Source organism: Sphaeramia orbicularis, chromosome 5 (assembly GCF_902148855.1).
Source record: "Sphaeramia orbicularis chromosome 5, fSphaOr1.1, whole genome shotgun sequence".
Classification (NCBI taxonomy): Eukaryota; Metazoa; Chordata; class Actinopteri; order Kurtiformes; family Apogonidae; genus Sphaeramia; species Sphaeramia orbicularis.
In genome coordinates, this window is record NC_043961.1 from 11664823 (window position 1) to 11769909 (window position 105087).

Sequence of the window (105087 nt, forward strand, 5' to 3'; positions counted from 1 at the left end):
ATGAGGAGTTTAAGGTGGATTTATGTTAGAAATCTATAGATACACTTTATCACAGGTGTCAAACATGTGGCCCGGGGGCTAAATCCGGTCCGCCAAAGGGTCCAATCCGGCCCTTGGGATGAATTTGTGAAATGCAAAAATTACACTGAAGATATTAACAATCAAGGATGTTAAAATCATTTTAGGTCATTTCAGTCTAAAGTGGGTCAGACCAGTAAAATACTATCATAATAACCTATAAATAATGAAAACTGCAAATGTGTCTCTTTGTTTTAGTGTAAAAAAAACAGTAAAATTACACAAAAATGTTTACATTTACAGACTAGCCTTTTACCAAAAATGTGAATATCTGACTATGTCTCTCGGCTGGCCTGGGAACGCCTCGGGATCCCCCCGGAAGAGCTGGAGGAGGTGTCTGGGGAAAGGGAAGTCTGGGCATCCCTGCTTAGACTGTTACCCCCGCGACCCGGCCCCGGATAAGCAGAAGAGAATGGATGGATGGATGGTGAATATCTGAAATGTCTTAAGAGAAGTATGTGGAATTTTAATAATATTCTGCCTGTTATTTAATGTTTTGTGTATTTGTAGATCCACTGTGGTCTGTAAGTTGTGATTCACATGTATAAATGATAAACTAAGTTGTAATATTGTTAACACTGCACTTATTTTACTACAGAATTTTCAGGTTGTTCATATTTGTTCATGTTATGTTCAAGTACAATTCATAGATGTAAACATTTTCATTAGGGAATTTTACTTTTTCACCCAAAATGATAAACTGAAGAATAATATTGTTAAAATTACACTTATCTATTCGGTTTGTTCATGTTATTCACATTGTTTTAAAGGATAGTTTGTAGATGTAAACATTTTCGTAATGTAATTTTTCTTTTTTCGTTCTAAAACATGGAGGGAAGTTTGGAGTTGACATTATTTATATATTATTATGTTATTATTGTACTGGTCCAGCCCACTTTTTATCATATTAGGCTGTATGTGGCCCCTGAACTAAAATGAGTTTGACACCCCTGCACTATATGGACAAAAGTATTGGGACACGTTGAATTCAGGTGTTTCTTTTCTAACAAGGGTCTGGGATTCAAAAAAAAATAATGACAAATGACATAATATAGTTATCTTTGCTCTCAAAATACCTCAGAGATGGTTTTTACTTCATTTCTCTCAACATTGATTTAATTTTTTTTTTTTTTTTAAACCCATGACTATGATTTTAAGTGTCCTACCTCTAAATTTCTATAATACTTTTCGTGCTCTGACTGTAAATAATAATTTTTGACCACAACGAACCATCTATGTTCTTCACATCTCATTTAGGAAGAAAAATCTCCCATTAAACATTAAGGAAATATTAATATTTTTTTATCTCAAATCAGCCTGAACAGCACATCTTACCACTGTAAACATGACGTGTCCCAATATTTTTGTCCATATAGTTTATAAACATCAATATTTCCTCAAACTTTAATAGAAGATTTTTCTGCCTAAGTGAGATGTGAAGAAAGTAGATGGTTAGTTGTGGTAGAAAATTATTATTTACAGTCAGAGCATGAAAAAACATTTTAGAAATTTAGAAAAAAACAAAAAAAAAATGTTGAGAAATTAAGTTAAAAAAAAACATCTCAGAGGCATTTTGGAAGCAAAGATAACAATTTAAACCAAACTAACCAATACAATGATATCTATCCCAATATAAAACTATATTATGTCATTCGTCATTATTATTTTGTATCCCAGACCTCTGTTAGAAAAGAAACACCTGAATTCAATGTGTCCACATACTTTTGTCCACATAATGGATGTGCAGTGTTTCAGGCTCTGAATCACATTTTTTACACTTATTTTTTATTAGTTATTTATCATCTTGTCATACAGAACGTAACAAACAACAATCGGCAACAGATAATAGTCACAATCTAATAGTAATGATAATTTAGGTTACAGTTATGAAATAGTAATCAAGTTACCTAATAAATTTAATTTCTAGAGTGGCAGTTTATAAAGTATTTCACAGGACTATGTGACAAACCATACATCGTTTTAAATTATGTATATTTTATACGTGTGATGCAATGTTATGGAAGAGTCCAACCAGGGACTGGAGTTGAGAATTAGCACTAACTATAAACTCTATCTGCATCACATCAGCTGCAAACTTGTAACTATGTTTGACTGCATTGTCCCTGTCAAATAAATAAATTAATTAACCCTTTCATGCACAGTGGTTACTCCAGTGGACAGTTCTTCTCCAGCTGTTCTCTTGTTACCTCCACCAAGGAGGTTATGTTTTTGCCAGGGTTTGTTTGTTTGTTTGTTTGTTTGTTTGTTTGTCTGTCCGTTAGTGTGCAACATAACTCAAAAAGTTATGGACAGATTTGGATGAAATTTTCAGGGTTTGTTGGAAATGGGATAAGGAAGAAATGATAAAATTTTGGTGGTGATCGGGGGTGGGGGGGCCCACGGGGGGTGGGGGCACTGATCATTAGTGTGCAACATAACTCAAAAAGTTATGGACAGATTTGGATGAAATTTTCAGGGTTTGTTGGAAATGGGATTAGGAAGAAATGATTAAATTTTGGTGGTATTCGGGGGCGGGGGGGCCCACGGGGGGGCCCACTGATCAGCCTTGGCGGAGGTCTGCGCTCTCCGAGTGCTTCTAGTTTATTCATGGGTTTAGTTGTTTTAGTTCCATATCAGCCAACACAGTGGACACTCATGTACCATCCCATACACTGCAATTCATACAATTATTGTAACTTTGCTGCTCATGCTAAACCTGATCTGCACTAACATGTTTTAGTGTAAATCAGTTGCTAGTTGTTATTAGACTGTAATTGACAGTTTTCTGAAACAAAAAAAAATTATTTATTTATTTTTTTGGCATATCCTCCTGAGACCCAGCAATGCATTTTGTCCTCTGTAGGGGACAAAAGTTTGACAGTTTCACTTCAAAACTGCTGTGCATTACAAAGGACATTCCATTAAAAAAAAATCAATCAATAAATAAAAATTATTTTAAAAATGTATCTGAAGAAACTATTGCATTATGCAGTTTCCAATCAAGACAATTTCTTAATGTAAAAAAGCTAAAACTGTCAATTTCCTGGGTCTCAGAAGGATTTTATCTCCATAAAATGAGTAATAACTAATATTAGAGTGTGATCAAATGTGAGAAAACATTAGCGATTTAGCAATTAGCGGCATTAAAAATGTTTTTATTTCATAGTTTTCACACAGTTTATCACTTTCTGAGGATGAGGTTTAAATACATGTTTCTTTGCTTCAAAAATTAAATGCATAGTGTCCAGCTGAGTGGACATTTTTGTAACTCTACGAAAAATAGGTTCGTAAAAAAAAAAAAAAAAAAAAAATTCATTTGCATTGTTTTTTTCATGCCTCAAGAGGAATAAAAACACTCAAGAAAAAAATATTGACTAAGGTTCTCATAATTCATGCATGAAAGGGTTAATGAATTAATTGTATTTAAAGAAACTAATCCATTTGCCCCATTTTATGTAAAGTTCAGCCTGCAGCCTCAGCATAAATGTTAATATCTCCATTTTGTGAATTTCATCAACAATTCTGACTCAAATTTTTATGCTGCATGATTAAATCTCAGTTTATTTGTTGCACTTTTAAACATAAAATAAAGCTAAAATAACTGCCTAGTATTAGAAAAATTGTACATGCAGTAGAAATAATGCTTAGTCATGGTGTGACTATTCAACATTAATACAAACCCTGTGATGATACAAAGGTAACAGCACCAACAGCTCAGTGTGTACATAATAAACACTGCTGTTTCACTGTATTATTACAATCATACGCTGACATGTAGCGTACAGTAAGTGTCAAGTGTATGACACAACCTAACGAGCATGTACGAGGCTTCAACGGGATTATCTGAAGGAAGATTAGGTCATTATGCAAGACTGTGACTGCCGTGGGAGATCACAGTGATTAAATAAAGGCGAGCACAGGGAACGTTTCAGCCTATGATATTATGTGAAAGTCATCATCATTAAAGGGGCAATGTGTAATATTTGGTCGCGCTTTAGTGCTTAGGTTAAGTTTTCACACAGTGGCTAATCGACCCTGTGAGGCAGATACTGGATAATAACCAGTCTGAATATGTGACTGACAGCTGGAATTACCAATCACTGATCAGACTGGTCCAAAATAATGCAAAACTGCAGCCGTCCTAGTCAGATTCAACAACAAAGAGCCATCACAAACAAACTATTTTATAAAAGTTGATATACAGTTGCGGAAAAAATTATTAGAATATCAAAAGTCATCAAAAACAATGGTTATACAATTAAGTACTAACTCCTGTGTGCATCATGTGACTAAAACAGACAGAAAAGAAAACATGGAATGCCTAAAAGCACTGTTTTTGTCAGTACAATGCCATAAAGAACTGAAATGACTTTGGTTACTACCAAGAAAACATGGAAAATGGATAGATATCAGCTCTGAAATTAAACTCTTATGAGCTATTTTTGTTGTTCTCATTATATTTGTCCAAACAAATGTACCTTTAGTTGTACCAGGCATTAAAATAAACGAGAAATTGAAGAAAACAAGGGGTGGTCTAATAATTTTTTCAGCGACTGTATGTAACCCCTGAACTCAAACGACTTTGACATCCTTGATTGCACTGGTCTACATTTTTTTTTAGAAATGATTTGCTTCAGACATTACATGTGCTAAATGTTATGTATTTTAATAAGATTAATTGGAAAATAAATGACAAAAGTGCCGGTTTGCTGATGTTTTCAAGTTACGTGATTAAGTGTTATTACACATATATATATTAGTTTATGTACATTTATATAATAGTTTGATAAATCTTCCACTAAATAGAACCTGTAAAGTGAATGTATTCTAATGTGCAGACAGTGTTTTGAAGTAGATCTTGTAGCTCTGAGACAAATATTCCTTTTGAGTCAAACCCATTCTCTAGTTAATTCTTGAATTTCACATTTTGACCCAAGGCTGTATCTTGGAAAGTTCAGCCGACCAGCATTTTTGACTTGATTTTTCTTTATCAGTGACTCTCATGTGGTAAAATTTCATTACTTTTATTCTGGAAGCATTTTCCTTGTAGACCAGTGTTGTCTGTGTGTGTCTGAATAGATATATACAGGGTGGGGAAGCAAAATTTACAATATTTTGAGGCAGAGATCGAAAGACAGTGTATGACCAATTAGTTTATTAAAAGTCATGAGAATTTATTTGCCACAAGAAAATTTACATCATAGAAAATGTTTTTATTCTATGTGTCCTCCTTCTTTCTCAATAACTGCCTTCACACGCTTCCTGAAACTTGCTCAAGTGTTCCTCAAATATTGGGGTGACAACTTCTCCCATTCTTCTTTAATAGTATCTTCCAGACTTTCTCCTAATAGTTTTGCTCATAGTCATTCTCTTCTTTCCATTATAAACAGTCTTTATGGACACTCCAACTATTTTTGAAACTTCCTTTGGTGTGACGAGTGTATTCAGCAAATCACACTCTTTGACGTTTGCTTTCCTGATTACTCATATGGGCAAAAGTTTCTGAAAAGGTATGGATAATAGTGTTAGGTATGATTATGACATCAGTATATGTTTGGTTTCAAAACAATTGACGTAGTGCCTGCTGAGAAAAAACAACTAAATGCTCATTGTAAATTTTGCTTCCCCACCCTGTATATATGATAAAATAACGTAAAAGGAAGAGGGACATATGTAATAAAAATATTTTAGTGAGAGGGGGTAGGATTAAATAAATTGCACTTCTTCCCACCCCTTGTTAGACATGTAAATGGAACTATTGTGCTGTTCTTCTGTCTAAGATTGTTATGATTATTGATATTTGTATTATTATGCACGTTTTGCTCCTTCGCATATATGCTAAATTTCATTGCATGTTCGGAATAAATCACTAAAATCGCAAATCTTAAATTCTGCATTTCACAAATTCATCCCACAAACCAGATTTGGACCCTTTGGAGGACCAGTTTTCAGTTTTGGCCTGTGAGCCGTCCGTATGTTTGACACCCCTGCTGTAGACTGTAGGTGTCGGGGGGGATTCCTTCCTGTTCAGCCCACCACAGGTGAACTGAGGCAGTGGGAGGAGCTAAAATCCAAACCACTTCCTGCATGGATGTGGGTCAAACCGACAGCACATGCACCACTGACGGAGGAAACATTCACGTTTTACTTGAGTAAAAATGTAAAAACATGAAATTCTTGTAGTGAATCTGATTTTATAAAGAAGCTGTGATCGGTAACTGAATCGGTTTGAGTAAATATTATGTCATAAACCAACGTTTTAGGACTAGCTAGAGCTGAAGTGAATTCAGATTGGACTTGGAGGTGCCTTTGCCATCTGCATAGCTGCTCTTTAAATCTTTTTTTTTTTTTTTTTTCTTTTTTTATGACTTGGCTGCAGGATTCAAAGCAAGGACATCTGCTCCCTCATCAGAGAGGTGCTCCAGTTTTATACAAATGGCACTGCCACTCGTAATTTCTCCATCGGTCACTCAGCCTCAAATAGCGTCTGGCTCTTTTATCAGTGTGATGCATGACTCTCATTGAGCTGCACCTGGGAAGACATTTGGGTCTAATGATCCTAAATCCAAGTGGGGGGTACGACACAGACACCCTAACACATTGAAAACAAACAAGAATTCCTCCAAAATAAGATAAGATACTTTATTATTATACAAAATGCACAACGAAATTTAAGTGCACTATCAGGATGCGGACTAGTAAATAGTAAGAGTAATAAATAGTGATAATCACAATAAAAATATAAGACAAGACAAGACAAGACAAGACAAGACAAGATAAGATAAGATAAGATAAGATAAGATAAGATAAGATAAGATAAGATAAGATAAGATAAGATAAGATAAGATAAGATAAGATAAGATAAGATAAGATAAGATAAGATAAGATAAGATAAGACAAGACAAGATAAGATAAGATAAAATAAGATAAGATAAAATAAGGTAAGATAAGATAAGACAAGACAAGACAAGATAAGATAAAATAAGATAAGATAAGTAAGATAAGATAAAATAAGACAAGATAAGATAAGATAAAATAAGATAAAATAAGACAAGACAAAATAAGATAAGATAAAATAAGATAAGACAAGATAAGACAAGATAAGATAAAATAAGATAAAATAAGACAAGACAAGATAAGATAAAATAAGATAAGACAAGATAAGACAAGATAAGATAAAATAAGATAAGACAAGATAAGATAAGTAAGATCAGATAAAATAAGATAAGACAAGATAAGATAGGATAAGACAAGACAAGACAAGATAAGATAAGATAAAATAAGATAAGATAAGACAAGACAAGATAAGTAAGATAAGATAAAATAAGATAAGACAAGATAAGATAAAATAAGACAAGATAAGATAAGATAAGATATGCCTTTATTCATCCCACAAGAGGAAATTCCAGGTTTACAGCAGCAAAGTTACAAGAACACACAAGAGCAAAAGAAGTGCAATATCAGATCGACACAAAACAAGAACGCTATATACGAGGGGGGGGGGGCTGAAAAGTTCATAGCCTGACCAAGAAGGAGTTATTCCACAGAAATGAAACTTAGCATACATTAAATTCAACCTCTCTTGATACTAATTGCATGGTTTCCTTCCAGATAAACCCACACTGAATAAATAATTTAGGACTTTGAAAAATAGTACCAGAGACATTTGGTGAACCATCCGTGGCACCGTGGTCTGATCAAATGTCTGCAGAAAAAGAGGTTCGCCCCCAAGGATGTTCATGCTGACATGGTTGCTATAGGCCAGGGACGTCGAACTCATGTTAGTTCAGGGGCCACATTCAGCCTAATCTGATCTAAAGTGGGCCGGACCAGCAAAATAATATAAATAATAGGATAAGAACTGATGAATAATGTCAACTCCAAAGTTTTCTCTGTGTTTTTGAGTGAAAAAACAGTAAGATTCTGTAACGACAACGTTTACAATGTTACGCCCCGGCCTAAGGGTTTACCAGGGTGAACATAATATTGCTCACTATCTCCCCACCCAGCTCTCAAGCACACACGTCAGTTAAAAAAAACTAAAGTTCACAGTATTTATTTTTTAATCAACTAAAGGAGGGTTAGGGGAGGGTGCGGCTAAAACACAGGTGTCAAACATGCGGCCCGGGGGCCAAATCTGGCCCGCCAAAGGGTCTAATCCGGCCCCTGGGATGAATTTGTGAAATGGAAAATTTACGCTGAAGATATTAACGATCAATGGTGTTGAAATCATTTTAATTCAGGTTCCACTTACACACACATACAGTCCAACTAGATTTCAAGTGGGTCAGACCAGTAAAATGTTATCATAATAACCTATAAATAATGACAACCCCAAATTCTCTCTTTGTGTTTTTTGGTGTAAAAAAGTAAAAATACATGAAAATGTTTACATTACTAAACTATACTTTTACAAAAAACCTGAACAAATATGACCAAACGGAAATGTCTTAAGAAAAGTAAATGCAATTTTACCAATATTTTGCCTGGTACTAAATCTTTTGTTCGATAGTAATGCACATGTGTAAATGATAAACTGATAAACCGAGGCAGAATATTGTTAAAATTGCACTTGTTTTTCTTAAGACAATTCAAGTTGTTCATGTTATTCAGATTTTTAAGGAAATGTTGTAGATGTAAACCTGATCATAATAGAATTTAACTTTTTTCAATGTTATTGTTTTACTGGTCCGGCCCACTGGAGATCAAATTGGGCTGAATGTGGCCCCTGAACTAAACTGAGTTTGACACCCCTGGGCTAAAACAACAAACAAAACTTCTTTACTGTTCAAACTAACTTACATAATCGAAAATAAATGCACGAAATAAAATAGAGAAAACTAACCTAACTCCCTAACCAATAACAGGAGAAAACGGGAAAAACAAAAGAGCCGACCTCCCCTTTGAGAAAATGGATCGAATTTACAAAAATACTCTTTACAGCTATATACAATCTCGAATTAACACAAACACACGAAGACTGACAGTCACACACGCAGGAACACAGGGTTGGAAACTGGCAGGAGGCAAAAGAGAGGACAAACTGAAGATCTAGGGTCATTTTTAAAAGGGCCGGGCAATCATGCTCCACCAATCAGCTGCCTGTAACACAAACAGACACAAAAAGGGCACAGCACACCTACAGAACGGGGGAAGAACACACACACTAAACAAAAAACATATATACATATACACAACAATAGGCAAATTGTGACCCAGGGTCATAACAACATCTACAATTGTACTGGAACAAAACATGAACAAATATGAACAACCTGAAAATTCTGAAGGAAAATAAGTACAATTTTTACAATATTCTGTCTCAGTTGATCATTTATACACATGCATTACACCTTACAGGTCACAGTGGATCTACAAATACAGCAAACATTAAGTAAGAGGCAGAATATTATTAAAACTCCACATACTTCTATTAAGACATTTCAGGTTGTTCATATTTGTTCAGGTTATTCACTTTTTTTGTAAAAGGTTAGTCTGTAAATGTAAACATTTTTGTATAATTTAACTGTTTGGTTGTTTTTTTGTTGTTTTTCTTTTTTTTTTTTTTTTTTTTTACAGTAAAACAAAGAGAAATATTTGCAGTTTTCATTATTTATAGGTTATTATGATAGTATTTTACTGGTTCTGATCCACTTTAGATTGAATTGACCTAAAATGACTGTAACATCCATGATTGTTAATATCTTCAGTGTAATTTTTGCCTTTCACAAATTCATCCCAGGGGCTGGATTGGACCCTTCGTCGGGCCAGTTTTGGCCTCCGGGTCGCATGTTTGACACCTGTGCTATAGGGGATGATGCTCCAGCTTCATCAGCTGTGCAAAACTCAGAAGAGGAATTCAAGAGGGGTAGGGAGAACGAGGGAGGGATGAAAAGCAAGTATTTTCATGAATTGTCTGTAGTACAGCTTTTCAGAGTCCTAAATTATTCATCCAATGTGGGTTTATCTGGAAGGAAACCATGCAGTTAGTATCAGAGAGGTTGAATTTATGTTTATGTTTACGCATTTGGCAGACGCTTTTTTCCAAAGCGACTTACAGGGGAAAACCAATTAAATCACTCAATCAATCAAATTTTATTTATATAGCGCCAGATCACAAAAAAGTTATCTCTTGACATTTTATATATAGAGTTGGTCAAAACCAGACTCTAAGTCAATTTACAGAAACCCAACAGAATCCTCCTGGAGCAAACACGTGTGACTGGTGACAGTAGCGAGGAAAAACTTCCCTTTAACAGGCAGAAACCTCGAGCAGACCCAGACTCCTGGAGGATGGACGTCTGCCTTGACCAGTTGGGGTTAAAGAGAGAGAGTAGAGAAGGGGAAAAAGAGAGAGCGATAGAGAAAGAGACTGGGGGAGAGGGGGAGAAGGGGGGAGTAGGGGGAGACACATGGAGGCGGTTGAGGATAAGTGAGTGGTGATGATGAGGGCAGGGAAGAGGCCGGACCACCGCAGCAGGTCCAGAGATAATCGTGAAAGAATCTGTGATAATCCTGGGAAAAACCTTATTAGAATATTTAAAAAGGAATGTTTGAAAGTGCTAGGACAGGAGGTGCTCTCGGAAGAGCTGGGTCTTCAGGAGCTTCTTGAAGATAGGCAGGGATGACTCTGTTCTTGTAGCACTTGGTAGAGCATTCCACCAACGTGGAACGACCCATGAAAAGAGCCTGGATTGTCTTGTACAAGGTCTGGGGACCACCAGACTACGTTCCCCAGATGAGCGGAGTGGTCGTGGGGCGACATAAGCTTTTATTAGTGCACCTAAGTAGACAGGAGCAGACCCACTGAGAATTTTGTAGGCTAGGATTAAAGATTTGAATTTGATGCGGGCAGCTATGGGTAGCCAGTGAATTTAATGAATGCCAGTGAATTTAATGAATGCCAGTGAATTTAATGAATGCCAAGTTCATTTCCGTGCAATAACTCCTTCTTTGTCAGGTTGTGAACTTTTCAGCCCCCCCCTCTACACCAGTGGTTCCCAGCCTTTTTTGTCTCGTGACCCCATTTTAACATCACAAATTTCTGGCGACCCCAGACATTCAGAACAGATAACTTTTTTTTTGGCTAAAATTAATTTGTTTTTGATCATGTAATAGTTTGCTATGCTATGTTTCAAATAAACGTTAATTTTAGAGGACATTTAGTCTATATAATGTATATTATTATGGACGGAGGCTTTGCGTCCGGGGATCGGGTCGTCGGGCCTCCTGCCGTCGACTGCCACCCAATCCACATAGCACCAAGCCCCTACGATTCCCTCGGTGGGTGTTTTGGATGCCTCCTGAACGCCTCCCTGGGGAGGTGTTCCGGGCATGTCTCACCGGGAGGAGACCTCGGGGAAGACCCAGGACACGGAGAGACTATGTCTCAGCTGGCCTGGGAACGCCTCGGGGTCCCCCCGGAAGAGCTGGAGGAGGTGTCTGGGGAGAGAGAAGTCTGGGCATCCCTGCTTTGACTGTTACCCCTGCGACCCGGCCCCAGAAGAAGTGGAAGATAATGGATGGATGGATGGATGGATGGACAGAGGCAGTAAAGCCAGGTGTAGATTACTGCACAAAGTGAGAATTTGATTTTCCTTGGTCAGGATATGTACAGTCAGTCCAGCTTGGATTTACAAGGCTGACAATTAACACTGAACAAACACTAACTCAAACTATGAATTATGAAAGAGCTGCAGCATCTGAAACTGACCACAATGAACATTTGACAGATAAACAGAACCACAGTGCTTCAGTTTCAGACTCACAGTTTGTCATGTCTTTTATGTATCGTGATCGTCTCACATAACACAAAACTCACCATATATTTTTTATTAGTAATTTTTTTTTTTTTTATCAATTACTAGAAATTTCAGGTGACCCCATTTGAATTCCAGGCGACCCCACGTGGGTCCCGACCCCAAGGTTGAAAAACACTGCTCTACACTATTTGCAACTGAGCACATGCTGATCATGTCACAGGTTTATTGCATGGTTTACTGTATTTGTTTATTGTACGGTTACTGCACAGAGTTATTTGGCGCAATAAAATAAAAACAAAACATGCATCCCTCACATATCAACATCTATTCATTCATTTCCTCACACATCAACCTCCTTCTTATCACACAGCAATAGGTCACACACACATCACACCAGTGCCAATGTACGCAGTGCAATGTTCAAAATAGCGCAATTACAAATGTCTGTATTTTAGTGGTTGAGTTCATTGTTCGGTGTAGTTATGGCTGGGGGGGTAAAAACTGTTCAGGAATCCTGTAGTATGTGTTTTTGTAAATGTAGGTGACGTTTCGACTCGTAGTGTGACCTTACATTCTTAAATATTTGCAAACATACTGTAACTCCTCAGGCTTTGACGTCCTTCACATGTTGCCTAAAAGGGAGTGGGGTCACCTTCAGTGATTAACCACCGGTTGCTAGGTGACCATCCTGGAAAGAAGCCATCAACAGTCAGGATTCGAGAACAGCCTCGCCGCCGTCCACTCGCCTCCCATACACACCTGGTCGCCATGGTGACAGCTTCATCCAGGGACATCTGACTCATATATTTGAAAAGACATTTCATTTTTTTTTTTTTTTTTTTTCTCGTATTTATACAAAAGATAAAAAAGGATTCAGGAGGTGCTGCCTGTCTCTGAATGAAACGCAGAGGTAGAATATGAGAGGCAGTGCAGGTATGATTTAATTGATGGCACTTTGAGGGTATTTTTCTCGCCGTAGTACACAGTGTGTCCCAGATTTCCCAAGGCCATAGCCATAGCAATCATTCAGCTCATTCAACCATTCTGCTCCTCGTGGATGTACATCTGTGCAGCCGGTTTTCTAATATCCGTTATGGAAATTGCACAGTTTTGAATTTTACGTACAGGATTCAGGTCAGATTGGAGGATTTTGTGTCATATTTGTTCACCCCAGTTTGGGCCAGATTAGAATACAGAATAGTCTTTATTGTTATTGTGTGTGCAATGAAGGTAGGAGTGGTACTTCAGTCAGTGCAACAATATGAATAGAAAACCAATGCATACGAAAATAAGAACAGAGCGAATACAAAATGGAAAAAAGAAAATAGAATATAACATTTAAAAAAAAGTAAAACAAGAATAGAACTAAAAATAGACATAAACTAGAAAAGCACTTGGAGAGCGCAGACCTCCGCCAAGGCAGATCAGCCCCCCCTGCCCCATCACCACCAAAATGTAACCATTTGTTCCTTGTGCCAGAATCAATATTTCTTGAAAATTTCATCAAAATCTGCCCCCCCCCCCCCTCAATCATTACCAAAATTGTATTATTTGTTCCTTGTGCTAGGATCAACATTTCCTGAAAATTTCATCCAAATCCAACCATAACTTTTTGAGTTATCTTGCTAACAGACAGACGAACAAACCCCCCCACCCCCACCCCGATCACCTCCAAAATTTGATCATTTGTTCCTTGTGCCAGTATCAATATTTCCTGAAAATTTCCTGAAAATTCATCCGTAACTTTTTGAGTTAACTTGCTAACAGACAGACAAAAAAACAAAAAATCCCTCCCCCATCACCACCAATATTTAATCATTTGTTCCTTGTGCCAGAATCAATATTTCCTGAAAATTTCATGAAAATTTGTCCATAACTTTTTGAGTTATCTTGCTAACAGACAGACAAAAAAACAAAAAATCCCCCCCTCATCACCACTAATATTTAATCATTTGTTCCTTGTGCCAGAATCAATATTTCCTGAGAATTTCATGAAAATTCGTCCATAACTTTTTGAGTTATCTTGCTAACAGACAGACGAACAAACAAAAAATCCCCCCCCCCATCACCGCCAATATTTAATCATTTGTTCCTTGTGCCATAATCAATATTTCTTGAAAATTTCATCAAAATCTGCCTCTCCTCGATCATCACCAAAATTTTATTATTTGTTCCTTGTGCCAGGATCAACATTTCCTGAAAATTTCATCCAAATCCAACCATAACTTTTTGAGTTATCTTGCTAACAGACAGACAAACAACCAAACCCCCCCCCCCCCCATCACCACCAATATTTGATCATTTGTTCCTTGTGCCAGAATCAATATTTCCTGAAAATTTCATGAAAATTCGTCCGTAACTTTTTGAGTTATCTTGCTAACAGACAGACGAACAAACAAAAAATCTCCCCCCCATCACCGCCAATATTTAATCATTTGTTCCTTGTGCCAGAATCAATATTTCTTGAAAATTTCATCAAAATCTGCCTCTCCTCGATCATCACCAAAATTTTATTATTTGTTCCTTGTGCCAGGATCAACATTTCCTGAAAATTTCATCCAAATCCAACCATAACTTTTGGAGTTATCTTGCTAACAGACAGACGAACAAACAAACCCCCCCCCCCCCCCCCCCCCCCCCCCCATCACCACCAATATTTAATCATTTGTTCCTTGTGCCATAATCAATATTTCTTGAAAATTTCATCAAAATCTGCCCCCCCCCCCCCCCGATCACCACTAAAATTGTATTATTTGTTCCTTGTCCCAGTATCAACATTTCCTGAAAATTTCATGTAAATTCGTCTATAACTTTTTGAGTTATCTTGCTAACAGACAGACAAACAGCCAAACCCTGATGAAAACATAACCTCACTTGGCAGAGGTAAATATGCATAGACACAATATTAACAGTAGGGGTGTGGATTGACAAGAATCTGGCGATATAATACAAAACACAATACTAGGATCTATCGCGATATATCATGATACTGTTAAAAAGGCCATTTTTTTGTTTGTTTCTTTTTAAAATGATTAGTTCCTGCTAGAATTGAATTACACCAGAAATCTGCACAAATACTAAACACATTTTTATTTGGTCAGAACAGGATCGAATGTTATATCATGAAATGTTCCTGTGTTAAAACTTAAATTACATTTTACAGACATTACAGTTTCAGATCCTGCTCAAATGTTCATATTCTATTAGTTCAGAACTAACATCATCGCATTATTTTTGCGCAATCCCAACAAAAGAACTAACATCTGACTCTCAGACAGTAAAAAGTGCTTTTAGGATGCTTCAAATAACCACTATTTAATAAAACAGTGTTAAATAATAATAAATAAAATACAAACAATAAAGAAAACCAAAAACAAAAATGAACTTCTGCCATATCTGCATTTGAATAAATACCTAAAAATACAGATACAGTACTTTTTAATATCGATACAGTATTGTGAAATGAAATATCGCGATATATTGCAGAACCGATATTTTCCTAACACCCCTAATTAACAGTATGCACATCAATGAACAAGCCAATATAAATACTGCATTTATGTTTGAATTACAATAATATCGATTTATCTCAGTGGCTCTGGGGATGAGGAGGGGGGTTGGGGGGGGGGGGTGAGATGTCAAGATGTGTTTTTTGTTTTTCTGCCCCCTTCTTTCTCTCTTTTTTTTTTTTTCGCTTTATCACTGTTGCTTTCTTTTCATTTCTGATTGTGTGTTTATTATGGTTATATCAAAAATGAAGCACAACGTACCGATCAGGGGACCTCAAGTCTGTACTATGATAAGCCTTCGCAATAAAAAAAAAATATCTGAAACCATTGTTATTGCAATAATAGGCAATTTTGCACCAACTTATTGCACGTAATCAACATTATTCACATTATACAGGGTTAGATCACACTCATTTACATGCTTATTCTTGCAGCAAATATGAGCAAAGAGCTTGTTTTGTTCATTTAAGCAGCAGCAGATCTAAGTTAACCTGCAGCAAAACCAAGAAATGGCTTGAATTTATACATTTTCAGTCCAAAAAAAAAAAAAACAGAACCCAACCACTCCCAGGTAACCCTCACACAGGAGTAAATGTAGGTCAGCACAACAACATCTTGCGCATTCTCGCCTTTTCCACCGTGACACAAAAAACCAATCAACTTGACAGCGGTCTCCGTTCAGCGGGAGGCTTCCATCTCCCATCCCACCCACCCCACCCCCACCCCCACCCCCACCCCTCCCCTCGGCCCCTGAGTGGCTGGAGCACCGGTCCCATTTCTGGATGAAACACGGTCTCCATCCTAATTAACCCAGATGTGGATATTAATAAGATGAAAGCAGGTCTAGACTGGAAACGGGGCAGATTGAGAGGAGAAGGTCCTGATTTCAGAATGGTCACACTAAAGTGGGACGCCTCGGTGCCTCCTTTGACAGGGGAATAAAGCCTGTTTCTATATAAAAAAAACACCCCCTGGCCCTTTTTAATTGGTCCCACCTCTCCGGAGGTTTCAGCGCGATGAGAATCTGAAAATATCTGTGTGGGGGAAACAGCAGCGCGTGGAAAGAAGCGTCAAGATGATGGAGATGTATGACAGATATTACACTTTGCAGGTGAATTCTGAAGTTTGTTTTTGCAGGGTTTCTGCAGGTATCAGCAAATCTAATTTAATGCCCTTTTTAATGCCACTTTAAACAAATTTAATGCCCATGTCCAACTACAGATACACTTTTATATATAGTTTTATGATTGTTTACTGCCAACAGACTTTAACCAGGTTCTGAATAGTTCCTCCTCTAACACTGGGTTACAAAAAAAATGTTTTTTGCAAGTTGTCTAGGTTTTTTCAACTGAATTAGGACCATTTTGCACCACTAAATCCAAAAATGACATCTGTTTTTCTCAATCAGGTCAGGTTTTTTTGCTAATTTGATTTTGAAAAATTTGATCTTCTCACAAAATATGATAATTAATACTAAAATAAGATTGGTAAGCACACTTTATGAAACTTGTGACTTGATTCCTGTTAGGTACGATGGTGTATTCACCGCAGATGTAGCAGAATACATCAGGCTTATTTTTGCAAGATCTTCTAGTCGAAGCCATTTCATTCACCTGTAATATTAAAAAAAAACATTAATCATAAATTGGCAAAAGTAAAATCTTCAGAACTCGTTTATTGCAAGAAATATGAAAGAATTTTGTATCATATGATGTGAAAATGCCCATAAATGTAAGCAAAAATGTTAAAAAGCCAATATGTAGCATAGTTCAGAAAGTTGACCTGATTGAGCAAAATTAATGTGATTTTTGGATTCAGCACACCAAAATTATCCTGAATCAGCTCAAAAAACTTAAACAATAAATTTGTTGTTGACCAGTGTAATCACTTCTGCTGAAACTTGCATTTTTTTCTATCTGGATGTATCTCAGTGTTGCCCAAAACACTATTTCTGTTTTTGTAAATTTATAAATAAGAAAACTGTGCACACATGTTGGGGTGTCTGTCATCACATTCAGATGGGCAGTATAATTACATGGACTTGTATGAATGCAAAGAAACTCGATTAATACCTGTTTGAGTGTAAAGCAGTTGGACCACTAAAATTATTTGGACTTGTGTACATTTGAAACTTTTGAATATTGACTATTTATGATTGATTACACTGTTTTTTGAGCTGATTTAGGATAATTTTGGTGTGCTGAATCCAAAAATCACATTAATTTTGCTCAATCAGGTCAACTTTCTGAACTATGCTACATATTGGCTTTTTAACATTTTTGCTTACATTTATGGGCATTTTCACATCATATGATACAAAATTCTTTATTTCCTGCAATAAACGAGTTCTGAAGATTTTACTTTTGCCAATTTATGATTAATGTTTTTTTTTTAATATTACAGGTGAATGAAATGGCTTCGACTAGAAGATCTTGCAAAAATAAGCCTGACGTATTCTGCTACATCTGCGGTGAATACACCATTGTACCTAACAGGAATCAAGTCACAAGTTTCATAAAGTGTGCTTACCAATCTTATTTTGGTATTAATTATTATATTTTGTGAGAAGATCAAATTTTTCAAAATCAAATTAGCAAAAAAAACCTGACCTGATTGAGAAAAACAGATGTCATTTTGGATTTAGTGGTGCAAAATGGTCCTAATTCAGTTGAAAAAACCTAGACAACTTGCAAAAAAACATTTTTTTGTAACCCAGTGTTATGTTTGAAAAGTTTAAAAGATTTTTTCTGCTTTTCTAAGATGATGTACATTGCAGGTCACGTGTTATTGTGTTTAGACACTGCATATAAAACATCTGTGTAATTCTATCTGTCCTCAGTCTGATGAAGGGCCTCGGCCCGAAACGTCACATGGTTTAATAAATGTTTTGGGAGCTCACAGGTTGTAACTTATTTTTAGACAATAGATAATTTTCACTTGTTCCATTGGCAGAATTTTTTGCCTAATGCAAGATTTTTTTTGCTTAATTAAAGATTTTTTTTTTTTTTTTTGCTTAATTCAAAATCTACTAATGGAACAAGTGAAAATTATCTTGGTAAGATTTCTTACACTAAGATTTTCCAGATCTATTGTCTAAAAATCAGTTCTTATATCTCACTGAAAAGTTACTCTTTAGGTGATTACGTCTTATTTTAAGTGTGATGAAATATTTGGACTAGCAATGAGAAAAATACACTTGGTAAGATTTAGATTTTTTCAGTGTATATTTCCAATCAAAATTATTAAATGTTTATATAATCAAAATAAATCATGAATAATAATGCTTTTTTTCTCCATTGAGTGTATTGAATTTTTTAATGCTTCTTTACATTGAATTTAATGCAATTTAAGGACTTCATTTTCACAAAATTTGTTTAATGACATTTAATGACCCACAGAACCCCTGTTTTTAGATATGAGTTAAATTTTTTCTGATATTTGCTAAAATTCCCTCCGCAATTTTGTCACAGCATGTTGTATTCCAAACATCTGGTGTTGTGACTTCATGCACCGGCCATAAACAACAGCCAGTTTAAGGGTTCTGCCTATCAATAATCACACTACACTGGAAAAAAATCTAAATCTTACCAAGTGTATTTTTCTCATTTCTAGTCCAAATATCTCATCACACTTAAAATAAGACGTAATCACCTAAAGAGGAACTTTTCAGTCAGATATAAGAACTGATTTTTAGACAATAGATAATTTTCACTTGTTCCGTTGGCAGAATTTTTTGCCTAATTCAAGATTTTTTTTGCTTAATTAAAGATTTTTTTTTTTTTTTTTTTTTTGCTTAATTCAAGCAAAAAAATCTGCCAATGGAACAAGTGAAAATGATCTTGTTAAGATTTCTTAAATTAAGATTTTCAAGATCTATTGTCTAAAAATAAGTTTTTATATCTCACTTGAAAAGTTCCTCTTTAGGTGATTGTCTTATTTTAAGTGTGATGAAATATTTGGACTAGAAATGAGGGAAAATACACTTGGTAAGATTTAGATTTTTTTAGTGTATTCTTCCAATCAAAATTATTAAATGTTTATAGAATCAAAATAAATTGTGGATAATAATGCTTTTTTTCCATTGAGTGTATTAAATTTTTTAATGCCTCTGGACATTGAATTTAATGCTTTTTAATGCAATTTAAGGCCTTAATTTTCACAAAATCTATTTAATGACTTTAAATGCTTTTTAATGACAGGCAGAAACCCTGTTCTTAGAAACAAGTTCAAATAAAAAAAAAAATAAAAAAAATACACCACCTATTAAACACCTCTTCTGGTTCATGTCAGTGCAAGTGATGCTCTGTTCAGATTCATGTTACGTGTGAGAAATGGGATTTAGAACAGGATGACACTGAAAACCCCAGCGCGATAGCAAATCCTGTGCAGAACGAGCAACTTCTGATGAAACAAAGAAGGTGTAAAACTGAGAGAATGGAGTGCAAAGAGGCTTCGTTTTCATTGTGTCAACTCGTAACGGTACTATAAGACAGCGGTGGATCAGGAAACACCAAAGGGAGCAAACAGGAAACAAAGTCAGACTCAGACGTGACTCATCCTGCTGATTGAGTTTGTGGAGCCACAACATGTTGCACTGATACAGAACGTGGTTGAATTAACTTGGAAACAGATGTGATGGCGGAACTATGGAGCTGAACACACATTAAATGGGGGTTTCTCCTTCAAAGCAATAAGAAAAGACATCACTCTAGATCAGGAGGCCTTCAGGTTTTAACCCATAAAGACCCGGTCACACTTCTGTGGCAGTTCCCAAATGAATTTCTCTCTAGATTTCACCGTTCTTAAATGATTTATGACCATTTATTGTAATATTATCCTCTGTATTTAGTATTTTTTGAGTGACAATCATGTATTTTCATGTATTAATAACCCCTTTAGCCCTATCGGCCCGCAGGCGGGTCAATAGAGCTAAAAAATTATAGGGTGGGGAAGCAAAATTTACAATGAGCATTTAGTTGTTTTTTCTCAGCAGGCACTACGTCAATTGTTTTGAAACCAAACATATATTGATGTCATAATCATACCTAACACTATTATCCATACCTTTTCAGAAACTTTTGCCCATATGAGTAATCAGGAAAGCAAACGTCAAAGAGTGTGTGATTTGCTGAATGCACTCGTCACACCAAAGGAGATTTCAAAAATAGTTGGAGTGTCCATAAAGACTGTTTAGAATGGAAAGAAGAGAATGACTATGAGCAAAACTATTAGGAGAAAGTCTGGAAGATACTATTAAAGAAGAATGGGAGAAGTTGTCACCCGAATATTTGAGGAACACTTGCGCAAGTTTCAGGAAGCGTGTGAAGGCAGTTATTGAGAAAGAAGGAGGACACATAGAATAAAAACATTTTCTATTATGTACATTTTCTTGTGGCAAATAAATTCTCATGACTTTCAATAAACTAACTGGTCATACACTGTCTTTCAATCCCTGCCTCAAAATATTGTAAATTTTGCTTCCCCACCCTGTATACAGGGTGACACAAAAAAAACGGAAACATTTTAACCATCCAATAAAACCAAGAGTGATGGGAGAAAAATATTTTATTCATAGTAACTGAAACCTTAAACCATGCCATTTAAGAAAGAATGATGGAATTTTCCTTTTTTAAAAATGACTTCCTGTAGATGGCGTCCTCCTGTACGAATGCATTCTTGAAATCTGCTGTTGAGATTCCTCATTGACCGCTGCAACATCTCAGCTGGAATACTGTGAATTTCATCCTGAATTCTCTGTTTTAACTCATCCAGAGTTCTTGGTCGAGTCGTGTACACTTTACTCTTGAGATAGCCCCACAAGAAAAAATCACAAACGCACAAATCTGGTGATCTAGGGGGCCAGGGAACGTTACCGAATCTTGAGATCACATGGTTACCGAACAATTCTCGCACAGCCGCCAATGGTTACTATGACCCAAAAAAACGGGAATTTTTGAAGTGTGTATTGGCAGACACGAGCAAGTGGCAGCACTGTGAGACAGTGACCTTGAGCAAGTAAACACACCCCCATTTTAGTAACCATTTACGGCTGTGCGAGAATTGTTCATTTCAAATTCATCCTACATGCCAGACTGGAACCTTTGGTGGTCCACATTTGGCCCCCGGGCCTCATGTTTGACACCCCTAATGTAGATGTTTATGAAAGTTCAGATTTAAGTTGAGGGTAATTATATTAAAAAACAGAGAAAACTGAAGAAAAAGTGACTTTTTAAGCAAAGATATCAGCATATTCATAACTGAGCATAAAACCACGTATCTCCATCCACTGTCATTTATCAAACTCCATAGTGAATCAATGTTGTAGAAGATGACTGTGTTTCCACGGTAACTACGGAGCCTCTGAACGTCCAAATGGGTCATATCTGATGACCATAAAAAGATGACAAACTGTATTTTACTCCAATTATTTACATGTTTTGAAAGCTTTAGTGGTTCAGAAGTTATTAAACATTTTAGATCAGTAGATGATTTTAGTCACCAGTTACTGTTTTATGGGTTAAGGCAGAAATCGGATAAAATCCTCCTTTTTCTGATCTTTACAGGTGAAAATAAAGGTAGAGGTAGATACAGGTCATATGTAGTAGTAGGACTATTAGCGCCAGTGACATTGATCTACATTTTGTAAACAGGGAAGCGAAGAAATAGGGCAGAATGTGGACTTGAGTCTGGGTCACGCTGACAAAAACAAAGATGCATTAATGAGATTTGAGCAGATATTTGTTATAATTAAGACCTCACAAACTCAATTTCTTGGAAGATTTAATGACTTCTAGTTCCTAATGATTATTAAATTGAATATAAAACTTTTTATGGGTTTGAGGATGATGCAGTAAAGCAGGGGTGTCAAACTCATTTTAGTTCGGGGTCCCTTTCAGCCCAATTTCATCTCAAGTGGGCCGGACCAGTAAAAAAAAAAACAGTGAAAAAAGTAAAATTATATTATGATCAGGTTTACATCTACAAAATTTCCTTAAAAATCTGAATAACATGAACAACTTGAATTGTTTTAAGAAAAACAAGTGCAATTTTAACAATATTACACCTCGGTTTATCAGTTTATCATTTACACAAGTGCGTTACAATTGCACAAAACATTTAGTAACAGGCAGAATATTGATAAAATTGCGTTTACTTTTCTTAAGACATTTCTGTTTGTTCATATTTGTTCAGGTTATTCACATTTTTTGTAAAAGTATAGTTTGGTAATGTGAGCATTTTCATGTAATTTTACTTTTTTACACCAAAAAAACAAAAAGAAAATTTGGGGTTGTCATTATTTATAGGTTATTATGATAATATTTTACTGGTTCTGACCCTCTTGAAATCTAATTAGACTGTTTGTGTCTGTATGTGGAACCTGAATTAAAACGATTTTAACACCACTGATTAATATCTTCAGGGTAATAACAATGTGTAATAACAATATTATGCTTCAGTTTATCATTTTGAGTGAAAACTTTCGAGTGGAAAAAGTAACATTCCCTAATGAAAATGTTTACATCTATGAATTGTACTTGAACATAACATGAACAAATATGAACAACCTGAAAATTCTTTAGTAAAATAAGTGCAATGTTAACAATATCACACTTTAGTTTATCATTTATACATGTGAATCACAACTTACAGACCACAGTGGATCTACAAATACACAAAACATTAAATAACAGGCAGAATATTATTAAAATTCCACATACTTCTCTTAAGACATTTCAGATATTCACATTTTTGGTAAAAGGCTAGTCTGTAAATATAAACTTTCTTTTGTAATTTTACTTTTTTTTACACTAAAACAAATAGACACATTTGCAGTTTTCATTATTTATAGGTTATTATGATAGTATTTTACTGGTCTGACCCACTTTAGACTGAAATGACCTAAAATGATTTTAACATCCTTGATTGTTAATATCTTCAGTGTAATTTTTGCATTTCACAACTTCATCTTGCGGGCCGGACTGGACCCTTTGGTGGGCCGGATTTGGCCCCCGGGCCGCATGTTTGACACCTGTGCTGTAAAGTGTGTTGGGATGATCAGAGCTGCTGTATTCATAATTATAGACTGGTAATGCATTACAGTTGTAACCACACTACCTGATGAAACAGTTAACGCTTTATCGGGTAAGTGACTATATTTGGTCATTTCTGCACACATTACAAGACGGTGACAGTAAGAGTTCTCAGGTCTAATGTGGCCTACAGGGTCTGCATGAACAGTGAGTGTACCTGCTTTGTTAGGTACCATGAAGTAATGGTACTAATGTAAGGAATGATGTTCAAAGGGAGAATGTGGATGTGGACAGGGGTCTGGATCAGCACTTATGTGGGTCTAATGTTCTAAAAGTGATGTTCTAATGTTCTAAAATACATGTTCCTTTCACCTTACATGTGTTTTTCTTGTATTTATTTATTTTTTTGCCACTTATGGGTGAGGAACCAAATATGGTAACTTCATTAGCCTTGATTTTCTACATAACAATAAAAAATTTTGAAGAATTTCACAAAAGTAATAAAGTCTTATTATGTTCTCCAATAACACACTAAGGTTGAAATTTTGAACTTCAGAGTATTCCTGTGAGTGAAAGCGTTAATGCTGGTGAAGGGGGGGGGGGGGCAGGTTTTGTAGAAATTGTTTGTATTGGCAGAAGTTGGTGCTGATGGAGGTAGAAGCTCAAAAGTGGCTAAAAAAATATCAGTACGTCTTGTATTATTTACATCAAGTCCTTTCACACATTCAGATCTGGCCATTTAAGTATTTATTACTTGGACCCAAATGTTCAAAACAACAATCTGGGTTCTATAAAGTCAAAAATAGTTGATTCAAGACAAACATTGTGCATTTTCAGTGTCAATATTTTTGGGGAAAGACGGTAAGGATGATATCAGCACATTAATTGATTCTAAAACTCTATCCTCCTCTAAATTGTTATTGTATGAGTGTTAAAAACTCCCCCAGTTGACATCTAGATCAAATGAAATAGGTTATATTTAATATAATAAAACTGCAGATTTCTCTGAATGTAAACACTGTTGGAACCATAAAACAAGTGCACAAGTCAGTAAGACATATAACATCAGGTATTTTATTGCAGAGATGTTATAAATGATCACTTTTGCCCTTTAACCCCTTTTCTTCAGGAATCTTTCTTTCAAGACCTGGCAGTGGTTTTGTTTTACTGTGTGTTTTATGGTCAAAACAGGGTAGAATAACAGAAAAAGAAAGAGAACAATTGAAGTTTTGCAGGTTTTCACAAATAAGGCACTCAGAATGTACATTAATAAGAGATTTAGGATGTTGTACATGAACTGTGAACTGGAAAACACTGAACAACAGCAAGGATTTGAATTTGGGCCCAGTAGTTTTTGTTGTGGGCTCTTTTAGTCTTAATTAGTCCAGCTGCTTCGTGTACGAAAGAGGATTAGGGCCACTGGAAAAAAAAAATAGTCCAATATATTTTCCTATTTATTATTCTGAGAAAAAAGTCATTTTTCTCAGAATTCTGACTGTTTTAAAAAAATTTTTATTATAGTTCTGAGATTAAAGTCAGAATTCTGAGAAAAATAGTGTGAATTCTGACTTTTTTCTCAAAATAATAATAATAAAAAATATATTGGACCTTAATTAGATTTTTTTTTTTCCAGTGGCCGTAATCCTCTTCCATATTTTTGACATCTAGTTGAACTCCCTAAAGCAGTTAGACAGACAACACACAGTAAAACACAGTAAAAAAAAAAAAAAAAAAAAAAAGGAAAATCACAACAACACTGTGAACAACAGTAAAAAAACATAACAACAAGGCAAATGGTGTAAAGAAAACCAAAAAAACCCAAATCGACTATTTTTATAGTAAGTCGGTGCCAGCTCTCTGCTCTGTTTTACCCTCATTACATCGGCAGCAGGGGGTGCACTGAGCATGCTCAGACATCTATAGAAAGAACAAGCTCTATTCTATCAGCGTGTTTTGGAATTTTTCCTTTTGGCAAATTTTAACTTTTAAGATTATTTAAAATAAATTATACAGTCAGAATGTTTGTCACAAACACGTCAGGGGTTAAAGGGTTAACAAAGAGCTAAAATGTCAAGTAACAGAACAGTTTGTTCCAGAAGTCATTTGAGGACAGATAAATCCAGTGGTAGGAATCGTGTACACGTCTCTGCACCGCAACAGCACTTTTTCCTCTGGAGTCCATCTGTCCGTCCGTCCTGTGTGGACGCAGTCTCTACATCAGACTGACCGTGACCTCCTGAATAGTCAAAGGTCAGCTCCGCCCCAGCGTCGACATCCTGGTCTGCAAACAGAGCCAGTCTAGGAACCACAGAGTGCACACGGACCGGCACCATGTGCAGGTTGGGTTTGCAGGAGTGGTTGAGGAAGCGCCCCACGTTTCCAACCACAGCCGGGTCCACAAATGTCTCAGTGACGCCGACGCCACCTTCGCCTGCATGCTCCCGTACTGCGATGATGTAATTATTATCCTCAGGCTTTTGTTGAAGCTGTCTACGTCTGGCCTCCTCGAACCCGATCACCTCCCCGGCGTACTCGCATACAAACGCCCCCCGTGGGATGGGCTCGAGTGTCCCAACACCCCAGCCCCTGCTCTGGGTTCTGAACACCTCCAGCCTGTGAATTAACCCTCTCTGAACCACGCGGTTGGAGCAGAAGTCGCTGCATGTGCAGAGGGCGCTGCACTCGAACACAGGAGAGCAGTACCCGGAGTCGGGTCTGTTCAGGTTTAGGAGTTTACCTGTGTCATCGTACGCCCGCCCGGTCGTCTGCAAACAGGAGCAGGTCTCTGGGTGGCAGGAGTGGGAACAGCAGGAGCACCCGGGGAGGGTGACTTCACTGGGGTCGACGGAGGAGCCCGGACCCTGGACGTTCTCTGGAGAATACTGACACATTAGATTACATTAGATGAGATTAGATCAGGTTTAGATCAAAGAAACAATGACCTTATACTGTATATAAAATCCTCTTCACAAAAGCCTTTTTCAAATCTTATCTGGAAGTGATTCAGTTCTTACGTCATACATTGATTCTGTATTTCTGCCAGATCAAATCCTGTGTCTTTACAAATAACAGGGTTTTGTCTTCTTTAGGTCCTACAGTGTTAAGTATTCACATATGCCTTTTCTGGAATCCAGCTTTTTTTTTTTTTTTTTTATTTTAGGTTTTTTTTTAACATCATCTTAGAGTGTCTTGAAAAGAGCAGATACATATCTAGATCATAAACCAATCCTCAAAATGTCAGCATTCGTATCATAGTGAACATAAACTGCAACTGAATTGAACATGGAAATGAATGTTTTTAGATGCAAACTTATGAACTCGTTTCAGTTAATTTTAGCTCCTACAGAGGAAATAAACTGTATTCAAATTAATGGCATTCTTACAAGCAAGTAATGCAAAAATAAATTATATCTATATGTTGAAAGGAACTCTAGTGTGAACTAATATTTCAAGAACAGGTTATATAGAGGTCATGTCAATATTGAATTTCTATAGAAAATCCCAGGTGGTGTAATGATTGTTTCCAGATTATTTCAGTTTAATGATCAGCAGCAGACTCCAATTCTGAGGATATTTTTAGAAGAAACCTAAATCATATGGTTTTAGCTTCGGTTTTAATTAAAATGTTTCATTATTTGCAATCTTAGTTTCACTATAATCACTGTTTTTTCATTTCTCATCTGTTTATATTATTGAATCTTACCCAAATCTTTCTGATTTAAACGATTCTATCATTTATTATTTGACTTTGACATCTATATTACTTATGGGGTTTCTTTTAGTCTTAAAATCTAACAGATTATTTCTGATCTGTGCTGCACTGATCTCATATCGTGAAGCACTTTGGGCTAAGACTGCAATATAAATAAATAAAGCTGAGTTTTGTGCAGTCATGTATATAGGAGACTTTGTTCTATGGACTCATGAGTAAGAACTAAAGTAGGACATCTCTGGTTCAGGAGGTTATTTTTGATTCCTTCACTGCAGTCAGCTGATGCGGTTTTAGCTGGTGGTGATTTGGTGCCACCTGGCGGTAAAATAACCTGAGGGATTGTTGAAGTTTTAGTACTGACATTTTTTTGCTTTTCCTGTCCCTTTTTAAAATCGTTTCTCCTCTGATTGTTAAGTTCTGTTTTCTGATAGCATTAGCATTAGCTTCGTGTGCTAATGCTAATTCTGCATTAGTTGCTATTAAGAATGCCATTGAAGAAGCTAATACGTTTACATTTACGGCGCAACTTTAAATAAAACTATTATTCACAGTACTTTAGAATACAACTAATCAGCTAAACTAAGACATATTGAGTAGCTAAGTCACACTAACACTACTTTAGCAAAATGACCGCAGCTTCGAAAACTAGCTAGATATGCTAAGATGCTAACATTAGCTTCCGTGAATTTACCTGAAAATGAGGAAGCGTCAGTGAAGCCGAGTCCATGTGGATAAAAACCGGAATATCCTCCAGACCTTTGCTTAAATCCACCCTGCTGTCAGGAGGATCCATGGCTCAGATGTTGAGTGAAACATCCCGCGTCTCCAAACCAGCTGATGTCAACAAACTGACACGACAAACAGCCACTTCCGGTACTCACGCAGAACTACCGCCATCTAGTGGTGAGGCTGAACCATTACATGTCTGTGATGAACAGATTGGGGACCTCAGCTGCCAAAAGATATGTTCTGCTATCCTATCTGTTTTACCCACTTTGGATTTATTTTAAAAACAGGTGTGTCTGACTTAATTATGTCTAGAAAAAAATGTTGGACCATGATGATGATGATGAAATTCTTTATTCAGTCACACAATAACTAGTGTCAACCACAGCACCTCACACATTACAAACATTACCAACAGGTTATGACTGAAAAGGCAGAAGCAAAATGCTTATATTAATGCCTGTCCTACATAACATATTCAACTACCCAGCATCCAATATAGGAAAAAGAAAAAGACAAAAAACAAACAAACAAAAAAAAAAAACCTGTGTATCCAAGCCAACAAACAAGCGAAACCTAAAAAGGTGAAAATAAACCAGAGAAATAGAAAACTTAACCACCAAATTAATGGTAATTTAATGTAAACTCAAAAATAAATAATTTACCTATTGCTTGTTAGAGCTTAACAATTGTATCCTTCAAAAATTGCCTTACGTACCATTTTTTTAAATATCAAAAATGGGCTACACATTCTTAAATCTGTACTGGCCTCATTCCATAATTTAACTCCAACAACAGATATACATCTTCTTTTTGTCTCTTTTTTAGCTTTTTGTTCAACAAATTTACAAACATCTCGTAAAATCATATTTAGACTCATGTGTTGAGAAGAACCTTTGTACACAGACAGGGAGTAACTTTAATTTGGCTTTATACATTGTTTGCATTATTTTATAGTAAACCAAATCATTAAATTTCATAAGATGGGATTTCATAAACAGTTCATTAGTATGTTCATAGTAACCGGCCTTATTAACAATACGTATTGCTCGTTTTTGATGGAGGACTATAGTATTTACAGTTGTTTTATATGTCGAGTCCCACACTCCCACACAATATGACATATATGTAAGTATAAGTGAACAATAAATTATATGTAGTTCCTTGTGGTTGAGTATATTTCTGGACTTATACAAGATTGCCATTGATTTTGCAATCTTTCCTTTTATATATCTAATATGTGGTTTCCATGTTAATTTGTGATCAATAACAACCCCTAAAAATTTTATATCACTGCACCACTGTTCAGTGATGCATGACTCAGCTGCTGAAGCAGAACAGCAATATCAAACATCTCCAAAATAGATCCTTTTAGCCTGATAAAGTCTGGAATAGTAAGTCTAGAACTATTTTGTATTAATAGCGACATGATTTACACAACTGGAAAGGAGTAGTGATGGGACTTTTGGCTCATTCCCTGGGAGTTTGCAGATTCGAACCCCTGCAGAGAATACAGAGCAGTACCATTAGGAACCATGGAGACAAGACTTGAAGAGAATTATTTCCAGAATTGGCAGAACTTTTTATGAACTGTTAGGGTCCAAATACACAAATAAATGAACCAAAGACTAATGAAAGTGGGTTTAGCAAAATATGACCCCTTTAAATCTAACTGCAGTATGTAGCCTCTCATTTCTTTAATGTCTAAAACACAGGTGTCAAACATGCGGCCCGGGGGCCAAATCCGGCCCGCCAAAGGGTCCAGTCCGGCCCTTGAGATAAATTAGTGAAATAAAAAAAATTACACTAAGATATTAACAATCCTTATAGTTCAGGTTCCACATTCAGACCAATTCAATCTCAAGTGGGCAGGACCAGTCAAATACTATCATAATATAATATAAATAATGACAACTCCAAATGTTTCTGTGTGTAAATGTAAATATTTTCATGTATTTGCACTAAAACAAAGTATAATTTCGCAAAAAAAAAGTGAATAATCTGAACAAATATGAATAACCTGAAATGTCTTAAGAGAAGCAAGTGCAATTTTAACATTATTCGGCCTGTTACTATATGTTTTGTGTATTTGTAGATCCACTGTGATCTGTAAGTTATAATGTACGTGTGTAAATGATAAACTGAGGCAGAATATTGTTAAAATTGCACTTATTTTTTCAGTTTGTTCATGTGATTCACATCTTTTGAAAGGATAGTTTGCAGATGTAAACCTTTTCATAATGTAAATTTACTTTTTTCGCTCGAAAACATAAAGAAAAGTTTGGAGTTGACATTATTTATATATTATTATGTTATGATTTTACTGGTTCGGCCCACTTCAGATCACATTTAGCTGAATGTGGCCCCTGAACTAAAATGAGTTTGACACCCCTGGTCTAAAAGATTGGACAATGCCAGGATTGATCAGGGTCATCAGGGTTGTGACAGAATGGTTCAAGGAGAATGAGACATCATTTCCACACATGGATTAACCTTCATAAAGTCCAGACTCCAATTTAGGATGTGATGAAGACTTGACGCAGAGGTCCGATTCTCCATCTTCAATAATCCAAAATTAATGCAACTATGGATGACAAAATATTATCAACCTTATTGTGACACTACATAAGTAGTAGTAGTAGTTAGTAGTAGTAGTTTATTCAGTCATGACAACACCAAATATTGTACACAGTATTGACATTTCACGCAAAAGAAAGAAAAAGAATCACAGAATCACAAAATCAAGAATCATGTGTTGAATAATGTGTTGAATAATGACTGAAAAGGTATAGGCAGAAGCAAACTGCTTATCAAAGCCTATCCTATGTTACAAATTTTTAGGCTACCAACCTCCAAAGAAATAACAACAAAAGATAATTAATCGCATTTATAAACTTCAAAAATAGCTTTACAAACCATTTTCTTAAAAACCAAAAACGAATTACATGTTTTTAAATTTATGTTGGCATCATTCCAAAATTTAACTCCAATAATGGACACACATCTCCTTTTCATACCTTTTTTTTAGCTTTTTGTACAGTAAATTTGCAACCACCTCTGAGATTATATGGAATGTCCTGAATTGGAAAGAACCTCTGTATTGGGTCAAGGAGCATTTTTGATTTTGCTCTGAACATAATTTGCATTATTTTATAATAAGAGAGATCATAAAATTTCATCACATAAGAATTTAGAAAAAGTGGCTCCGTGTGAGTATAATAATCAGCCTTACTGATAATACGTATAGCTCGTTTTTGCAGTTTTATTATTGAATTTATGGTGGTTTTGAAGGTGGATCCCCACAATTCCACACAGTAAGTTATATAGGGAACAATCAATGAATAATAGATTAAATGCAAGGCCTTGGAATTCAATACATTTCTAGATTTATACAGGATTGCAAGTGATTTTGAGATTTTCCCTTTAATGTATTCAATGTGTTGTTTCCATGTTAGCTTTTGATCAACGACAACTCCATGGAATTTAGCCTCAGAAACTCTTTCAATATCAACATTAAGCATAAGCATTATGTAACAAAAAAGATGTCACAGTGAATGTCTACTGTAATCAAACAAAAGGTGGTGCAGTCAAATATTGCATGTGCAATTATTATAGACAGGGGTAGTTGTTTGTTTACCTGCTTTACTAGTTTCAGCTACTTCCTGTAGTTTTCGTCAGAAGCGTCACAATGATGTTGTTGTGTCTGTGTGTGTGATGTGTTGTTTGTGTTGATAAATGAATCATCTACAATAATTGTATGTGGAACACCGTATGTAATTCTACCAGACTTGCATGTGCAACGTTTTGTTTTCTTCAAACCTCTGTATTCTCCGTTTGGGTATTTCTGTCCATTCCCTGGGAGTTTGCAGATTTGAACCCCAACAGAGAATACACAGCAGTACCACCAGGAACCATGGAGACAAGACTTGAGGAGAATTATTTCCAGAACTGGCAGAACTTTTCAAAGAGTGAGTGTGTCAGTGTGAAAAACTACTGATATATTTATAACTACCCTTCTCCATATCAACATTAGTATCCACTAGTGATGGGACTTTCGGCTCTTTGAAGGGAACCGTTCAATCTGGAGCCGTTCACTGAAAAGAGCCGTTCAAAAGACGGGCTCTTTTATGTTTTTTGCATTATTTTGAAACACCAATGTTTTAATGACTAAATAGGCTACATGTGATGATTGACATTATATTTTAAATATGTTTAATTGGCACGGCAGTAAATATTATCTAACCATAAAAAAGAATAGTTAGTTCAAATGTGTGGACTAAATACATGACATGAGAGGTGACATTAGGCAAATGCTGGAATTTTCATTTTTATTTTATTTATTTTACCTTTATTTAACCAGGGAAACCTCACTGAGATTAAGAATCTCTTTTTCAAGAGTGTCCTGGCCAAGACGGACAGCAGTACATTAAATAGTTACAGACAGACTTCCATACATAAAACAAATACACAAAAAGCACATAGACAAGTCACACCTTCCAAAGTCAACTCTGCAAAAAGTGCTCATGAAATGTAGACAAAAGTGCATCAGACAAAAAATCTGCAGCCAGATATCTCCCTCTCTACGTCATACAACATCCTCTTAAAAGTGTCCAACGAAACCAGATCCTTCAGTTTCAGGTCTTTTTGTAGTTCATTCCAGGTGAATGAACTACAAAACTACCATTTGACCAAAAACATCACAGTACATTTATGTGGACTAGTCTGTAGCCTAAAAATGAAGAAGAAAATAAAACATTTTCTTATGAAATAACAGTTTATTCTCCTCAAAATAGGAACAATAAAAGTGTGTAAACATAGGAAAAAACTGCACAAAACACAACAGTGAATAATCACTGCAAGTACTTAAATAGATCCTTTTTCTTTGGCTCATTACTCACAGGTGCTCACTCACTCACTCACTCACTCAAACTTTTCTCCAGTTTCGACCAGTCTTCCAGCTCCGCCTCCTCCAGTATGCTCACCTCACGCTTCAAAGTGTTGTTTTTTTGCTAACTTCTTGCCATGAGACATGCGCAGTGCACAAGCACTCTTTTTTTTCTGTTCGAACATTCTCCTCCTGCCCAGTGCCTTCCCAGTGACGCTAAACTGACAGGCAATCAGACATTCCCTCCTTAAAAAAAATAAAAAAATAAAAATGAACGACTCTTTACAAAGACTTGGTTCCCATTGTTCATTTCAAAGAGTCGTTCAAAAGATTCGATTTGTTCGTGAACGTCACATCACTAGAAAGGAGATCCATTAAAGCAACAAATACTTATGATCATAATAACAACAGACATTTGTAAATCAGACATGTTTAATGGTGATCAGTTGGGATGTTCCATTCACTTCTGCATGGAATGTATAATTTGTAAACCTTCTTGCCCTCCTCATAGATTCTAAAGCTTGATATATTTTACATATACAGGGTGGGGAAGCAAAATTTACAATGAACATTTAGTTGTTTTTTCTCAGCAGGCACTATGTCAATTGTTTTGAAACCAAACATATATTGATGTCATAATCATACCTAACACTATTATCCATACCTTTTCAGAAACTTTTGCCCATATGAGTAATCAGGAAAGCAAACGTTAAAGAGTGTGTGATTTGCTGAATGCACTCGTCACACCAAAGGAAATGTCAAAAATAGTTGGAGTGTCCATAAAGACTGTTTATAATGTAAAGAAGAGAATGACTATGAGCAAAACTATTACGAGAAAGTCTGGAAGATACTATTAAAGAAGAATGGGAGAAGTTGTCACCCGAATATTTGAGGAACACTTGCACAAGTTTCAGGAAGCGTGTGAAGGCAGTTATTGAGAAAGAAGGAGGACACATAGAATAAAAGCATTTTCTATTATGTCAATTTTCTTGTGGCAAATAAATTCTCATGACTTTCAATAAACTAATTGGTCATACACTGTCTTTCAATCCCTGCCTCAAAATATTGTAAATTTTGCTTCCCCACCCTGTATATATAGTGTGATTATCATATTTTAAGCAATAGAATCTACAATTAAACTACTATGAGCTATTTTTGTTGTTCTCATTATATTTGTCCAAACAAATGTACCTTTAGTTATACCAGGCATTAAAATGAACCAGAAATTGACAAAAACAAGGGGTGGTCTAATAATTTTTTCCGCGACTGTGGATATCCATATCCATAAAGATCTACATGAATCTACGAACAAACAGAAAAATAAAAACAGACTGACTTATCATCTTCTTTGTCATCTTACACTAACTGATTTGAGAAACAAAAGAAATCCAGGAGAATCTGATTCTTTGAGGGTTCATTTATCTCCCAACATGGCACCAGTAGGAGATGGCTGTAGTAGCATAAAAATGCCAGCAGGTGGCAGGTCAACATAAGCATAGTTTCAATCTTCATGTGGAGTTCACTGTCAAACTGGATCTAAAGTTCAGATTTTTTGTCATAGTCAAATCTGATCCATCGGAGAAATAAGCTTTGACTCTGGAGGAAATTTCCTGAATCTGAAAAACATCTCATCAGGTTAAAAGTGAAAAATAAAAATGCAGTGTCATGGCTTGGAAGATGCTGGAGATAAATGATGACGATCCAATGATTTTTCATAAAAACAGAAAAAAATCAATATGTTTGGAGCCTGAAAGTCATGATTTCGGACGTCTAACTAATGTGTTTTAGAAGAGAAGACATAAAGTGGTGTCTAATGTGTTTGACTAATAGAGATAAAAGGAATCTGGTTGTTCTGGTTGCAGACCCATCAGGTTTTGGTCGTGTTTCTAGGCCTACCCTTTGCGTGGTGTTATTGTCATGTGTAGCGGACACTCAGAGGTTTATTCTCTGGTGGATATCACCGGCAGATGGGGGGGGGGGTCACGCTGTCATCTGGCATTTACCCACCACAGAAGAACCACCGTGGGGTTTCCTCAGAGAATCGGCCTTCATCTCTGTCCTTGGGTGAAACTAACGCTGACAGTGTTGCATCTCAATTTCAGAGACGCCGTGCTGACTAAAACGTCGCGTGTGAATCTGAGGAAGTATTTGACAATAGACTGAGTGACGGTTTGACTGATGGGAGAACAATAGAGGTTAATGTTGAGAACAATGTGGGCTTCGTAAATCAACTGTCGACACCAAAAAGCTTTTCCAAGAACGCGATGGCAGGTCTTAAAACTCTGCTTGGTTTATTGTTGTAACATTTCCATCAAGACAGATCAATTAGTCCACTTTCATCATGTAAGTATTTGTTAAATTAGACGTAAGCCACCTAAGTTCATGGACCTTTACACTTCAGGTAAAAGTCTCATGTGTCTGTTCCTCAAGGTGAAACTTTCTTATGCAGGACTTATGTGAATGGAATTCTGGGTAAATTAAGACTTTTTGGAAGCTAATATACAGGGTGACACAAAAAAACGGGAACTTTTTAACAATCCAATAAAACCAAGAGTGATGGAAGAAAAATATTTTATCCATAGTAATTGAAACCTTAAAACAGTGGTTCTTAACCTTGTTGGAGGTACTGAACCCCACCAGTTTCATATGCGCATTCACCAAACCCTTCTTTATTAAGAAATAAAATATGATTTTTTTCCAAATTCAAGACACAGGTACAGGGATTGGACAAAATAATGGAAACACCTTAAAAAAATCAACAAAATATAATTTAATATGGTGTAGGTCCGCCTTTTGCGGCAATTACAGCCTCAATTCTCCGAGGTATTGATTCATACAACTTGTGAATTGTTTCCAAAGGAATTTTAAGCCATTCTTCAGTTAGAATACCCTCCAACTCTTTTAGAGACGATGGCGGTGGAAATCGACGTCTTACTTGAATCTCTAAAACTGACCATAAATGCTCAATAATGTTGAGGTCTGGGGACTGTGCCGGCCATACGAGATGCTCAACTTCATTAGAATGTTCCTCATGCCATTCTTTAACAATTCTAGCTGTATGGATTGGGGCATTATCATCTTGAGGTGAAGGTGTTTCCATTATTTTGTCCAACCCCTGTATATGTTTTACTGGTGCACAAAATGAACCGTGCATTAACATCACTGTGTTCAAAGAACAAAACCAATACAGTGCATGAACTCACAACAAATTACATACCTTTTCACAAAGACATGACCTTTTTTAATACTACCACACTGAAATGGTTTTAATTTTTGTATTCCAATAATGAACTTATTGTATTTATGCTATTTATCATTTTTAACATTTTAACACACACCCATCACCTAATTTCCATCAGGCTACAATAATAATGAATATTTACTGCAAATCAGTGTGACTTCTGCTGTTGCCTTTGAGAGACCAGTTCAGAAATGCGTGGCTTCACCTTGGCAAGTGCCACTCTCATGTCATTTTCACAGCAAAGTCTGTTCCTTTTCTTTGTTTTTATGTCCAGCATCCTTATTACGACACTAGCTCGGCTTTGGCGTAATACGATTTCTCCATCTGCGACGGTGCGTCGGTCGTCACATGATTGTAACTGACCAATGCGGTGACCGAAAATGTAAACAAACTCTACACATGGCTGCCTCCGTGGTTAACAGGAAGTAGCAAAAGTCATAACAACGATGTGGAAAATACTCAAATAATTCATTGTCAGACGAGTGGAAGAGATTATAAACACTTCCGGATGTGTTGTAGTGCTATAAGCAACAATAATACACCGCGTATATTGGATGTCAATCAGAGAAAGAGTCTCCGAAGCCGTTTGTTTACATACACGGACCGAGCCCGACACACACACCCGACTAATGAGTCGAGTGTGTGTCTTCACCTCTGCCGAACCCCTGAGACTGACTCACCGAACCCCTAGGGTTCGATCGAACCCAGGTTAAGAACCACTGCCTTAAAACATGCCATTTAAGAAACAATGACGGAATTTTCATTTTTTAAAAATTACCTCCTGTAGATGGCGTCCTCCTGTACGAATGCATTCTTGAAATCTGCTGTTGAGATTCCTTATTGACCGCTTCAACATCTCAGCTGGTTTCTTCTTTAGGGCAGATCCAGTCTCTTCAAAGTTATTAATCCAACATTTTATCGCGTGTTTTGATGGAACAGCACCATGACGTCCTAAGTTGTAAAAACGTCGGAACTCCCTCTGCGCAGCTGTCAAACTATCGCCGTTTTTATAAAACATTTTTATGGCTAACGCACACTGTTGCCCGTTCCACTGATCCACGGTTACTAAAATGGGGGTGTGTTTACTTGCTCAAGGTCACTGTCTCGCAGTGCTGCCACTTGCTCATGTCTGCCAATACGCACTTCAAAAATTCCCGTTTTTTTGGTCACCCTGTATAATGTTCCTTGATCTTGATGGAAAACATGTGGTTGAAGAAAAACGGTGACTTGCATTGACTCCCCTTTGGACCTCATATCCTCTAGAGACCCAGCAATGCATTTTTGTCCTCTGTAGGGGGCAAGGGTTTCACAGTTTTACAAAAAAATAAATAAATAAAAATAACACTGCAAAAGACATCTGTGTAGGTTGTCATTTGCCCAGGTCATCATTCTTCTTGGTAGTTCTTCTCGATTCAAGGTTCAAGGTTACTTTTTTTGTACCCATGGGTAGATTTGTTTTGCAGACGAGGTGATTGCTTTTGGCATTACAGCAAGACATACACTGAACATGTAAGACAGGTACTTGATCGAGCATCCAGACAGGACAAAAAGACAGGACAAAAAGTGCTCAGTGTTCCACCATTCAACAGTATAGCAGCATGGATAAGGAAAAGAATAAAATAAATAAGATCAAATAAATAAAAATAAGATGCAATAAAACACAATAAAAACCCAGAAAAGATAAAAACAGTCGGATAAAAACCAGGATAAGAACATAAAATTTAAAAAATTATAAATTTTGAAGTCACAATAATAATAAATAGAGTAAAGAAATAGAATAAATAACTAAAATGAGTAAATAAAGTGCAATATCACTATTTCATATTGAGCTCAGTGACGGCGACAGGAACAAAGCTGTTTTTATAACGCTGTGTCCTGCACCTTGGGACTAAGAACCTCCATCCAGAGAAAAGGAGCTGCAATTCACCTCATGAAGGATAGGAGTCATTATTAAGAATTGACGAAGCCATCCTCTGTACCTGTTTAGTGTACAGGGAGGCGGGACAAGACTGGGACTCACCAATCAGGCGACTGGACCATCTGACTATTTGATTCAGTGAGTTTCTATCTGCGACTGAAGCTAAACCAGTCCAGTTCTACCTAATCTATATGGTTTAACCCTTTCATGCACAGTGGTCACTTCAGTGGACAGTTCTTCTCCAGCTGTTCTCTTGTATATTCATGGGTTTTGTTGTTTTAGTTCCATATCAGCCAACACAGTGGACGCTTATGCATCATCCCAAACACTGACATTCAAACCATTACTGTAACTTTGCTGTTCTTGATAAACCTGATCTGCAGTGATATGTTTGAGTGTAAATCAATTGCTAATTGTTATTAGACTGTAATTAACTTTTTTTTTTTTTTTTTTGGCATATCCTCCTGAGACCCAGCAATGCATTGTGTCCTCTGTAGGGGACAAAAGTTTGACAGTTTTAACTTAAATGCTGTCCATTGCAAAGGACATTCCATTAAAAAAAAAAATCAATAAATAAATTAAAATGATTTATCTGAAATGTATCTGAAAAAACTTGCATTATGCAGACTCCAAACAAGACAATTTTTTAGTGTAAAAAATCTAAAATTATCAATTTACTGGGTCTCAAGAGGATTTTATCTTCATGAGATGAGTAATAACTAGTATTTGAGCAGGATAAAATGTAAGAAAACAACATATAAGCTGCATTAAAAATGTTTTTGTTTCATAGTTTTCACACAGTATATCACTTTCTGATGAAGAGTTTTAAATAAATGTTTCTTTGCTTCAAAAATTAAACGTATGATGTCCAGTTGAGTGGACATTTTTGTAACTCCATGAAAAATAGATTCATAAAAAAAAAAAAAAATTCAATTGCATTGTTTTTTTTCATGCTTAAAGAGGAATAAAAACACTCAAGAAAAAAAAAAATTGACTAAGGTTCTCATAATTTATGCATGAAAGGGTTAAAGAGGCTTTTTGAGGGTCTATATGCAGTATTTTAATTTTCAAATATCCAGACATGACTTAAAATGATCATTAGTATTTAAAGAGCTCTTGGTTTGGTCAAAGATGTCAATATATTGGATTGTAGAGATAAGAAAAAAATTGAATTCACTTCCTCGTGTCAGGGGATTTATGTGACCACTAGAGGGAGTAGTGAGTCATCCAGCCTTGATGAGGAAAACTAACACTGTGGGGCCTTTAATCAAAGCATCAGAAAGTGACCAGATTGCATGAGAACCATTAAGAAACAACTTTCATAGTCAAAGAAAAGAAGTGATAAAAATAGAGGCTGTTTTCTCCACAGGACTCAGCTGTAAATGAAAAGAATGGAGTTTGACAGTGAAATGTCAGCGTTTCTTCTACTCATGTGAGTTTGATTCTGAGACTCATAAGGGTATAAAGTTATTATGGGATGTTCTTACATTTGCTAAGTTACTGTTTGTTGATCCATGGTTCAGACTAAACTGTGACAGTTCACACCTTGTTTGCTGGATTCCAAACAGATCTTTAGTTCAGCTATTGACAACACAAACCGAACAGAAAACAGAGGTGATTAATGGTTTTTAGGCCTGTAACGGTACACAACATTTTCGGTTTGGTACGTTTTCAGTTTTGAAAGCCACGGTTCGCTTTTTTTTTGTTGTTTTTTTTCGGTTCGGTACGGGAATAAAGAAAACCCCTCAAAATGTCTTTCATGCATTTATGAATTTTTGAACATTTTTCCCCCAATTTTTGGAGACAATAGAATATAGAAGAACAGGAATAATATAATTCTGCTTCTATAAATCAAATAGAAAATAAAATAAATAAAATATTGCTAAATGTATTTTAAACATTAGTACTGCAATTTTCCAAAAAAAGGTAGTTTTAAACAAACAACAAAAATCAAATCACAGTTCTATCAGTTCACATTCTGCAGAAAAATAACAACAAAATTCCACATGAAGTGCAACATTAACAAGAGAGCAAACTTTTATTCTCTTTTACAAACTTAAAAGCAACATTAACAACAAAATTTACCAAATGATTTATTTTAGGACAGCTAACAAACTATTGAGGACACTTTGTGTATTTGTGTGTGTGTGTGTGTGTGTGTGTGTGTGTGTGTGTGTGTGTGTGTGTGTGTGTGTGTGTGTGCAGGGTGCGATTTGTCAAAAACTCAGAGTTTTTTTTTTTTTTTTTGTGGTTTTCAGTCCAAATACACTTTTATCAGTTTTTAAAACCTCCACCTTTGGGAATGGGTCTTCTTCCACCATGCTGTGTTGCCATGTTGCTACAGGAGCCCACAAGGGTCAAACCAAACAGTCTTTTTTTTTTTTGTAGTAGCCATCTTAGCTTCCCCTTCTCACTTTTAGAAGAAAGTGGAATTCAGTTGGATGTAATCTGGAAACTTGCGACACTTAAATGCCACAGAAGTTATTCAAGGTGAGGTTTTGTTTATCTGGAGTTGCTGCTCTTCTGTCGATTCTTATCAAACTTCGATTCTTTTCTCAAACTCTGAGCAAAAGGGCTAAATATGTTGCTTGCCTGGGGAGCCCTGTGAACCCCGCTGACTCCTCGCTTAATTGCTTTGCAAACTCTTGTCATGTGAGTGAATCAGTCTGTCACTGTAGTTGCCTGGCAGCAGAAGAAGACACTCACTAGTCTCATGGGACGACTGCTCCAGCGATGCACGAATACAGTCTTAAATCATCCTACTGAGTCTTGTTTACCGCCCAAGAGACGGCAGCTTGAATGCAGTAAATTTAGCCTGTTTGTCGGTGCGCTTACAAGCCTTTATTTTCGGTTTGAGCTCTAAACTTTCCCGGTCTTCTCCATGGATTATCTGAGCACGTTGTTTTAAACTATATGGACAAAAGTATTGGGACACGTTGAATTCAGGTGTTTCTTTTCTAACGAATGTCATAACATAGTTTTATATTGGGATCAGTATCATTGAATTGGTTAGTTTGGTTTAAATTGTTAACTTGGCTTCCAAAATACCTCAGAGATGGTTTTTACTTCATTTGTCAACATTTATTTAGTTTTTTCTCTAAATTTCTAAAATATTTTTCATGCTCTGACTGTGAATAATAATTTTCTACCACAACGAGCCATCTACTTTTTTCACATCTCACTTAAGAAGAAAAATCTTCTATTAAAGTTTGAGGAAATATTGTGTTTATAAACTATATGGACAAAAATATCGGGACACATCATGTCTACAGCTGTAAGATGTGCTGTTCATGATGATTTCAGATAAAAACATCAATATTTCCTTGAAGTTTTCTATCAACATTGATTTTTTTTTTTTTATCCATGACTATGATTTTAAATGCTCTACCTCTAATTCTCTAAAATATTGTTCATGCTCTGACTTCAGCATTACTTAAGAAGAAAAATCTCCCGTTACACTTCAAGAAAATGTTGATGTTTTTATCTCAAATCATCACTGAACAGGACATCTTACAGCTGTAGACATGATGTGTCCCAATATTTGTGTCCATACAGTTTATAAACACTAATATTTCCTTAAAGTTTAATAGGAGAATATTCTTCCTCAGTGAGATGTGAAGAAAGTAGATGGTTAGTTGTGGTAGAAAATTATTATTTACAGTCAGAGCATGACAAATATTTTAGAAATTTAGAGGAAGAACATTTAAAATCATACAAAAAAAAATATCACTGTCGGGAAAAATTAAGTAAAAACCATCTCTGAGGCGTTTTGGAAGTAAATTTAACAATTTAAACCAAACTAACCAATTCAATGATATTTATATTTATATTATATATATTATATTTATATTAGTGTTTATAAACTATATGGACAGAAATATTGGGACACATTGAATTCAGGTGTTTCTTTTCTAACAAATGTCATAATATAGCTTTATAATGTGATAAATATCATTGCATTGGTTAGTTTGGTTTGAATTGTTAACTTTGCTTCCAAAACGCCTCAGAGATGGTTTTTACTTAATTTTTCTCAACATTGATTTTTTTTATTGTATGATATTAAATGTTCTACCACTAAATTTCTAAAATATTTTTTGTGCTCTGACTGCAAATAATAATTTTCTACCACAACTAACCATCTATTCACATCTCACTTCGGAAGAAAAATCTCCCATTAAACTTTAAGGAAATATTGACATTTATAAACTATATGGACAAAAATATTGGGACACATTGAATTCAGGTGTTTCTTTTCTAACAAATATCATAATATAGTTGTATATTGTGATAAATATCATTGCATTGGTTAGTTTGGTTTGAATTGTTAACTTTGCTTCCAAAACGCCTCAGAAATGGTTTTTACTTAATTTCTCTCAACATTGATTTTTTTTAATTGTATGATTTTAAATGTTCTACCTCTAAATTTCTAAAATATTTTTCATGCTCTGACTGCAAATAATAATTTTCTACCACAACTAACCATCTATTCACATCTCACTTAAAAAGAAAAATCTCCCATTAAACTTTAAGGAAATATTGACGTTTATAAACTATATGGACAAAAATACTTGGAGACGATGAATTCAGGTGTTTCTTTTCTAACAAATGCCATAATATAGTTGTATATTGTGATAAATATCATTGCATTGGTTAGTTTGGTTTGAATTGTTAAATTTGCTTCCAGAATGCCTCAGAGATGGTTTTTACTTAATTTTACTCGACAGTGATATTTTTGTTGTATGATTTTAAATGTTCTTCCTCTAAATTTCTAATATATTTTTCGTGCTCTGACTGTAAATAATAATTTTCTACCACAACTAACCATCTACTTTCTTCACATCTCACTGAGGAGGAATATTCTCCCATTAAACTTTAAGGAAATATTAGTGTTTATAAACTATATGGACACAAATATTGGGACACATCATGTCTACAGCTGTAAGATGTCCTGTTCACTGATGATTTGAGATAAAAACATCAATATTTCCTTGAAGTATAATGGGAGATTTTTCTTCTTAAGTAATGCCGAGGTCAGAGCATGAACAATATTTTAGAGATTTAGAGGTAGAGCATTTAAAATCATAGTCATGGATAAAAAAAAAAAAACATCAATGTTGATAGAAAACTTCAAGGAAATATTGATGTTTTTATCTGAAATCATCATGAACAGGACATCTTACAGCTGTAGACATGATGTGTCCCGATATTTTTGTCCATATAGTTTATAAACATCCATATTTCCTCAAACTTTAACGGAAGATTTTTCTTCTTAAGTGAGATGTGAAAAAAGTAGATGGCTTGTTGTGGTAGAAAATTATTATTCACAGTCAGAGCATGAAAGATATTGTAGAAATTTAGAGAAAAAACAAAATAAATGTTGACAAATTAACCCTTTCATGCATGAATTATGAGAACCTTAATCAAGATTTTTTTTCCTGAGTGTTTTTATTCCTCTTTAGGCATGAAAAAAACAATGTGATTGATTTTTTTTTTTTTTTATGAACCTTTTTTTCATGGAGTTACAAAAAATGTCCGTTCAGCTGGACACCATGCATTTAATTGTTGAAGCAAAGAAACATGCATTTACTGTCATACTGTGTGAAAACTATGAAATAAGTGTTTTTTTTTATGTTGCTAATTTGATGTTTTCTCACATTTTAACATACTATAATAGTAGTTATTACTCACTCAAATAATATGCAAAAAACAACAAAACACAACAACTTTAAAAAAAAACAAACAAAAAAACCTGTTAATTACAGTCTAATAACAATTAGCAATTGATTTACACTCAAATATGTTGCTGCAGATCAGGTTTATCAAGAACAGAAATGTTACAGTTACAGTATGAATTGCAGTGTATTATGGGATGGTGCATAAGTATCCACTGTGTTGGTTGATATGCAAGTTAAACAACAAAATCCATGAATATACAAGAGAACAGCTGTAGAATAACTGTCCACTGTAGTGACCACTGTGCATGAAAGGGTTAAGTAAAAACCATCTCTGAGGCATTTTGGAAGCCAAAGTTAACAATTTAAACCAAACTAACCAATTCCATGATATTGATCCCAATATAAAACTATACATTTGTCATTATTGTTTTGTATCCCAGACCCCTGTTAGAAAAGAAACACCTGAATTCAACGTGTCCACATACTTTTGTCATTACAGTGTACCTCTGATGGCCTTTGATAAACCCAACAGAGAAGTGAGATGAAGCCCCCCTAAACCTCAGGGGTCAACTCATCATAATCATCCCGACTCGGGCTGACAAAGGCAGATGAGAGGAACCTTTGAATCCTCCTTTGTTCTCCATTGTCAGACCAGACACCAGAGCATCTAACGCCAGGCGGGAGAAGCATTGCAGCCAATTTGAGGCCAAGTCAATCAGCGCTGCAGCAGAGGGAACGTGGACTGTTGTTGATAATCTCCCCGGAGAACGTGCTCTATCAGGCCTTTGTTTCATTAACTCTCCGACCAATTGTAGTCCAGCCTCAAAGTTCAGCTGCTTTGTGCTGGTGTGTGTGTTCTCATTAAAGCTGAGAGATCTCTGACAACTGCACCCATTTAAGACCCCGACAAACCTGCAACCGAAGCCGCTTCACCCTATTGTCAGCAAGCACAAAGAGAAGCACAATGTCAGGTTGGATTATGTGGAAAAAAAAAACGGCCTTTAACCCATAAAGGCCCGAAGATCCATTGACGACCAAAATAATTTACGAAAGTTAACCCTATAATGCCAAATGTATCGTATTTGATCCATGAGCCGCTTCACCCTATTGTCAGCAAGCACAAAGAGAAGCACAATGTCAGGTTGGATTATGTGGAAAAAAAAAACGGCCTTTAACCCATAAAGGCCCGAAGATCCATTGACGACCAAAATAATTTACGAAAGTTAACCCTATAATGCCAAATGTATCGTATTTGATACATGAGTTTTGAAGCCCTCCACATGATCAGTGTGAAATTTTTTTCTTGAAAACCCTGATGTATACAATTAGATACATGCAATACACAGATAATCCACCAGAGGGGAGGAATTCATTCACCAGAGGCCTTTCCAGTGACACTACAAGACTGACATTAATGAGGAAGGAGGAAGAATTTTACCAGTTTTGAAAAGGAATTACCAATTTGTTAGACATGTTTGTGTTATACAGGGTGGGGAAGCAAAATTTACAATATTTTGAGGCAGGGATTGAAAGACAGTGTATGACCAATTAGTTTATTGAAAGTCATGAGAATTTAAATCTTCAAATCATATTTTACTGCATTTCTAACGGTCTTGTTGTCTACCTCAAGTTCAATTGCCATTTTTCTCATGGATTTGGTTGGATCCTTTAGGATTTTGGATTTGAGAGCTTTAATAAAAGCTTTGGTACGTTTTTTGTTGCTTCCTCCACTTCCAGACTTTCTCGTAATAGTTTTGCTCATAGTCATTCTCTTCTTTCTATTATGAACAGTCTTTATGGACACTCCAACTATTTTTGAAATTTCCTTTGGTGTGACGAGTGCATTCAGCAAATCACACACTCTTTGACGTTTGCTTTCCTGATTACTCATATGGGCAAAAGGTTTCTGAAAAGGTATGGATAATAGTGTTAGGTATGATTATGACATCAATATATGTTTGGTTTCAAAACAATTGACGTAGTGCCTGCTGAGAAAAAACAACTAAATGTTCATTGTAAACTTTGCTTCCCCACCCTGTATTCTGTTTTTGGTTGTTAAAAAATAATATTTCAGCATTGAGAGCCGAGGTAACAAATATGTATATGATGCAAAATTGAAACTCGTACATAGAGATTGATATTTGAAAAAAAAAAAAAAAAAATTGGGTTGTTCAGAAGGATCAATAAAGGCTCCAGTTTCAAAGAATTGGAATTTTCTGTCAATGATTTAATGGTTCAGGCTTTACAGGTTTAAATAACTGTTGATCCACTAATCCTTTCAAAACATGTAAATTGGTATAAAAAGCAGTTTGTCATCTTTTTACGGTCATTGGATATATTTAAAAAATAAATAGGAATAAAATATAAGGGTGAACAAAAGGTAAAGAGAAATTTAAATGGAACCCTACAGAATATTGAAAGCAATACCCAATTAAGTTATATTTACAAAGAACATGAAAATCTAGGGTGTAGCATATGTGAAAGTTGTACTTATTGAATCTGTAAACTTTTTTTTATCGCTACTACATTGTCACTGTATTTATTGCGAATGATGTATCAATTTTTGATGTGTTTTTTAACTGGGACCCCAGAAAAACTAGCAACCACTATGGTGGAAGCTAATGGGGATCTCCAATAATCAATAAACAATAAGTTGACAAAAAAACAAAGTCACAGTGCACACAGTGTACAGTTATTTCATTATGGTTCTTTAACAACTCTAACTCCAGTTCTTTTTGTCCGAAATGGAGGGAGAACCCAAGCGTATATTGTCCTAACCCTAATTTATACGACTAGTCCATAAAAAAGAACAGATCAGTTATTAAATTACTGAAAAAGGGAAGAAATTCCAACGTATCATCAATAACTATTACTGTGGTACTCCTGTTCATTGTTGCTATGTCTCTGAAAAATAAGTTTTTTATACATATTCTTAAATTTTAAGATGTTTTCACAGTTTGATATTTTATTCCATTCTATTCCACAAAACTACTCCACAACATGAAAAAGCACATCCTTTAATGCTTTGTTCTAGCAAAATGTTGCTTCTCTCTGTGAATAATTTCTTGTCACTTGGAAGTGATTTAATTCTTATTTCTTTCTTTGTATAATATTTGTGTTGTTTTAAATTCCACCAGATCCCTTAAATATTATAAAATAGTATATCCTGAAGAGGCAGATTTCTGTCATCCCTGAGTCAGATTTTTTCCCATTTAGAGCAATTTTTCCTTCCTTTGTAACTTCTTGCTCTTCCAGGTGAAATCACTTTAGATCTGACATCGTTATTGCATCCCCTGATTCTGTGTCATCATCAGAATAAAACTACCCGACGATATTTCTCAGAGTTAAAAGGAGTAACAGAAGCGCATAGCCGTAGCATTCACAGATCAAACCAGCCAGGCGTTGAATGACTCCAGAGGCTCCGTTCTTCCAATCCAATCGATAGCCTTTGTCTGTTTCCACTTAACCACCGATGGGTCCGTGTCTTTGTTGTAAATGGGCTGTAATAAGCGCTGGACACTTCCTCAGTCCAAGTCCTGCTGCTGTGGAGACACAAAGGAGTCTCTAAGACGTTCACAGAGCCTCTTCTCAAACTCTAAATCAGGGTTAACCCTCAAAGACCAAAAGCATCTACTGATTTAACCCATAAAGACCCGATGTGACTTTTCTGACAGTTTGCAAATGATTTTTTCTTTATATTTGCCCTTTCTTGAGTGATTTATCACAGTTTATTGTAATATTATCCTCTTTATTTAGCATTTTTTTAGTAAAAATTAGGTATATTTCTATATTTAATTTACCCATCATGTAGATGGTTATAAAATCTCAGAGTAAATTCAAAGATTATTATATCAGAAACAGAGAAAATGGAGGATTAAGTGACTTTTTCAGCAAAATATATCATTAACTGAACACAAACGAAGTGTCTCCATCCACTGTCATTTATTAAACTCCATGGGTTTTACTGGTGAATCAATGTTGTAGAAGATGACGGTGTTTCCACAGTAACTACGGAGCCTCTGAACGTCCAAATGGGTCGTATATGATGACCATGAAAAGGTGAATAACTGTATTTTAAACCAATTATTTACATGTACTGATAGGATTAGTGGATCAAAAGATATTGAACATTTTAGATCAGTACATAGTTCTGGACAATCATGGATGTCTGGGTCTTTATGGGTTAAAATGTTTAACAACTGTTGATCCATTACTGGTCTGAGGTAAATTCACCTGTAAAATGAAAAATTCACAACAATAAATTGTACTGGATCCACCGGACAAAACCACTTCGGGTGTGTTTGTGTGTTATAAGCAAATGTTCATGCTAATGCTCACTGTGTTGTCACATGGTTTGTGTGTTGGCATGTTGTCTGCTAGTGGTACTGCTAACGCCCTGTGCAGGAACCAGTGGTCTGAGGCTCCATCTGCAGCCACTAGCACCACACCGCTAACGTTAGCCTGAGAACCTATCCAGCTGACAAATGTTTTGATCTTAATCGGGTGGAAAACTGAGCAGTGGAGGGTAATTGTGGCGCCATAGCGAGTCCTAGTGTCCTAGTGAGTTTGCCATAGTGAGTCGTAAAAGATGGCCGACACATACAATTGCTTCTACATATGTGCGACTCACATCGTCCGGAGACTCAAATAGTCCCTTGACACTCACCATGGTGTTGTCTGGTTTGTGTGTTGGTGTGTCGTTAGGTGTTCGGCTAATGCTAATGCTAATGCTCATCGTATCGTCACCTGGTTTGTTTGTTGGCATGCTGTCAAGTGTACGGCCAATGCTAATGCTAACTATGTCGTTGTCTGGCTTGTGTGTTAGTGTGTCGTCACGTGATGTATAAATAATGATATATAATTGGGTTAAAATGCAGTTTGTCTTTTCACGGTCATCAGATATGACCCATTTGGACGTTCAGAGGCTCAGTAGTGAACGTGGAAACACAGTCATCTTTTACAACATTGATTCACCAGTAAAACCCAAATAAACAGACTTTATATTCACTGTTTCCTTAAGTGGTGTCTATATTTGTAACAACCTCTGACTGATGAATGGTTGTATTTTACATAAATCCTAGTTTTGATCCACTCCTGTTTGTGACAGTGAAGGTATTGCATTAATGCTTTTAATGCAAATTCAACAGTTTAACTCTTCAAACATAAGTTTCCTGCAGCGTTTCAGTGGATAGAAAATGCTATTTAACAGGAATTTAACACAGGCTGCCTGTTAGAGCCATTTTTTTGGTGTTTCAGTTAAAAACTCAAATTTAGGTTTGATTAATCATTAATAATTTATGAATATTATATGAATGTTAAGTAATAATAGTATAAGTCTTGATATAATTGTGTGATGCAATCCTATTGGCCACTAAGATTATAAATATGTAAAGAAAAAGGAATGGAACCTGAAGTCTGGAGCATCACAGTCTTTTGACTGTCACGTAATTTAATTTAGAAATTCATCTTTTGTTTGTATTAATCTAAGTTTTAAGTAAAGACCGCAAACAGAAAAGTTGGATTCCAGACCCTTTTGTGTACTGATACGTGTCGCGTAAGAAGAACTCTGAGGTTCATGGCTAGTGAGTTATACGCTGCACTCACACTGCCAGTGCAGGTCTTGAAAGTCTTAAAAAGTACGACATTTTGAAGCGCTGTTTTCTGGACCTTGGCAAGTCTGGAATTTTGTGTGAAAGTCTTAATAAAGTAGGAAATCTTGTAAGATAAGGAATACATGAGGAAAGCATAGAAAACACTTGATATGATTTCGCTAACCAGTCAGTACTGGAATGACATCCATATATATATATTTAATCTGAAACAACTAACCTGTGTAATGTAGGCTACATGAAGACCACAGTTGTGACATTATTGAGTGATTTACCGAGCCCTGGAGTTAGTAACCAAACAATTCATTCAAGAGCTGCAATGGAGTCAGCGGTGTCTTTCAGCTGATGTGTCTATTCAGTGATATTGCAAAAAAAATTCACATGTAGGGAATCAAAGGCAGTGTACCTAACCTCGTTTTGGATCGCTCCACATTTCAGGTCCTGTTTAAAGGCAAAGATTAGAGCTTCAGATAAATACGTTCTCTTACTTGATGAGAGTCTAAATGACACTCTTCAAAAAAAGCAAGTGGATATCTTCTTCCATTTTGGGGATGGTGACAAAGTCAGGTCAAGGTAGTTTGACTCACAGTTTTTGGGACAAGCTGCTGCAACACATGCCTGCAAGACTCCTGAGAGGCAGCAGGAACATATGGAATCCTTCTGCTATCACTGGGTGGTCCAGCTGTCAACTGGAAGGTGTTTGACATGCTAACACAAAACAATGAGCAGGAAACAGGTGGCAAATTGGTAAATGTTGGTAGCTGTGGACTCCATGTAATGTACAATGCACAAAAGGCTGGAAGTGCAAAAAACACTCTGTTCTCTTCCTTGGCTTTCTGAAGACTCACCAGCCAGGTGTGAAGATTACACAAAAGTTACTGGCTGCGACCTTTTCCCAAGACAGTACTGCCAACATTGCGGGCTTGAGAATTTGTAATAGAAAGAGTGATAGAGATCTGGCCACATACTCAGAAATATGGGACTAGTGTGAGGGCTAAGCAGCTCTCGGAGCCCAAAAGTAAATCCTTCTCTGTTGTTGCAGAAAGCTTTAATGATCCATTCTTTGTCACCAAGGCCAGTGTATTCCCGCCAATTGCTAAGGAGTTCCAGCTGCTTTTGAAGAAATACCAGACTGACAGGCCAGTGCTACCACTTCTTGGAGAGGACCTTCTCAGGCTCTTCACAGATCTTATGGACAGATCCATTAAAAATGATGTGATGAAGAAGGTGACCTCTGTTGATAAGCTCTTCGGTGTTGATGTGAATGACAGTGGGAACCACAAAGAAGCAGCAAAGGTGGACTTGGGGTTTGAGGCTGATTGCATGCTCTAGGACTTAAGAACCAAGAAAAAGGTGTCAGAAAAGCTGGTGTTTAGCCTTTGCTCAAATACAAAGTCATTCATCCAGGCTGCAGTCGCAAAATTACTTGAGAAATGTCCACTCAGATATTCTCTCATTCAGAATTTGGGGTGGCTGGACCCAGGGGCACTGCTACCAATTGTGGGCCCCATGAAAGGTAAATATTGTGGACCCTTTCATAAAATTCAGTCTCTTGTCGATGTGTCGGAGTGGTCCACACATAACGTCACTTACCCTGGCGGGAAAACGAAAGTGAAACTTAACATTCTTTCAACATCCAACTCCCGGCTTCTATGCATCTCTTATTGAGGTTTTGCACATATGTCACATGATCACGTGGTTTTCTGTTCACGACGCCATATTGGTAGGCAAGCTTTCCTTTGGATCGTACAACCTGTTAAACGATGGACCTGCTAAACTCCTGTGTGCCGTTTATTACTTAGCTTTCACCAATTATAAGTTAGGCAGAAAGACCGCTCGGTTCCATTGGTGGCAGTGGTGGTTCTGTTCTGCCGACCGCTGTTTATAGTTATTACCGTGGTTAGCGTAGCTTCTCAGTATAGTTAGCTGCGTGCCTGTCGCGTTTAGCGGCGTGGAAAAAAGAATTGTCATCATGTGGTATGGTGATGAAGACCCCTTCAAACCTACCAGGAGGGCTTCCCCTGGCCTATCACCCTATAGCAGTGAAAAAATCTCCAAGCCCCCCTCAACCCCAACAACATTGTACCTGTGGTGCAATTATTACTTTTATTGAAAGAAACATCAGTATCGTAAGAATACTTTTTGCTTTTCCTTGAATAATTTGTTGTGCAAATTAATAATAACGTACATTTTTGATTGAACAATACAAATGAACTCAACAAGACTGCTCCCTGAGACATTATTTTTCAAAATAAAAATAGGAAATGTGTAATTATCTTCCAACTATGAAAATAAGGTACATTTTTTTTAGAACAACAAACACATTTTGGTAACAACGATGAACATTTTAACAACATCAGTAGCTGCAATGAGCCCGTTTACGTTGCACATCTGAGAACATCAAAATGCAAACTGTACAAACTGTGCAAACTATGCAAAAACAGAACCATTGCACATTTTTCTTTTCCAGTCCAATCCTTGTCCACTCTCCAAACCTAAACTCTGTGTCTAGTCTAGTGACAGATCACCATGGCAGTAGATTTGTTTGTTGTACGTCCCTAAAATGAGTCCAGGGTGCTCCAACGCTAAAACATTAGTTCCACCTGCTACATGTTTGAACCTGAAGAAAAAATAAACACCTAGGAATGATCCCATGCCCCCCTGGCAAGCCTTCGTGCCCCCCCAGGGGGGCCCGCCCCACTTTTTGAGAAACACTGCCCTGTAGAGACAGAGTGATTGTGGATCTACCTGCTCCCTTTGCGGGCGATGGCAGCCTGAGTTTCCTCAGCTGAGTGAAGCAGCTGGAAGTGGCAGTCGGAGCTACGGCGGGCGACACCGGTGAGTTCAGCTGGAGTTGGTGACAATACTGCCCACCCGTCTGTGCAAGTCTGCTTTTCTACTATGGGACAGCCTTCCCCATGCGGTCAAGTCAAATTATGTGGCCGTGAAAGAGAAGATGGGATCGGCTTTTGGACAGAGACAGTTAATGGACCGTTTTAGAGCTAACATATCGGCCCGTTCACCAGTTCCGGGGCAGAGCCTGGAGGTGTACGCGGCTGAGGTGAGCCGGCTGGTAGCTGGTACTGTGTTTTTACGTCCGAGCTGCCCACGCATCACTGTTGTTAGTAAACACTGAAACTCATCTATGGTGCCTTTATCACAAGCAGACATACTTGCAAATAACAAAACACGCAAATACAAGTCCAAAGAAAAACACGATATAAAGCAACAGTTCTGACTTTCTGGATCCAGATAGCGTGCCCACCAATATGGCGGTGTAAACAACAATCACATGACCAGTGACGTCAGCTGCAAGTCCTCAATACAGCGGACCTTACACCAAATTTTCACACTTTCTACCCGGTATCCACTAGACCCCCTCCACTGCTCTATGGGCCCCCCACAAACGCTGGCCCCCATGAATTTGTCATGTTTACCTCCCCTTATCGGTGCCCCAGGCTGGACCCTAGAAAAATTGTTCAGAATCCAGACAGCTAAACAAATATTAAAGCTCTATCTTGAGCATCTTGTAAGTGCCAAACAAATGCAAGAGGGAAACTGTGATGATATTCTTAAGCAGTTCAGTGAATTCTCTACATACTGTAGAGCAGATAAGGAGTTCATGACTTATGGTTCTCCGTCCAGACCGGATTGCTTGATATATAAACATATGGGAAATAAACCTGAGTGAAAAAAGTTGTGGGACTTGGTGAGAATGGTCCTCTTGTTGTCTCGTGGACAAGCCTCAGTTGAGTGTGGCGGTCTTTGTGAACAGAGAAATACAGCAAATCAGTGATCATATTTGTTATGTTTGAGATTTGACAAATGTCTCAGTTACAAAAGAACTTCTCATTTCAGCGATATGATATGAATTGCGTACAGATAACAAGCCACTTTTAATTGGCATGTTATCTGTACGCATTATAAGCATTCCACGTGTATGTTCATGCTGCGTCAAATACCATACGATTAGGGTTAGGATTAGCGGTTACAGATATGAAAACCGGAGATCTTGGCGTACACTGATACGTGATCAAATGGCGTTGAATAACACATGAAAGGATGAAAATGCGTATGTATAGCACGCCAAATGCCATAAGAACTGGCATGACATACAACGTGATTTCATGAGATCAGTCTGCATTTCAGAGTCATGCACTAGACCAGGGGTGTCAAACATGCGGCCCGGGGGCCAAATGCGGCCCGCCAAAGGTTCCAATCTGGCCCGCGGGATGTATTTGCAAAGCGCAAAAATTACACTTAAGATATTAACAGTCAAAGATGTCGAAGTTGTTTTTGCTCAGGTTCCACATACAGACCAACGTGATTTATACTAAACTAATAGCATAATAACCTATAAATAATGACTCCAAATTTTCTTAGTTTAATGCAAAAAACATATTGTATTACATCTATAAATAAGTAATGACAACTCCAAATTTTTCTCTTTGTTTTAGTGTAAAAACTTACATGAAATGATGAAAATATTAACATTTACAAACTATCCTTTAACAATAAAATGCGAAAAACCTGAAATTTTGAAAGTGAAATTTTAACATTATTCTTCCTGTTATTAAATATTTTGTGTCTTTTGTAGATCCAATCCGTTAATATGCATGTATAAATGGTAAGTTGAGGTGTAATATTGTTAAAACTGCACTTATTTTTCTCAAGAAATTTCAGTTTTTTTCAGGTTATTCACATCATTTTTGTTTGGATAGTTTGCAAATGTACATATTTTTATATTTTTATTACTGGTCGGGCCCACTTAAGATCAATTTGGGTTGAATGTGGCCCCTGGACTAAAATGAGTTTGACACCCCTGCACTAGACAGAAATAAAGGTCTTTCTTGGAAGATGAAAGAAAGAAAAGAGAAGACTTGCAGCATGGGGGAAAGAGAACGGTCCGCTTAGAAGAGGTTGGTGAGCTACAGAAAACGAAAAAAAAAAAGATTGAGTTGAATGCCAGTGGCCTCTTGTCCTCTGTAAATGACTTGGCTGCCAAAGCGGAGCAGCTCGGTCAAGTACCTTTGATAACCCAGTCAAATGCCATGAGGAAGGCTGCCAAAGAAAAGGAAGCAGAACATCCAGAAAAAAATGGATTTGACATTAAATGGAATTAAAAATTAGATGAGCATTTGCCATTTGCAGTTTATTTTTTGTTTTAACCAAATGTGGTTGGTGAAATCTATGCAGTTTTGTGACTGCCACTGTGATAAAACTTGTTCAAGAGTTGAAATGAAATGAGATAAAGGTAAGTTTAACCCTTTCATACACAGTGGTCACTCCAGTGGACAGTTATTCTACAGCTGTTCTCTTGTATATTCATGGATTTTGTTGTTTTACTTGCATATCAACCAACACAGTGGACACTTATGCATCATCCCATAATACACTGCAATTCATACCGTGACTGTAACATTCCTGTTCTTGATAAACCTGATATGCAGCAACATATTTGAGTGTAAATCAATTGCTAATTGTTATTAGACTGTAATTAACAGTTTTGGGTTTTTTTTTAAGTTGTTGTGTTTTGTTGTTTTTTGCATATTGTGCATAGAGTGTGAATGTGAGAGCGAATGAATAATTGGTTAATAATGTAAAGCGCTTTGGGTGTCTAGAAAGGCGCTATATAAATTCAATCCATTATTATCATTATTATTATTATTATTATTATTATTTGAGTGAGTAATAACTACTATTATAGTATGTTAAAATGTGAGAAAACATCAGATTAGCAACATTAAAAAAAACCATTTATTTCATCGTTTTCACACAGTATGACAGTAAATGCATGTTTTTTTTGCCTCAAAAATTAAACACATGGTGTCCAGCTGAGAGGACATTTTTGTAACTCCATGAAAAATAGATTGATAAAAAACAAAAATTTCAATCACATTACTTTTTTCATGCCTAAAGAGGAATAAAAACACTCAGGAAAAAAAATCTTGATTAAGGTTCTCATAATTCATGCATGAAAGGGTTAATAATGTTAAGGAAGTAAATGAAGATGTGTGTGAAAAGACTGAATTCCATATAGATTCATGCTTTTATAGTTCTGGCTGTGGTCTAGTGAAACTTGTTTGTGTGATATTCATGCACTTTTGTGATTTTCACGTTATAATCCATGTGTGTGAGTATCGATACCACAGAATGGATACGCCCACCACTACTGTACAACTGTTACAATTTTATTTATGATCTACAAACAAAGTACAAGCAGATGTACTCGTATATGATGCCATGAAATAAAGACCTGCTACTTTTAGATCTATTTATGACATAAATACAGTTTCTGGTCAGCAGCAAAAAAAATCACTGTTGACCAGTGTGATTCAACTTCCTTTATCTTCATCTTCTTTCATATAAAAGTGAAAAGTACAGACTCTGGAATGTCCTCAAAGTGTCAAATAGAACCTTTGGAGTTGAAACATGTCTTATGTTTCTTTTTCACTTGTTTCATCTTTTAAGACATTTTTGTCTTTTTTTGTCTGTCTTTTAAGTTGTGTTGTCGACTTGGCTGCCCCCATTCATTCAGTTTGATTTAAGAGTAAAGAAGAAACAATAAATCAGAGACAACGGAGATCTTCACTTCAGAAGGATGGATAAATAAAAATCAATCAATAAATAACTGTTTATGAATAAGCCAAATTTTGACTTAGATAAAAGTAACACTTAAATTCATTCATACTTACTTTACGTACGTCCATTTCAAACAGTGTCAAGCACCACTGCCTTCATACTTCCACGTCTATTGAGTAATGAGCATTTACCAATCAATCCAAACACCACAAAGAAGAGTAAAGTATTTTGAGAAGAAGAAGAAAAAGAAAATCAATAACAACAAACATGGTGATGACAGAGGAGGTATGACTCATATGGATACTAGTGGTGTGATGTTCATGAACGAATCAAATCTTTTGAACGGCTCTTTGAAACGAACAATGGGAACAGAGTTTTTGTAAAGAGCCGTTCATTTTTTTAATTTATTTTTTGTTAAGGAGGGAGTGTCCGATTGCCTGTCAATTTAGCGTCACTGGGGAGGCATTGGCTTTATATACAGAGTAGAAGTGAGAGAACTCCTGATGTGGTCATTTTGATATTTACATTAGAGATATCAGGTATTTTGCAATGTTACTTAAAGTATTTTATTTGCACTACAGGTTTTTAGGTATTTAAGTACTGTAATTGCAGTGATTAATCACTGTTGTGTTTTGTGCAATTTTTTCCGTATGTTTACACACATTTATTACCTCCGCCAAGGAGGTTATGTTTTTGCTAGGGTTTGTTTGTTTGTTTGTTTGTCTGTTTGTCTGTCCGTTAGTGTGCAACATAACTCAAAAAGTTATGGACAGATTTGGATGAAATTTTCAGGGTTTGTTGGAAATGGGATAAGGAAGAAATGATTAAATTTTGGTGGTGATCGGGGGTGGGGGGGCCCACGGGGGGGGCGCAGACCACAAAATTTCATCAAAATCTGTCCATAACTTTTTGAGTTATGTTGCACACTAACGGACAGACAAACAGACAGACAGACAAACAAACAATCCCTGGCAAAAACATAACCTCCTTGGCGTGGGGGAGCCCACGGGGGGGGCCACTGATCAGCCTTGGTGGAGGTCTGCGCTCTCCGAGTGCTTCTAGTTGTTCTTGTTTTGAGGAGAATAAACTGTTATTTCATGAGAAAATGTTTTATTTTCTTCTTCATTTTTAGGCTACAGACTAGTCCACATAATGTACCGTGATGTTTTTTGTCAAACGGTAGTTCTGTACTTCATTCACCTGGACCTGAAACTGAAGGATCTGGTTTCATTGGACACTTTTAAGAGGATGTTGTATGACGTAGAGAGGGAGATATCTGGCTGCAGATGTTTTGTCTGATGCACTTTTGTCTACATTTCATGAGCACTTTTTGCAGAGTTGAGTTTGGAAGGTGTGGCTTTTCTATATGCTTTTTGTGTATTCGTTTTATGTATGGAAGTCTGTCTGTAACTACGAGGGCTGTTCAATAAGTTCATGGCCTCACCCAGAAATACTGAGTACAAATCAAATGCATTGGTCCGTGTTAATGGTGATGGGATAGTGATGCTTGAACATCAATGGACCAAGTGCATTGCTGTAAATGGAGATTATGTTGAAAATTAAAATATAAATTATCAGTCTGTGTTGTTCTGTTCTGGGTGAGGCCATGAACTTATTGAACAGCCCTCGTATTTAATGTACTGCTGTCCGTCTTGGCCAGGACACTCTTGAAAAAGGGATTCTTAATCTCATTGAGGTTTCCCTGGTTAAATAAAGGTAAAATAAATAAAATAAAAATAAAAATTCCAGCATTTGCCTAATGTCACCTCTCATGTCGTGTGTTTAGTCCACACATTTGAACTAACTATTCTTTTTTACGGTAAGATAATATTTACTGCTGCGCCAATTAAACACCTTTAAAATGTAATGTCAATCATCACATGTAGCCTGTTTAGTCATTAAAACATTGGTGTTTCAAAATAATGCAAAAAACATAAAAGAGCCCGTCTTTTGAACGGCTCTTTTCAGTGAACGGCTCCTGATTGAACGGTTCCCTTCAAAGAGTCAAAAGTCCCATCACTAGTGGATACTAATGTTGATATGGAGAAGGGTGGTTATAAATATATCAGTAGTTTTTCACACTGACACACTCACTCTTTGAAAAGTTCTGCCAGTTCTGGAAATAATTCTCCTCAAGTCTTGTCTCCATGGTTCCTGGTGGTACTGCTGTGTATTCTCTGTTGGGGTTCAAATCTGCAAACTCCCAGGGAATGGACAGAAATACCCAAACGGAGAATACAGAGGTTTGAAGAAAACAAAACGTTGCACATGCAAGTCTGGTAGAATTACATATGGTGTTCCACATACAATTACTGTTGATGATTCATTCATCAACACGAACAACACATCACACACACAGACACAACAACATCATTGTGACGTTTCTGACGAAAACTACAGGAAGTAGCTGAAACTAGTAAAGCAGGTAAACAAACAACTACCCCTGTCTTGATACATGAATTATCTGGAATAGTTGCACATGCAATATTTGACTGCACCACCTTTTGTTTTGATGACATTCACTGTGACATCTTTTTTGTCACATAATGCTTATGTAGTGTCACAATAAGGTTCATAATATTTTTTCATCCATAGTTGCATTTATTATACCATGTGTTTGTATACCATGTGTGGCGCCCAAACTTGATCTTGGTCACCAAGTTTAATACCAAAATAAGATTGGTAAGCACACTTTATGAAACTTGTGACTTGATTCCTGTTAGGTACAATGGTGTATTCACCGCAGATGTAGCAGAATACGTCAGGCTTATTTTTGCAAGATCTTCTAGTCGAAGCCATTTCATTCACCTGTAATATTACAAAAAACATTAATCATAAATTGGCAAAAGTAAAATCTTCAGAACTCGTTTATTGCAAGAAATATGAAATAATTTTGTATCATATGATGTGAAAATGCCCATAAATGTAAGCAAAAATGTTAAAAAGCCAATATGTAGCATAGTTCAGAAAGTTGACCTGACTGAGCAAAATTAATGTGATTTTTGGATTCAGCACACCAAAATTATCCTGAATCAGCTCAAAAACTTGACCAGTGTAATGTAAGGCGCTTTGGGTGTCTAGAAAAGTGCTACATAAAATCCAATCCATTATTATTATTATTATTATTATTATTATTATTATTATCATCATCATCATCATCATCATCATCATCATCATCATCATCATCATCATCATCATCATCATCATCATCATTATTATTATTATTATTATTATTATTATTATTAACCTTCATAAAGTCCAGACTCCAATTTAGGATGTGATGAAGACTTGATGCAGCGGTCCGATTCTCCATCATCAATAATCAAAAATTAATGCAACTCTGGATGAAAAAATATTAAGAAAATTATTGTTACACTACATAAGCATTTTGTGGAAAAAAAAATGTCACAGTGAATGTCTCCTGTGATCAAAACAAAAGGAGGTGCAGTCAAATATTGCATGAACGACTTTTTTCTTTTGGTTTGGTACGGCAGTGTATACAGTTGAGGAAAAAAATTATTAGACCACCCCTTGTTTTCTTCAATTTCTTGTTCATTTTAATGCCTGGTCCAAGTAAAGGCACATTTGTTTGGACAAATATAATGGTAAGAACAAAAATCGCTCATAAGAGTTTAATTCCAGAGCTGATATCTATCCATTTTCCATGTTTTCTTGATAATAAGCAAAATCACTTCAGTTCTTACATCAATATCTATGGCATTGTACTGACAAAAACAGTGCTTTTAGGCATTCCATGTTTTCTTTTCTGTCTGTTTTAGTCACATGACACACACAGGAGGTAGTACTTGATTGCATCACCATTGTTTTGTTTTGTTTGTTTTTTTTTTTAATTCTTAGTTTATTTGGAAAAGCACGATTTACAAAACTTCTGTTACACGCACAGTTAAATTTCTACACATCATAAAAAAAAAAAAGCTCATCCAAGATTTTTTGTCATATAAAGAACTTTTAAAGCAAATAAAGAAAAGTGGGCTGGAAGAGAGGGCTTACTCCATTACTTCAATGAAAAGACAAGACTCTATAAGGTGTGAATGTTTACATCACTCTAAACCAGGGGTGTCCAAACTTTTTTTTAAAGAGGGCCAGATCTGATAATGTGGACATTGCCAGGGGCCAGTGGTCCCTTCGGACGTTTTTTAAACAGTAAAAATTACATATAAATGTGCTGTTCTACAATAATTTTATTTTCATTGTCACAATATAATTTTTTTAAATGGCAATGTAACCAAATCTAAGCCACTCAGGTGTGAACAAATTAAAAAAAAAAAACCCAAAACAATTCTGCCTTCCTTTCACATCTGGAGTCAGATAACATAGAACAAACTGTATGGAGTATCTTAAACTTCCAAAAAGTTGATGAAAATCTTAACCCCACATTCATTTTAAACGTGACTTATATGAGTAATTATTACTCATATTTTACTCAGTAATGTAAAGTCTGTTAACGTTTAAGATGAAAACATGACTCTTACTCTTGTCTTTCACAAAATCATTCAGAAAGTAATATTTGTGTCACATCTACAACTACATAACACCAGCAATTATAGGCAACTAACCTGGCAACTTGGTAGCTTGCCTTGGTGGTGAATTCATTGAACTCATTGGCTCACATGAAGAGTCACTGTTGTGAGTTTAAAGCAGCTTGACTTTGCTTCACTTTTTCGGAGCGCTCACTCCCTGCTAGCTTGTCGTATGCGTTAGCATGTTTTGTCTGCTAGTGCGTCTTTACATTGAATTCCTTAAACAAGGCAACAGTCTCTTGACAAATTAGGCAAACACAATCGCCTCGATTTTCAGTGAAAAAAATTGTAATTCCCATCTCTCCTGGAAGCGGCGGCCCTCACTGTCAACTTTCCTTTTTTTTATTTACAGGCGCCATGGTTAGAAATTAGCGAAAAGGGTTCACGGCAAAGTCACAGAGCCAGATAGAGTTAGAGTAGTGCTGCCACCATGAGGTGAAAGGAGAAACTGCATTTTTAACCTTTTATGATTCATGTACTCGGATCAACAGTCCAAGCAGGCCATAAATAATACATTATAAAACCGAAGCTGTGGGCCGTATAAAATCTGACCGCGGGCCGTGATTGGCCCCCGGGCCGGACTTTGGACATGCCTGCTCTAAACAGAAATGTTTCACATGTAGAAGTAGTCACATCACCGATATATTCATTTCACATTCATTACACATTTAACGTAGTTTGTCCATTTTGACCAAATAGTGAAAAAAGATTCGTTTTGGCCCTTAAAACAAAATGTCAACTTCTCCAGAATGTAAATGTCCTGTACGATGTCGATCCATTCTTCTGTTGTGGTTACTTCAGGCTTTAACCATTTTCTCGTGATAGTCTTTTTACTCGCTGCCAAAAACATTAACAACAGTTTTTTATCTTTCAGAGTCCAGTTCTCATGTGAAATATCTCCTAAGTATAGGGCTTCACACTTACAAGGAATTTTTTCGCATAACCATTGTTTTTGATGACTTTTGATGGTCTATTATTATTTTCCGCAACTGTCAAGCCCGGATTAACCATATGGGCAACTGGGCAATTGCCCAGGGGCCCGCGACCTCTGAAGGGCCCTGGGTAGCTCGGGCATAACGAAAATATGTGGTTATCTTTTGCTTATAAATGAAACTGTCCGCTGCCTGGAGCCATTGCACTGCACAGAAACCCTGCTCCTGCTGTCTGTGACCGTGAGCTGAGACCCTCTCCTCATTGGTCAGTCCAAAAAGCGAATCAGCGGTGACGCAAATCAACGTGCGTGCACTGAGCGGGATGTGAGACGTCAAGAACTACGCAACATACGTACGCGAATCAAAACATTGCAAACATGGAGAAGCAGCTAAGTGGGAGCGCCAAACGAAAATTAAAAAAGGAGAGGGACATTAAAAAAGCTGAAAATTTAAAGAACATACCTAAAATAGGTAATAAAATCAGGAATGTGAAATTTAAACACGCACTTCCCCATCATTTAGAATACAAATTTTGTATTGGTCAGATAAGTACAGGGGTTGGACAAAATAATGGAAACACCTTCACCTCAAGATGATAATGCCCCAATCCATACAGCTAGAATTGTTAAAGAATGGCACGAGGAACATTCTAATGAAGTTGAGCATCTCGTATGGCCGGCACAGTCCCCAGACCTCAACATTATTGAGCATTTATGGTCAGTTTTAGAGATTCAAGGAAGACGTCGATTTCCACCGCCATCGTCTCTAAAAGAGTTGGAGGGTATTCTAACTGAAGAATGGCTTAAAATTCCTTTGGAAACAATTCACAAGTTGTATGAATCAACACCTCGGAGAACTGAGGCTGTAATTGCCGCAAAAGGCGGACCTACACCATATTAAATTATATTTTGTTGATTTTTTTTAAGGTGTTTCCATTATTTTGTCCAACCCCTGTATTTCTTTGAGAGAAATTGACGGTTTTCCAGATGTTTATAGTTTTTAGTATATGTAGTATTTAGTATTAAAATGTTTAACCCTTGCCTTGACATGCCTTAAATTGTGATGTGTTTTCTGTTTAAAAGTTAAACAGGGACCAAAATGTTTATTTTAGCAGATTATATTGCATTATATTTATTTTTTCCTTGTGGTGGCTCCATGAAAATGTTGAGATATGTTTATTGTTGAGAGAAAGCAGATTTCAAGATGTTTACATTGCACTTACTTTAATTCTCTTGTTGAATTCTGAGGTGACAAGGGGATTTCTGTTTAAAATTCATATCTGATTCTATCCGATTATGTTTGTGTTTTGTCTGTGGGCTTTTTCTGACGATTCAATACATTTGTGTAGGCAAAAAATGTTCTTAAATAAATACTGGATACTTTGGAAATGGTTTCTTATTTATTTTTTGTGAAAATGGAGGACACTTCCCTCTCTTTCTAATGTAGTGGATCAATTTTAGATTATACTGATGCTAATGTGTTTTGTTTTCATATCATCATATGCAAGTGAGTGGCCTTGACAAGAGGCTATAGTGGTGCACTTGTAGTTCTACGAGCATTTACACATTTGTACATCAAAATGCATTTGATGATAGTTAGATATTGAAGTATGGGGTATATTTACATATATTCCTGGAACTTATTCTGTATTTTACCAGATTATAGGGATCCTGGGGTTGTGATGATGGGGCCCTTTAATATTGTTGCCCAGGGTACAATGAAGTGTTAATCTGGCCCTGGCAACTGTATATAGTTTTTGTCCTTCATTGAGAATCTTCATGACAGATTCACACATGATCAAATATTTTTCCTCCGGTAGCAGATCTATAGTTTTACATTTCTTGTCCAATGTAATAACTTTAACCAGAGTTTTTTTTTTTTTTATTCTATCTGTTCTTGTACTTGACTGTTTGTTGCAGGTAATTTTCTAACAATACGACAATGACCTGATATAATCACAGATCAATAAAGGTACCTATTTCTCATCATGTACATGTATATTTCCTGTTTCCCCATCGTCTGCCTTGTAAACTCTGTGTCAGTTGTGTGAACAGGAAGCAGAGTGTGTACTCGCTGCTCATTTCCATCCCTTCATCAGTAATGATCACACGACCACACAGCCTCCATGTTTGTCTGCTGCCTCCACATTGTGCCTTCAGCGAACGCACAGGCATGAAATGAGCCGCCTATCAGGAGTCAATTTGTGCCAATCACTGTGGAGAACGATGGCAACACACAGCAATGAACCCCATCAGCGTGGAAAATGAACAAACATGTCTGCCTTTCATAACAGGAAACCTTGCAATGAACTTTAGGTTGTTTTTTTTTGTTGGATGAGCAATAGGAGAATAATAAAAAAAAAAGCAAAACAAAACAAAAAAAAAACAACCACAGAATCTAATTTCTTTGCTCTCAATACTCAAAACACACTGCACTGAATAATAATGTGATAGCTTTTCACAAACAGAATGACCTCATTGTTAAAACAGCATCTCCTCTGGGACGCTCGATTATGTAAATGGAGATAATTTTTAAGGAGAAAAAGTTGGATAACAGCTGTTTCTGCTCTACTTAAAGTCTGAGCTACAATATCAGGTTTACACTTGTACAATTTGCATATTCAATCAGGACTGTGATGGCACAAAACCTGCATGTAAAGGAGCACATTCACTAAAGTAATGTTCCAAACTCTGACCAGCAGGGGTCAGTCTGGGACCAGAACACACTTAGAACTAGGAAAACCACCAAGGAATCAACACTATATATATATATATATATGAATCTTCAATTATTTTGTACTAAATGTCAGTGCTAACATTGTCTGTATTGCATTTTATGATATCTGTATTTGTCCCTGTATGTATTTTGTGTGTTTTTGTGGAACATAAACCTGCCAGGAGGTCCACAGATCGAAATTAGCCTTAGGTTATAATCTGGCATATTTCCTTTTTTCTTTTTTTTTAAATGTTCAATAAAATGTAGTGTTTGTTCTTTTCTTACATAAATAAAAAAAAATGTAAAAAAGTATAAGTACATAAGTATAAATATTGAAGAAGAATTATAGAATAACAAGAAAAGCACTTGGACAGAACAGACCTCTGCCAAGACAGATCTGCCCCCCCGCCCCCAATCACCACCAAAATGTAATCATTTCTTCCTTGTGCCAGTATCAACATTTCCTGAAAATTTCATGAAAATCTGTCCATAACTTTTTGAGTTATCTTGCTAACAAACAAACAAACAAACAAACAAACAAAGCAAAGTGATCACAATACCTCCTGGTGGAGGTAATAATTACAGTATTGCTCTGAACTAGAGCTGCAACTGATTAATCGAATCAAAGTGATCCAAAAAAAATCATTCAACCACAATTCTCCTGAATCAAAGCTTTGTTAAATTCATTTCTCTGCTGTTAAACATTGGTTCCACTGTTGTGTTTCACACGGACGCTTATTGTGACGCACAAAGACGCTTCAATTCAGGAAAACTGCAATAGAATGTTTCCTTTCATTCAATTCGAGTCGATTAATCGAATCGTGAATTTTTGCATTCACTTCAACCACCTAATCGATTAATCGGTTGCAGCTCTACTCTGGACTGCTCTAAAATGTCATTGTAACCTCAGGTATTTTTCTACTGATGAAGCTTGTGTCCCAGTAAACTCATGGGCACCAGTACTGATCAGATTCAGGGTCAGTTCTGTTCACTGAAGCAGATGTGTCTACGGAAGCTAGGAGCTCACATTCCAACAGATACGTGTCTAAAACAACAGTCATGACACTTTGCGTAGCACATCCCAGCAACAAGACGTGGACTGACAGTTGGCAAGTCATGTCAATATGTGAGGCCCAATCAGACGACAGAGTCAGATGACGTTGCAAAGTCCAACCCATTGTTCAGGGTGAAGTCACCTAAGAAGATAACTGTCAACCACACGTGGAATTTGGGGCTTTTTGTAACTTTAGTTCCTGCATGAGCCCTCGTCCAGAAAGACCAGTACTGGCTTTTATTACCTCTGCCAGGAGGTATTGTGATCACTTTGCTTTGTGTGTTTGTGTGTGTGCATGCGTGCGTGTTTGTTTGTTTGTTACCAAGATAAATCAAAAAGTTATGGACGGATTTTCATGAAATTTTCAGGAAATGTTACTGGCACAAGGAAGAAATTATCAAATTTTGGTGGTGATCAGGGTGGGGCAGATCTGTCTCGGCGGAGGTCTGCGCTCTTCGAGTGCTTTTCTAGTATTTCACATGTGATCACAATAAGTTCTTAAACTGAGACCAAGTGCATCCTGAACTCTAGTCGCAAAAAACTCAGAATTCCGGGTGTGGTTGACAGTTATCTTCTTGGGTGACTCCACCCTGAACAATGGGTTGGACTTCGCAACATCATCTGACTGGCCTCAGCTATTGATGTGACTTGCCAACCGTCAGTCCACGTCTTGTTGCTGCAATGTGCTACGCAAAGTGTCATGACTGTTGTTTCAGACGTGTATCTGTTGGACTGCGAGGTCCTAGCTTCTGTAGCCTCAACGTTTTCTTCAGTGAGGCTTTTTGCGACTTGAGTTCCTGCATGAGCCCTTGTCCAGAAAGACCAGCACTGGCTTTTATTACCTCTGCCAAGTGAAACGGCAGAGGTTATGTTTTCATCGGGGTTTGTCTGTTTGTCTGTTAGCAAGACAACTCAAAAAGTTATGGATGAATTTGGATGAAATTTTCAGGAAATGTTGATACTGGCACAAGGAACAAATAATTAAATTTTGGTGGTGATCGGGGTGGGGGTGGGGGGGCTGATCTTCCTTGGAAGAGGTCTGCGGTCTCCGAGTCCTTTTCTAGTATTTCACATGTGAACACAATAAATTCTTAAACTGAGACCAAGTGCATCTTGAACTCGTCTTTGGAGCTTCCATTCAGCAAAATATCCTACAGTTTGTAAAAGTATAAAGCTCATTGTTTCCACACATCTGTATTATGTATCCACATTATGTAAGCAGCATTATGGCCGCTGCAGCAACAAACATGGAAACGGCTTCATTGCTTGTTGCTACTACAGCTGCATGGAACTCCGCTTCTCACAATGCACGTCGCGACAAATTTCCGAAAATGCCCGAGTGACCTACTGGCTCTGTTTGTAAACAAATGGATTGTTTATGGTGGAGTACACTTTGAAATTGTCCACCGCAAAGGAAGAGATTCAGGTGCGTAACCACGGAAAGACTTACAGATTTGTGATACTTAGGCTATGACTCAGGTTTTACAGATTTGATGAAAAATTGGTGACAAAAGTCATACGCAGCTTCAAAGGGATAAGTTGAAATTAACCCTTTCAACACCGGCTTTATTGTGTTTCATAATAAAAACTCTTCCTGCGCTTCACGAAAAATATTAAAATGTAAAGGATTGATTTGATGAAGCATTTGGATTTTCTGACACAGCAGATGTTTGACCTTTTCTGACCTGTTTCCTAATGTCAGCGCTGAGCCTGAGGACGAGCCGGAGGCAGCTGGAGGTCAGGTCAGAAAACGGCGAAAACATTAACATGCAAAGCGGAACTCGACTTTAACATTAATCTACAAAAACAGTACATATGCATATGTGTGTCGTCATCTCAGCTGCGGTGTGTGTGCGTTTATTACCGCCGCGTGTTCTGTTTATTTGGTCTGGTTTTATGATCTGTTTCTGATTTTAGACTTTTGTTCCCATGGATTTTGACTTTCATTACTGCGAGGTACTTTATATTCCTGTTTAAATAAAGACACAACTGTAACACCAGCAGCAACATCTTAGAGGATGGAAATGAGCTTCAAGCCTCGGTGTCAGCACTGAGGCTTAACACACATGCACTGCGTTCTGCTGGAAAAAAAAAAAACAAAAAAAAACTGAAGCTCTTTAATTGGGCCCTGGGAGAAAACACCAGCCCAATCCATCCAATAATTCATTATGCATTTAACATACGATTAACATTACAGAAATGCATTATGTTTTTACACTCCACTTGTGATATTATTGCTCATTATACACACTGTATGGAGACAGCTCTCACAGTTTGTGTGTTACAAATAAAATCTCTCCTGATAATTGGGTTTAATTCCAGAAAAACATTAATTCAATTCTAAAACGGCGTCATTTGTCTCGTCCGGGTCTCAGATAGAACTGGGTTTGCATGACTTAAAGGAGCACTAGTAGAAGATTTAGCGGAATTTAAAAGCAGGGAATTGAAGAAATTGGATATAATATTGATAATTACATTTATTAGTAAATAATCAGTGGATATAAGAAGCAAGTGGCTGTGTTTTTGTTGCTGTATCAACTCAAGACGCATCAGTAAAACTATTTTTTTTAAAAATATTGTGATATTTCATCTTTGCCGAGGTTGCAGGTGAGTTAAAACAATATTAAAAGTGATGTAAAGTCATGTGATTCCTAATCATCAGGAGACACACCACCAGCTGTATTTATACAACATATACAACATGGAAAACAGAAAAAATCTACAAGATAACAACCTCTGTATACAACACGTTTCACAGTTTTTGCTTTTCCATGTTTTCCACCATACGGTCCCCCCCCCCACAGTTGGACGGTAGAAGTGGAAGCTTCAACACCTCCTGCATTCTGAGAAAAACACTTCAGCGAGAGTTAAATTTGTCTGTGAACATACGACGGAATGATACAAGAACGGGCTCACAGGTGTTTACTCTGTAGGAGGTGTGAAGTCACACCCACGCGGCCTCGAAACGACAAAATTAACCACGACTGCGTGTGATCGCGACTGTTCCCAATGATTGAAGATCCACGAAAAAGAACCTTTTGTTCTGGGATCTGAACCTCCCTCCTGCTCAACCTGGTTATGGTCATGTTTCTGTGTCGAAAACATGGGACACGCTGCATGTGGAGGTTCCTGTTTAATTCTGTACCTAATTTCTCGTCATTTTGTGAATTACTAAATGCTTTCTTTATTATCATATAAAATACATATCTTTATTAGTATCTGTATTGTGTTATTACATTCATTTTTGTCAACTTCAAAATAAATCTTTTTACTTTTTGTTCATTCGAATTTTTTTTTTATTATTTTGTTCATTTTTCTTCATTTTGTGGAATATTTCATGCTTTTTTTGTTCGTTTATTGTATTATTGTATTCATTTTGGTCCTTTTATGATTTTTTTCCCTTTTTATTAATTGTTTTGTTACTTTTTTATTCTATCTATTCATCCTTTAGCTGAACACGTGACAATATGCTAACAAACGGTGAATGTTAGCATTAGCTGAACACGTGACAACATGCTAACACACAAACCAGGTGATGACATGGCAAATGTTAGCATTAGCAGAACATGTGACAACATGCTAACACACAAACCAGGTGATGACATGGTAATGTTAGCATTAGCCGAACATGTGACAACATGCTAACACACAAACCAGGTGATGACATGGTAATGTTAGCATTAGCCGAACATGTGACAACATGCTAACACACAAACCAGGTGATGACATGGTGAATGTTAGCATTAGCATGTTAGCATTAGCCGAACACGTGACAACATGCTAACACACAAACCAGGTGATGACATGGTAATGTTAGCATTAGCCGAACATGTGACAACATGCTAACACACAAACTAGGTGATGACATGGTAATGTTAGCATTAGCTGAACACGTGACAACATGCTAACACACAAATCAGGTGATAACACTGTGAGTGTAGCATTAGCCAAACATGTGGCAACATGCTAACACACAAACCAGGTGATGACATGGTGAATGTTAGCATTAGCCGTACACATGAGAACATGGTAACACACAAACCATGTGATGACACGGTGAATGTTAGCATTAGCCGTACACATGACAACATGCTAACACACAAACCATGTGATGACACGGTGAGCGTTAGCATTACCATCAGTGTTTGCTGAACATCTGACAACACACCGACACACCTGAGGCGGTTGAGATCGATGGATCCAGTCCATTTGATTATAGTGGAAAAAATAAATAAATAAATAAATAAATAAATAAATAAAAATAAAAAACAATACAAAATAATAAATAAAATAACTAAAATATTTATAAAAATAATTTAAAAAAACCTGATTGATGGATCCAGTCCAATTTATTATACTGAAAAAATAAATAAAATAAATAAATGAAAACAAATAAAAACAATTTTTAAAAAATAACAAACAAGTAACCAAACAAACAAACAAACAAACAAACAAATATAAAGAATAATAATAATAATAATAATAATAATAATAATAATAATAATAATAATAATGATAAAAGATGAATAGATCCAGTCTAATTTATTATAGTGAATTTTTCATTTTTCATTTTACATTCATCCAACGGTTGAATGGATCAACAGTAATTCAACATTTCACACCAGTGGTTCCTTTTTGTTTGTACACCACTGTGACCCCCACTGCAGACAACCCAGTGACAATTTAGCCCTAACAAGGAGGACAAACCACAAGGACAGTGTTATTTGTGTTATGAAATGACATCAGGCTGCAGCCAAAGCAGGTGAAGACGAGCCGCGGTGTCACATTATTACCTCCTCCCACCTCAGGGTGAGCAAAGGCCGCCGCAGGAAAAAGAGCCGGTGTCAATTAGGAAGAAGAAAATGTCACCGGGTTTACGCCACAGACGACCTCGTGTTGTGTGGGTTGTGGCTGATGAGGCGTGATATTAGTGTAACGAGTAAGGGATGTTGTGAAGTTTCAGTTTTCACATCCTGTCTGTGGTTGAGCTGGTATTAGTGAAATGATTACAGATGTGAGGATTTAGTTATAAGTCATCACTGCTGGTATTAATTTTATACATTTATCAGAATCTTTAATAGATACGGGCTGTTCCCTCTTATTTTATAGAACTCAGATCACACATTAACGCTCAAAGATACTGAAAAATAACTGCTGCGACTATAATATCAATATAAAGTCTGCCCTTTGTCTCATTTATTTATTTTTATTACTATTATTATGAATATTGGTCTGGTTTAGTTTAATTTTATTTTATTATTGTTCTGTTCAACTTAGGCTCATTTGGTTTATTTTTTCCTTTTGCGTTGATTTCTCGTCAATTTGTGACTGATTTAATTCTTTTGTTATTCATGTATTGTACTATTGCATTCATTTTTGTTAATTTTTTTCATTATCTTTTCCTTTTTGTTTGTTTTATCAATTGTTTTCTCTTTTTTATTCAATTTTGTTGATTTTCCCCCCTGTTCTGCTCATTGTAATTAATTTTTGTAATTATTTTGTTTATTTTTCTTCATTTTGTAGGATATTTCATGATTTTTTTATCTATCTATCTATCTATCTATCTATCTATCTATCTATCTATCTATCTATCTATCTATCTATCTATCTATCTATCTATCTATGCTATGTAAAGTGAAGTTTATCTGGATTTTGTCTCAATTACATATATATTTATTCATAATTCTTATTAATATTAGCTTGACTTACACAAATTTGGATTTATTAAGATGGTTAATTAGGGTTACAATTTATTATTATTATTATTATTATTATTATTATTATTATTATTATTATTATTATTATTATTATTATTATTATTAAATCATGATGATAATCAACCCTTTTCATGCATGACGTCCACATTTATGGACACAGTTTATCCCACAAAAACCCAGTGTTACTTTAGTGTCAGTTCCCAAATGGATTTTTCTCCACATTTAATGTTTCGTAAGTGATTTATCACCATTTACTGTAATATTATCTTCTTTATTTAGCATTTTTTCAGTGACAATCAGGTATTTTCCTGTATTTAATTCGCTGATCATGTAGATGTTCAGAAAAGCTCAGAGTAAAGTTGAGGGTTATTATATCAGAAACAGAGAAAACTGAAGAAAAAGTGACTTTGTAAGTAAAATCTATCATTAACTGAACATAAACCCAGTGTGTCCATCCACTGTCATTGATCCAACTCCATGGGTTTGACTGGCGAATTAATGTTGTAGAAGATGACGGTGTTTCCATGGTAACTACAGAGCCTCTGAATGTCCAAATGAGTCATATCTGATGACCATGAATAAATAAACAAATATTAAAAAAAAAAAAAAAAATGCATTTCAACTTTAGGCTAATTTTGAGTAATAAAATCTATCCAAAAAAATCTAGATACTTTTTTCATAATTCATGCACAAAAGGGTTAAGGTACATGAAGATTTATATTTGTATACTAAAAAAGTATGTACATTATGACAAATCAGTGCCTCCATCACGTCCAACCTTCTGATAAAGACTCCAGTAGAAGTACAAACAATTAAATAAAAAGACTCCGGTTAAAGTAAAAACACTGGACAACAAAAATACAACTATACATCTGCCACTGGAGGAAAAATATTTGATATTGTGAAAAATCTGGCATGATGATTCCAGGGAAAAGACAAAAAAAACCAAAAAACAAACAAACAAAAAAACATATAGAACATAAAATGTGATGAAAGCAACACAAACTGTTTCACTTTGACACTTTAAGGACATTTCAGATCCACTGACTTAAAATAAAAAAACAAACTTCCTGGAATTCACAGTAAAAACACCTTATTTTATTTATTTGTTTCAGAAATTTCACCCCAAAATTTTTTAAAAACACAAAGAAAATGTCAAATGTAGACTTTAAAAGAATAAATCCATGTAGCTGGGCTGAGACCTTGCTTGTATTTATGTGTAAAAGATAATTTCTTAACCTGAAACTCTTATTCCGAACACATTTTCCGTTGTGTTCCAATCCCACACATTCATACATACATGGTGCATTTATTACCACCTTGTATTTATGGAAACCAATGTGAGAACTGAAGGTGAAAACAAGTAAACGTCACATTTCAGGCACTGAGGATACGATGACTCACATTTTCCTGCACATTTTAGAAGAACAAACTACAGATCATCTACTGGGAACAAACACATTGTTACTGGAAAACATCCTAAACTCCTGCTGATTCTCATTTTATTTCCAACATTCTGTGAAATCCTGATCACAATGACATTTCACACAGCCAAAAAATAGTGTAATATGAGTTTTTATGCTTTTATCTGCGGTTAAACGCCATAATTAAAGATCTGATCCATGAGGAATTACAGTATTTCCTCCTTCTGCCCCATGTTTTTGAATATTTGATGACTTCTTTCAGTCAGTTGTCGTGTTCTGCTGTTAGTTTATGACCCGTTGATGCCATTTTTCACCAGAGACGAGTCATTTAACTCATTAAAAGTCGACAACATGGACACGGTAATGATGTTAAACAGTGAAAACCTTTGAAGGATGTGTTTGTGGTGGAAGTTTGTGAACTTATAAAGGATCAGGGTTCAGGTTTTGTTTCATTCTATGTTTATTTTGTGGATTTTCTTTAGAAACGTTGGCTGTTTTACAACCTTAAGGCTTCATTTAACCATCAAAGCCCAAAAATTAGTGTTTCAGACCTCTGCTTTTCATGGATTAAATCTATTTTTCTATAATTTTGCATCAGTTGGCATCAGATATGAACTCTTCTGGTTTTTTAAAGTCCACATTTTACTTTTTTTTTTTTTTATCTGAAAATGGATAATTGAAATTTCAAACAGAACCTCATGAAGTTTATTCTTTTTTTATTTTTATTTTTTGGAAAGTCAATATTTCCAGTTTCCAGATTTTTTTTTTGGTCCACATAAAACAACCTAACCTCCTGAGACCCAGGACAGCGAAAATTTTTGCTTTTTAACAGTAACCCTTTCATGCACGAATTATGAGAACCTTAATCAAAATTTTTGTTTTGTGTTTTTATTCCTCTTTAGGCATGAAAAAAACAATGTGATCGAAAAAATTCTTCTGAAAAATAAAATGAAATTAAAAAAAGAAAAAAAAACATTAAAAAAATAGTAATGAAAAAAAAAAAAATTGTTACGAACCTATTTTTCATTGAGTTGCAAAAATGTCCACTCAGCTGGACACCAGATGTTTAATTTTTGATGCACAGAAACATGAATTTAGTGATAAATTGTATGAAAACTATGGGGAGGGCTTGTGATTCTGGGGGTTTATGCTCAGGAGAGATCTACATAATGTTACCAATTCATGTCAGAACAAATATGTAGTGTCTTAAAACTTAAAGATATGTGTAAAAAAAACAACCCAAAACAAAACAACAAAAAGAACAACAAAATCCATGAATATACAAGAGAACAGCTGTAGAATAGCTGTCCACTGGAGTGACCAGTATGCATGAAAGGGTTAAACAATTGTCTTGATTGGAACAAGGTTATTATCGTTAACGAAAACTAACGAAATGACGAAAACTAGAATTGAAAAAACCTTTTCGTTAACTGTAGTAGTAGTAGTAGTAGTAGTTTATTCCGAGCACATAGAATCATCAGATAACAAAGAATCATACAACATGGTCAAAACAAATAAATAAAAAAAATTTTTGCGCTTGAAAAGGAGTGGGAAGAAGTATAACTTACTGACTCCCACCCCCTTTTTACAAACTAATAATCAAACCAGATCCGCCTCCTTTACTTTGTTAACACACATTTTCCTCTGTATATTTTTAACAATAACACAAAACACCCATAAAAACCTTTCATATACACTTTTTTTTAGTCACCTCATACACAATCAGATTTGCAATAATCAACCGTTTTCAATATAAACTATAATATACATATCCACCCCAAATATTTACTCCAAACACAATGATCAATAAATATGATAGTATCTTCCTATCATGATAACCAATTAACTATAATATCTTATTTTATGCATACTTTTGATGTTCTATATTTTGTTATTATAGTAGATTTATACATCCTTTTAAATGCACAGATTGAAGAAGACATTTTTAAGTTTTGCTCCAGATTATTCCACAGATGTACCCCTCTAACAGAGATACACTGGCTTTTTATGTTTGCTCTACACTACATTTTCTTGTAGATTTCAGTTCCCCTTAAATTATAATTACTTTGCCTGGGCTGAAATAAACTGAAATAAATAAAAACTATAATTAAACGAAAAAAAAAAACGAGATAACTAACTGAAACTGTATTGTGTGTTTACAAAACTAACTAAAACGTATAAAAATTACGGATAAAATTCTCTTCGTTTTCGTCTTTGTCAATGTCAGATAGATATGAAAGTGATTTATTTTGCTCTAGCAATTTTAGCTAGCGACACCATAGAGTACTTCACGGTCCGTCACTTCTCGTCACTTGTCATTTAGTCGTTTTCTGGTCCCCACTCTACCTGGAAGCATGGAGACTAAAGTTGGGAGAAAGCAGCAGAGTCCTGTCTGGGATTTATTTGAATACGACGGAGAAGAAGAGAAAAGATACGACAAAACTAAAATTAATACAAAAACTAAACTAAAACTAAGCATTTAGAAAAAAATGAAAAATAATTAAAAACTAGCAAACCTGCTCTAAAAGTGAATTAAAACGAGCTGAATTAGAGAAAAAAAAAGGCAAACTAAATAAAACTAAACTAGAATGAAAAATCCAAAACTATTAGAACCTTGGATTGGAAACTACATAATGTAACAGTTTTTTTCCAGATGTAACAGGGTCAATTATTTTAGCAGCAATGTGGGTGTGTGTATTGTAATGTGTATTGTTATAATTACACAAAATCTGTTCATTTTATTTTCATTTCTTTTGGTTGGTACCTGACATTTTGGGCCTCCGGGTCAGTGTGTGGAACTTTTGGGTTTGGTCTGTTTCCCAGCGAACAATTTACAGTGTGACACTGCATGTATAACCTGAGTTTTGGCGCCTTTGCCTCCTCCCTTTTGTTCCGGATTTCTGTGGGACAGGTAAGCAGCCATACAGTTCGTGAAAATTTTTGGTTTAGTCTCTGTTAATTTATTGTTTTTTTTACATGAACCGGCTAGTTCAGGCTGTATCAGGCGCTTATAATGTATTTAAACACATTTCCTTATCATTTGGTTTGTGCAGGAGTGTGTTTTATGTGAGATACTGACCAGAGGTTTTTATGTTTTCTGTCACTTTTGTCAGGTATGTTGTATTTTGTTTTAATGATTTAACGTACTCCCTTTTGTTCCGGATTTCTGTGGGAGAGGAGTATGTTTTACGTGGGATACTGACCGGAGGTTTTTATGTTTTCTGTCACTTTTGTCAGAACAATAAACGGAGACTGCCTCCAAGGACACACGTGCGGGTCTCGTCATTTAAAAAAAATAAGAACACAACGCAGAGTCCGACACCACCGGTTACACAGATACATTTTTAAAAACATTTTTCTTTTATTGTTATTATTATTGTTTTTTTTAATTGAATGTCTTTTGCAATAGACAGCATTTTTACGTAAAACTGTCAAAATATACAGGGTGGGGAAGCAAAATTTTCTAATGAACATTTAGTTGTTTTTTCTCAGCAGGCACTACATCAACTGTTTTGAAACCAAACATATATTGATGTCATAATCATACCTAACACTATTATCCATACCTTTTCAGAAACTTTTGCCCATATGAGTAATCAGGAAAGCAAACGTCAAAGAGTGTGTGATTTGCTGAATGCACTCGTCACACCAAAGGAGATTTCAAAAATAGTTGGAGTGTCCATAAAGACTGTTTATAATGGAAAGAAGAGAATGACTATGAGCAAAACTATTATGAGAAAGTCTGGAAGATACTATTAAAGAAGAATGGGAGAAGTTGTCACCCGAATATTTGAGGAACACTTGCGCAAGTTTCAGGAAGCGTGTGAAGGCAGTTATTGAGAAAGAAGGAGGACACATAGAATAAAAACATTTTCTGTTATGTACATTTTGGAGTACATGTGGAGTAATAACAACCCTCCCTCTATCCCATCTATGCTGTATATACTCAAATCTGTATTTATATACATATATACATATATACATATATATAATATATATACACACACATACATACATATACGCATACATACATACATACATACATACATACACACACACACACACACACACACACACACATACACACATTATATATATATATATATATATATATATATATATATATATATATATATATATATATATATATATATATATATATATATATATATATATATATATTCTAACCATTGCACTACATCATACCAAACCATATTTGCACTATCCTTTTTAAACACTTTTTTATTCAAATTTATATGACTGCTCTTATGTGTATGTGCATGTTGTGTGTATGTTTCATGCTGCTGATAACACTGTGAATTTCCCCATTGTGGGATCAATAAAGGAATATCTTATCTTATCTTATCTTATCTTATCTTATCTTATCTTATCTTATCTTATCTTATCTTATCTTATCTTATTTTCTTGTGGCAAATAAATTCTCATGACTTTCAATAAACTAATTGGTCATACACTGTCTTTCAATCCCTGCCTCAAAATATTGTAAATTTTGCTTCCCCACCCTGTATTGCTGCATCTCAGGAGGTTAAAGCAGCTCAGTAGTTATTTTACAGTAAAACATATGTTCAGTTTTGGCTTTTGAGGGTTAAATACCCATAATCCCCTGCATGAGTCTTCTAAAAACACAGATAAATGAAAAAGAGGTGACCACACCCCCAAATAAATCCTCAAAGAACACCAGATAAGAATAACTATGTGCAACCCAGATATGAAAATCAACCCCATCCACAGATCTGAAGGTGTACAGTGAATGGTACTCTTTTTTTTTTTCATTTTTACTCACCTGTACTTGAAGCCCAACTTCTCCATCTTCACTCTGGGGTTCATCCTCCAGTCCTTAATACAGACTCACAATCCCTCAGGCTTTAAGTGGATGGAGAGCTTCAGGTTCTGCCTTCTGACTCCTCACTGGGCTGAGATTAAATTTTGATTAATATCTCTCAGTGGCAGCTGCAGGAATATTAGAAATGAGCAGAAATATTAAGACAAAAAGCGGCCGCGGGCTGCGAGTATGGGAGCAGAAACAGGTCGACCGTAAGCTGACCTTAAACCCCTGACCGTCCGTCACCGAGTCTGGAAAACCATCTGGAAAAAAGACACAATGTGGGACGGAATGTGAGGATTTTGTGCATTTGTAAAATATTCAAAAACACAGAGCAGATATGATGAGTTTTGGAATTTGTTGTGTAAGGCTCAGAAGTTAAGGTAATTTTTGTTGAAGAAATGTAAGGTTTAACAGTGAAATAAATTCATATTACAGGGAATAAGTGAATTCACGTATTTTTAAAAAATATATATATATTGACAGTATTTACCCAATTAACTACTTACATTTATGTTTGCAGAATTATTATTTACACATTTAAATATTCTCATTTGTGGTATACAAGATAATCTGTTGAATGTGCCTTTTTAAATCACTTACATTTACTGATCTAAGTACAGCTAGCCCCTGATTGGTTAGTTCAGTCATGTGAGGAGAAGTGTCAGTGAAGTTTTTTTTTTTTTTTTTTTCTTTTTGATGGTGAAATACATTATTCTAATCACACTTATAACTTGTTTTATTTCCCTGTTGATTTTTTTTTTTTTTTTTTCCCAATGGTAGTGGTTGTGTGTGAAAAGTAAAGCACTGCCCTTATGAAACAAAAATATATGGCAATATATTGAAAAATATAATGCATTATATTAAAAAATACATTTCCATATATGGGAAATTAGTGCACATATTTTCCAATATACTGCAATATATGTTTCAATCATGTATTGATACATATAAAACATATATTGCAATGAAGACAAAAACTGCCCTATATTTTTACACACACACATATATATATATATATATATATATATATATATATATATATATATATATATATATATATATATATATATATATATATATATATATATACATATATATATTATATTATATTGAAACTCAATTTCTTTCCATTGACACAAGTTTACATAAAGCAGATATTTATCAACACTTACATTACTTGGTATGTATAATAACATATTACATGAAAATATGCATCGTGATATACATGAAAAAAGTGTTAACTGAAAAAAGATGCCTTCTTAGTCATTTTGGCAACATAGGATAAAAAAGATGTACATATATATAAATACATGCATATTTTTTGAAGTGTATTACTAAATATATAATTACATATATTTAGTAATACACTAGACAATATATGTATGTATATATGCATACATGCATTATGAAGTGTATTACTAAATATATAATGACATATATTTACATATATAAGTAAAGATATTGTCATATATGTTTCAATATATGGAAAGCGGCAATTCCTTATGTATTTTTCAATATATTGTAATATAATACAAAATATATTGACACAATATATTATTCTGTATATTTTAAATATAAATATATATTATACAGTAATATATTTTTCAGTCAGTAATATATTGACAGTCAATATATAGAGAAATATATTTTCTTTGCATAAGGGTGTTCAAGAAGAAATCCGTCTCCATCCTGTTGTCTCATTCTATAAAGAATGAAAGAATGAACCATTAACCACCAACGAACCCTCACGTTACACTTACTCTGATTTTTACTTGTTACCAACCCTATTTACCGGATAACTGGGAGTAATATTATATTTGTAATAATCAGATCTGATGCGTTTACATGCACTTCAGAAATGTGGGAATTGAAAAACCCTGGTTTAGATGCTCCAGTCCACTATCGGATTTCTTTTGGAGTACATACATAGAATCATACAATTATTGAGCCTGTTTACATACACACCAATACTCAGCTCATTATCAGCTTTGTGGGATCATGTAAACAAGATAATCTGATATGTGTCATGTTACAAACCTGCCTCAAAGAATGTAACGTAAAGACCAGACAACTCTTTTCTTTTATAAAGGAGTGATATTTTGCTGTTTTAAAATGGAATTTAAAACATTTCCCTGTGGTCTACATAAACTGTAAATGCTCTGCTTGGGTCTGAATTCTTCATTAATTCAACTCCACAGGTCCATCTTCAACCCTATTTCTGAGTAATGACACCAGAAAGGTCATTTTGAGCGCTGGCCCTTTAAATCTAAATGAGCCACTTCAGGCCCCGCCCCCTCCAGGTTTGCCTGCGCATTCTGTCCTGTTGAACCACTTGTGTTCATTAACCCATAAGGACCCAGTGTGACATTTGTGGTAGTTCCCAAATGAATTTTTCTCTATATTTAGCCGTCCTCAAGTGATTTATCCCCATTTGTTGTACTATTATCTTCTGTATTTGGTGTTTTGTTTTTTTTTTTTCAGTGAAATCAGGTATTTTCCTACATTTAATTTACTAATCATGTAGATGTTCATAAAAGCTCAGAGTAAAGTTAAGGAATATTATATCAAAAAAAGAGAAGACAAAAGAAAAAGTGACTTTTGCAGCAAAATCTATCATTAACTGAACATAAACCAAATGTCTCCATCCACTATCATTGATCCAAATCCATGGGTTTTACTAATGAATCAGTGTTGTAGAAGATGATGTTGTTTCCACGTTCCATGTCTAAATGGGTCATATCTGATGACGAACTGCGTTTTACACCAATTATTTACATGTATTAGTGGATCGACAGGTATTAAACTGTTTATACTAGTAGATGGTTTTGGTAGATGGTGGATGTTTGGGTCTTTATGGGTTAATACAACCAACAACTGAACATTTTAGGTAATTGGCTCAAAGTTTGGACATATTTTCAGTTTTTACTACAACCACTGCTGCTGACAAACAATTACGTCGTACTCAGAGAAATTCATCGAAATTTTGACCTTATATGTGCAAATGTTGTGACGTAACTAGTTATAAAACACAACAAACTGAGCAGGAATTAAAACAGGTTGTAGAAATCCACTCAATTTTTGCCAAAATGAATATAAAGATAGCTTTGCAGCACCTGGAGGGTTCAAATTCAAACTGTATGAACTATTAGGGTCCAAATACACAAATAAATGAACCAAAGACTAATAAAAGTGGGTTTAGTGAAATATGAGCCCTTTAACAAAGAAAAAGTGCTTCATTTAACCAAATCCACTCAAAATGTGAATCAAATAAAACCCAAACAATATCAAATGTCAGTCATGAGGTCAGCAGGGTGCGCAGTCAGAGAGAGAGAGACAACACACCTGCTGAGGTGGCACTTTTATTAGAGTAAGCCACACCCATAAGGCGTGGCCAAAGAACGGACGGCCCACAGTCCTGCCCTCCAGACACAAAAGACAAAATGCTAAATTCAGAGGATAATTTAGTAATAAAATGTCATAAATGACTAGGGAAAGGTTGAACATAGAGAAAATTACATTTAAAAGGCACAAAAATTGCAGATCTTTAACGGTTTGAGATATAAAATGAAAAAAACAAAGAAGGGGAAGTCCATTTAGAGGTAAATCTCATTTTTGTTTTCACTAGATTTTCATGACAGTGGATGGAGACACTCGTTTTCATGTTCAGTTAATGATAGATTTGCTGAAAACGTCACTTTTTCTTCAATTTTTTCTGTTTTTTGATACAATAACTCTCAACTTTACTCTGAGCTTTTATGAACATCTACATGATTGATAAATTAAATGTAGGAAACTACCAGATTTTCACTGGAAAAAAGATGAAATACAGAAGATAATATTACAATAAATGGTTATAAATCACTTAAAGAAGTCATATTTTGTTTTGTTTATTAGTCTTTGGTTCATTTATTTGTGTATTTGGACACTAATTGTTCAAAAAGTTTGAATTTGAACCCTCCAGGTGCTGCAAAACTATACTCATTTTGGCAAAATTCGAGTGTATTTCTACAACCTGTTTTAATTTCTGCTTAATTTGTTACGTATATAACTAGTTACATCATAACATTTGCGCATATAAGGTCCAGACTTCTGACGAACATTTCTCCGAGTACGACATAATTGTCTGTCAGCAGCAGCTGTTGTAGTAAAAACTGAAAATATGTCCAAACTTGGAGCTGATTACCTAAAATGTTCAGTTGTTGGTTGAATGGGACAGAGCAGCACAGCCAACAACCTGGAGGGGGCGGGGCCTGAAGTGGCTCATGTACATTTAAAGGGCCAGCGCTCAAAACGACCTTTCTGGTGTCATTACTCAGAAATAGGGTTGAAGATGGACCTGTGGAGTTGAACTAATGAAGAATTCAAACCCAGGCAGAGCATTTACAGTTTATGGAGACCACAGGGAAATGTTTGAAAATACAGAATTCCATTTACAAAAGCAAAATATCACTCCTGGATTTATCTTACTCCGATGTCTTCCTCTATGTACAGGTTAATTTGATTCATTTCATTCTTTTACATTTGCACATGTAAAACACAATTAAAATCATAGAAAGCAGCAGTTACATAGTCAAATGTGAGCAGAAGACAAAAGAAGAAATCCAATAATGGTCTGGAGCGTCTAAACTAGGGTTTAATGAATTTCACATTTCTGAGGTGCATGTAAACGCATCAGATTTGATTATTACAATTATAAGATTATTCCAAGTTATCAGATTTTCATGGTCATGTGAACAGGCTTAGTGTCTTCTGGTCATGTTTGACATCGTCATGTCTGTTTTCTATGATTTACTTATTTATTTATTTTCTTTCACATGTGCAGATTTGAAAAAACAAAACAAAAAACAGATTAACCTGTGTGTTTGCACACAGACATAGGAGTACTGGAGAGAAATCCAGGCGTGTTAATCCGATTTGTCATAATCAGATTACTGCTGTTTACATGATCAATAATAATCTGATAACTCCAGAAATCAGATAATGACCAGAGTATTGTGTGCATCAGTGGCTGCTCGTCTTTCAGGGAGGGGAAGCTCATTGTCAGCTTACATCAAAAAAAAAAAAAAGTCAAGTTATTTAAACATAAATTCGTCCCTCCGTTCCTTTTTAAGAAAATGGTCAGTGACCTTATCGTACCAACTAAACAAGAAAACGCTGAAATTATGTTAAATTGAAACAAGGAAGTACAATGAGTGTGTTTTATTTACAGTGCAAGAAATGAACAAGTAATTTTGTCGTCGTTTCTCTCTCGATTTCACAGCAGAATGTGCGACGGTATTAAACTGAACTGTGTCAGTGAAGGAGTAGATCTCAAATTTGCTGTCAATCAAACGGGATCCAGCCTTTTGACTGATCCTCCAATCAGCATGTGGAAGCCTGGCATCCAGCCCGGCCGAGCTCCGCCCACAGCTGCATTCACCCCCAGAGACACCGAGCGTCCGGGGGCGGGACAACATCGTGGCATTTATTCAATTACCATCCAGTTTTGAGGCAATGAAAAAAACTGTTCCACTCAGTCCCATTGAAGTGCATGGACGCTGAGCGTCTACGGACAAATGCACTGAGCAGAGATCGAATGAGAAAACAGCGCAACGGGAATGTATGAGAAGTGAACAACATCAAGTCTGTTGATTTGTGATAAAGCTGATTCTGAACGAACTCGTCTGTGAGATGAACATGTTCTGACACATTTGTAGTTAATGAAATGTCAACACAACCATACATATTTGACCGTTTAATTTTCGTAATTTTAGGGGAAGCTGAGCTTCCCTTGCAGTCTATGAGAAATCGCCTCTGGTGTGCATGTAAACAGGCTCAGTGTATGTTTTTGCTCAGTATTTTAAAACATTTTTCCCTTTGCTCTCAGTTGGGAAAAAAATAATAATTTGGCCCATTCAGTCTTTGAAGAGGAGATTACTGTATCTGGATGCTCTGCGTGAAATAGGAAATGTTTCCAGAATGACACGCCGGCTCAGCTTATCCTGTTTCTACCACCGATTTACATAGTTCACCTCATATTTGACAGGCGTGACTCTCTCGGAGACGCCCTTGGTGCCATTAAACTTCACCTTCAGCGTAATAGATGCAGCTCCGGTCGCTCCACACCTCTGAAAGCCTACATGATGTCTTAGTGGTTTCCCACCTGCAGGGTGTTGACCTTGTCAGTGGTATTTCAAGCTCTGGGGACTTTTCTCACTTGGCTGCCAGCATCTGCAGGTGGATGGAGGGAGGGGTTGTCATGGAAACAGGCCACTGGGATGGGACACGGTGCAGGCTCCGGCTCACGCTTTGAAAGGGCTTTCATTGATAGGCGTCCCAATGAGCTGATTTCCGGTCTGTCACCAGGCTGCCCACCGAGTCGGCATAAAGCCTCGGCGCTGATAAAAGGACGGCAGCCGATTCTTCAAAGTAACCGTTTCAACGTACAGGTTTAATAAACGGCTGCTGCTGCTGCTGCTGCTGCTGCTGCTGCTGCTGCTCTACCCTCCGTCCATCATTCACAGGACATGGCTTTCCCTAAAGGGTCCATGACATTCAATGACATTTTTCAGGCCGTACGTCCTAGACACAAAGAATGGCAGGACAGTGACAAAATGTGTTTAACCCATTTAATCATGTTCCCTTTTTCACACGGAAAATAGGAAAGAGATAACATTCTACATCTGTCACTGTTAGATCGAAGACCATATTAACCCATAAGGACCTAGTGTTACTCCATAGGCCATAAGGTGAACGCCGTATCGTTTCATCCCGTTCCGACATACGGGGCACTACAATCTTTGAACTCAGTTACAAACATATATTGTTCCTGAGCTAAATGTCAAAAGTTCTCCATTTGCAATACTGCAGTTTTTTTTTAAATCAGTGTTTGAAGTCGGTACTACTTACTTTATTTGTGTAACACTATTGTTATCATGCGTGCTGTGGTTTGAGTCACATGTAACCTGCTGGTCCAATAAGAAAGCGCAAAACATCCAAGATGGCTATGACCAGGAAGCGAGCTTCCAGTAGTTCAGAGGAAAATACAATGGAAAGTTTTAAAACGCAAGCAAAAATATGCTATATGCACCCCATATCCATAAAAAAAAGAAAAAATACAGGATTTTTCGGCCAAACGATGGGAAACGTTAAGAAACTGTGTCGAACGATGGCTTTCTTTGAGTGGTGAGAGCAGGACTAGAGCTGAAACTTCTAAACAGTATCACTACTGACTCTGACAATGTTCCAGAAGATGCTGGGGTTCATGCAACAAGCTACAGATGATTTATTGATAAAAAGCGATTGGATTCCGCAGAGAAACATAAAAGAGAGAATTCAGATGTCAATGAATCACAAGGAGGTGAGTCTGAGCAAACAGTGTTAGTTCCCAAATGGATTCTTCTCAATATTTAACCGTCCAATTTCTGGGGTTATCAGATTATTCAAGGGATCATGTAAACAGGAAAATCTGATATGTTTTATGTTACAAACCTGTCTCAAAGAATGTAATGTAAAGACCAGACAACTCTTTCCTTAAAGGAGTGATATTTAGCTTTTTTAAACAGAATTATGCATTTTCAAACATTTCCCTGTGGTCTCCATAAACTGTAAATGCTCTGCTTGGGTCTGAATTCTTCATTAATTCAACTCCACAGGTCCATCTTCAACCCTATTTCTGAGTAATGACACCAGAAAGGTAGTTTGGAGCGCTGGCCCTTTAAATGCACATGACCCCGCCCCCTCCAGTTTGTTGGCTGTGCTGCTCTGTCCCGTTCAGCCAATAACTGAACATTTTAGGTAATCTGCTCGAAGTTTGGACATATTTTCCGTTTTTACTACAACCGCTGCTGCTGACAAACAATTAAGTCGTACTCGGAGAAATGTTCGTCGGAAGTCTGGACCTTATATGTGCAAATGTCGTGATGTAACTAGTTATAAAATGTAACGAATTAAGCAGGAATTAAAACAGGTTGTAGAAATAGGTTGGAACAGGTTGTAGAAAAAGATGGAGAAGCAGTGGCTTCTTCCTACTACCTTTCAGGCACAACAGTTGTTCTTTTTTTTTTTTTTCTATTATTTGATTTTTTTGTGTATTGTTTATCATTATTATTATTATTTTTCTATTGTTTGATTTTTTTATTTGTGTATTGTTTATTATTATTATTATTATTATTTTTGTTCTATATGTTTTGTATTATGTCTGTGTCTGAAATAACCTAACCTAACCTAACCTAACCTAACCTAAATCCACTCAATTTTTGAAGAAATGAATATAAAAATAGCTTTGCAGCACCTGGAGGGTTCAAATTCAAACTGTATGAACTATTAGGGTCCAAATACACAAATAAATGAACCAAAGACTAATAAAAGTGGGTTTAGCAAAATAGGAGCCCTTTAACAAAGAAAAAGTGCTTTATTTAAGCAAATCCACTCAAAATGTTAAACAAAAACCAAACAAAATGATTTATCACCATTTATCGTAATATTATCTTCTGTATTTCATCTTTTTTCCAATGAAAATCTGGTATTTTCCTGCATTTAATTTATCAGTCATGTAGATGTTCATAAAAGCTCACAGTAAAGTTGAGGGTTAATATCTCAAAAACAGAGAAAACTGAAGAAAAAGTGATGTTTTCAGCAAATCTCTTTCTAATGAAAAGGAGGGAAATAGAGGTCATAGTTTATAATTTAACCCATAAAGACTCAGTGCCACTTTTATGTCAGTTCCCAAATGAAATCTTCTCTAGATTTAACTTTCCTTAAGTGACTTATCACCATTTATTATAATATTAGCTTCTCTATTTTGTGTTTTTTCCAGTGAAAATCGGGTATTTTCCTACATTTAATTTATCAATCATAGATGTTCATAAAAGCTCAGAGTAATGTTGAGAGTTATTATATCAAAAACAGAGAAAACTGAAGAAAAAGTGATGTTTTCAGCAAATCTATCATTAACTGAACAGAAAAACAAGTGCCTCCATCCACTGTCATGAAAATCTAGTGAAAATAAAAATGAGATTTACCTCTAAATGGACTTCCTCTTCTTTCTTTTTTCCATTTTGTATCTCAAACCCTTAAAGATCTACAATTTTTGTGCCTTCTATATATAATTTTCTCCATGTTTAGCCGTTCTTCAGTCATTTATGATGTTCTATTACTAAATTATCATATGAATTTAGCATTTTTCAGTGTAAATCATGTGTTTTCCTGGATTTAATTCACCGTCCATGTTTAAAGTTCAGAGTAAATTCAAAGGTTATTTTTATCAAAACAGAGGAAACTGAATGTAAAACAGGCACCTCCATCTGCATTTCAACCCAATCCAGTGAAACATTCAGAATTAGTGAGGCTTAAAGTACATTTAGATCTAAACTCTAAACATCAAAAATTCAGAAGTAAAAAAATATTTAGAGTAGAAGTCAATTCCAAGGTCTCCTTACTTTAACCATTAAATGACTATTTTTATGATTTTCAAATTAATGTGTCTCTGCATTTAACCTTTCCAAAGTGATTTATCACCATTTACTGGAATATTCTCTTCTCCATTTTGCATTTTTCAGAGAAAATCAGGTATTTTCCTATATTTAATTTGCTGATCATGTAGATGTTCATAGAAACTCAGAGTGAATTCAAAGGTTATTATATCAACACAGAGACAACTGAAGGAAAAGTGAAATTTTCAGCAAAAAATATCATTAAATAAAGATAAAACAAGTGTCTCCATCCACTGTCATTGATCCAACTCCATGGGTTTTGCTGGTGAATCAATGTTGTAGAAGATGATGGTGTTTCCATGGTAACTACGGAGCCTCTGAACATCCAAATGTGTCATATCTGATGACCAAAACGAGTAAACGTATTTTACACCAGTTATTTACATGTATTAATATGATTAGTGGATCAGCAGGTATTAATCAGTTTACATCAGTAGGTTTTTTTCAACAGTTGATGTTTGGGTCTTTATGGGTTAATCATATTCAGTTAATTAACCCATAAAGACCCAAACATCCAGCATCGACAAAAACACCTACTGAGGTAAAATGTTAAATAACTGTTCATCTAATAATCTTATCAAAACATGTAAATAATTGATGTAAAATACAGTTTGTCATCTTTTCATGGCCATCAGATGTGACCCATTTGGACATTCAGAAGGTGAAAAAGTTCATTTTTCTTTCATTCTGATCTAATAAACCTCACCTTTAATCTGAGTTTTTATGAACATCTACATCAGGGGTGTCAAACATGCGGCCCGGGGGCCAAACGCGGCCCGCCAAAGGCTCCAATCCAGCCCGCGGGATCAATCTGCAAAGTGCAAAAATTATACTGAAGATATTAACAATCAAGGATGTCAAAGTCGTTTTTGTTCAGGTTCCACATACAGACCAATGTGATCTCAACTAAAATAATAGCATAATAACCTATAAATAATGACTCCAAATTTTCTTAGTTTAATGTGAAAAACATAATATTACATTACATCTATAAATAAGTAATGACAACTCCTAATTTTTCTCTTTGTTTTAGTGTAAAAACTTTAATATATATATATATAGGGTGGGGAAGCAAAATTTACAATGAACATTAAGTTGTTTTTTCTCAGCAGGCACTACATCAATTGTTTTGAAACCAGACATATATTGTAATAGGCTGAGTACAAAGGCAGAACCCAAAAGCAAGACCACGAATTCCCAATAAGATTTAGTGTTTTTATTAAACACTTTCACAGAGGAAATGACACTACACAGAGAATATTTGACTTCTGTGAGGCCTCCGGTTCCGGGGGTAAACGTCTGGGCTGCGGGTGGGATTGACAGACGACCGACTCGGCCGAGCCGGGAAAACCCCCACGGGATCCCCACTAGGGACAGACAGAGGGTGGTCAATAAACAAGCCAGGTCATACACGGAAAGACAATCATACAAGCAACGGTACATGGGGGACAGGCTAACTCACGGTAATAATCCAGGCGGAGGTCGAAACACAGGTGAACGTTGGAGGCTGAGGTATAAAGGGAGCAGGCAGAGACGAAGTCGGGTAAACGAACCAGGTCGAGAACAGGCAGGCAGGAAAGGATCAGGCTGGATCGGTGGTCGAGGGACGAAAACAGGTCAAACACGGCAGACAAACGAACAGGATCCAAGAAACGCTGGTAAGTGAACACAAACGAGTTGTAGAGCACAAACTGGCAAACAAACAGGGGAAGACACAGGGTTTAAATACACAAGAGGGCGGGAAGACAATTGGACACAGGTGGAGATAATCCGGGAGGAGCCAGGTAATCAGCACAGGTGGACACAATCAGGGAAAGGAAGTAAAGACACCAGACATGACACATGAGGGAAACTTAACAAAATAAAACAGGAAATGACAAACAAAACAGAAAAGACAGACAAAGTCCAACAGCCGACATGACATATATTGATGTCATAATCAAACATGCGGCCTGAGGGCCAAATGTGGCCCGACAAAAGTTCCAATACGGCCCCTGGGATGAATTTGCAAAGTGCAAAAATTCCACAGTCAAGGCTGTGGAACTCATTTTAGTTCAGGTTCCACATGCAGACCAATATGATCTACAGTCAAATAATAGCATAATAACCTACAAAAAATAATGACTTCATATTTTCTTCTCAGTTTTATGTGAAAAAAAAAAAAATTACATTATGTCAATAATGACAACTTCAAATTTTTGTCTTTGTTTTAGTGCAAAAATAACATTAAATTATACAAATATTTACATTTATAAACTATCCTGTAACAATAAAAAGTGAATAACCTGAACAAATATGAACAACCTGAAATGTCTAAAGAAAATAAAGTCACATCTTAATAATTTTCTGCCTGTTACTAAGTGTTTAGTGTCTTTGTAGATCCGATCCATAATGCACATGTAGAAATGATAAGTTGAGGCAGAATATTGTTAAAATTACACTTATTTTTCTTAAGAAATTTCCTTTTTTTTTCAAGATATTCTTTTTTTTTATTTGGATAGTTTATAAATATATATAAACATATACAGGGTGGGGAAGCAAAATTTACAATGAATATTTAGTTGTTTTTTCTCAGCAGGCACTACATCAATTGTTTTGAAACCAAACATATATTGATGTCATAATCATACCTAACACTATTATCCATACCTTTTCAGAAACTTTTGCCCATATGAGTAATCAGGAAAGCAAACGTCAAAGAGTGTGTGATTTGCTGAATGCACTCGTCACACCGAAGGAGATTTCAAAAATAGTTGGAGTGTCCATAAAGACTGTTTATAATGGAAAGAAGAGAATGACTATGAGCAAAACTATTAGGAGAAAGTCTGGAAGATACTATTAAAGAAGAATGGGAGAAGTTGTCACCCGAATATTTGAGGAACACTTGCGCACTTCCTAAATGAGTTTTTCTCCAGATTTTAACTTTCTTAAGTGATTTATCATCATTTATTATAAAATTATCCGCTGTATTTTGTGTTTTTACAGTAAAAATCAGGTATTTTCCCATATTTAATTTACCGACCATGTAGATGTCCACAAAAGCTCACATTTAAAGTTGAAGTTAAAGTATAAAAACATCAATTTTGTTTCAATTTACTTCAAACTTAGCACATATATAGAGGCAATTGATATGCTGACATCAACACACGCATAGAAATGATGATATCAGCTGCATCAATGCCAAAATAAGCGACAATATGTGTGAGGGGTGGGGTTTGTTGTGCCTGGCACCACTTGTTTATATATCATTTTGAACCATTAATCCATAAAAACCCAGTGCTATTTTTGTGGTAATTCCCAAATGAATTTTTCTCCAGATTTAACTTTAAGTGATTTATCACCATTTATTGTAATATTATCCTCTGTATTTTGTGTTTTTACACAAAAAATCAGGTATTTTCCCGTATTTAATTTACCGACCATGTAGATGTCCACAAAAGCTCACATTTAAAGTTGAAGTTAAAGTATAAAAACATCAATTTTGTTTCAATTTACTTCAAACTTGGCACATGGAAGCAATAGTGCGTTTTAGGCACACATGGGAGACAGATGCTAGTCTTGTAATTTTCTTTTGTTTACAATGTGCAAATTTTAGTTGGTGGCCAGAATTTTAAAGATCATGCAAAAATGAACAACTTTTGAATTTTAACCTTATTTAAATTGTGAAAAATAATATGAAGTTTTTTAAAACGGAGTGCAAAGTGTGCCTAAAAAGCACACCTGGATACCGAAGGGTTAAGTGCATTATAATTAAAGCATTTTAGTAAATACAAATTCCGAGGTTACAGTGCAGATTCAGTTTTTATTTTACATCCTCCCAACATCCATATCAATATCAACCTCTTGGCCTGGGATGAAAACACATAGAAAACATGAACCTTTTGTGTATAGATCAGTGCTTATTACACATGACAGATGCAGGAATGGAGAAGGTATTATAAGATATAATGAGGCAAAAGGGAGGAAGGAGACCTGCCCTTGGGGAAAAGGTGTTGTGTATTTAATGAGCAGGAGAACTAATACTGTAGATGATATGAATTTTAGTAGCTTTGAACAGAAAGAGCTGTTTCAAAGCTTGTGCATCTTCAAGGTTAAAGGTTAACTCACCTTATTATCCCCGTAGGGAATTCATTCTCTGCATTCTTCACCACAATACGCACAGCACCTAGCATTAGCCATTAGCATTAGCACATTAACCCTTAGTCCTAAGATTATTTTTGTGGCGACTTCCGCATAAATTTGTCTCTACAGCTACCCTTTCCCAAGTGATTTATCATGTTTTTATTATTTTATCCTTCCAGTGAAAATCATGTATTTTCCTGTATATTTAATCCATAAAGACCCAGTGTTTTATATGTGGCAGTTCCAATATAGTTTTTTTTCTCTGTATTTAACTTTTCTTAAGCGATTTATCACCATTTATTATAAAATTATCCTCTGTATTTTGTGTTTTTACACTAAAAATCATGTATTTTCCTATATTTAATCCATAAAGACCCAGTGCTTTATATGTGGCAGTTCCAATATAGTTTTTTTTTTCTCTATTTTTAACTTTTCTTAAATGATTTATCACCATTTGTTATAAAATTATCCTCTGTATTCTGTGTTTTTACAGTAAAAATCATGTATTTTCCTATATTTAATCTATAAAGACCCAGTGTTTTATATGTGGCAGTTCCAATATAGTTTTTTTTTCTCTATATTTAACTTTTCTTAAATGATTTATCACCATTTATGATAAAATTATCCTCTGTATTTTGTGTTTTTACACTAAAAATCATGTATTTTCCTATATTTAATCCATAAAGACCCAGTGTTTTATATGTGGCAGTTCCAATATAGTTTTTTTTCTCTATATTGAACTTTTCTTAAGTGATTTATCACCATTTATGATAAAATTATCCTCTGTATTTTGTGTTTTTACACTAAAACTCATGTATTTTCCTGTATATTTAATCCATAAAGACCCAGTGTTTTATATGTGGCAGTTCCAATACAGTTTTTTTTCTCTGTATTTAACTTTTCTTAAGCGATTTATCACCATTTATTATAAAATTATCCTCTGTATTCTGTGTTTTTACAGTAAAAATCATGTATTTTCCTATATTTAATCCATAAAGACCCAGTGCTTTATATGTGGCAGTTCCAATATAGTTTTTTTTTTCTCTATATTTAACTTTTCTTAAATGATTTATCACCATTTGTTATAAAATTATCCTCTGTATTCTGTGTTTTTACAGTAAAAATCATGTATTTTCCTATATTTAATCCATAAAGACCCAGTGTTTTATATGTGGCAGTTCCAATATAGTTTTTTTTTCTCTATATTTAACTTTTCTTAAATGATTTATCACCATTTATGATAAAATTATCCTCTGTATTTTGTGTTTTTACACTAAAACTCATGTATTTTCCTATATTTAATCCATAAAGACCCAGTGTTTTATATGTGGCAGTTCCAATATAGTTTTTTTTTCTCTATATTTAACTTTTCTTAAGTGATTTATCACCATTTATTATAAAATTATCCCCTGTATTTTGTGTTTTTACACTAAAAATCATATATTTTCCTATATTTAATCCTTAAAGACCCAGTGTTTTATATGTGGCAGTTCCAATATAGTTTTTTTTCCTCTATATTTAACTTTTCTTAAATGATTTATCACCATTTGTTATAAAATTATCCTCTGTATTTTGTGTTTTTACACTAAAAATCATGTATTTTCCTGTATATTTAATCCATAAAGACCCAGTGTTTTATATGTGGCAGTTCCAATATAGTTTTTTTTCTCTATATTTAACTTTTTTTATATGATTTATCACCATTTATTATAAAATTATCCTCTGTATTCTGTGTTTTTACACTAAAAATCATTTATTTTCCTATATTTAATCCATAAAGACCCAGTGTTTTATATGTGGCAGTTCCAATATAGTTTTTTTTCTCTATATTTAACTTTTCTTAAATGATTTATCACCATTTGTTATAAAATTATCCTCTGTATTCTGTGTTTTTACACTAAAAATCATGTATTTTCCTATATTTAATCCATAAAGACCCAGTGTTTTATATGTGGCAGTTCCAGTATAGGTTTTTTTTCTCTATATTTAACTTTTCTTAAGTGATTTATCACCATTTATTATAAAATTATCCTCTGTATTTTGTATTTTTACACTAAAAATCATGTATTTTCCTGTATATTTAATCCATAAAGACCCAGTGCTTTATATGTGGCAGTTCCAATATAGTTTTTTTTCTCTATATTTAACTTTTCTTAAGTGATTTATCTCCATTTATTATAAAATTATCCTCTGTATTTTGTGTTTTTACAGTAAAAATCATGTATTTTCCTATATTTAATCCATAAAGACCCAGTGCTTTATATGTGGCAGTTCCAATATATATATATATTTTTCTCTATATTTAACTTTTCTTAAATGATTTATCACCATTTGTTATAAAATTATCCTCTGTATTCTGTGTTTTTACACTAAAAATCATGTATTTTCCTATATTTAATCCATAAAGACCCAGTGCTTTATATGTGGCAGTTCCAATATAGTTTTTTTTTTCTCTATTTTTAACTTTTCTTAAATGATTTATCACAATTTATTATAAAATTATCCTCTGTATTCTGTGTTTTTACAGTAAAAATCATGTATTTTCCTATATTTAATCCATAAAGACCCAGTGTTTTATATGTGGCAGTTCCAGTATAGGTTTTTTTTCCTCTATATTTAACTTTTCTTAAGTGATTTATCACCATTTATTATAAAATTATCCTCTGTATTTTGTGTTTTTACACTAAAAATCATGTATTTTCCTGTATATTTAATCCTTAAAGACCCAGTGCTTTATATGTGGCAGTTCCAATATAGTTTTTTTTCTCTATATTTAACTTTTCTTAAGTGATTTATCTCCATTTATTGTAAAATTATCCTCTGTATTTTGTGTTTTTACACTAAAAATCATGTATTTTCCTATATTTAATCCATAAAGACCCAGTGCTTTATATGTGGCAGTTCCAATATATATATATATTTTTCTCTATATTTAACTTTTCTTAAATGATTTATCACCATTTGTTATAAAATTATCCTCTGTATTTTGTGTTTTTACAGTAAAAATCATGTATTTTCCTATATTTAATCCTTAAAGACCCAGTGCTTTATATGTGGCAGTTCCAATATAGTTTTTTTTTTCTCTATTTTTAACTTTTCTTAAATGATTTATCACAATTTATTATAAAATTATCCTCTGTATTCTGTGTTTTTACAGTAAAAATCATGTATTTTCCTATATTTAATCCATAAAGACCCAGTGCTTTATATGTGGCAGTTCCAATATAGTTTTTTTTTTCTCTATTTTTAACTTTTCTTAAATGATTTATCACAATTTATTATAAAATTATCCTCTGTATTCTGTGTTTTTACACTAAAAATCATGTATTTTCCTGTATATTTAATCCATAAAGACCCAGTGTTTTATATGTGGCAGTTCCAATATAGTTTTTTTTTCTCGATATTTAACTTTTCTTAAGTGATTTATCACCATTTATTATAAAATTATCCTCTGTATTTTGTGTTTTTACACTAAAAATCATGTATTTTCCTGTATATTTAATCCTTAAAGACCCAGTGTTTTATATGTGGCAGTTCCAATATAGTTTTTTTCCCTCTATATTTAACTTTTCTTAAATGATTTATCACCATTTGTTATAAAATTATCCTCTGTATTTTGTGTTTTTACACTAAAACTCATGTATTTTCCTATATTTAATCCATAAAGACCCAGTGTTTTATATGTGGCAGTTCCAATATAGTTTTTTTTTCTCTATATTTAACTTTTTTTATATGATTTATCACCATTTATTATAAAATTATCCTCTGTATTCTGTGTTTTTACAGTAAAAATCATGTATTTTCCTATATTTAATCCATAAAGACCCAGTGCTTTATATGTGGCAGTTCCAATATATATATATATTTTTCTCTATATTTAACTTTTCTTAAATGATTTATCACCATTTGTTATAAAATTATCCTCTGTATTTTGTGTTTTTACACTAAAACTCATGTATTTTCCTATATTTAATCCATAAAGACCCAGTGTTTTATATGTGGCAGTTCCAATATAGTTTTTTTTTCTCTATATTTAACTTTTCTTATATGATTTATCACCATTTATTATAAAATTATCCTCTGTATTCTGTGTTTTTACACTAAAAATCATGTATTTTCCTGTATATTTAATCCATAAAGACCCAGTGTTTTATATGTGGCAGTTCCAATAGTTTTTTTTCCTCTATATTTAACTTTTCTTAAATGATTTATCACCATTTGTTATAAAATTATCCTCTGTATTCTGTGTTTTTACAGTAAAAATCATGTATTTTCCTATATTTAATCCTTAAAGACCCAGTGTTTTATATGTGGCAGTTCCAATATAGTTTTTTTTTCTCTATATTTAACTTTTCTTAAATGATTTATCACCATTTATTATAAAATTATCCTCTGTATTTTGTGTTTTTACACTAAAAATCATGTATTTTCCTATATTTAATCCATAAAGACCCAGTACTTTATATGTGGCAGTTCCAATATAGTTTTTTTTCTCTATATTTAACTTTTCTTAAGTGATTTATCACCATTTATGATAAAATTATCCTCTGTATTTTGTGTTTTTACACTAAAACTCATGTATTTTCCTATATTTAATCCATAAAGACCCAGTGCTTTATATGTGGCAGTTCCAATATAGTTTTTTTTCTCTATATTTAACTTTTCTTAAGTGATTTATCACCATTTATTATAAAATTATCCTCTGTATTTTGTGTTTTTACACTAAAAATCAGGTATTTTCCCATATTTAATTTACTGACCATGTAGATGTCTACAACAGCTCAGATTTAACCCTTTCCATGCATGAATTAGGAGAACATTATTGAAATTTTTTTTTTCCTGAGTCTTTTTATTCCTTTTTACACATGAAAAAAAAAAAAAAATTATGAACCTATTTTTCATGGAGTGACAAAAATGTTCACTCAGCTGGACACCATTCGTTCAATTTTAGAAGCAAAGAAACATGTATTTACTGATATACTGTGAAAATTATGAAATAAAACATGTTTAATGGTGCTATTCTGATGTTTTCTCACATTTTAACAGCCTTTTTGTTTAAAAAAAAAAAAAAATTAAATTATTAATTACAGTCTAATAACAATTAGCAATTTTTTTTTTTTTTTTTTAAATCTCAAACATGTAACTGCAGATCAGGTTTATCTAGAACAGCAAACTTACATTAATGGTATAAATTACAGTGTATGGGATGATGCATAAGTGTCCTCTGTGTTTGCTGATATGGAACTAAAACAACAAAATCTATAAATATACAAGAGAATACCTTTGAACAGCTGTCCACTGTAGTGACCACTATGCATGAAAGGGTTAAAGTTGAAGTTACAGTATAAAAAGATCAATTTTGTTTCAATTTACTTCAAACTTGGCACATATATAGAGGCAATTGATATGCTGACATCAACACACACATAGAAATGATGATATCTGCTGGATCAATGCCAAAATAAGCGACAATATGTGTGAGGGGTGGGGTTTGTTGTGCCTGGCACCACTTGGTTATGTATCATTTTGAACCATTAACCCATAAAAACCCAGTGCTACTTGAGTGGTAATTCCTAAATGAATTTTTCCTCAAGATTTCACCTTTCTTAAATGATTTATCATCATTTATTATAAAATTATCCTCTGTATTTTGTGTTTTTACACTAAAAATCAGGTATTTTCCTATATTTAATCCATAAAGACCCAGTGCTTTGTCTGTGGCAGTTCCAATATAGTTTTTTTTTTCTCTATATTTAACTTTTCTTAAATGATTTATCACCATTTATTATAAAATTATCCTCTGTATTGTGTGTTTTTACACTAAAAATCAGGTATTTTCCCATATTTAATTTACTGACCATGTAGATGTCCACAAAAGCTCAGATTTAAAGTTAAAGTATAAAAAGATAAATTTTGTTTCAATTTACTTCAAACTTGGCACATATATAGAGGCAATTGATATGCTGACATCAACACACACATAGAAATGATGATAGCAGCTGGACCAATGCCAAAATAAGCGACAATACATGTGAGGGGTGGGGTTTGTTGTGCCTGGCACCACTTGTTTATATATCATTTTGAACCATTAACCCATAAAAACCCAGTGCTACTTTAGAGGTAATTCCTAAATTAGTTTTTCTCAAGATTTCACCTTTCTTAAGTGATTTATCATCATTTATTATAAAATTATCCTCTGTACTGTGTGTTTTTACACTAAAAATCAGGTATTTTCCCATATTGAATTTACTGACCATGTAGATGTCCACAAAAGCTCACATTTAAAGTTGAAGTTAAAGTATAAAAACATCAATTTTGCTTCAATTTACTTCAAACTTGGCACATATATAGAGGCAACTGATAAGCTGACATCAACACATGCATAGAAAGGATGACATCTGCTGGATCAATGCCAAAATAAGTGACAATACGTGTGAGGGGGGGTTTGTTGTGCCTGGCACCACTTGTTTATATATCGTTTTGAACCCTTAACCAATAAAACCCAGTGCTATTTTTGTGGTAATTCCTAAATGAATTTTTCTCCAGATTTCACCTTTCTTAAGTGATTTATCATCATTTATTGTAATATTATCCTTTGTATTTTGTGTTTTTACACTAAAAAGCAGGTATTTTCCCGTATTTAATTTACTGACCATGTAGATGTCCACAAAAGCTCACATTTAAAGTTGAAGTTAAAGTATAAAAACATCAATTTTGTTTCAATTTCCTTCAAACTTGGCACATATATACAGGCAATTGATATGTTGACATTGACACAGGCATAGAAATGATGACTCCTGCTGGATTAATGCCAAAATAAGCGACAATATGTGTGAGGGGTGGGGTTTGTTGTGCCTGGCACCACTTGTTTATCATATCATTTTGAACCATTAATCCATAAAAACCCAGTGCTACTTTTGTGGTAATTCCTAAATGAATTTTTCTCAAGATTTCACCTTTCTTAAGTCATTTATCATCATTTATTGCAATATTATCTGTGGTATTTTTTGCATTTTTTCAGTTAAAATAATGTATTTCCTATATTTAATTTACTGTTCATGTAGATGTTCAATAAAACTCGGATTAAAGTTGAAGGTTATTATATCAGAAACAGAGAAAACTGAAGAAAAGGGGACTTTTTCAGGAAAATCTATCATTAATTGAACATAAACCCAGTGTATCCATCCACTGTCATTGATCCAACTCCATGGGTTTTACTGGTGAATCAATGTTGTAGAAGATGACGGTGTTTCCATGGTAACTACGGAGCCTTTGAACGTCCAAATAGGTCATATCTGATGACCATGAAAAGATGACAAACTGTATTTTACACCAATTATTTACATGTATTGATATGATTCGTGGATCAACAGGTATTTAACAGTTTAGATCAGTAGATGCTTTTGGTCGTCAGCTGCTGTTCAGGTCTGTGAGAGTTAAGAGCATTGAGGTGGAACCAACTCTACATCTTCATCAACACTTTGGTCTAGAGTACTGACAGGAAATTAATCTACAGTCATGGAAAAAATTATTAGCTCACCCCTTGTTTTCTTCAGTTTCTTGTTCATTTGAATGCCTGGTCCAACTAAAGGTACATTTGTTTGGACAAATATAATGATAACAACAAAAATAGCTCATGGTAGTTTAATTTCAGAGCTGATATCTATCCATTTTCCATGTTTTCTTGATAATAACCAAAATCACTTCAGTTCTTACATCAATATCTATGGCATTGTACTGACAAAAACAGTGCTTTTAGGCATTCCGTGTTTTCTTTTCTGTCTGTTTTAGTCACATGATACACACAGGAGTTAGGACTTCATTGCATAACCATTGTTTTTGATGACTTTTGATGGTCTAACAATTTTTTCCGCGACTATATGTAGATTTTTTTTTTTTTTTTTGATGACATGGAAAGGCCCTGCTCTGACTGAGAATCCAACATAAAAACCTTTCAGTTGTGAATATCTGTAGTTTTACTTGAGTAAAAATGCTCTACTAGCTCTTCCAAGGCTTGTATCATGGATGGTACCAGACCAACATTAGCTTAGAAATGGAGCTAGCTAATGTCAACAAACATTCACCTCTTGCGCAAGACAAATCCTGACACACAGGTATTAATTCCTAGACCTTCATCGTAAATAAATATAGTACAGCTATGACATGAAAGAGCTTAGGAAGATGGAAAATGTACATAACACAAAAAGCAAAAGCAACATCCCGGAGTCTTGATGAACCGTCTGTTATTCTCTGTAACGGTGGTAGAGCATTTGTCTCAATTCCAGCTGTAATTGAGGAGAAAAGGGGCGGGGAGAGCATGCAGGAGACCGAGCACGTTGTCATGGGAGACCAAACGGAGATGGTTTGATTGCACCACAAAGCCCAGAGCTGTCAATCAACATCAGAAACAAACAGAGCTCTGAACTCCCGCTGGAGATCCACTTTTTTTTAGACAGCGAGCAACTGAGATCAGGATTTGCATTATGGCGAAGTTACGGACCTTGAAGCGACATTAACAAGCTCTAAATAACACGGCAACAGCCTTCAGAAAAGCTCCTTATAATGAAACAGGGATATGAAAATACGCCGTGAGGCTCTCCGGAGTTATTTGCAGTGTCAGTTTTGTTGTACGTTTCATAACAGATGCAGAAAATGGTGAAAATCTGAGGCAAGGAACACTGCAGATTGTAGCTGCTGTAACTGCCCATTATCCATAATCACCATCTTCTCTGATCAGCTTTATTCCTCGGTAACAAAGTCCCAGTGTTCCCTCTTTGACTTGGTTCACTTGTCTGCTAAAACATAACAAGATGCGAATGAGACATCCAGGAACAACATCCTCTTTCTCCATTTTGAGCGACTAATTCCTTTGTTTTTGAAGCCACTGTATGTACTCGAAGGCATATTGTGCAGTAATTATATTCTTCTGGGAGTAGAATGTAAATTATTCCAGATAATTGCTTTGCAGAGCCAAACACACTGCAGTCTGCATCTTCCCCCCTCTATCAACACTTACAGTAAGTCACAAATGAACACCTACAGCTACGCCCATCACACTCAACTTATTAAAATCCTAATGAAAGACCTTAATTTAAGATGATTATTTTTCGATCTTATAAACATTTGCTTCCATGTCTCTCCAAAGCGCAATCATTAAAATCTATAAACACAAATTAAATACACAAGATCAAAATGACAGTCCTGACATCAGTGTTTAAAAAATATGAGGAAAGAAGATTTTATTTAATTTGCTCCTCAATAAACAACATGTTTGTGTGTGTAAACCACAACAAAACCAGTGATTGTAGACATATTCTAGCAAAATAAGAAAAGAAATATTTATGAAATTAAAAAAGCCTTACATCTACTAACCTAGTTTTTAACATTCATATTTCTATTGCTGGTTTACAGTAGTCGCTCTGCAAACGTAAAGTCTAAATCAAACATACTGTTAATTAATGTACAAAAAAGTAATTGAAATCATAGCTGATACAACATTACAGAAGGAATTGCTAACATTATTCAATAGACGGTATATCAAGTCTAAATGTACTTCGTCAGCTTATATTTGAGTCAATAGACAAATTAGTATATATATTTCAGTGCACAACAGTCAACAGTGAAACTGTTTTACAAGAGAAAGAAAGATTGCAGTCTCTAACAGTTCTGCCAGAGAAACATGTCAAAAACAGGTTGGATTTCAGCTTCTGCTTTGCTCACGCTCACTGAACCCGTGACAATACTCATGCTGTGTTCATCAAAACAAGTACTAAAAATAAAGCACAGTGACTACTAAGTCCAGGAAGCTAAACAAAGCTGCCATATTGAGTGTTAAATTGGGACGAGAGGTAAAAAGGCAGTTTGCTAAACTAAAATCCGAAATGTCGATTCGACATTTGCTTCAAAGAGCAAGTCTGAGAGAAGAGAAGAAAACAAAGAAGCAACTTGAGCGAGAATTCACTCAGTTCACTTTTACACAAAGAAGCAAATATGTATATTTGTGCTCCTGAAGGAAACGTGTCTTTTCTGGATCTTCTCACCACATGTAATAGCTCCGTGTGGTGTCCACCTGGCCGGGTTTGGTCTCTGACGAACCCTCCTTCTCCTTCTCACTGTCTGCCTCCCACAAGTTGATAAGTGGAGGGTACAACTCATTCAGCGGTATTGACGAGGTTTTCTGCATGTACTTTTTCAAGGAATGATGGTAGTTTTTCCTCTTCCACCTCTTAGCAATGTATACTCCAAGAGAAGCCAGGCTGATGATGGCAAACATCGTCCCCATGACGGCTGCCAGAGCAGTGTTCGTCCCCTGGTCGGATATTTCCACAGCGAAGGTCGCCTGCTTCGTCGTCACGTTAACACACGACTTCTGCGTTTGCTGGCGAATGCTGGAGACGGTGAGGCAAACCTCGTACTCGGTAGCTGGTTGAAGGTGCGTGAGGTTGTACTCGTGGACGTCCACAGGTACCCGGGCAGTGTACGTAATGTGTGGGTTGTCTATTTTCATAGTGGCAGACGACCACTTGAGGTTAGAGGTCATTACGTTTGAGTTCACCTTCCAGGAAACGAGGATGGAGTGCGACTCAGTCTGTTTTACGTAGATCTTCATGAGCTGAGTGCTGTCCAACAGAGTGCCGTTCACCCTTATGGCTATTACTCTAGTGTCGGCTCCTTCTGAATTTCGAGCCACACAAGTGTATCTGCCAGAGTCTTCCACTTGGATGTCGGAGATCCTCAATGTGCCTTCACTGTTGAGTCTGTACTTATCAGACAGCATTTCCACTATCACTCTGTTCCCCATCGGTGTCACCCAGTAGATCTCAGGTTCAGGTTGAGACATAGCTCTGCAGTCCAGGTCTACAGTCATGCCAATGTCCAGGTTCAGGTGGCTGGGGAAGGTATCATGTGAAATCATCGGCAAGCACTGGTTCACCAAGTCTTTTTGTAGCACCTCCCGGACGTGCATCCCCCTGAGCTCTGCTGGCATGGCACAAAACATGGAAAAAGGCTCCATGAAGCGAACGGTGGTTTTGTTGGAGTCCATCCACTGGATGACGCAGTCGCAGCGAAGGGGGTTGCTGTGGATGCTGATCTCACGCAGGTTTGGGAGAGCATCTACCGTGGACTGGTAGAGGGAGTTCAGGGCGTTATTGTTGAGCATTAGACTCTCCAAGGCCGGAACATCACGAAAGGCCTGACGGTTGATGAAGGAGAACTTTGGATTGTTTGTAGCCTCCAGTTTGGTGAGTTCAGGAAGGTTGTCCAATGCAAACCGATCAATAGAAACCAGCTCCACCATGTTGTTTATACCCAGCTCTTTTAATCTCAGCATATTCTTGAAATCTCCTTCCTGAATCTTGTGCACGGGGTTTTTGTTCAAGTCCAAGAACTTGAGGTTTGGTAGCTTCTGGAGGGCTCTCTGAGGAACTCTGACCAGCTTGTTGTCATAGAAAGAAAGGCTCTCGAGATTGTCAAGCCCCACAAAGGCATTTCCTGGGATGTCTGTTAGATCCATCCCAGCCAAAACAAGGCTTCTAAGATTTCCCAGTGGCTTGAAGTTAAAGTCCATTATTCCAACAACTGGGTTCTCCCCGATCATGAGAATCTCTAGATTGGGTGTAGAGTCGAACCACTGACTGTTAATGGTGTTGAGCTTGTTGGAGTTGAGATGAAGCCTGAGCAGGTTATGGAGCCCAGAGAAGGCATTGGCGGAGATTGTATTGATCTGATTGTGGTTGATGTAGAGCTCCTGCAGGTTGCTGAGGTCCTGCAGACAGTAGTCGGGCATTACAGTGATCTGGTTCTCCTCCAGGTGAAGGGTGGTGAGCTGGGACATATTGGTAAGACCAACATCACGGATGCTACTGAAGTTGTTCTGGGACAGGTCCAGCTCGGTCAGGTTGAAAAGCTGCTCCAGTTCCTCGCTGGTCCTGGCGATGTAGTTGCTCTGTAGGAGGAGAACCTGAGTATCGCTGGACAGGTTCCCCGGGATGCGTGTCAGGCGCAGGTCATTGCAGTCCACGGTGATGGCTTCTCGGTAGGTGGACTGAGGGGTGAACCAGGGCCTGATCTCACATACACAAAGCTGGGGACACTCGTTGCTCTGCGCAAAGCATAGTCCAGTTGAAACCAGAACCAGGCCGTAGAATAAGTGGCCCACAACACAGCGGTCTAACCTCCGTCTAGCCATGCTGAGGAGGGGCTGATGACTTTTGGAGATGGTGTGTTACAGTCATGTACCAGACTTTCCACTGATGAGGGAGCTCAGTTTGGTGATAGGGTCAGGGTTTGAGGCCAAGTGTGGAGTAGCACAAAGATCTTCTGTCGCCAAACAACCTGAAAAAGACAGAACATAAATGCGATTAGCACAAGCGAGCCCTGTGGTCGCAATGAAAACAGTGTATTGCATATAATTAAGTTTTTCTATGCAACTATTACCCTATTTTACACAATATGTCATGTTTGTTGTAAATGTAGCAATTACCACAGCGACTTAGAACAACAACAACAGCAACAACAGCTTCCCCCGTATCCTTGTGAGATTCGGAGTTATGTGCAACATCAACAGTTTTGAGAAAACGCAAGTTCAGCTCATTACAATGCATGCACCAAACACTTCTGTGAACTACTTGGAAACAGATCAAATTCCATTGAGGGCTTTCATCTACCCAACAGGCCCATAAGGACTTGATCATTAGTTTCTCTGAACACCATTAAACACGATGAGATATTAGTGTGCGCCATGCCTCAAAGAAAGCAAAAGGAAAAAAAAACAAAGAGATTCTCGTCTTAAATTTTAATGCAACATCTTCAGCTTTCTGAATTTAGGGCAAACATGAAAAGTTTTCAAAGGCTTCAGCTGTTCCATGGTGATCTGATACGAGAAGATGTAAGTTAGAGCAGCATCTTTAACTCTAAGAAGGCAGAATATGGAAGGTATTTGGGGTTTATATGAGGTGTGATGAGTATGTAGGCTACTCGTATGCCCAGACTGCTGTAAAACTGCTTGAAAATAAGAAAGAATACTAATTTTGGAAAACAGAAAGTAATCTCATCTCAATACAAGTGACATTAGGGCTGTAGCTATTGATTATATTCACTGTTGATGTGCCTGTGAATGATTTTTTTTTATTTTAAACTTAATTTTTATTTGGTTTTTCCTCAAATAATACAAGGCATTTTACATACATAAACATATCTGATCAAACATCCCTATATGGCATATATGAAAAAATATGGACATCTGCAGTATATATTCATTACATTAGTTACAAATTAAACATGAATGACAGTATAAAAAGACCAAAAAACAAACCAAAGACCCCATACATGTAGATAACCCTAACTATGAATGCTTAAAAGGTTAATCATGGGACTCCATCTCTTCATAAATAGCTCTCCTTGATTTCGAAGTACATAAGTAATTTGCTCCATCTGATAGATTTCCCTCACGTTCTCAGTCCAAATGTTATATGTGGGAGGTTCAGGTTTCAACCACTTCATTGTGATGCACTTAATGGCTGCCAGTAGTAAAATTTGCAAAAAGTATTTTCGGTTATTTCCCTCTGAACTGTCTGGGATTACACCTAAAATAGTAAACTTTAATTCTTTAGAAAATGTTTGGTGTAAAACTGTGTTCACAGTGGCAAAAATATCCTCTCAGAAAAGTCTGATCTTAGGACACGTCTGTGAATGATTTTTTTGATTAATCAATCGGTTCTCTGATTTGTAGGATGTCAGAAAAACATCTTTAAATGTCCTTGAAAGTTTGTTCAACACTCAAGATATTCAGTTCAGAAAACAGGAAACAATCAAATAGAAAATAAGTTGAGATGAAAAAAAAGTATTTTTCCTTAAACATTGCTCAGATCTGTTCAACTTGGTGATTAACTTAATAGATGGAAAGTTATAGACTCATTGAATAATCTTTACAGCTAACAATCCAATAATCTCACAATCCATAAAGTCCAACAGTAATCTAAAGCTTCAGAGTTTGGAATAAAACTCTTTATTACTATGGGAGAAGGCTGTGGTTTTGATGGGATCATTAAACACAAGACTTTTTCTTTATTACTCCAAAAAATTTCACAACCTCGTATTTTTACTCTTCGCCCTTTGCTAAGACTAAACAAGCATGAGTCATGTTAAAGGTGCAATGTTTCAAAGCCGATGACTTATGTTAAAAGGTGTCTTTATGCTAAATTTTATGGTAAACTAACCAGCCACTATGACTTCCCTTCAAAAAGACAGATGTGAGATGGTAAAGAGTCAACAAATTGTCAACAAATGAAAGACAGCAATTACTGTTGATGTCAAATAGACATCGACTGATTAATGAGGTTGGCAGATTAATCGGCAGGACATTTTACAAGTTATTGGTATTGGGAGAAGTTTGTAATAGCTTAAGACATAAAAATCATCCACATATGTATTTCTGTTTCCAGATTACTGGCTCAGATGTTCAGTTTTATAATTTCTAATAATAGGAGTGATGCATTTCAGACATTTTAAATAGATTTAAAATGGCAATAGTTTT

General features: G+C 35.7%; 2 protein-coding genes and 1 long non-coding RNA gene across 4 annotated transcripts in view; 1 reads left to right on the forward strand and 2 right to left on the reverse strand.

The window, feature by feature from the left end:
- Positions 1–24989: 24989 nt before the first annotated feature.
- On the reverse strand, positions 24990–27930 carry setmar (SET domain and mariner transposase fusion gene). The gene is made up of 2 exons (XM_030134738.1): positions 27783–27930; positions 24990–26261 (listed from the first exon to the last, which is right to left on the reverse strand). The coding sequence occupies exons 1-2, from the start codon at positions 27882–27884 to the stop codon at positions 25479–25481; spliced, it is 885 nt and encodes a 294-aa protein (XP_029990598.1). The 5' UTR covers positions 27885–27930; the 3' UTR covers positions 24990–25478.
- Positions 27931–41484: 13554 nt separating this feature from the next.
- On the forward strand, positions 41485–42957 carry LOC115420138 (uncharacterized). The gene is made up of 2 exons (XR_003935513.1): positions 41485–41521; positions 42892–42957. It is a non-coding gene; the product is annotated as an uncharacterized LOC115420138 (long non-coding RNA).
- Positions 42958–99764: 56807 nt separating this feature from the next.
- Positions 99765–105087, reverse strand: part of lrrn1 (leucine rich repeat neuronal 1) — a 37866-nt gene continuing 32543 nt past the window's right edge. For both annotated transcript variants that reach the window (XM_030134958.1, XM_030134959.1), the window contains exon 2: positions 99765–102887. In XM_030134958.1, coding sequence (XP_029990818.1) covers positions 100588–102741 — 2154 coding nt within the window. In that variant the 5' untranslated portion in view covers positions 102742–102887 and the 3' untranslated portion in view covers positions 99765–100587. The remainder of the gene's footprint in view (positions 102888–105087) is intronic.

Coding starts and splice junctions, on each gene's coding strand:
- setmar (XM_030134738.1), bottom strand. CDS start 27,884: ATGGATCCTCCTGACAGCAGGGTGGATTTAAGCAAAGGTCTGGAGGAT. Junction 26,262..27,782: donor TGACGCTTCCTCATTTTCAG/GTAAATTCACGG, acceptor CTAATGTGTCAG/TATTCTCCAGAGAACGTCCA.